The sequence below is a fragment of the Nerophis lumbriciformis genome, linkage group LG25 (assembly GCF_033978685.3).
Source record: "Nerophis lumbriciformis linkage group LG25, RoL_Nlum_v2.1, whole genome shotgun sequence".
Lineage (NCBI taxonomy): Eukaryota > Metazoa > Chordata > Actinopteri > Syngnathiformes > Syngnathidae > Nerophis > Nerophis lumbriciformis.
The window spans coordinates 15074762-15218940 of record NC_084572.2 but is presented as its reverse complement, the minus strand read 5'-3'; the positions used below and the strand labels follow the sequence as shown (position 1 = coordinate 15218940).

At 38.8% G+C, this 144179-nt stretch overlaps 7 protein-coding genes across 9 annotated transcripts; 2 read left to right on the top strand and 5 right to left on the bottom strand.

Moving 5' to 3' along the window:
* Positions 1-35571: 35571 nt before the first annotated feature.
* Positions 35572-43005, top strand: cdkn2a/b (cyclin-dependent kinase inhibitor 2A/B (p15, inhibits CDK4)). Its single transcript, XM_061983875.1, has 2 exons — positions 35572-35961; positions 40545-43005. The coding sequence occupies exons 1-2, from the start codon at positions 35839-35841 to the stop codon at positions 40794-40796; spliced, it is 375 nt and encodes a 124-aa protein (XP_061839859.1). The 5' UTR covers positions 35572-35838; the 3' UTR covers positions 40797-43005.
* A 7204-nt stretch (positions 43006-50209) lies between these two features.
* On the bottom strand, positions 50210-62357 carry mtap (methylthioadenosine phosphorylase). Its single transcript, XM_061983874.1, has 8 exons — positions 62244-62357; positions 61607-61693; positions 61464-61522; positions 61162-61329; positions 56982-57084; positions 56665-56904; positions 51943-52065; positions 50210-50465 (listed from the first exon to the last, which is right to left on the bottom strand). Exons 1-8 carry the CDS (start codon positions 62265-62267, stop codon positions 50427-50429), a joined length of 843 nt encoding a protein of 280 aa, XP_061839858.1. The 5' UTR covers positions 62268-62357; the 3' UTR covers positions 50210-50426.
* Positions 62358-62465: 108 nt separating this feature from the next.
* toporsa (topoisomerase I binding, arginine/serine-rich a) lies at positions 62466-67049 on the bottom strand. The gene is made up of 2 exons (XM_061983873.1): positions 66885-67049; positions 62466-65060 (listed from the first exon to the last, which is right to left on the bottom strand). The coding sequence occupies exon 2, from the start codon at positions 65055-65057 to the stop codon at positions 62964-62966; it is 2094 nt and encodes a 697-aa protein (XP_061839857.1). The 5' UTR covers positions 65058-65060; positions 66885-67049; the 3' UTR covers positions 62466-62963.
* Positions 67050-69139: 2090 nt separating this feature from the next.
* ndufb6 (NADH:ubiquinone oxidoreductase subunit B) lies at positions 69140-80373 on the bottom strand. Its single transcript, XM_061984516.1, has 4 exons — positions 80079-80373; positions 72584-72676; positions 72468-72512; positions 69140-69273 (listed from the first exon to the last, which is right to left on the bottom strand). The coding sequence occupies exons 1-4, from the start codon at positions 80256-80258 to the stop codon at positions 69208-69210; spliced, it is 384 nt and encodes a 127-aa protein (XP_061840500.1). The 5' UTR covers positions 80259-80373; the 3' UTR covers positions 69140-69207.
* Positions 80374-82366: 1993 nt separating this feature from the next.
* On the top strand, positions 82367-88856 carry LOC133622004 (uncharacterized). Of its 2 annotated transcripts, none has more exons than XM_061984514.1 (3): positions 82367-82613; positions 85695-85959; positions 88092-88856. In XM_061984514.1, the coding sequence occupies exons 1-3, from the start codon at positions 82585-82587 to the stop codon at positions 88761-88763; spliced, it is 966 nt and encodes a 321-aa protein (XP_061840498.1). In that variant the 5' UTR covers positions 82367-82584; the 3' UTR covers positions 88764-88856. The 2 variants fall into 2 exon arrangements, with proteins under 2 accessions (XP_061840498.1, XP_061840499.1); XM_061984515.1 differs by having other exon boundaries at positions 82370-82542.
* Positions 88857-91873: 3017 nt separating this feature from the next.
* LOC133622129 (P2Y purinoceptor 1-like) lies at positions 91874-96822 on the bottom strand. Its single transcript, XM_061984678.1, has 3 exons — positions 96743-96822; positions 96152-96506; positions 91874-93286 (listed from the first exon to the last, which is right to left on the bottom strand). Exons 1-3 carry the CDS (start codon positions 96820-96822, stop codon positions 92759-92761), a joined length of 963 nt encoding a protein of 320 aa, XP_061840662.1. The 3' UTR covers positions 91874-92758.
* Positions 96823-99438: 2616 nt separating this feature from the next.
* Positions 99439-132257, bottom strand: sun2 (Sad1 and UNC84 domain containing 2). Of its 2 annotated transcripts, none has more exons than XM_061983872.1 (16): positions 132118-132257; positions 117436-117544; positions 117250-117353; positions 113660-114046; positions 113541-113588; positions 111869-111943; positions 111588-111739; positions 109534-109590; positions 109303-109338; positions 109034-109228; positions 108811-108948; positions 107329-107422; positions 107148-107263; positions 106901-107074; positions 103235-103324; positions 99439-103158 (listed from the first exon to the last, which is right to left on the bottom strand). In XM_061983872.1, the coding sequence occupies exons 2-16, from the start codon at positions 117540-117542 to the stop codon at positions 103039-103041; spliced, it is 1893 nt and encodes a 630-aa protein (XP_061839856.1). In that variant the 5' UTR covers positions 117543-117544; positions 132118-132257; the 3' UTR covers positions 99439-103038. The 2 variants fall into 2 exon arrangements, with proteins under 2 accessions (XP_061839856.1, XP_061839854.1); XM_061983870.1 differs by lacking the exon at positions 132118-132257 and adding an exon at positions 131929-132111.
* Between the last annotated feature and the right edge of the window lie 11922 nt (positions 132258-144179).

Below are 144179 nucleotides of genomic sequence, written 5' to 3'. Positions count from 1 at the left end.
GTACAGTATGTAGTAGTAGCATGCATGTAATGGACTAAGTAGTAGTACAGTATGTAGTAGTAGTATGCATGTAATGGACTAAGTAGTAGTACAGTAAGTAGTAGTAGTATGCATGTAATGGACTAAGTAGTAGTACAGTATGTAGTAGTAGCATGCATGTAATGGACTAAGTAGTAGTACAGTATTTAGTAGTATTATGCATGTAATGGACTAAGTAGTAGTACAGTATGTAGTAGTAGCATGCATGTAATGGACTAAGTAGTAGTACAGTATGTAGTAGTAGTATGCATGTAATGGACTAAGTAGTAGTACAGTATGTAGTAGTAGTATGCATGTAGTGGACTAAGTAGTAGTACAGTATGTAGTAGTAGTATGCATGTAATGAACTAAGTAGTAGTAGAGTATGTAGTAGTAGTATGCATGTAATGGACTAAGTAGTAGTACAGTATGTAGTAGTAGTATGCATGTAATGGACTAAGTAGTAGTACAGTATGTAGTAGTAGCATGCATGTAATGGACTAAGTAGTAGTACAGTATGTAGTAGTAGCACGCATGTAATGGACTAAGTAGTAGTAGAGTATGTAGTAGTAGTATGCATGTAATGGACTAAGTAGTAGTACAGTATGTCGTAGTAGTATGCATGTAGTTGACTAAGTAGTAGTACAGTATGTAGTAGTAGCATGCATGTAATGGACTAAGTAGTAGTACAGTATGTAGTAGTAGCATGCATGTAATGGACTAAGTAGTAGTACAGTATGTAATAGTAGCATGCATGTAATGGACTAAGTAGTAGTACAGTATGTAGTAGTAGTACAACATGTAATGGACTAAGTAGTAGTACAGTATGTAGTAGTAGTACAACATGTAATGGACTAAGTAGTAGTACAGTATGTAGTAGTAGTACACATGTAATGGACTAAGTAGTAGTACAGTATGTAGTAGTAGCATGCATGTAATGGACTAAGTAGTAGTACAGTATGTAGCAGTAGTATGCATGTAATGGACTAAGTAGTAGTACAGTATGTAGTAGTATTATGCATGTAATGGACTAAGTAGTAGTACAGTATGTAGTAGTAGTATGCATGTAATGGACTAAGTAGTAGTACAGTATGTAGTAGTAGTATGCATGTAATGGACTAAGTAGTAGTACAGTATGTAGTAGTAGCATGCATGTAATGGACTAAGTAGTAGTACAGTATGTAGTAGTAGCACGCATGTAATGGACTAAGTAGTAGTAGAGTATGTAGTAGTAGTATGCATGTAATGGACTAAGTAGTAGTACAGTATGTCGTAGTAGTATGCATGTAGTTGACTAAGTAGTAGTACAGTATGTAGTAGTAGCATGCATGTAATGGACTAAGTAGTAGTACAGTATGTAGTAGTAGTATGCATGTAATGGACTAAGTAGTAGTACAGTATGTAGTAGTAGCATGCATGTAATGGACTAAGTAGTAGTACAGTATGTAGTAGTAGTATGCATGTAATGGACTAAGTAGTAGTACAGTATGTAGTAGTAGCATGCATGTAATGGACTAAGTAGTAGTACAGTATGTAGTAGTAGCATGCATGTAATGGACTAAGTAGTAGTACAGTATGTAGTAGTAGTATGCATGTAATGGACTAAGTAGTAGTACAGTATGTAGTAGTAGCATGCATGTAATGGACTAAGTAGTAGTACAGTATGTAGTAGTAACATGCATGTAATGGACTAAGTAGTAGTAGAGTATGTAGTAGTAGTATGCATGTAATGGACTAAGTAGTAGTACAGTATGTAGTAGTAGCACGCATGTAATGGACTAAGTAGTAGTAGAGTATGTAGTAGTAGTATGCATGTAATGGACTAAGTAGTAGTACAGTATGTCGTAGTAGTATGCATGTAGTTGACTAAGTAGTAGTACAGTATGTAGTAGTAGCATGCATGTAATGGACTAAGTAGTAGTACAGTATGTAGTAGTAGCATGCATGTAATGGACTAAGTAGTAGTAGAGTATGTAATAGTAGCATGCATGTAATGGACTAAGTAGTAGTACAGTATGTAGTAGTAGTACAACATGTAATGGACTAAGTAGTAGTACAGTATGTAGTAGTAGTACAACATGTAATGGACTAAGTAGTAGTACAGTATGTAGTAGTAGTACATATGTAATGGACTAAGTAGTAGTACAGTATGTAGTAGTAGTTTGCATGTAATGGACTAAGTAGTAGTACAGTATGTAGTAGTAGTATGCATGTAATGGACTAAGTAGTAGTACAGTATGTCGTAGTAGTATGCATGTAGTTGACTAAGTAGTAGTACAGTATGTAGTAGTAGCATGCATGTAATGGACTAAGTAGTAGTACAGTATGTAGTAGTAGCATGCATGTAATGGACTAAGTAGTAGTACAGTATGTAATAGTAGCATGCATGTAATGGACTAAGTAGTAGTACAGTATGTAGTAGTAGTACAACATGTAATGGACTAAGTAGTAGTACAGTATGTAGTAGTAGTACAACATGTAATGGACTAAGTAGTAGTACAGTATGTAGTAGTAGCATGCATGTAATGGACTAAGTAGTAGTACAGTATGTAGTAGTAGTATGCATGTAATGGACTAAGTAGTAGTACAGTATGTAGTAGTAGCATGCATGTAATGGACTAAGTAGTAGTACAGTATGTAGTAGTAGTATGCATGTAATGGACTAAGTAGTAGTACAGTATGTAGTAGTAGCATGCATGTAATGGACTAAGTAGTAGTACAGTATGTAGTAGTAGCACGCATGTAATGGACTAAGTAGTAGTAGAGTATGTAGTAGTAGTATGCATGTAATGGACTAAGTAGTAGTACAGTATGTAGTAGTAACATGCATGTAATGGACTAAGTAGTAGTACAGTATGTAGTAGTAGCACGCATGTAATGGACTAAGTGGTAGTAGAGTATGTAGTAGTAGTATGCATGTAATGGACTAAGTAGTAGTACAGTATGTCGTAGTAGTATGCATGTAGTTGACTAAGTAGTAGTACAGTATGTAGTAGTAGCATGCATGTAATGGACTAAGTAGTAGTACAGTATGTAGTAGTAGCATGCATGTAATGGACTAAGTAGTAGTACAGTATGTAATAGTAGCATGCATGTAATGGACTAAGTAGTAGTACAGTATGTAGTAGTAGTACAACATGTAATGGACTAAGTAGTAGTACAGTATGTAGTAGTAGTACAACATGTAATGGACTAAGTAGTAGTACAGTATGTAGTAGTAGTACACATGTAATGGACTAAGTAGTAGTACAGTATGTAGTAGTAGTAGTTTGCATGTAATGGACTAAGTAGTAGTACAGTATGTAGTAGTAGTTTGCATGTAATGGACTAAGTAGTAGTACAGTATGTAGTAGTAGTAGTTTGCATGTAATGGACTAAGTAGTAGTACAGTATGTAGTAGTAGTTTGCATGTAATGGACTAAGTAGTAGTACAGTATGTAGTAGTAGTAGTTTGCATGTAATGGACTAAGTAGTAGTACAGTATGTAGTAGTAGTTTGCATGTAATGGACTAAGTAGTAGTACAGTATGTAGTAGTAGCATGCATGTAATGGACTAAGTAGTAGTACAGTATGTAGTAGTAGTATGCATGTAATGGACTAAGTAGTAATACAGTATGTAGTAGTAGTATGCATGTAATGGACTAAGTAGTAGTACAGTATGTAGTAGTAGCATGCATGTAATGGACTAAGTAGTAGTACAGTATGTAGCAGTAGTATGCATGTAATGGACTAAGTAGTAGTACAGTATGTAGTAGTATTATGCATGTAATGGACTAAGTAGTAGTACAGTATGTAGTAGTAGTATGCATGTAATGGACTAAGTAGTAGTACAGTATGTAGTAGTAGCATGCATGTAATGGACTAAGTAGTAGTACAGTATGTAGCAGTAGTATGCATGTAATGGACTAAGTAGTAGTACAGTATGTAGTAGTAGTATGCATGTAATGGACTAAGTAGTAGTACAGTAAGTAGTAGTAGTATGCATGTAATGGACTAAGTAGTAGTACAGTATGTAGTAGTAGCATGCATGTAATGGACTAAGTAGTAGTACAGTATTTAGTAGTATTATGCATGTAATGGACTAAGTAGTAGTACAGTATGTAGTAGTAGCATGCATGTAATGGACTAAGTAGTAGTACAGTATGTAGTAGTAGTATGCATGTAATGGACTAAGTAGTAGTACAGTATGTAGTAGTAGTATGCATGTAGTGGACTAAGTAGTAGTACAGTATGTAGTAGTAGTATGCATGTAATGAACTAAGTAGTAGTAGAGTATGTAGTAGTAGTATGCATGTAATGGACTAAGTAGTAGTACAGTATGTAGTAGTAGTATGCATGTAATGGACTAAGTAGTAGTACAGTATGTAGTAGTAGCATGCATGTAATGGACTAAGTAGTAGTACAGTATGTAGTAGTAGCACGCATGTAATGGACTAAGTAGTAGTAGAGTATGTAGTAGTAGTATGCATGTAATGGACTAAGTAGTAGTACAGTATGTCGTAGTAGTATGCATGTAGTTGACTAAGTAGTAGTACAGTATGTAGTAGTAGCATGCATGTAATGGACTAAGTAGTAGTACAGTATGTAGTAGTAGCATGCATGTAATGGACTAAGTAGTAGTACAGTATGTAATAGTAGCATGCATGTAATGGACTAAGTAGTAGTACAGTATGTAGTAGTAGTACAACATGTAATGGACTAAGTAGTAGTACAGTATGTAGTAGTAGTACAACATGTAATGGACTAAGTAGTAGTACAGTATGTAGTAGTAGTACACATGTAATGGACTAAGTAGTAGTACAGTATGTAGTAGTAGTTTGCATGTAATGGACTAAGTAGTAGTACAGTATGTAGTAGTAGTTTGCATGTAATGGACTAAGTAGTAGTACAGTATGTAGTAGTAGTTTGCATGTAATGGACTAAGTAGTAGTACAGTATGTAGTAGTAGTATTATGCATGTAATGGACTAAGTAGTAGTACAGTATGTAGTAGTAGTTTGCATGTAATGGACTAAGTAGTAGTACAGTATGTAGTAGTAGTATTATGCATGTAATGGACTAAGTAGTAGTACAGTATGTAGTAGTAGTACAACATGTAATGGACTAAGTAGTAGTACAGTATGTAGTAGTAGTACAACATGTAATGGACTAAGTAGTAGTACAGTATGTAGTAGTAGTACACATGTAATGGACTAAGTAGTAGTACAGTATGTAGTAGTAGTTTGCATGTAATGGACTAAGTAGTAGTACAGTATGTAGTAGTAGTTTGCATGTAATGGACTAAGTAGTAGTACAGTATGTAGTAGTAGTATTATGCATGTAATGGACTAAGTAGTAGTACAGTATGTAGTAGTAGTTTGCATGTAATGGACTAAGTAGTAGTACAGTATGTAGTAGTAGTATTATGCATGTAATGGACTAAGTAGTAGTACAGTATGTAGTAGTAGCATGCATGTAATGGACTAAGTAGTAGTACAGTATGTAGTAGTAGTATGCATGTAATGGACTAAGTAGTAATACAGTATGTAGTAGTAGCATGCATGTAATGGACTAAGTAGTAGTACAGTATGTAGTAGTAGCATGCATGTAATGGACTAAGTAGTAGTACAGTATGTAGTAGTAGCATGCATGTAATGGACTAAGTAGTAGTACAGTATGTAGCAGTAGTATGCATGTAATGGACTAAGTAGTAGTACAGTATGTAGTAGTATTATGCATGTAATGGACTAAGTAGTAGTACAGTAAGTAGTATTAGTATGCATGTAATGGACTAAGTAGTAGTACAGTATGTAGTAGTAGCATGCATGTAATGGACTAAGTAGTAGTACAGTATGTAGTAGTATTATGCATGTAATGGACTAAGTAGTAGTACAGTATGTAGTAGTAGCATGCATGTAATGGACTAAGTAGTAGTACAGTATGTAGTAGTAGTATGTATGTAATGGACTAAGTAGTAGTACAGTATGTAGTAGTAGCATGCATGTAATGGACTAAGTAGTAGTACAGTATGTAGTAGTAACATGCATGTAATGGACTAAGTAGTAGTAGAGTATGTAGTAGTAGTATGCATGTAATGGACTAAGTAGTAGTACAGTATGTAGTAGTAGCACGCATGTAATGGACTAAGTAGTAGTAGAGTATGTAGTAGTAGTATGCATGTAATGGACTAAGTAGTAGTACAGTATGTCGTAGTAGTATGCATGTAGTTGACTAAGTAGTAGTACAGTATGTAGTAGTAGCATGCATGTAATGGACTAAGTAGTAGTACAGTATGTAGTAGTAGCATGCATGTAATGGACTAAGTAGTAGTACAGTATGTAGTAGTAGTAGTACACATGTAATGGACTAAGTAGTTGTACAGTATGTAGTAGTAGTTTGCATGTAATGGACTAAGTAGTAGTATAGTATGTAGTAGTAGTTTGCATGTAATGGACTAAGTAGTAGTACAGTATGTAGTAGTAGCATGCATGTAATGGACTAAGTAGTAGTACAGTATGTAGTAGTAGCATGCATGTAATGGACTAAGTAGTAGTACAGTATGTAGTAGTAGTATGCATGTAATGGACTAAGTAGTAGTACAGTATGTAGTAGTATTATGCATGTAATGGACTAAGTAGTAGTACAGTATGTAGTAGTAGTATGCATGTAATGGACTAAGTAGTAGTACAGTATGTAGTAGTAGTATGCATGTAATGGACTAGGTAGTAGTACAGTATGTAGTAGTATTATGCATGTAATGGACTAAGTAGTAGTACAGTATGTAGCAGTAGTATGCATGTAATGGACTAAGTAGTAGTACAGTATGTAGTAGTATTATGCATGTAATGGACTAAGTAGTAGTACAGTATGTAGTAGTAGCATGCATCTAATGGACTAAGTAGTAGTACAGTATGTAGCAGTAGTATGCATGTAATGGACTAAGTAGTAGTACAGTATGTAGTAGTATTATGCATGTAATGGACTAGTAGTAGTATAGTGGGCTTTGTACCGAGGATGTCGTTGTGGCTTGTGCAGCCCTTTGAGACACTTGTGATTTAGGGCTATATAAATAAAGATTGATTGATTGATTGATGATTGATACAGTATGTAGTAGTAGTATGCATGTAATGGACTAAGTAGTAGTACAGTCTGTAGTAGAAGCATGCATGTAATGGACTAAGTAGTAGTACAGTATGTAGTAGTAGTATGCATGTAATGGACTAAGAAGTAGTACAGTATGTAGTAGTAGTATGCATGTAATGGACTAAGTAGTAGTACAGTATGTAGTAGTAGCATGCATGTAATGGACTAAGTAGTAGTACAGTATGTAGTAGTAGTATGCATGTAATGGACTAAGTAGTAGTACAGTATGTAGTAGTAGTATGCATGTAATGGACTAAGTAGTAGTACAGTATGTAGTAGTAGTATGCATGTAATGGACTAAGTAGTAGTACAGTATGTAGTAGTAGTATGCATGTAATGGACTAAGTAGTAGTACAGTATGTAGTAGTAGCATGCATGTAATGGACTAAGTAGTAGTACAGTATGTAGTAGTAGTATGCATGTAGTTGATTAAGTAGTAGTACAGTATGTAGTAGTAGTATGCATGTAATGGACTAAGTAGTAGTACAGTATGTAGTAGTAGCATGCATGTAATGGACTAAGTAGTAGTACAGTATGTAGTAGTAGCATGCATGTAATGGACTAAGTAGTAGTACAGTATGTAGTAGTAGTATGCATGTAGTTGATTAAGTAGTAGTACAGTATGTAGTAGTAGTATGCATGTAATGGACTAAGTAGTAGTACAGTATGTAGTAGTAGTATTCATGTAATGGACTAAGTAGTAGTAGAGTATGTAGTAGTAGTAGTATGCATGTAATGGACTAAGTAGTAGTACAGTATGTAGTAGTAGCATGCATGTAATGGACTAAGTAGTAGTACAGTATGTAGTAGTAGTATGCATGTAGTTGATTAAGTAGTAGTAGAGTATGTAGTAGTAGTATGCATGTAATGGACTAAGTAGTAGTACAGTATGTAGTAGTAGTATGCATGTAATGGACTAAGTAGTAGTAGAGTATGTAGTAGTAGTAGTATGCATGTAATGGACTAAGTAGTAGTACAGTATGTAGTAGTAGTACACATGTAATGGACTAAGTAGTATGTAGTAGTAGTTTGCATGTAATGGACTAAGTAGTAGTACAGTATGTAGTAATAGCATGCATGTAGTTGACTAAGTAGTAGTACAGTATGTAGTAGTAGCATGCATGTAGTTGACTAAGTAGTAGTACAGTATGTAGTAATAGCATGCATGTAGTTGACTAAGTAGTAGTACAGTATGTAGTAGTAGCATGCATGTAGTTGACTAAGTAGTAGTACAGTATGTAGTAGTAGTCCACATGTAGTGGACTAAGTAGTAGTAGAGTATGTAGTAGTAGTCCACATGTAATGGACTAAGTAGTAGTACAGTATGTAGTAGTAGTAGTATGCATGTAATGGACTAAGTAGTAGTACAGTATGTAGTAGTAGTATGCATGTAGTTGACTAAGTAGTAGTACAGTATGTATTCATCATGAAGGTATGATGTCACCGTCTGGTTAATCATCATCCAGGTGCAAAGATATGTAGATATGTCTTTTATAACACGCAGTTTCATTCTGCTCCAGCAAAAAAACAAAACGGGCCCATTGTTTGTATTTCATCTGCAGTTAAAAGTATGTTTGATGTTGGCTTGTTTGCTAAGACAACACAGAGGGCATTTTATTTTTTAACTGCGTCCCAGCTTGGTACAGGAGACGTGACAGACGTGGACATTTATTACTTGGAAGAGAAGACCTTTTTTTTTTTTTTTTTTTTTTTTTTTTTGGCTTCCTACCCAACTCCCACGTTTTTTATGTCAGCCTGCAGCCGGATGCTAGAAATCTGCGGTCTTTTGTCCTTCCGACGCACTCAGAATCAGCTCAGCTGTGTGTGTGTGTGTGTGTGTGTGTGTGTGTGTGTGTGTGTGTGTGTGTGTGTGTGTGTGTGTGGGTGTGTGTGTGTGTGTGTGTGTGTGTGTGTGTGTGTGTGTGTGTGTGTGTGTGTGTGTGTGTGTGTGTGTGTGTGTGACACACACACACCAGAGCCAGCATGCAAGGGCAACATGGCAAAAAGAGAAAGTAGTCCTTAAAAAAAAAATCCTAAATCCAAATGGATCCGCCACAAAATCTAATCTCTTGTTCCTGATCCGATTTCTGACATTTCCTGAAAGTGTCGTCAACATCCGCCCACTTTTTGAGCTATGTTGCTAAAGTTCAATAGCGGAATGGGATAATGGAGTGAACCCTCTTGTCTTTCATCCGCTCTTTTTGTCTCTGAGGACGAAAAAGTGCAGCCTTGCAATACACAGAAATGATCCGAAATCAGTGCTAAGGTCGAATCAGTTATCCCTTATTCCATTTCAGACATTTCATCAAAATCAGTCCATAACTTTTGAAGTTGTGTTGCGACAGACAAACTCCAGCGATTACACAACCTCCTGGCAGAGGTAACAACATGCATGCATCTCTAACACCATGATGCTTTAAAGTCATAATGCTATGAGAATAAAAGTTGCAATGTTACTACAATAAATACATATATATATATATATATATATATATATATATATATATATATATATATATATATATATATATATATATATATATATATATATATTTATTTATTTATTTATTTTTATTTTTATTTTTATTTATTTTGTATTGTATTATTATTATTATTTTTAATTATTACAAGCCATTATAAACATAATTACTCACTTTTTGTTAGAAAAAAAAGTGATACAATTAAGAGAAAAAAGTCACAATTTTACAAAAAATACATTCAGATTTTAAGATATTTCAAACATAAAAGTCTCAACATTGTTAGAATAAAGGTGTATTTTTATTAATTTATTTAGATGAATCATAAGTAATAAAATAAAGTTTAAATACCATGGGAATGAAAGTTGCAATTGTACAGGAAAAAAAGGTTTTTTTTAACAAGTTTAGCTACTCTTGAACGCATCATAATTAAATTATCCCCTCAACTCCCCCCAAAATGGATTAACTCGCTGGAATAAAAAATACAATATAACATACATCCATAAACGTGGCACATGTGAAAGTGCAATGTATTTATCTGTACAGTAATCTCTTTATTTATTTATATATATTTATTTATTGTATATATTATATATATTATTTATATATATATTAATTTATTTATATATGCACCTTATTGCTTTTTTATCCTGCACTACCATGAGCTTATGTAACGAAATTTCGTTCTTATCTCTGCTGTAAAGTTCAAATTTGAATGACAATAAAAAGGAAGTCTAAGTCTAAATACATTTTTTATAAGAAAAAAGACACAATGTAACAACAATAAAAACAATATTGTTTGGGATTTTGTTTTTGGTTTTTTTCAAACAGTTGTGTTGTAATGTTATGAAAAGAAAAAATATGACATTTTAACGCAAAAATGTTTTTGTTAATTTTACAAACATTGGGTGGATTGTTTTAAGGCAGGGGTCGGCAACCCAAAACGTTAAAATAGCCATATTGGACCACAAATACAAAAAACAAATCTGTCTGGAGCCGCAAAAAATCAAAAGCCTTATATAAGTGTTATAACGAATACAACACATGACGTAAGTGTCTATATTAGCTATAATAGCCTACTATCAAAATGTGTCGCAGGCTGAAGCAAATCTTCGTTGACAGAAATGTTGAAATGTAATATTTATTCTACACATTTTTACAACATTAGAAACCGTCAGTAAATCAGAGGCTACTCAGAAGGTGAGATAACTCCTGGAAATGAATGGCTTTTAATGGCCAAAGGTATAGATGTGTGTGTCCAACTTAAAGGAAACGGCAGGCTTACAAAATTTGGCAAGCTATGTAATGTTTGCTGTGGTCTGGAACAACATGGCGCACAAACAACTATCAGAAATGCAGCCAATATTACATACATATAATGTGTCATGAGACATGCAAAACTAAATTATATACAAAGAGGATAAAAGTAAAGGATATTAAATGAGCTCAAATATAACTACAAATGAGGCATAATGATGCAATATGTACATACAGCTAGCCTAAATAGCATGTTAGCTTTGATTAGCTTGCAGTCATGCACTGACCAAATATGCCTGATTAGTACTGCAACAAGTCAATAACATCAACAAAGTGCACCTTTCTGCATTCATGCACAGCATAAAAAGTTTGGTAGACAAAATAAGACAAAGGAGGAGTGGAAGATTTGACATGTAAACAAACTGTTGCGTCACAGTCCACACTATGGTGAGTTCAAGAACCGTAGGACAAAACGATGTTCACCAAATAGTCTCATCGGTGACGCATACACACAAACATATTAAACAGTGGGCTTTCTAATAATTTGGAAGGTTTGTGTCATGTTTGTTCTCAAACAAAAAACATACTAAAACAAAAAAATATAAAAAATTTCCCCCATCTTTTTAAATTTTCAATCCTTTTTTAAAAATGCACCAGGGAGCTACTAGGGCGGCACCAAAGAGCCGCCGGTTGCTGACCCCCGTTTTTAAGCAATAACATGTATAAGACGTTTTGAAATATAAAATGTCTTAACATTATCAGAATTAAGGTGTTGCCTTGAATTTGAATGGTGTTTATATAGCGCTTTTTCTCTAGAGACTCAAAGCATTTGAGAAACCCATTGTCTACATTTAAGCCAGTGTGGGTGGCACTGGGAGCAAGGTGGGTGAAGTGTCTTGCCCAAGGACACAGCGGCAGTGAGGAGGATGGCGGAAGCTGGATCCGAACCAGGAACCCTCACATTTCTGGCTGCCTTACAATATGTATGTTTATTCATTTATTTAGATTAATAATGAGTAATTGAAATAGGAGCAAATAAAGTTTAAATACAAGAACAATTAAAAAAACAATTTGAGCTATCCATCCATCCATTTTCTACCGCTTATTCCCTTTGGGGTCGCGGGGGGCGCTTGAGCTAAATGAAGGAAAATTATAAGATACACGTCTTTATTGTGTTTGTGTACACCAATTTATTGAAATTTAGGTACAGTTATAAGAAGAAGAAAAAAGAAAAAAAAAGGAACAATGTATGAATGATATAGTTGTATTTTTTTGTATAACAAATATCACTTAATAATGGTGTTAAGCTACAAGAAAAAATGTTGCATTGTTAGAAGAATAAAAGTTACATTTCCTTTATAAAAAAAAGGGAATATTTTTACGAGAATAGGTAAAAAAGCACAATTTCAAAACTGTGATGACAATTGTCGAAGATGCTCATCATCAACCAGAAGTATTTCAAAAAACATTTTTTTTGATGATATTTTCGAATAAAATTTTTTTTTTTTTTTAGTTTTGACATTAACTTTACTCTGATATTAATATGAATTGTATTATAAAAGGTGGGACTACCTGCTCAGAATAAAATGCAACATCAGCTTTTTTTCGAATTAGTTTTAGTCCACATACTCCGAGTAGTCAATACCACATCATTGTAAATCGATTAGCTTTTTCGCTGTTTATTTACACATACTTTAAACGGAACATAAAAGACATGCGATCATCGGTATCACACACACACACACACACACAAAGGGGACTTCCAGACCAAAGCGCCTCCACACCCACGCCCAACCTCCATGGCTGCAGGCTATGAAGCCTCCAGACGACTGTGCATTCCACACAGGTCTGCTCACATGTACACGAATAGACACTAATAGACAATATTGAGACAGAGACACACACAGACACACACACACACACTTGGACAACCAGAAAAAAATTATCCGATCATGACTATGTGTCACGAAGGAAAGTCATAAATACAAGGATAACGTCAATAGATCAACAGTAACATTTAAGAATGAAAATTGTGTTGTATCATTACGAGAAAACATCACAATACCACAGTAGGAAAAGGCTTCATATGGCCCCATTTCTGGGTGGAACTCACGGTGGGGGGCGCGGGTTAATCATTTTGCAACGCAGTCTGCTGAAAATGATGGAAAGTGCCACTCTACATAGCCACTGACGCTGTGGTCAAAGTTGGAAATGCCCCAAAACATATGTTAGGATATTCAACAAATTTGTCATGTTTCACGTGTCAGTTGAACGGCAACGAACGGGGCCATAGGAAGGGGATTCATATGGCCCCATATATGTGTCTAAACCAAGGGTGTCAAACGTAGGAACAAGTTTTATCCGGCCCGCGGAATGAGTTTGCAAAGTATAAAAATGAGCCGGAATTTTTATATGAAAGAAACTGCTGTTCTAAATGTGTCCACTAGATGTCGCAATGGCAATTATTTGTATCTTTGTAGATGATGCTACATATGTCAAAAATATAAACTACAAACCCCGTTTCCATATGAGTTGGGAAATTGTGTTAGATGTAAATATAAACGGAATACAATGATTTGCAAATCCTTTTCAACCCACATTCAATTGAATGCACTACAAAGACAACATATTTGATGTTCAAACTCATAAACTTTTTTTTTTTTTTGCAAATAATAATTAACTTGGAATTTCTTAGCTGCAACACGTGCCAAAGTAGTTGGGAAAGGGCATGTTTACCACTGTGTTACATGGCCTTTCCTTTTAACAACACTCAGTAAACGTTTGGGAACTGAGGAGACACATTTTTAAGCTTCTCAGGTGGAATTCTTTCCCATTCTTGCTTGATGTACAGCTTAAGTTGTTCAACAGTCCGAGGAACTCAGTTGTGGTATTTTAGGCTTCATAATGCGCCACACATTTTCAATGGGAGACAGGTCTGGACTACAGGCAGGCCAGTCTAGTACCCGCACTCTTTTACTATGAAGCCACGTTGATGTAACAAATGGCTTGCCATTGTCTTGCTGAAATAAGCAGGGGCGTCCATGGTAACGTTGCTTGGATGGCAACATATGTTGCTCCAAAACCTGTATGTACCTTTCAGCATTAATGGCGCCTTCACAGATGTGTAAGTTACCCATGTCTTGGGCACTAATACACCCCCATACCATCACAGATGCTGGCTTTTCAACTTTGCGCCTATAACAATCCGGATGGTTCTTTTCCTCTTTGGTCCGGAGGACACGACGTCCACAGTTTCCAAAAACAATTTGAAATGTGGACTCGTCAGACCACAGAACACTTTTCCACTTTGCATCAGTCCATCTTAGATGAGCTCAGGCCCAGCGAAGCCGACGGCGTTTCTGGGTGTTGTTGATAAACCGTTTTCGCCTTGCATAGGAGAGTTTTAACTTGCACTTACAGATGTTGCGACGAATTGTAGTTACTGACAGTGGGTTTCTGAAGTGTTCCTGAGCCCATGTGGTGATATCCTTTACACACCGGTGTCGCTTGTAGATGCAGTACAGCCTGAGGGATCGAAGGTCACGGGCTTAGCTGCTTACGTGGAGTGATTTTTCCAGATTCTCTGAACCCTTTGATGATATTACGGACCGTAGATGGTGAAATCCCTAAATTACTTGCAATAGCTGGTTGAGAAAGGTTTTTCTTAAACTGTTCAATAATTTGCTCAGACATTTGTTGACAAAGTGGTGACCCTCGCCCCGTCCTTGTTTGTGAATGACTGAGCATTTCATGTAATCTACTTTTATACCCAATCATGGCAACCACCTGTTCTCAATTTGCCTGTTCACCTGTGGGATGTTCCAAATAAGTGTTTGATGAGCATTCCTCAACTTCATCAGTATTTATTGCCACCTTTCCAACTTCTTTGTCACGTGTTGCTGGCATCAAATTCTAAAGTTAATGATTATTTGCAAAAAAAAAAAATGCTTATCAGTTTGAACATCAAATATGTTGTCTTTGTAGCATATTCAACTGAATATGGGTTGAAAATGATTTGCAAATCATTGTATTCCGTTTATATTTACATCTAACACAACTTCCCAACTCATATGGAAACGGGGTTTGTACATGATGTTAGTGCACCAGTCGAGGAAAATGAGCCAACTACATAAAGAACATCCTGTAATTTGATTTTGAGATTTTTTTTTTTATCTTGATAGATTGAAAATGAACACCAATGAGTTTATTCAGAAAGTATAAATAATGACAAATAAAGGTAAAATACTATTAACCGCAACATGTAAGTGTAAAAAATAAAAAAAAAATAAAAACATTATGATTTGTACATTTTCAGAATGTGCTTGTTCTATTTTTAAACAAAGAAAACAATCTGAAGTTGTCTTTATTTTTAAGTTATCGCGCCGGGATTTTACCAGTCCGGCCCACTTGAGAGTAGATTTTTCTCTATCTGGGCCCCGATCTAAAATGAGTTTGACACCCCTGGTCTAAACGCTAGACAAAGATCTGACAGGAGTTTGTTGCTGTTTTTAAAAGTACAGTACGACAAAAAAAAAAAAAAAAGTGTATCTTACTGTATGTGACTTCACTGTTTACATGATGTAAACTGCACTAGTCAGAGATGTTTTATGTGACAGGAGTGCTGTGATCTTTTAAGGCTAAATTGCAAAAACGCGGTTCAAAGATACTCTATATGACCTTGGCGGTTTTAAGGACTAACTACAAAAATACAAAAATGCTAGACCCTCTGAAATAAAAAAAATATCTTCTGTTGTTGATGTCTGTTGTTGTTGAGGACGTACTGCAAAAATACTAGTCAAAGATCCTTTATGTGACAGTAGCACTCTGCTGTTTTTAAGGACCTACTGCAAAACGCTTGTCCAAGTTTATATTAGAGGGGTGCATCTACGTCAAAGATTCTCAATGTTTTACATTTTTTCTTTTTTTTTTTATTATATAAGTTTTAGGTCCTAAATTAAGGATTTTCCAACATAAATATGACTACATAAACTAAGTATAATATATTGTTTGCACAAATGCAAGTCGAAAATCCTGACAGGACTGCAGATCATTTAAGGACCCACTATCAAAATATAGGAGTGTAAAACATTTTCACTTCCAATACAATACAGAAATTGGAGCCTTGAGTATTGTCTGATACAATATCAGCACAAATCATAGATTATTATTTTCAAGTAACATAACTCAGAAAACAATACAACAACAGGTATTAATAAAAAGGTATGAAAACACTAACCTATTTATTATCACCTGTCTGGAATGGAATTATGTTGTCTTTAAATTGAAGTGGAGTGGTGATTGTTTCTTTGGCGACAACTAGTGGTGACAATAATTTGTTAAATTAAGATCATGATCATTCTAATGCGCTTCTTCTGCCTTGAAGACTTTGTATCTATAACTATAATTGTTTGATACTTGCTTATGTTGATAAATGTGGTTTTCTATTGTTCAATGAAGAACACATACTATGTATTTCTAGCTTGTGTGCTATTGTGTGCATAGCTGTTGTGTAGCTGCTAGCTCTTAGTAGCCCACAGCTTATAGCAGGGGTGCCGCATAAGCAACCCGAGCACTGCTGGAGGGCCACATCGACAAAATTTCAATTCAATTTTGTTCAATATTATTTTTGATATACCGTAAGATAAATAATAATAATAATAATAATAATAATAATAATAATAATAATAATCATTTAATTTAACCTAAATTAACTTTATACAAAAGCAGATTGCTTTTAATGGTTTTATTTTTAACACTGTCTTACACAACACTTATATATATATATATATATATATATATATATATATATATATATATATATATATATAAATATATATATATATATATATATATATACAATGCAAAAATGTCCATGTCTGCACAGGGTTAATTTCTGTCACTTTATCCTGCATTATCCAACATTTTTCCCATCAGATTTGGACAACAATCTGTTGTTGAAAATCGTTTTTAATCATATTTATTTTATATTGTTTTTTATATTGGTTTTATATGTAATTATTTTTTGTTTTTATTCAGTCATTGGTGGAGCTAAGGATAATATTTGAATATTGTTTTTAATATTGTTGTGCAGCACTTTGGAAACATTTTGTTGTTTAAATGTTTTATATAAATAAATATATCAATATAAATTGTCCCATTTCAGTCCTAACATGTCCAAACACGCATTTACCTCTGTGAACAAGTCATTACCTGTGGTTGTCTCTTTAATTGACTGCATGGCTGCCAGCTCCTCCGTGATTTGAAAGTCTGCAGTTATCCCACGTAAGAAGATGAGCAGCTGGGCGGTGTCATGTACATTGCAGCTCTCATCCAAAGCCAACGAAAAACAGTCAAAGTCTCCGGGCATTATTAGTGCAACAGAGTCCAATAAGCACTCCTTAATAAACTCTCCGTCAGAAAATGCCCTACTTTTTCTGGTGATTTTGTGAGAAATGACGAAACTTGTCCTGACGGCTGCATCTCTGGGGGTGTGAAGTTTGGCAAAAAGTCCTTGTTGGGTTTGCAGTTTTACCATCAACGCATCAGCCTCCCTTGCGCACGCTTCATCACACAGATTCCGGTATTTTTCCTCGTGCTTCGTCGTGTAGTGGCCATTCAAATTATATTCTTTAAACACAGCAACCTGTGTACCACAAATTAAACACACGGCTTTACCTTTAATTTCTGTAAATAAATACTTGGCAGTCCATGTCTTGTTGGAAACACGGCATTCGTCATCAACTTTTCTTTTTTTAGCGTCTCATCACTTGTCGCTGTGCACCTTCACTCACAGGTTACACCCGGACATACGCCCATAAATAACACTTTTCAAAATAAAAGCAGCACAGTTGTATTGCACGCACAACATAGTATTTTTTTAAACTTTATTTTGTAAATTGTGATTGCCGCTGTTCACATTCACTCACATTCACTCACCCGCATACGTCCACACGGAAGTAGTACAAATAACGTTTTTCAAAACAAAAGCAGCACCGTTGTATTGCACACTCGACATAGATACTTTTTTAAATTTATTTTGTAATTTATGATTGGCCTCACGCGGGCCGGACAGGGACGCACAAAGGGCCCGGATGTGGCCCGCGGGCCGCAGAATGCCCAGGTCTGGCTTATAGGGATGTGAATCTTACAACCACTCACAATTCAATTTGATTCCGAATCTAGGGATGACGATTGGGTTCAGAATCCATTCGAATTTTAACACAATTCTGGATTCATACTAATTCAATATATTAGAGTTGTCCCTGGCCATGTTGCACTTCAAATATTGTGGCTTCACTACATTGCATATTTTGGGGGGGATATTATTTTAAAAAAAATAAAGCATATTCTAAAATGTTTGGGTCTTAAATTCAGCATTTTCTGCTGCTCAGTGGTTAGAGTGACCGCCCTGACATTGGTAGGTTGTGAGTTCAAACACCGGCCGAGTCATACCAAAAGACTATTAAAAAAAAAAAAGGGACCCATTACCCCCCCTGCTTGGCACTCAGCATCAAGGGTTGGAATTGGTGGTTAAATCACCAAAATGATTCCCGAGCGTGGCCACCGCTGCTGCTCACTGCTCCTCTCACCCCCCAGGGGGTGGAAAAAGGGGATGGGTCAAGTGCAGAGGGTAATTCCACCACACTTAGTCTGTGTGTGACTATCAGTGGTACTTTAACTTTAATTTTCAAACATTAAAAGATTACTACATAAAGATAAATATCAATACTACAGTGGTATTGGCCACTAGAGGAGACCAACTCAATATTATGGCCACTCACCATGTTTCCGTGCACTAAATTTGTCAGATTTTTTAAATATATCAGGGTTTTTCTGTATTTTCTCTCGCCAGATCCTAGTCGTTCGCTGAGCTCCACACAAGAATCTGGGAGTTCTCAATAGGAGATGTATTTCAGAAGGCGGGGCCTTGTAAAAAAAAAAAAATTGTTGTATGTGATTGGATAAACCACTTGTCCATTATCTTGAATGATGTGCTACTTCAACCACTCACATCCAAATCAACCCGTGACGCTGATGAGAGCGACGCTGGGAAATCCAAACCCGGTCGGAAGAAGAGCCAAAACATCCTTGCCACCAATAAATGCCTTCAAAACCGTTCTCTGTTCATCTTTTAAAGGGGAACATTATCACAATTTCAGAAGGGTTAAAACCATTAAAAATCAGTTCTCAGTGGCTTATTTTATTTTTCGAAGTTTTTTTCAAAATTTTACCCATCACGCAATATCCCTAAAAAAAGCTTCAAAGTGCCTGATTTTAACCATCGTTATATACACCCGTCCATTTTCCTGTGACGTCACATAGTGATGCCAATACAAACAAACATGGCGCATAGAACAGCAAGCTATAGCGACATTAGCTCGGACAGGGAGAGGCTGCAAAGAGTGGTCAAGACGGCTCAGAAGATCATCGGCCGCCCTCTCCCCTCTCTGACGGACATCTACACCTCCCGTTGCCTCAACAGAGCCAGTGCCATCATCAAGGACAGCACCCACCCTGGCTCTGACCTGTTCCACCTGCTGCCCTCTGGGAAGCGCTACAGGTGCATTAAAACCAAAACAAACAGGCTAAAGAACAGCTTCTTCCCCAGGGCCATAACCATCCTGAACGGACTGCCCCATTGTCCTTCATAACTGCCTTCTCTTCGTTGCAATAACCCATTCCACCAACCACCCTGTTTTTGTTTTGTTTTTTCATGTATATATTCATTTCACACCATATTCATTGCACTTCTACATTTTTTAAATTCTTATATATTTGCACATTGTTTTTCTAGCATGCACACATCGCACTGTATGGAATGGCCTCAATCTCGTTACCTTGCGTAATGACAATAAAGCTGATTCTGATTCTGATTCTGATTCAGACTCAGATTTCAGCGGCTTAAGCGATTCAACAGATTACGCATGTATTGAAACGGATGGTTGTAGTGTGGAAAACGAAATTGAAGAAGAAACTGAAGCTATTGAGCCATATCGGTTTGAACCGTATGCAAGCGAAAATGACGAAAACGACACGACAGCCAGCGACACGGGAGAAAGCGAGGACGAATTCGGCGATCGCCTTCTAACCAACGATTGGTATGTGTTTGTTTGGCATTAAAGGAAACTAACAACTATGAACTAGGTTTACAGCATATGAAATACATTTGGCAACAACATGCACTTTGAGAGTGCAGACAGCCCAGTTTTCATCAATTAATATATTCTGTAGACATACCCTCATCCGCTCTCTTTTCCTGAAAGCTGATCTGTCCAGTTTTGGAGTTGATATCAGCAGGCCAGGGAAGCTAGGGTCGATATTCTTCTCTTGATCATCTTCGGTGGAATAAGGGACGGTGTGAGCCAAGACATCCAGGGGGTTTAGCTCGCTCGTCTGCGGGAACAAACTGCCGCCATTGCTTGCCGTGCTACCGAGGTCCTTTGTCCCTGAATTGCTAACACACTCCGGCAGATTCAATGGGGGTCTGGCGGCAAATTTCTTTGACTTTATCGTTGGAAATGCATCTGCTTTGAGTGTCGCAGGATATCCACACATTCTTGCCATCTCTGTCGTAGCATAGCTTTCGTCGGTAAAGTGTGCGGAACAAACGTCCAATTTCTTGCCACTTTCGCATCTTTGGGCCACTGGTGCAACTTGAATCCGTCCCTGTTCGTGTTGTTACACCCTCCGACAACACACCGACGAGGCATGATGTCTCCAAGGTACGGAAAACAGTCGAAAAAACTGAAAATAACAGAGCTGATTTGACTCAGTGTTTGTAATGTGTTTGAGAAAATAGCGGATTGCTTCCCGATGTGACGTCACGTTGTGACGTCATCGCTCCGAGAGCGAATAATAGAAAGGCGTTTAATTCACCAAAATTCACCCATTTAGAGATCGGAAATCGGTTAAAAAAATATATGGTCTTTTTTCTGCAACATCAAGGTATATATTGACGCTTACATAGGTCTGGTGATAATGTTCCCCTTTAAATAATTAATGTGTTGCAAAAACAGTTGCAATAGCAGAATCAATACCTACTCAGTGGCCTAGTGTTTAGAGTGTCTGCCCTGAAATTGGTAGGTTGTGAGTTCATACCAAAGACTATAAAAATGGGACCCATTACCTCCCTGCTTGGCACTCAGCATCAAGGGTTGGAATTGGGGGTTAAATCACCAAAAATGATTCCTGGGCCGCTGCTGCTCACTGCTCCCCTCACCTCCCAGGGGGTGATCAAGGGTGATGGGTCAAATGCAGAGAATCATTTCGCCACACCTAATGTGTGTGACAATCATTGGTACTTTAACTTTAATGTCAGCAGACGACTCCTCACTCCGGAGGAGAAGGTGTAAATCGCGCCAGGCCGTACCCTTATCCGCAGCAGGTCTCTAAGGTAAACATCCTGTGGGATATTAGTTTCTTGTTTGAATCAAACAATCCCTTCAGCGCTAGGTCACATCTATGAAATCCCGCCCGGCGATCCTGGTTGGTTCATTATTTTTTGCTATCTGGAAGGAGTTTGCATTGCCTTCGAGCCCAGATCCTTGTTTATTGTTTATTAAATGGATCCCCATTAGCTGACACCAAGGCGACTGCTAGTCTTCCTGGGGTCCATATAGGAGCATACAAAATAAAAATACAAAGAATACATGCATTACCAAACATTATACAATGGAAAAATACAACATAAGATAAAAAGCTAGTTAAAACCGATATTAAAAATTCACGTCATGTGGGCAGCTGCAATAGGTGTATCTTCAAAGCTGTCTTGAATGACAATTTACTTTGTGAGAGATTAATGTGAGATGGCAACCCATTCCAGAATGATGTACATCTATACATGACTGTATGTTTGAGGAGATTGGTCCTGGGAGCAGGAAGTGCCAAATAGCCATTGCTGGCATTCCTAGTGTCATGAATATGTGTGTTAGTTGATTTTAAAAACGGTTTGTAAAAGTAATCTGGTGATTGATCTAAAATGATAGTTCTAAAGAACATAATGAGACTACAATGCATCTTTTGTTCAACAGACAACCAGGACAAGCATGAATGCATAAATGAAATATTAGTGCGCAAAGACCATTTAAGTACCAGTCTTGCCGCTCTGTTCTGAACAAGTTGCAGTTTGTTCAGGTCAGACTTAGTCGTAGCGGACCATATTATAGGACAGTAATGAAGATGACAGAAAACCAAGGACTGTATGACTTGAGCCATTGTTGAGGATGTCAAGAAGGTGGAGCACTTCCTGACCATGGCTAAACCTCTTCCCATTTTCATTGAAATACCATCAATATGATGGGACCATGACAGTTGACTGTCTAATAGCACACCAAGCAATTTTGCTTTTTTGACCTGCTCAATGCGTATGTCTGACATTAAAATATGAAGCTGTGGGGCATCAACAAGCATATGTATGGATCCAAAAAGAATGCTTTTTGTTTTGTCAATATTCACAACAAGTTTACTATCATTTACCCAGCGTGACACTCTCTCCAGGTCCTGATTTAAAGGGGAACATTATCACCAGACCTATGTAAGCGTCAATATATACCTTGATGTTGCAGAAAAAAGACCATATATTTTTTTAACCGATTTCCGAACTCTAAATGGATTAATTTTGGCGAATTAAACGCCTTTCTAATATTTGCTCTCGGAGCGATGACGTCACAACGTGGTGTCACATCGGGAAGCAATCCGCCATTTTCTCAAACACCGAGTCAAATCAGCTCTGTTATTTTCCGTTTTTTTCGACTGTTTTCCGTACCTTGGAGACATCATGCCTTGTCGGTGTGTTGTCGGAGGGTGTAACAACACGAACAGGGACGGATTCAAGTTGCACCAGTGGCCCAAAGATGCGAAAGTGGCAAGAAATTGGACGTTTGTTCCGCACACTTTACCGACGAACGCTATGCTACGACAGAGATGGCAAGAATGTGTGGATATCCTGCGACACTCAAAACAGATGCATTTCCAACGATAAAGTCAAAGAAATCTGCCGCCAGACCCCCATTGAATCTGCCGGAGTGTGTGAGCAATTCAGGGACAAAGACCCTCGCTAGCACGGCAAGCAATGGCGGCAGTTTGTTCCCGCAGACGAGCGAGCTAAACCCCCTATCAACCCTAGCCTGCTGACATCAACTCCAAAACTGGACAGATCAGCTTTCAGGAAAAGAGCGCGGATGAGGGTATGTCTACAGAATATATTAATTGATGAAAATTGGGCTGTCTGCACTCTCAAAGTGCATGTTGTTGCCAAATGTATTTCATATGCTGTAAACCTAGTTCATAGTTGTTAGTTTCCTTTAATGCCAAACAAACACATACCAATCGTTGGTTAGAAGGCGATCGCCGAATTCGTCCTCGCTTTCTCCCGTGTCGCTGGCTGTCGTGTCGTTTTCGTCGGTTTCGCTTGCATACGGTTCAAACCGATATGGCTCAATAGTTTCTTCTTCAATTTCATTTTCGCTACCTGCCTCCACACTACAACCATCCGTTTCAATACATTCGTAATCTGTTGAATCGCTTAAGCCGCTGAAATCCGAGTCTGAATCCGAGCTAATGTCGCTATAGCTTGCTGTTCTTTCCGCCATGTTTGTTTGTGTTGGCTTCACTATGTGACGTCACAGGAAAATGGACGGGTGGTTAAAATCAGGCACTTTGAAGCTTTTTTTAGGGATATTGCGTGATGGGTAAAATTTCGAAAAAATTTCGAAAAATATAATAAGCCACTGGGAACTGATTTTTAATGGTTTTAACAATTCTGAAATTGTGATAATGTTCCCCTTTAAGTTATTTTGTAGGTCATTTAAGGTAGAGGCAGTACTGTATAGAGTTGTGTCATCTGCATACATAACCATATTGGTGTTTGTTGTAACACAGGGCAGATCATTAGTAAAAATAATAAAAAGTAAAGGACCTAAGCAGCTTCCTTGAGGCACGCCGCAGTAATTGTACTTGCGTTCGGATAGGCTACCATTAAAACACACTCTCTGTGATCTTCCTGATAGATAGCTCAACATCCAAGAAAGTGACATACTATTAAAACCACATTTTCTCAGTTTGGAGATCATTATGTTGTGATCTATGACATCGAATGCCGCACTAAAGTCAATCAGGACAGTACCAACCATCTTCTTGACATCCATTTATGACAGCCAGTCATCAGTCAGCATCAACAAGAGACATCAGTGTGTAAAGGATATCACCACATGGGCTCAGGAACACTTCAGAAACCCACTGTCAGTAACTACAGTTGGTCGCTACATCTGTAAGCGCAAGTTAAAACTCTCCTATGCAAGGCGAAAACCGTTTATCAACAGCACCCAGAAACGCCGTGGGCTTCGCTGGGCCTGAGCTCACCTAAGATGGACTGATACAAAGTGGAAAAGTGTTCTGTGGTCTGACAAGTCCACATTTCAAATTTGATGTCTCTTGTAGAGCAGTAGATGTTGAGTGACCTTGCCTTGTGTTGAGCTCCGCGAACTACAAGGATCTGACGAGAGTCAGGTTAGTGAAGTCCAGGTGTCCATACACACTCTCAAATGCAACTATTGGTCACACGCCGTGTGCTTCCCATAAAATGGGGGGCCCTTGTTTATTTTTATTGCGGATTATTGTATTGCTTTTTTGGTTGACTATGACATCACACCAGGCATATGTGGGTCCTTACAAGTCAACAGCCTCGCTCTGTTGTATCTGATGTCTGCTGTAATATTGGCACACATTAGAAATATTACGTCTCTAACGGCTATGCTGATGTTAAATAGCAGACAGCATCAAGAAATGATCTTAGATTGACGCCACTACCAAGAGGGTCTCGGACCAGATGCAGGTCCGAAGCAAAGAAAGACGGGCGGGAGTTTTTCGAAGTAATTTTCGGACGGTTATTCATGGAAACAAAACGTTCGAATGTCTCGGAGTTCATTCATAAGGCTCTGTGGATTGACGGAAGTAGTTTTAAATCCGAAGGAAAAGACAGTTCGTTCCCTGGCCAATATTGTTCTAGATCAGGGGTGTCAAACGTACGGCCCGCGAGCCGGATCAGGTCCGCAAACAGGTTTTATCCGGCCCGTGAGATGATTTTGGTAAGTGTAAGAATTAGCTGAAATTTTTGAATGAAAGAAGCTGCTCTTCTAAATGTGTCCACTGGATGTCGCAATAGCAATTCTTTGTATCCCCTGCGCAGGAGTGTGCATGACTTCAGAGGGGGCGGAGCTATGTGCCGGTTAAGATAGAGGACTGGGGACACATTATTTGGGCGCACAAAAATATGCTAAAAAAAACATGTATCCCCTTCTAACTTCATGTGTGATTCATGAAATGAGTCCAAATTCACAAGTTTTGTTGTAGATGATTGTCAAGTCAAAGTACAGAGCAGCACAAACACCACTTATTTGTAGAGCGCACTCCAGGCCTGAAGGGGCAACAGTGAGAGCTGAGGGTTGAACATCTCCACCTGCTTCCAACAGATTGGTTTCATTGAATTCACCTGTTCACCTGCTCAGAGCACATGCTCAAAATGTTTGAGCTTCAGTCAGTCACCCTTTGACATGCTGCTAAGAGGAAGGAAGACAGCTCCTGTTTGGACTCAGAAGACGCAACTGGTTATCAACTGTCAAGTTCTCCAAGTTTGGGCACGGCTGTGAAAAAACCTAGAGAACTTGACAGTTGCCCCTTCAGGCCTGGAGTGCGCTCTACAAATAAGTGGTGTTTGTGCTGCTCTGTACTTTGACTTGACAATGATGCTACATACAGTATGTAGAGAATAAACCACATGTTGTTAGTACATCAGTTGAGAAAAATTAGTAAATTACATTAATAACATGCTGTAATTTGATTTTGATATAACTATTTATTACATCTTCTGATAGATTAAAATTTTACACCAATGAGATCATTTTAAAACTCTGCCAGACTCATTTGACTGATGAACATTATCACATCGTTTATTCAGAAATTATAAATCACGACAAATGAAGATAGACTACTATGAACAGCAACATGTAAGTGTAAAAAAAACACATTAGGATTTGTATATTTTCAGATTGTGTTTGTTCTATTTTTAAACAAAGAAAACAATATGAAGTTGGCTTTATTTTTAAGTTATCATGACATGATTTTACCAGTCCGGCCCACTTGGGAATAGATTTTCCTCTGTGTGGCCCATGGGCTAAAATGAGTTTGACACCCCTGTTCCAGATGAAGGTTGCTGGATAGAGATAAATGCGTTAAAATGTAATATCGGAAATTATCGGTATATCGTTTTTTTATTATCGGTATGGTTTTTTTTTTTGGTTTTTTTTTTTAATTAAATCAACATAAAAAACACAAGATACACTTACAATTAGTGCATCAACCCAAAAAACCTCCCTCCCCCATTTACACTCATTCACACAAAAGGGTTGTTTCTTTCTGTTATTAATATTCTGGTTCCTACATTATATATCAATATATATCAATACAGTCTGCAAGGGATACAGTCCGTAAGCACACATGATTGTGCGTGCTGCTGGTCCACTAATAGTACTAACCTTCAACAGTAATTTGACTAATTTTCATTAATTACTAGTTTCTATGTAACTGTTTTCATATTGTTTTACTTTCTTTTTTATTCAAGAAAATGTTTTTAATTTATTTAACTTATTTTATTAATTTTTTTAAAAGGTACCTTATCTTCACCATACCTGGTTGTCCAAATTATGCATAATAATGTGTTAATTGTTATGATCCGCTACCCGGATCATATTTTTTGTTTACGTTTTCAAGATACTTGTGTTTTTGGTTAGTTTTGGACTCCTTGAGTGCCTGTTTTTGTACACCTGAGTTTGTTGCCATGGCTGCTTATTATTTTCACCTGCCGCGTTTGTTCCCGACGCGCACCTGTTAGTCATCACTGACATTATTATTTAAGCCTGCCTTCCCTGTCATTCTGTCTTGCTTCGTAGTTTGCTTTTTGCAACAGTAGACGACTTTTGTTCTTGCTCTGTACCTGTTAGCTTCCATGCTAGGCTCTGTTACTCGCTAGTTCTCACGCTAGTCTTCCTTAGTTTTTACCTTATGTGCTATGAGCACCCTTTTCTTTGTTTCTTCTGAGTTATTCCGTAAATAAATAATTTCTTTTACCTTCACGCTGTGTCCGAAGTCCGTTGCATCCTGGGAGAACGAAACCCCGCATCACCATGCGCCCCGGTCGTCACATTAATTCCACGACTGCATATATCGGTATCGGTTGATATCGGTGTCGGTAATTAAAGAGTTGGACAATATCGGAATATCGGATATTGGCAAAAAGCCATTATCGGACATCCCTAGTTCTGGACTATCTTGCCAATTGTGTGGAATAAAGAGTTGTTGTTACTCAGCATGGAGCGCACAAGTGCAGCGGGAAGACATTTGTGTACACTTTATTATTTGCCTTGTAATATACCTCTTTCATTCTCTTCCATCTCATTCGTATTACGTCCAAATTAAGCCGGTATTTTACATTTCCTTAGCTACCTTTTTTAATGACTCTCAGTTTCTTTCTTTCTCCCATCGATGCACTTTAAAGTATTATGTTCTTTTAATTAGCGAAGCAATTTCAATTGTTTCTTGTGTTTTTATTGAATGGTATCTGCTTCCAGGTTGTATCCCGCTCGTTGAGACTGGCGCATGTGCGATACGAAGGGTCCTCTGCGGCATCCCGCACCCACTCGAGAGATCTGGTTTCCAATCGCATGATCTAGGTGTGTTAGCCCGGTTTCTCAAAAGCCAAACATGATCAAATTAAGGTGTTTCCATGGGTTACAGGATGCTTTTTTATGTAGGTAGGTCTTTATTGTCATTGCACAAGTACAACAAAACTTTGTTTTCAGCACAAACCCGTTCAAGATTAGACAAACAAACAGTGTACAGCAGGGGTGTCAAACTCAAATACAGAGTGGGCCAAAATTTAAAACTGAACAAAGCCGCGGGCCAAGGTTGAACAAATTAACCTTTTAATAGGGACCCCAACAAGTTTTGCATTGAATATTGAACAAGCAAGGCTTATATAACTTTATAGTGACATGCAAAATCGAGTTTCAAATAATAATAATAATAATTAAAAAATATCAATGGAATATTAAATACAATTTAAATAAAAATTGAATGCCTCTTTTCTATTTGCAGCCTTCTGAGGTAAATATCAACATTAACTTTTTTCACAGGCTAATACATTTGAAAATAAAATGAGAATGAATAAACCAACCATTCAGGACTTTAAACTACTCTGTTTGCAACACACTGATCTAATCTGATGTGCCCAAGCCAGATACCTGCTATCTTTTCTTGGATGCTAGTTCATTAATGTCAGGGCTCAGGCTTTGAGCTGAGGCAACCTTCATTATCGAACGAAGGTGTTCATCAGTCATTATATCTCATAGTCCACCCGGACCACAGTCTTGGGGGCGTGCCTTAAAGGCACTGCCTTTAACGTCATCTACGAGCTGTCGTCACGTCCGCTTTTCATCCATTCTAATAACGTGCCGGCCCAGTCACATAATATGTGCGGCTTCTGTACGCACACAGACGTGAATGCAACGCACATTTGATCAACAGTGATACAGGTTACACTGAGGGTGGCCGTATAAACAACTTTAACACTGTTAGAAATACACGCCTCACGTCCTTGACTGGAAGGGTCGCCAGGCACGCGGCCCTCCTTCTCCCAAGAGTCCGTTGTGTGTCCAGCAACAACCGCTCCGTCACGACAAGCAGGTTCCCCCAAACCCAAGATCTTGTCAATTTTGTTGAGGCCAGTTAAATAGTTCCAATGTTTAGATTTGGAGAGCAGTGCAAAAAGAGGCAACAAGATAGACAAGACAAAAAAGCAAGCAGGAGAGATAAGGGAGAGGAAAGGGGAGCGTCTGCCCTCGGGTGCCAGTGAGAAAAAAATTATAATATATATATTTTTTTTTTTACAGCCGAACTACTTGAGGAATCAGACTAATTTAGTGAATGGAAACGGCCTCAGGCAGCATTACTATATTGGATTCAAAGAGTGTAAAGGTGACTAAAGGATATTTCACGTCTACATGGCCCTGATAATGTTGAAAATGTATTTAAAAGGTCGTAAATTGTTTTTTTATGCTCTAGCGATGAAAAGATTTGATTCATAATGAATGATTCATACTTTGCAGAAAATTGGGACCCAAGTTGGGAACCAATAAACAAGAGAAGATTGTATTTGGTATAAATTGATAATAAAACCTTTTCAAAACAGGTTACTCCTGGCTGCTGACGTACGACGTATATGCACAGCGAGTATGCACGGACATGACCTAAAACCATATTTATTAAAAAGGAATTCTTAAAAAGATCAAAAACTAATTTTAATTGATTCTTTAAACTTATAAATCGGAATAAATTAACATTGCGATTCCGATGGTAATTGATTTTTTTTAGCACCACTAGCCTATCATATTTATTATTTGCTGATATCAGACCAATATCTAATGACAGTATTGGATCGTGACGCCCCTACCAAAATACTAGTCAAGGGTCTTCTATATGACAGGACCATCGATTATCCAAGGACGTACTGCTAAATATGAATCAAAGATCGTCTATATCAGTGTTGAAAAGGCGTGGTTGGGGGCGTGGTTAAGAGGGGAGGAGTATATTTACAGCTACAATTCACCAAGTTAAGTATTTCATATATATATATATATATATATATATATATATATATATATATATATATAAGAAATACTTGACTTTCAGTGAATTATATATATATATATATATATATTTATTTTATATATATATATATATATATATATATATATATATATATATATATATATATATATATATATATATATAAATAAGAGAAATACTTGAATTTCAGTGTTCATTTATTTACACATATACACACACATAACACTCATCTACTCATTGTTGAGTTAAGGGTTAAATTGTCCATCCTTGTTCTATTCTCTGTCACTATTTTCTAACCCTGCTGAACACCCTCTCTGATGATGCATTCTGCTTCGTCTCCTTGTTGTGTGCACAGTTGTGCACTGCACTCTCTAAAAGTCGTAGATGTTATTGTCACATATGCATGTACAGTAGATGGCAGTATTGTCCTGTTTAAGAGTGTCACAACATTGCTGTTCACGGCAGACGAACTGCTTTACGGTAGACGAAAACGTGACTGCTGTTGTTGTGTGTTGTTACCGCGCTGGGAGGACATTAATGAAACTGCCTAACAATAAACCCACATAAGAAACCAAGAACTTGCCCTCCATCATTCTACAGTTATAACGTGATTGGGCAGGCACGCTGTTTATATTGTGGGAAAGCGGACGTGAAAACAGGCTGTCGACACGTCACACAGGTCCGCCTGAATTTCGGGAGATTTTCGGGAGAAAATTTGTCCCGGGAGGTTTTCGGGAGAGGCGCTGAATTTCGGGAGTCTCCTGGAAAATCCGAGAGGGTTGGCAAGTATGACTTAGGCCTACTTCACTACTGTATTTAATCTTGGTCATTACGCTGGTATCTGGAGAGCCAAGTGTTTTCTGAGATTGAAAACCATCAATTTGTTATGATTTTATACACAATACTGATTCATACATTTTATAATGGTTACAAGCCATTATACATCATTATTATTATATTAATATTAGTACTAAATTGGCCCGAGTGTGTGAATGTGAGTGTGAATGTTGTCTGTCTATCTGTGTTGGCCCTGTGATGAGGTGGCGACTTGTCCAGGGTGTACCCCGCCTACCGCCCGATTGTAGCTGAGATAGGCTCCAGCTCCCCCCGCGACCCCGTAGAAGAATAAGCGGTAGAAAATGGATGGATGGATGGACATCTCCGGGGGGTTAAGTTTCCCCCTTTTTTATAACCTAGGGACACCTGTTTCTAACTTTAATCGGGGTCCTTGAACACAACACAGTTATAGGCAATGAGTTGCAAAAGTGAAACTTGAACATAACTTTCTCCTATGCTGCCACAGATGTATTATATGTTTACCTTTCCTCTACCACCTCATCATTGCACCTTGTAGTCTGCTATTAGTGCTACTCCTGATATACCAAAGGAGTTCTGGTGCAAAAATGTCGGTCGCTGCTAAGTTATGAACTGACGGTCGGTCTGGTTTTGGACCGCGGGATAATAGTTGCCTATCCCTGGTATGGACTATTGTTTCCACACAGAAGTCATTGTCTCCACGTGATGGGCGTAGACAAGAAATTCCAAACATTTCATCAAGATGCTTTCAGTCCTCTCTAAACATCAACACACTTCTCATCCAAGACTTTTATAACTCAGGTGTTGAACCTCCAGACCAAAATCCAAACGTACAATCAATAGGTCACGTTTGATTATATGTTTATGTTGTGCATACGTTCTGTCATGGCTAAGCTACACGAAACGGGAGGAAAAGCAAATCCAGGATTTAGTCCGCTCCAAACAATGGGTCCCTTTGGCCATAATTCAGCGCGGAAATGTGCTGCAACCGAACGCGTGCTAGTGCACATTCCTGTCAGATTACTCTGCAAAAGGTTTAATTTGCCAGTTTAGATTGCGAGCCAGTCAGCCTGATAAGAGCTGTAAAGAATCCTCATGGAAGAATACATATAAGTTGATTCTAGGCGTGTAGCCGCAAACAATAACATAATTCAAACCTTTCCTTTATTTCTTAATAATTTGCAATAAAGTAGTCCAATTAAAGTAATTCAACTAAATATTTGTTATAGTATTTCTTTTTATCTTATGATAAATAACCTTATTAGCTAATATTGTTCAAAAAATAAAATGTTTCCAATACAATTGCAACATTTATTCCCATAACAGTTGAACTTTATTTTGCTTATTATTTATTACTTATTAGTCATCAAAATCTAACACTTATAACAAAAAGGAATTGTGAGGAATATGCACAGAACAAAGTATGACAGTTTTCAAGAATGATCTGAGAGATCAAAGTTGGGACTATGTTTACAGTAAAAATGATGTAGATGATGCATATAGTAATTTTTTTTATACTTTCATGATGCTTAATGACAAACACTGTCCATTGAAACAACGTAGTAAGAAGCGAAAGAAAAACAATCAACCAAAAATGCTTCCAACAAGAAGAATACATTATATAGAACATGTTTAACACAAAGATCTACCGAGGCAAAACAGAAGTACAAAACTTATAAGAACACGCATACTACGAACACCTAGGAAAATATATTACACTCCATTATTAGACCGTAACAAAAATAATATGAGAGCAAAATGAGGCATCCTAATTAGGATTATCAAAAATGGTGCTAAAAAAGGAACATCCTAAATACTTCTCAGATGGAAATGGAAAAAAAATGACAATATGAACGAAGTAGTTGAACGCTTGAATAAGTACTTTGTGAACATTGGACCAAATCAGGAGGAAAATATTCCAGATCCCGAGTCAGTTGAGGACTTGAATGACACTAAACTGTACACTGTACTTTCACTGCACAGAGTAAATGTGGAAAGGGTAGGCATAAAAAGTTTTTATCTTAAATAAAATGATAAATGGGTTATACTTGTATAGCGCTTTTCTACCTTCAAGGTACTCAAAGCGCTTTGACAGTATTTCCACATTCACACACACATTCATTCACACACTGATGGCGGGAGCTGCCATGCAAGGCGCTAACCAGCAGCCATCAGGAGCAAAGGGTGAAGTGTCTTGCCCAAGGACACAACAGACATGATTAGGATGGTAGAAGGTGGGGATTGAACCCCAGTAACCAGCAACCCTCCGATTGCTGGCACGGCCACTCTACCAACTTCGCCACGCCGTCCCTTTCAGCCTGTATTCTTTTTGGTCAGAAAATGGAAACCGATACTTTATTTATCTGCTTTGCACTTGAAGTGTACTGTTTACATGAACTGATGACCAAAAATAAATAAACAAATAAAATTAAAATTAAAAAAGCCAGAAATCCCAACTTGATATTCTTCGTTAAAGAGGAAATAATTAAAATTGTGGAAAAAAATGTAAATCCAAGACCTCAACTGATTGTAACAGAATTGATATGGAAACAATAAAAACAACAATCCGGGTGGTTCTTTTCCTCTTTGGTCCGGAGGACACGACGTCCACAGTTTCCAAAAACAATTTGAAATGTGGACTCGTCAGACCACAGAAATCTTTTCCACTTTGTATCAGTCCATCTTAGATGAGCTCAGGCCCAGCGAAGCCGACGGCGTTTCTGGGTGTTGTTGATAAACGGTTTTCGCCTTGCATAGGAGAGTTTTAACTTGCACTTACAGATGTAGCGACCAACTGTAGTTACCATACTTGCCAACCTTGAGACCTCCGATTTCGGGAGGTGGGGGTGGGAGGGTGGGGGCGTGGTCGGGGGTGGGGGCGTGGTTGGGGGCGTGGTTAAGATATATATATATAAAAAATACTTGACTTTCAGTGAATTCTAGCTATATATATATATATATATATATTTTATTACATATATATATATACTGTATATATATATATAATAAATTATTATTTATTTATATATATATATATATATATATATATATATATATATATATATAAATAAATAAAAGAAATACTTGAATTTCAGTGTTCATTTATTTACACATAAACACACACATAACACTCATCTACTAATTGTTGAGTTAAGGGTTGAATTGTCCATCCTTGTTCTATTCTCTGTCACTATTTCAGAACACACACATACAAATATACATTATAAAATCAATAAGAAAACGGGAGCTCTAATTTGGGAGTCTGAATTAGGATCAGAAGTTCCTATATAAACATTGCGTACTCAAGTCGCCATTTTGTATTGATTACTGCAGCTGTGCACTGGATTCATTCACAAATACAAACTACAACTCACAAACACTTTAGAGTTAGGCTCCACCATCAGAATGTGTACTTAAACTTATAAAGATCACATGGATATTATTCAGTGAGTTGATTCACCAAAACTAACCTGTTATACAGGAGGAAAAGGCACACAGGACGTTTCAATTGTTCACAGACTGGTCGCTCTCATCAGAATGACAAGACACTTCCGGTCTGCAGGTGATAGCATTCAATTGGGAAGAAACGCCCTACTGCCCCCTACTGACCACTGTGAATACTGATAAATGTGTAATGACAGCTCCAAAAATGAATTCAAACCACAAAATAAAATAAATAAATCAACACAAAAATGTGACACATTATGGGTGGGTCACATATGCATGTACAGTAGATGGCCTGTTTAAAAGTGTCACAACATTGCTGTTTACGGCAGACGAACTGCTTTACGTAGACGAAATGCTGTTGTTGTGTGTTGTTACCGCGCTGGGAGGACGTTAATGAAACTGCCGTACAATAAACCCACATAAGAAACCAAGAACTCGCCCTCGATCATTAGCTGTTTAAATTGTGGGAAAGCGGACGTGTGAACAGGTTGTCAACACGTCACTCAGGTCCGCATGGAGCTGGAGGGGGCGTGGCCTCCAGCTCCGCCTGAATTTCGGGAGATTTTCGGGAGAAAATTTGTCCCGGGAGGTTTTCGGGAGAGGCGCTAAATTTCGGGAGTCTCCCGGAAAATCCGGGAGGGTTGGCAAGTATGGTAGTTACTGACAGTGGGTTTCTGAAGTGTTCCTGAGCCCATGTGGTGATATCCTTTACACACTGATGTCTCTTGTTGATGCAGTACAGCCTGAGGAATCGAAGGTCACGGGCTTAGCTGCTTACGTGCAGTGATTTGTCCAGATACTCTGAACCCTTTGATGATATTACGGACCGTAGATGGTGAAATCCTTAAATTCCTTGCAATAGCTGGTCGAGAAAGGTTTTTCTTAAACTGTTCAACAATTTGCTCACGCATTTGTTGACAAAGTGGTGACCCTCGCCCCATCTTTGTTTGTGAATGACTGAGCATTTCATGGAATCTACTTTTATACCCAATCATGGCACCCACCTGTTCCCAATTAGCCTGCACACCTGTGGGATGTTCCAAATAAGTCCTTGATGAGCATTCCTCAACTTTATCAGTATTTATTGCCACCTTTCCCAACTTCTTTGTCACATGTTGCTGGCATCTAATTCTAAAGTTAACGATTATTTGCAAAAAAATTAAAAATGTTTATCAGTTTGAACATCAAATATGTTGTCTTTGTAGCATATTCAACTGAATATGGGTTGAAAATGATTTGCAAATCATTGTATTCCGTTTATATTTACATCTAGCACAATTTCCCAACTCATATGGAAACGGGGTTTGTACTTGAGTAAAGTTAGGAATCCCTTTAAATGACTGCAACCTATAAATTAGCATCAAGTTCTCTTTATTTTGTGGGAGTGTTTTTATTTATTCACAAACGTCTTCAAAGTAAACATTGACCTACTGGAAGAATGATGTAAAACTGTTTCGCAAATTATTAATCAGAGAGTCCCTGTGTGGACCCTGATTGTGATCTATTTTTGTAATGGATTGACTATTGTATCAGACTGACTTTTTTTTTTATGTGGTTCCATAAAATAAAACATATATAACTTCAGCTAAGCAACTTTACTTTTGCTTAAAAAAAAAATTAGTTGTCTTTTCAGTTTCCACCTCTGAATGCAAGCAAGCGAATAAAACGACCTTCTACTTACCGGGAAATCAGATGACTCGAATAAACGTTATCATACCACATGCTTTCTGAAATGATACGACGTTAAATTGTGGTCATAAACGCGTTTACGGCTGCTCTAAATGGCAGTGAGATTATAAAATGTGGAGGTGATATTTTTATAGGCGTTTTATCAACACGGAAGGGAAAACTGAAAATGGCGCATGCGCAGTGCCGGGCGCTCCAGAGGCAGAGGGACTCCGCTCTGACGTCACCACCCATTCAATCGAGGGGAAACAAGCCTAGACACATTACTGCAACTGACAGCTTTGGTCAGGAGGACAACAGCGGTACTTTGTCACTGCGGCGCCCGAGTGGTGGTGACGATGACTCTGGAGGACGATCTCACGTCCGCGGCCGCTAAGGGGAACACGGCCGAGGTGGAGCGACTCCTGCGGGCAGGGGCGGACGTCAACGCGGCCAACCGGCTGGGACACACCGCGCTGCAGGTCAGAGCCTCCGCGTATATTATCCCCATCTTCCTCGTCGTCATCATAAACTATGATGGTCGTATTAAAAAAATAAATAGATAAATAAAAACATCTTACTAAATTATTCTCTTAAACGTGTAGATTTTTAATTTGGACAAAAAGAAAAAAAAAGAAAAAAGCCTGACCGGACTCCATTCAAAAAAAGGTAACTTTTCAGTAGCCTGAACAAGGCTGGGTAAGTTGGACTAAGATATAATATCATCCACAAATACATGTAAAGACCTTCAAAAGTATGTTTTCCAATGCGGATTACTTCAAAAGTGGGTTGTTTACATATGGGATTATTTTAAGATCACCAACATTAAATAACCTATCATAGGGGTTAAAAAAAGGAAAATTAATAAATTACACGAGGAAGTTCTCAATAGACGAAAGCCAAGCTAAAAAGTAGGCTATAAATCTTGCTTTATTCATGTCAAATTACATCTGGAAATTGAAATGTCTTGATAAAATTGTTTTACATGTGTCGTTTCTTGCTTTCAGACAAGTTTAGGTATATTAGATGAACATCTAATTCAAGAATGTCCTCAAAAAAGATGATTTAATGGGCAAGATGTGGAATAATTCGTTGTTCCTGTTTTTCTGTACTTTTTGACTATGTTTAATTTAATATGGACTTGTTGTAATATGGGATCATTTTTAAATCACCACCGTTAAATAACCCATCATAGGGATTAAAAAAAAGGGAACTTAATAAATTACACTGGGAAGTTCTCAATAAACGAATCTTTAAAAGCCAAGCTAAAAAAAAAGTAGGCTATGAATATTCTTTATTTCTTGCTTTTCGTGTCAAAATGCATCTGGAAATTGAAATGTTATGGTAAAATAGTTTGATATCTGTCGTTTCTTGCTTTCAGACAAGTTTAGGTATATTAGATGAACATCTAATTCAAATTGGCCTGGGGGGGGGGGGCAGTCATGGTTAAACAGTTCTATGTCCACAAAGTTTCTTATTTTTAGTATGTAATATATACTGCAGGTGACAGTTTTTAGAAATTAGACAATATAACATTCTCAATAGAAGACTTTAATGTGCAAGTAAAAAAAAGGTGTTCCCTTTTTTTGGGGGGGGGGGGGGGGGGCAGTCATGGTTAAACCGTTCTATGTCCACAAAGTTTCTTATTTTTAGTATGTAATATATACTGAAGGTGACAGTTTTTAGAAATTAGACAATATAACATTCTCAATAGAAGACTTTAATGTGCAAGTAAAATAAAAGGTGTTCCTTTTTTGGGGGGGGGGGGGGGGGGGGGGCAATATGCTTTAAGCTCAAACTGGACTTGGGAATTAAAATACAAATTGTAACAGTTTTATGTGCACCTAGTTTATTATTTTTTAGTATGTAATATATACTACATGTGACAATTTACAAATTAAACAATATAAAACTCTCATTAGAAGACTGTAATGTGCAAGTAAAATAAATAAATAAAGTTGTTCCTTTTTTATTTTCTTTTTTTCAAATATGCTTTTAGCTCAAATTGGACTTGGGAATTAAAATACAAATTTTAACAGTTTTATGTGCACTTAGTTTATTATTTTTTAGTATGTAATATATACTGCATGTGACAATTTACAAATTAAACAATATAAAACTCTCATTAGAAGACTGTAATGTGCAAGTAAAAAAATAAAATAAAGTTGTTCCTTTTTTCTTTTCAAATATGCTTTTAGCTCAAACTGGACTTGGGATGTAAAATAATCATTGTAACAGTTTCAATCAATGTTTACTTACTGTATATAGCCCTAAATCACGAGTGTCACAAAGGGCTGCACAAGCCACAAAGACATCCTCGGCTCAGATCCCACATCAGGGCAAGGAAAAACTCAACCCAATGGGATGACAATGACAAACCTTGGAGGGGACCGGTGCAATGGACGTCGAGTGGATCTAGCATAATATTGTGAGAGTCCAGTCCATAGTGGATCTAACATAATAGTGAGAGTCCAGTCCATAGTAGATCTAACATAATAGTGAGAGTCCAGTCCATAGTGGATCTAACATAATAGTGGGAGTCCAGTCCATAGTGGATCTAACATAATAGTGAGAGTCCAGTCCATAGTGGATGTAACATAATGGTGAGAGTCCAGTCCATAGTGGATCTAACATAATGGTGAGAGTCCAGTCCATAGTGGGGCCAGCAGGAGATCATCTTGAGTGGAGACAAGTCAGCAGTGTAGAGACGTCCCCAACTGATGCACAGATGAGTGGTCCACCCCGGGTCCCGACTTTGGACAGCTAGCGTCTCAACTGTGGTCAAGTGCACTTGGTTTCTTATTTTTAGTATGTAATATATATTGCAGGTAACAGTTTACGCATTAGACAATATACAATTCTCAATAGAAGACTGTAATGTGCAAGTAAAAAAAAAAAATAAAGTTGTTCCTTTTTATTTTCCAAATACGCTTTTAGCTCACACTGGACTTGGGATTTAATCATTGTAACAGTTTTAAGTGCACTTAGTTTCTTATTTTTAGTATGTAATATACACTACAGGTGACAGTTTACAAATTAAACAATATAAAACTCATTAGAAGACTGTAATGTGCAAGTAAAAAAATAAAATAAAGTTGTTAATATTTTTTTATTGCCAAAAAATGCTTATAGCTCAAACTGGACTATATTAAATGGACCGAAAGTGACAGTTTGAAAATGAAAAACATATTAGAACTCTTTTTTCTTTTTTTCTTTATTCAGTGACACTTCCCTGTATGTTTGTTTTCCTGTTAGTCAGTTCTATGAATCTCTATCAGCTTGTGGTAAAGAGGAAGGCAGTACTTTGCTACCCACTGTGACAGAAGTGTAGGACAGGGGATGGGAGGGGATGTTATTTTACTTTTATTTATTTATAAAAAAAATAAAATAAAAAAAAGTGTAATTCTTTTTTTGTTTTTTGGGGGGGACAAAAAAAAGTGTCTGTTTTCTGAGTACCTGTATTATGATTTCCGTACCAAATGAATAAATACATATTATAATTTAAAAAAAGAAGACTCTTTAAAAGGGACAGTTTTAAGAAATGACACTAAGTTGCTGCCATTTTTGTGGGGCAAATATCGTGATTTTACCACAAATCGGATTTAAGGATTAAAAAATGGCCTTTGTAAAAGCGCTACATGTGCACGACATTTCTTGTTTTTTATGCAAGTGATACATGTGTTTTTTAATACAAATACGGTGCTTTTTAACTCAATTTGTCACTGCAAAACCATTTTATATGTGTGTCGTTTTGAGTTGTCAGACATTTTTAGGTGTATAAAATGAACAGTTAAATTACACTCTTAATTATTTTTCATATATATATTTTTTAATGGACAAGTAAAAAAAAAAAGTTTCTATTTTTTCTTTACTTTTGACACATTTTGGACAGATTTGGGGAAAAAAATGGTAATGGTAAAAGTTGTATGTGCACGTTGTTTCTTGTTTTAGTAGATTTGTTTATATTGGATGGACTGGAGGTGACAGTTTATTAATAAAACAATAGTCTTTTCTGACTCTTCATTGATAAACCTGACTATTATTGTGCATTTAACTAGGGATGTCCGATAATGGCTTTTTGCCGATATCTGATATTCCGATATCTTCCAACTCTTCAATTACCGATACCGACATCAACCGATATATGCAGTCGTGGAATTAACACATTATTATGCCTAATTTGGACAACCAGGTATGGTGAAGATAAAGTACTTTTTAAAAAAATTAATAAAACAAAATAAGATAAATAAATTAAAAACATTTTCTTGAATAAAAAAGAAAGTAAAACAATATAAAAACAGTTACATAGAAACTAGTAATTAATGAAAATGAGTAAAATTAACTGTTAAAGGTTAGTACTAGCACGCACAATCATGTGTGCTTACGGACTGTATCCCTTGCAGACTGTATTGATATATATTGATATATAATGTAGGAACCAGAATATTAATAACTGAAAGAAACAACCCTTTAGTGTGAATGAGTGTGAATGGGGTAGGAAGGTTTTTTGGGTTGGTGCACTAATTGTAAGTATATCTTGTGTTTTTTATGTTGATTTAATAAAAATAAAAAAAATAATTAAAAATTTTAAAAAACCGATACCGATAATAAAAAAACCAATACGATCATTTCCGATATTACATTTTAACGCATTTTATATGACATCTCTACATTTAACCTCAAATTAGACCCGGGGAATAATATCATGCGTGTGGTTTCTTAAATGTATTTATTACTGCATGGCAAGGTGAAATACCACCTAATATACCTACATTTGTCTGAAAATAAACTAAATATACAATATTGCCCTTTGGAAAAATCGTTTTTTTTGTTTGTTTAAGTAACGAATAAAATGTAAAAAAAAATAATAATTCACGCAAAATTATTTTTGCGTGAATTTTTTTTTTTTTTTACATTATATTATTGATATAATAGATGGGATTACTTTCAAAAACGCTGGACAGTTGAGGCCTTAATTAATTCAATTGAAGTGTCTTTAGTGCAACAACAATATTAAAACTGTTTAAATTACACGCCGCTCTTTCTCCCCACCCACGGTTGAAAGGCGATGATGATGGGCAGCACTGCAGTGGCGCGGCTCCTCCTGGACCGCGACGCGGACCCCAACGTGGCGGACCCACGCACCGGGACCACGCCGCTGCACGACGCGGCCCGGACGGGCTTCGTGGACACAGCCAGGCTGTTGGTCAGCTTCGGCGCGGACCCGCAGGCCAGGGACCGCTGGAACTGCCGGCCCGTGGACGTGGCCCGCACACACGGACACGCCGACCTCCTGGCTTACCTGGAGACTCTGTGAAGAGGACTGTCCCCCTTTTTACCTATTTTCTTTATTTATTAACGACTATTTTAATTGGACGTCGCAAGGAAATTAAGTTTGGCGCAAAGCTCGGGTGGGACGTGGGGAAAATGATCCTGTTGTACTGGATTCATATTGACTCCTATTATTACACATCTCATTTTAATACAATTATCCAAATACGATATTAATGCACTTTATCAGAATGCCAAAGGCATGTTTACTTTAAACATTTTACTGACCTGCCCTGGATGTGACGTCACGTATATCATTAAAATACACTTTAAAAACAACTATATGACACCTTTTTTTATTTTTATTTTTAGTAGCAGTAAAAAAATATGACGTTTAATATTTTAGGGTTATATTTATATGCCTATAAGCGAAGATGGAATAAGCACTTTTTTCTTAAAAACAGATGAAATTGAATAAATTAGATCACTAAAAAAAAAAAAAAATCTATAAACGCGGTCGCTATTTGGATATTTTTCCATTTTCAAAACCAATGCAATATAAAATATTTTTTTAAAGAGAAAAAAACAGCCTGCAAGTCAGTTTTTATATGATTACACCATTTTCTCATTACAAAAGCAATTTGCGCTTTTATTCAACTTTTTATGTTTTTTTTTTTTAAAGTAATAATATTTTTAGAATGCTTTGCAGGGTTGATAAATAATGTGCGCCTCTGGTCACACTCCTCCATTAGATTACTGTGCTCAAGTTATTTGATTTTAAGTAGGGATGTCCGATAAATGCGTTAAAATGTAATATCGGAAATTATCGGTATCGGTTGTTTTATTATAGGTATCATTTTTTGTTTTTTGTTTTTTAATTTATTAAATCAACATAAAAAAACACAAGTTGCACTTACAATTAGTGCACCAACCCAAAAAACACCCCTCTCCCATTTTAGACTTAGACAAACTTTAATGATCCACAAGGGAAATTGTTCAACACAGTAGCTCAGTTACAATGATGGACAGTGTAAGGATGGAAAGGACAATGCAAGTATAAATAGACTAATATAGCGATAAAAAATCTAACATATATACGAATATATACATAATATGTGTACATAATAATATATATACAGATATACTATATTATGTCTATTTACACTCATTCACATAAAAGGGTTGTTTATTTCTGTTATTAATATTCTGGTTCCTACATTATATATCAATACAGTCTGCAAGGGATACAGTCCGTAAGCACACATGATTGTGCGTGCTGCTGGTTCACTAATAGTACTAACCTTTAACAGTTAATTTTACTAATTTTCATTAATTACTAGTTTCTATGTAAATGTTTTTAATTTATTTATCTTATTTTATTTATTTTTTTAAAAAGTACCTTATCTTCACCATACCTGGTTGTCCAAATTAGGCCTAATAATGTGTTAATGCCACGAATGCATATATCGGTTAATATCGGTATCGGTTGATATCGGTATCAGTAATTAAAGAGTTGGACAATATCGGCAAAAAAAACATTATCGGACATCCCTAATTTTAAGAATTTCAAAATAAGAGACGTTTTACAACATGCAAACTGGTTTTGATGAAATGTTGAATTTTGGGTGAGCAACAACCATCAAATTGATTAAGAAATATAGTCTTCAAATAATTCACAAGTTTGACTTTTTAAATAGAACTATCCCAAAATACCGCATGTTCTTATTTATTGTTCTGCACTTGCTATTTTATAATGTGTTTATTAAAACCTTCCTTGATTTTTTTTCCCAACTTATTTTTTCCATCTTCCTTTATCGCTCACAGCGTTGTCAATCAGTATGTTCACAAGGAATAAACGTGTATTTCAACCTGTTGCAACATTCAACTTTAATGTCTCTTGCCAGCATGCTGATGTGTTCATACACTTAAAGCAATATTAGGCCATGGATGAAGTGAATTATAATAGAGTACATGGCCAACTGTTGAGGATATCAAGTTAGTGTCATACAGGAATATGAAAACAAATGACATTGGAAAGTATATCAGTAAATATTAAACACAAAAATAGAAATTAATGTACATTTGTAATGTCATTTTTAATTCAAACTGTATTTGCACGCACTATAAAGATTATTCGTCTTTCAGGGATTTTTTTTTTTTGAGGATGAACACTAAAATTCACTTTTACTACACTTTCACTTAGTTTGACATTCTCTAAACTTTTTGAATGCAGACATTTCTTTTCCCTATAGGAGCTGAATGACAAAATTCAACAGGCTTTAATAAATAAATAAAATTGTTAAAGTCAGAGAAAGGCTTACTATATATATCAGGCTTGTGCAAAATTCTGAATGGGGAATTTTAATCATTTGAAGAGTTGGACATTAAAGGGAATTTGATTCACCCCACATGATGTTGAATTGGCAATACAGGACGTGAAATTAAATGCATTGTTATAGAAATTCTATATATCCATCCATTCATCCATTTTCTACCGCTTGTCCCTCTTGGGGTGCTGGAGCCTATATGCAAAATATAATTTCTCACGTTTGATTAATTAGGTTTCGTCTTAAAAAATACTTTACAAACACTCAAAATAAACAGAAATTCCCTCCATTTGGAATATTATACATATTATTTTTCCAAATTTTTCCATAGTTTGAAAGTTATAATACATCACATTTTATAGAAGATGTTTTTGGATGAAAAGCATTGGCTGTAGTTAAATAATGTGTACATGAAGTTCATGATAATATTTCTATAAAATATATCAAACAGTCATGTATTGAATATACTGTAAAACACGATTTTAGAATACACCAAAGGTACAAAGTAGGATTTCCAATTCCTCTAAGGTGAATTTGAATTGCAATCCTACTTCCTTTTTGCAACTTCAAATCAAACTTAAAGAGTTGAATTGGAATGTGTGTCAATTGCGATTGCAACACAGCAGGCGACACACAGTGGCATGCAAAAGGTGAAGGCGGGCCACCTCTCCCGACATGCAAGAACAAGTGCGTAGGGCCCCACAATCCGTGAATAATAGGCGCATGTAAAATGTCAATTGATGATCAACTGAGCGCCTCACATTAAATTTGACAGCAAACGTATTCCTAGCCCTTTCCTGCTCCATTACCGATTATATAGCGGAAAATTTCCACAAGTTTTTGCATTGTTGCATGTTGGTGCTGAGCTGGTAAACATCACACTAGGATAAAATCTACTCAGTGCCCTCGTGGTTAGAGTGTCCGCCCTGAGATCGGTAGGTTGTGAGTTCAAACCCCGGCCGAGTCATACCAAAGACTATAAAAAAGGGACCCATTACCTCCCTGCTGGGCACTCAGCATCAAGGGTTGGAATTGGGGGTTAAATCACCAAAATGATTCCCGGGCGTGGCCACCACTGCTGCCCACTGCTCCCCTCACCTCCCAGGGGGTGATCCAGGGTGATGGGTCAAATGCAGAGAATAATTCCGCCACACCTAGTGTGTGTGTGACAATCATTGGCACTTTAACTTTAACTTAAATCCCAGCCGGTTATGTGTCAGGAAGGTATGCAAATTTATGTTTTAATTATTTAAAAAAATATATTTTTAATAATATTTTTTAAATATAATATATATATATAATTTATTTTTTATTATTGAACAATTTCTTCCCCACACATTTGTTTGTCACCCCTTCTAACATTTTGCAGGCTTTTTGTGTGGTTCTTGCGGCCTAAAACACCTGAATTTGTGGCATCTTGAAAGTTGCAGTAAAAGTTGCAATGTTTTGAAGCTTTCTTTTCAATCACTTTGAATCAACCTGTGATTTTATGGATTTTTTGTTGTTGTCATTGTTGGAAGTGTTCTTTGTAACGACAACCTCAAAAAACACCGGCTGTTAACTAAAATCGAAAACTAATACTGCATTGATGTTTTACTCGTTTTATACCAGACTTAAAAGTAGACACCGGGTGGCAGTAAAAAACACATACTGGAGCTCATGATCAAATTGCAATACTGTTTAAATTAATTATAACAAATGATAGTGAAAAATCATTATAACTACTTAAAGAAACACCACCAAGGGCTTCCTTATTGTCCGCTGTCTTCAACAGGGTGCACACATTCTCTGTGTATATTTTACACTTTGTCATTTTTGTTGGTAAATGAAAGACGCTGAGCGATTATCATCACACTTCGGCATCTCTCACATGTACATTTTGCCTTTTTGCCAGGTCAGCATTGTAAATAAAAATCTGTTCTTACCATGGATGAATAAATATTACATAAATATATAAACACACGTAAACTAGGACGTCAGGACGGCGGTCTGTTGCTAAATGTTATATATACTACATTACCCAGAAGACTTAGCGCTGTAGACGGGAACCGGAAGTTCCTCTGAGCTACGCGGGAGAGCGACAATTTGTGTGGTTTGAGAAATAAAAATGTGATATATTGTTAAACGTGGCTGTTTCTGCTTCGCCTGCGCAAGAAACATATGTTTTAATTTATACAGTTGACGTGTGCGTCAGAGACATATTCGAAGGACGCTGTTTGGACAAAATGTGCGGGTAAGTTGCGAGGCATAAGTCGCGGGAATTGGTTCCTGGAGGGACTTTTCAGTGCATTAAATTGACTTCAAGTATGATTAAAAAAAAAAGAAAAAGTATTTAACATTTTGTGAGGAGGGGCGGGCAAAATAAAATTCTGCTCAGGGCCCCAATTTAGCCATGGGCGGCCTCAGCGTGACGCGCCCAAGATATAGCAGAAACAACTCGCAAAGAATGAGTTCTCCGTACCCGACCTGTTTTTTGTGCCTTTAAAAAATAATTAGAACACCTCTAACAACCAAAAAGCTGTGAAAACGGTGATGCTGTGTTCCAAATTTAAATTATTTACTGTACTTGTGTGAGCCTATGGCTTTGCACTTTGTTTATATATATTTATATATAAACAAAGCGCAAAGCCATCCATCCATCCATTTTCTACCGCTTGGCCCTTTATTTATTATATATATATATATATATCATTCTATTTTAGTTACTTTATTGAATTTACAACCCCCTGGCGCTGTTTTGTACTTATTTTGATTATTATTAATTCTCAATTGTTTGTAAATGTTGCAATTTATAAATAAAGGTTTATTAAATAAAAAAGCAAAGAAGGAGCCCCGCACCAGGTGCAGGCAAATAAACCCTCTAATTAACAAATATGGCACAGGTGTGGAGCATCAGTGCTCAAACGCCAGAAAAAGTGGAACAAAAGAAGATTTAAAAAAAAAAAACTAGAAGAGGCAATTCCTGAAGGGATTGCGTGTGAATGGGAACTTCCTGGAAATTTGGGGATTTTGGGAAAAGCGGGATTTAAAAAAAAATATTAGGCGCATTAATGTCCTAAATGAGCTGAATTTGTTGGTGTTAGGAGGTTGGTGTTTAAATCGGGCAAGAAATGCTGAAGTAGTAAATGGTATTAGGGAATTTTCTCTAACTTGGAAAAAGGGTAGTTTGAAGTTCCAGAATGGCGCAATGTGTTAAAGGTGGAATGGTTTGAATGGGTTGAAGAATGTGGGAATTGTGGAAGTTTGAAGAATGACCAATTCATTTTGAATGGGGGGGGGGGATTATGGAATTTTTTTTTTAAATTGTTGAAGTAGAGCACACAATTCCTGAACAGGGTGAATATTTTGAAGTTGGAACGGTTTGAAACAGATGAAAAATGTGGAAGTTGTGGAACTTTGAAGAATGTCTCATTGATTTCAATGGGAATTTCAGAAAAAAATGGGAATTTTGGGTAAAAGCGGGATTTTTTTTGGAAAATGGTAAAAAAACTTGAATGGTTTGAATGAGTTGAAATGGTCGGTGTTGAAATTTGTCCAATCGGTGGAGAAATGTTAAAGTAGTAACATGTTGAAATGAGAAATAGTATTACGGAATTTCGGGAAAAACGGGAATTTTTCCAGTTCAAAAAACGTTGTTTTTTTGTCCTAATTAAGAGTAATGGTTTGACGGTGGAACAGTTGAAATGCGTTAAAATGTGGAAGGAGTAGTCACCAGAAAAAATGGTGGAAATAGGGCTTTGGAAAACCAGGAATTCTGGAAAATCCTAGAATTTTTTTGAACTTGGAAAAAGGGAAATTTGAATGTCCAGAATGGTGGAATATGTTGAAGGTGGAATTGGTTGAAAAATGTGGAAATGGTGGAAGTTTGAAAAATTGCCAATTCATTTTGAATGGGGAAAATGCATTTAAAAAAAATTTTTAAAAAGGAATTATGGAAAATCTGGGAATATTTTTAGAATTGTTGAAGTAGAGCACACAATTCCTGAACAGGCGGAATATTTGGAAGTTGGAACTGTTTGAGTCAGATGAAAAATGTGGAAGTTGTGGAACTTGGAAGAATGTCCCTTTGATTTCAATGGGAATTTCAGAAAAAAAAAAGGGAATTTTGGGTAGAAGTGGGATTTTTTTTTGAAAATGGTAAAAAAAACTTGAATGGTCTGAAGGAGTTGACATTTGTCCAATCGGTGGAGAAATGTTATAGTAACATGTTGAAATGAGAAATGGTATTACGGAATTTCGGGAAAACCGGGAATTTTTCCAGTTCAAAAAACGTTGTTTTTTTGTCCTAATTAAGAGTAATGGTTCGACGGTGGAACAGTTGAAATGCGTTAAAATGTGGAAGGAGTAGTCGCCAGAAAAAAGTGTGGAAATAGGGCTTTGGAAAACCAGGAATTCTGGAAAATCTTAGAATTTTTTTGAACTTGGAAAAAGGGAAATTTGAATGTCCAGAATGGTGGAATATGTTGAAGGTGGAATTGGTTGAAAAATGTGGAAATGGTGGAAGTTTGAAAAATGGCCAATTCATTTTGAATGGGGAAAATGCATTAAAATTAAAAATTAAAAAAAGGAATTATGGAAAATCTGGGAATTTTTTTTTGAATTGTTGAAGTAGAGCACACAATTCCTGAACAGGCGGAATACTTTGAAGTTGGAACTGTTTGAGTCAGATGAAAAATGTGGAAGTTGTGGAACTTGGAAGAATGTCCCTTTGATTTCAATGGGAATTTCAGAAGAAAAAAAAAAGGGGAATTTTGGGTAGAAGTGGGAATTTTTTTTGAAAATGGTAAAAAACTTGAATGGTCTGAATGAGTTGAAATGGTTGGTGTTGAAATGTGTCCAATCGGTGGAGAAATAAGTAGTAACGTGTTGAAATGAGAAATGCTATCACGGAATTCCTGGAATTTCGGGAAAACCGGGAATTTTTCCAGTTCATAAAACAACTTTGTTTTTTTGTCCTGATTAAGGGGAATGATTTGACGGTGGAAAAGTTGAAATGCGTTAAAATGTGGAAGGAGTAGTCGCCAGAAAAAAAGGGTCGAAATAGGGCTTTGGAAAACCAGGAATTCTGGAAAATCCTATAATTTTTTTGTACTTGGAAAAAGGGAAATTTGAATGTTCAGAATGGTGGAATATGTTGAAGGTGGAATAGTTTGAATAGGTTGAAAAATGTGGAAGTTTGAAAAATGGCCAATTCATTTTGAAGGGGAAAAATGTCCCGGAAAACCTGGAATTCTGGGAAATCTGGAAATTTTTGGAATTTGTCAAGGCAAAGCCCGCGATTCTTGAATTGGCTGAACAGTTTGAAGTTGGAACGGTTTGAATAGGGTGAACATGTGGAAGGTAGAACGCGCCAAAATCTGGAGAAGAAGAAGAATAGTAAAAAGATTAATTTTGGTGTGGAAAACCATGTGTGAATGCTTTGGAGCATTCACACAATTAAATAAAATCATAACATGATGGATCAAGATGATATGAGATTTTGCACTAGTCTGATATATATACTTTTGTGTGACACTTTCAGTAACATCTGTTGCAACTTCCCTTTATGAGAGCATCCTGTTTGCAGCCACGCAATGGAGAGGTACAGTTGATCAAATGTTCAAATCTTACTTTTATGATGTCGAAAATAGGGAACAGCACGATGAAGAGGAATTTACATACAGTACATCACACATGCATCACACGCCTTTGTGAATATTTGCGGTTCACTTCCTTGTTGGAGAACAGCAAGTTGTGCAAAAAGTGCATTCAGAAGTTTAGAGCATGTCAAATAAGGTCAGAAGAAAGGTTATAATAATGCATTTAGGCTACGTTCACACTGCAGGGTCGGATGTCCAATTCGAGGTTTTTTTTCACAAATCCAGTCTTTTTACCCAGCAAGTACAAAACATTAAAACCATGTTGAGAACTTGTTGAATTAGGTCCTGACATTGAGCAACTTAAACATAACGTTGGAACAACATGCTTTCTAAGGCATTTGATCAATGTTGGGTTCTGACGTTGATTTGACCATAGAATTTTGGTCATTTTCCAACCAATATTCTACAACACAAATACAACGTGGAAACAACATGCTTTTTGACGTTTATTCAATGTGAGGTTGTAATGTTGATTTGACCATTGAAATGTGGTCATTTCCCAACCAACAATGTGGATCCAACGTCAGACACAGACAATTTACAAATTTTGCAATGTTGTTTAGAAGTCAGTTTTAAAGGACGTTATATCAATGCTTTTGCCTACATGGGCAGTGGCTTTTCACATGACCTAAAAAAAAAAGCGATTTCAAATGTGAATGCAATCTGACCCGCATGCGGACATGACGTCTCAGGCACTGCAGTGTTTACAAAAGTAAACATGGCTTCAGTTCTAGTCGGTCTCAGTACTGGCGCATTTGTGGCAATTTCAAGGATTTTGTGAAATCAAAGTCAACATTTTCGGAACCAAATTATTGTTCGTAGAATATTAAGAAGAAAGAGGACAAGTATTTTGGCTCTGGCAGTTTTACGGCATAATTTGCTGCGACGTCTGCTTGAAGAGCGTGTCTGTGGGCGAGCAGTTGGAGACAGGATTGGTGGAACTTTAACGCAAATTCCTAAAACACATTATTTTCACCTGTTTTCTGCTCCGTTGTCAACTATTTGTTACCATCTATTTTGGCAAATAATTATCACACTTGTCTCTTTTGGTGTGATGAATGCGATCTGAGCGCAGGAGCGTTCACATTGAGGACACGTCGCATGTATATCGGATTTATATCCACATACGAAAGAGGCCTGGGTCGGTTATGAAAAATTCGGAATTGTACTGTTCACACTGAAATGGAAAAAAACGATACAGGTCGCCTATGGGCATACAAATTGGAATGGACCTGCAGTGTGAACCAGGACTTGTCCATCCCATCAGCCCACCCCAAATATCAATTTTTTATGTAACATAACATGACAAAATAGGACCCGAAGATGGTATTACATTATTTTGTTTTACAGTGCAACGATTGTTCTATAGTGAGCTGTTTTCCTTCCTTGCAACTATGCATGTCCAAAATCAAGAAATAAACTTGTTTTGTTCCTTAATTAGTAGCAACCAGAAAAAAATATACTTTAAGTATAAAGCATACAAAAATAACATCTTGTGAAAATGAACACGTTGATTTATTAATCTGTTGAAGGTTTGTATGGTGAGAGGTAGTGTGGGAAAAGTCCTTAATCTTCTGGAGAGACATAAAACAGGTGCTGTGCGACTGTGACATGAAAAGACATGCGGGGGCATTTTTTTGTGTGTGGTTTTTTTTTTTAGTCACCGATCAAACAAACCAAGAACTTGAGTGAGTGGCATCCGAGAAGCGCTCAGTGTTTGGGTAACATTACTGCCGACTGAGCCATCGCCTGCAGCAGAGCAAACAAATTGTTACATCATTTAAAGCAATTTATATAATAATATGGACAATTTATATAATTACATGGACACATTCTCAACTTGTAAATAATTGTGCGGTATATTGATATTCTGTTTGTTTCATATAATCAATGCTGCTATTTGTGAATTTGAATTTAGGAATATATTTCCCTTCTTTTACTTAATTGTGTAGCCAACGTCTCGTAGTTGCGTAATCTCATGAGTGCACAATGCAAGAGTTGTATTAGAGATTGTGCCCCTTCAAAAGAGAATTGTTATTTTTTCCCCACACTGTATTCCATCCATCCATCCATTTTCTACCGCTTGTCCCTTTTAGGGTCGCGGGGGGTACTGGAGCCTATCTCAGCTGCATTCGGGCGGAAGGCAGTGTACACCCTGGACAAGTCGCCACCGGTATGTTTATTATTGTGGTCATATTTTGGAGGCGGTGAACAAAAACAACGCTGACAGCTGGTTTTATTTATATTAGAACATGATTATATCTGTAAAGGCAGATTTGATTTTGTATTATGTCTCATTAGAACCAATGTTGTGGCCAGTGAGAGTTGCAATTGGTCGAGTCCAGTTTTAAAACATGGAGCAGTAAGTACTAGGGATGTGCCGATCCATCGGCCACCAATCAATATCAGTCGATTTTCATGAAACTGTACATTTACGCCATTGTCGATTAATGCTGCTTTTTAAGACCCGATCCACTCTGGCTGACACTGTATTAATTTTTAGTCCTCCAGCTGACAAGCTAGCAGCTGATTATGTGTCTCCATACACAGTGTGGAGCCGCTTCCCTAAGCTAATAATGATCACCTCCATTCTGTCCAAGAAACATCATTTCTTAGTATCTTAAATATCTTTATCAAGTACCACTGGAGGACAGTCTCAGCCAGAACATGACAAGTAAGAGGATGGATTGATACATAAATTGGTGGCGTCGATGGAAAGGGTAATATCAGTATATGATCGCTACTAGAGAGATTAGTTCGATGTTTTTATTTCCTCAAAAATATTTTTTGCTGTTGTCGTTTCTGTTAATGTTTGCAAATTCCGGGAGTAATTCCTTGGATGCATTAAAATAACTTTTAGACTTAAAAAACTAAAGGATTTAAACAAGAAGTGGATAGTAGCTTTTGTTTTTGTTTGTGTACTATTGCCTTTGTTTTGCTTAAACAATTGTTTGTTATAAAGGAAAATAAGGAACTAGTTTAAATCGTGACCTGCTATTTTTAAGTTGTCAATAACACTCACCATAAATGTTTAAAAATGTACAGTTAATACACGTATGTGATCGGCATCGGCCGATCTCACTCATGCATGATCGGAATCGGAAGCATAAAACCCTGATCGCAACATCCCTACGCAGCACTGATATAACATGAAACACACTAGATAATTACAGAATACAACATGTTAATATAACATAACAGGTGTAACGGAACGACAGTGACTTACTTTCAAGGAGGCTATGGTCTGAGTCCAGTCCATCTGACTGATCTGAGGTATTGCAGTCAGCAGGATGCTGCTGGCTTTGTTGGCATTCTCCTTCATGGTCTTCATCACGTTGTCCACGGAGACCTGAGGAGAGGGGAGGCGTAACTTACAGTGAGTAAATAAACACACTTATAAAGCATGCTCAGGTGTAGAGGTGCGGTCAGGACTTCATACAAGTTTGGGTAAATGCTATGCTAATTCTAACTCCAGGTGCAATGAAGCTCAACATACAGAGTTTTGGTCACATGGTCTTTGACTGAAGACGGCACATTCAAAGAATCTGAAAAGAGGCGACGCCTCCTCATGGCCTAAAATCTTTAAAGCAGATGTAAAACTTTCTGAGCCCGGACCTGTTCAATTTAGGGTTGATGACCCATTGTGACCAACACTTTTAACCTTTATTTCTAATTAAAAATAGAACACATTCCAGTAGTAAATAGATAATTGTAATATTCGATACTGTTATTTATTTTAGTATTAATTTCTAAATTAAATGTGAATTATATTTACGTTTACTTCACATTTAAATCGAATTTTAATGTATTTATTTTTTCTAAATGATTTGAGTTATTATCTCACATTAAACTGTACAAGCAAATCTGGTGCAAGAATTCAACATCTGTATTTGTTAAATAAGTAAAAAATAGCTAACTACAAAACAATTCAACTTTAAGCTTGCCTTTAGTTTACATGACAGGTTGTGGATAATTAGAATTTAGGTAAGTGGAGAGGGAAGATTGATGTAGGAGAGTGGATATCACGATGGGCGCTTTATTTGATTTTTTTTACATTAACAGTAATGGTAAATGGGTCATACTTCTATAGCGCTTTTCTACCTTTTTTAAAGGAACTCAAAGCGCTTTGACACTATTTTCCACATTCACCCATTCACACACACACATTCACACACTGATGGCGGGAGCTGCCATGCACGGCGCAAACCAGTCCCATCAGGAGCAAGGGTGAAGTGTCTTGCTCAAGGACACAACGGACGTGACTAGGATGGTATAAGGTGGGGATTGAACCAGTAACCCTCAGATTGCTGGCACGGCCACTCTCCCAACTTCGCCACGCCGTGTGGTATTATATTAATAGTATCACTCTGATTAATCCTATTTCTGAATTTTGGTTAACTGTGAGAAATTAACTTATTGGCATAATTTCAATTAACTTTAAAAAAAAAAAAAAGGCCTCGATATTTTTACAAAATTATAATTTAGGAAATAAAATTAAACAAAGAAAAAAAGCCAAAATGAGTACCGTAATGTGGCAAGAAAAACAACATTTTAATACTAATTAATAATAAACTTTTTTATCTATACACAAAGCTGGCATAAGTTTTTCTTTAAATGTATACAAATGAAAAAGATGAAAATGGCCGCTGTGGACACGCCTGCCACGGAAAATTCTAATTGCGACATTCAATTATTTTTATTTTTTAAGCCACTTTTGGCTGTCGAATAAATAAAATAAAATACACACAACAAGCGATATAAGTTGAATTAATCCTATTCAGGGTCAAACTATCACCATCCACTCCTAATTATAATAAAAACTGAACAGGCAATATTTCCATATATTGTTAATTGTCATGATGAAAGTGTAAGAAAATTAATCAACCACTAAATATTTTAAGCTTGTGTGTAACTTTTAATGACGAGCCCAAAAGCATTTAGAAAACTGGAAAGAGAAGAAGCTTGTGCTTTTTTTGTAGTTTTCTTTAAAACACTCATAAGTGAAGAAATAAGTTGACAGACTTGAAAACTTCAGTATGGTTGTGTAAATATTGGGGCTATTTTGCAACATTTATACAAGAAGGACGAGGCGTTTGTCTTGTTTTGCTGAAGTGTGTGCATATTGTTGAACTTCCTGCAGTCTTCAGCAGCGAATGAGGTCATTAGTTTTATGAGTGCAATGATTACGGCCGAGGCGTGTGTGCAGCATCAGTGCACTGATGGCTTCCGAGTGAGATTACGCACGCCCGCGTGTGTGTGTGTTTGTCGTGGGGAGGGGGAGTGCGTGTGCCGAGTTACACAGTGGAAGTGCCACATGTGGGTGAGTTCAGGCGCCTTTGTCATCGATCCAACCCTGACTACTCCTCATCCGTTAACTTCCTGCAGCTGACCTCTCACTCCCCCCCCCCCCCCCCCCCCACTCACCACATCCTTCCGCCTTCTCTCTCCGGCTCCACAAAAACTACCTCCTGACACACCCCCCCAAACCCTGCCAGCCTCCGGTGGAAGCTCTGCCAGAGGAGGCTGAGTCACAAGTGAGTCATCGGCTTCACTGTCTTCATCCTGGCCAACGGCGAATGAAGCAAAACCATTGATTGTCGCCACACAAACAAAAGCAATGAAACGTGAATGAAGCTCACAGTACGCACGCACTATTGCTAAATCTAAGTAACGGTCAAATTTGAATCATTGGTAGTGGAGATACAGTATATATTAGTTGGTATGTTAATTATAATAAAACCTTTTCAAAACAGGTTACAGGTGACAAAAGCTCCTGTTGGCTGCTGACGTACGACTTATACGCACAATGTTGGCCTAAAAAACATGTATTTACTTTTTTAATTTTTAATTACAAAAATGTACAGAATGGAAATCAACCTAATAAAAGAAAATAGAGCAACTCCAACCCAATCCCAGCCTTACAATATTTAGGATGAAAATGTACAAGGCACTTGAGAAGACATACTACAAATACATTACTATTAGAGATGTCCGATATCGGCCTGCCGATATATGCTTTAAAATGTAATATCGGAAATTATCGGTATCAGTTTCAACCACCCGATTTTCCTGGGAGACTCCCGAATTTCAGTGCCCCTCCCGAAAATCTCCCCGGGTAACCATTCTCCCGAATTTCTCCCGATTTCCACCCGGACAACAATATTGGGGGCGTGCCTTAAAGGCACTGCCTTTAGCGTCTTCTACAACCTGTGGGGGGGGGTGTATATTGTAGCGTCCCGGAAGAGTTAGTGCTGCAAGGGGTTCTGGGTATTTGTTCTGTTGTGTTTATGTTGTGTTACGGTGCGGATGTCCTCCCGAAATGTGTTTGTCATTCTTGTTTGGTGTGGGTTCACAGTGTGGCGCATATTTGTAACAGTGTTAAAGTTGTTTATACGGCCACCCTCAGTGTGACCTGTATGGCTGTTGATCAAGTATGCATTGCATTCACTTGTGTGTGTAAAAGCCGCATATATTATGTGAATGGGAAAAGCGGACATGACGACAGGTTGTAGACGACGCTAAAGGCAGTGCCTTTAAGGCACGCCCCAAATAATGTTGTCCGGATGGAAATCGGGAGAAATTCGGGAGAATGGTTACTCGGGGAGATTTTCGGGAGGGGCACTGAAATTCGGGAGTCTCCCGGGAAAAATCGGGTGGTTGAAACAGATACCGATTATTTCCTATATTAAATTTTTAAGAATTTATCGGCCGATAATATCGGACATCTCTATTGGCAAGTATGCTCTAGTATACTCTGGACTGAAGCTGTGTGCCTTCATTGTTTTTGTAGCTGTTGTTTTGAGGCATGTTGAAAAAAAATGACTTCACTTTGTGAAAGTCAAAGTATAGTATTTCCCATAGTTGTAGTGGGTATTAGGCATGTCCCAAATTCCAAGCTGCTGTTTTGGGGCATGTTAAAAAAAAAAAAATGCACTTTGTGACTTCAATAATAAATATGGCAGTGCCATGTTGGCACTTTTTTCCATAACTGGAGTTGAAGTTGTTCTCTTATTTTGGAAAACCTTGTTTTTGATTGATTGATTGATTGAAACTTGTATAAGTAGATTGCACAGTACAGTACATATTCTGTACAATTGACCACTGGATGGTAACACCCGAATAAGTTTTTCAACTTGTTTAAGTCGGGGTCCACGTTAATCAATTCATGGTAAAGTTACATTGTCATCCAGCGGGGCATCACAACAAAATTAAGCATAATAATGTCTTAATTCCACGACTGTATATATCAGTATCAGGTGATATCGGAATCGGTAATTAAGAGTTGGACAATATCAGAATATCGGATATCGGCAAAAAAGCCATTTTCGGACATCTCTAGTTACTATCGAAATAATAAACACAATACTAAAGATTGAAGATACCAACAATTTGTAAAAGCAACATTATGACTAATTATAAATTCAATAATAGGGGTTTAATGTTTTTCATCCAAAAAAAGGTTCTTAAATAAAAACTAAAACTAAAAAACTATTTCAAACAAAAAATAAAAAACTATAACATTTTTTTAAACCGATTCTCGAAAATTGTGAATCATTATAAATAAAAATTGCGATTTGAAATGTGAACTGATTTTTTGGAGCACTCCTAATAATTGGCGATTACGAGTATGCCAAAAGTTAGTAACAAAAATATGTTTGGTACTACAAAGACTTGCGTCGTGAAAAAAACAAGACAGAGCCGCCTGCTTTTAGATATTTACTAAGAGAACAGTTGTTTCGAAACATAAAAAACCCTGGCAAAGACTGTGCTCCCACAATGTATTTAAGAAATAAATCTAGTCAGTCAAGTTTGCAACAAACAAAACGTGGGAAAATATATGCCGTGCTTCTCAAAACAAAAAGTGAAAGTATCAGAACTATGATGCCCGAAGCAGCAACGTCAACAAACAACACCAGACAAACACAAGCAATAAAAGACAATCACTCACCGCCTCCTCGTGCTCCTTCCAGCAGTCGTAGTCCGTTGCCATGGCGATGCTGGCGTAGCACAAGCCGGCCTCCTTGGCCAGGACCACCTCTGGCACCGTGGTCATGTTGATGACGTCGGCGCCCCACTGGCGAAACATCAGGCTCTCGGCCCGCGAGGAGAAGCGGGGTCCCTCGATGCTCAGCATGGTCCCCTTCACGTGGCATTTGACGCCCAACCCCCGCGCCACCTCCAGCAGCATCTGCGGAAATCGGGCAAGGGCGGTCAGAGTCTCGCGTTGGCCTTTTTTTTTTTTATAAACTGAGCACATTTGCTCACCTCTCGGGTCCTGTTACAGAAAGGCTCAGCCATGGGGACGTGACACACACCTGGAGGACTCGTCGGCTGGCCATCATAAAACGTCTGCGCTCTCTTGTTCGTCCTAAAAGCACAGAAAGTTAGACCAAAGTCTTTCAAAAAAGGCCCAAAACAATCCAGACAACTCAGTTTGTAGAAGGGTCATGCGACAACTGTACACAAAAACCCAACTCTGTGGGAACGTGAGCATTAAACAAGACACACATGTAGAAACGCTGTTATGAGTGCTCTACTAAGTATGATGAAGTGAAAATAAAAGCATGCCTGTGTGACACAATTAGATATAAAAGGCTGATAAATTTGTCACAAGGCCATACAAAAAGTGTCCGGAAGGAAGGAACCACAGAACATAATTATTGTTAAGTGAGGAGTAAAGATGTTTTGTTGTGCTACACGTTTAAACAAGACTAGGCGTTCACCCGGCTCACTTTTTGTGAGCTTGTGGACTTTGTGTGGTCACGTGGAAAAGATCAGTGTTTTCGTGCTACACTTTTACATACAGTACAGGCTTTACAATCAAACAATATATGTATATAAAATATATAATAATGTAATATTGTAAAACTATAGCAAATAACTAACTTTGAAAAATAAGCTCAATTTAAAATGGAACAAGTTCAGTGATCAAACATCGTCGCCTTTCAGTTTAAAACGTGTCCAAACCGGACATTACATGTGTTCCTGATGTGCTATGATTTTCAGTTTAAAGATTATGGGTCTGAAATTTGCACAGGTTTCCCCCCACAGAATTGCATTATGTTTTTGATTGCAATGTTGTTATAATAGAATTTTAAAAATTAAGGATACACACTTTGTCTTCAGAACTCTCCATTGACTCCTATTATAAATGCCATTTTTTAACAGACAGGTATATTACTACGCTTTTTCTGTGAAAATCAAATGACGCTCATTTTAGTCGTTTGAAAAACAAGAAAATATTGTTTTGGTGTAATTGAAGCTTTTAACTACCAGAAGGCACCAGAAAACCATGAGCACAATTGTCAGAGCTTTGATTAGCGTGAATGAGATGCTGAAATGCAATAAAAATAATTTTGGTCGGTTATATATAACATGGCAGATATATATAAAATACTTGTGTGAAGGCAATAAACTCAACCAAGTCCTGCCTACTTTCTCTCTCATTCTAGTCCAGTAGGCACTGTAAAAAAATATTTGTGTCTACTGTATCAGAATCAATGTCATGAATTTTGTGACCAATTCAATGCTCTAATTAGAAAAACTCAAAGATTCCACTTTGCAACTTATTAATACAAACATCGCATATTTTGCATTTTGTCATTATAAAACTGTTATTTTTTACAAAAAGGCCATTAAATAAATAAATAAATGTAAATATGCACGCGCACACACACACGGACACAAACAATTTGGATCCTAAGAGTAAGTGTGAATAGTCAATATTAAGCTTGCACACGGGTTGAGGCTGTACTTCACACACGTCTAAAAAGGTAAGATGAGAAAAGTGGGGCAAACAGAAAAACGTTTAAGTAGTAGCGTTCCAACTCTTTGTCATTAAGCCTCAGGCAGAATGAATGCCACTTCAAGATTCCCACACCACAGGTGTGACTGAAAGGGGATGGGTCTAATGCAGAGGTTAATTTCACCACACTTAGTGTGTGCTTGACAATCATTGGTACTTTAACTTTTTTTAACTTTTAAGAAACACAGGAACGTAAAAAACAATCAACCACTGTGGGGGAAAAAAAATGTACCAAACACCATGGCGGATTTTGAGTTCTTCCAGGCTTTTTTTCTTGCACCTTCTGGAGAATTCTTTCACACGGTCACGTGATTCATGTCAGTGAGACGTGTGGGAAAATACCTACATTTTTACACAGCTCCGCAGCAATATTTAACATAAGTTAGACGTCTTTTCCTCTATGTGAAATAGTGAAAACAACAATAAACTCAGCCTATGTGACATCTATGCCACACAGCTGCAGTGCAAAGCGAGCTCAGTGGCCAAGTGGTTAGAGTGTCCACCCTGAGATCGCTAGGTTGTGAGTTCAAACCCCGGCCGAGTCATACCAAAGACTATAAAAACGGGACCCATTACCTCCCTGCTTGGAACTCAGCATCAAGGGTTGGAATTGGGGGTTAAATCATCAAAATGATTTCCGGGCGTGGCATCCGCTGCTGCTGACTGCTCCGCTCACCTCCCAGGGGGTGAACAAGGGGATGGGTCAAATGCAGAGGACAAATTTCACTACACCTAGTGTGTGTGTGACAATCATTGGTACTTATCCACATTCTTGCTACTGTTGACGTGGCTACTTTGCCGAGGTCTGAAGGACAACACCAGCTATGAAGTCGGATTCCAGGAAGGAGAAGGCAGAGGAAGATTTCACGCCTGGAAGCAGACACCTCATTGCATATTCATACATGGTGATATGTATTGTAAGTGCGCGAGGGGGAGGGCGTACAGCCCTGTTTAAGTCGCTGTGTTGAATGATACTAGGGACAGACAGGGCTCAGACAAATTGTATTAGAATTGTAACCAATAGGGAGTAAATAATTCTGATTTTAAGTTCATGCATCGTATCCTCTTTAAACATCTTCTGGCTCCAGATTAAACAAATACGACGACATTAGGTATTATATTGTATTGTTCTACAGCAGGGGTCACCAACGCGGTGCCCGCGGGTACCAGGTAGCCCGTAAGGACCAGATGAGTAGCCCGCTGGCCTGTTCTAAAAATAGCTCAAATAGCAGCACTTACCAGTGATCTGCCTCTATTTTTTTAATTGTATTTATTTACTAGCAAGCTGGTCTCGCTTTGCTCGACATTTTTAATTCTAAGAGGGACAAAACTCAAATAGAATTTGAAAATCCAAGAAAATATTTTAAAGACTTGGTCTTCACTAACTGACAAAGAAACAGATAACAGATTTGGTGTCCAGTTCAAAGTGTGACATGATTTATTTAAACATTTGAGAGTTGACTTTTGTATTTTACACGAGTTATTATTTGTACAAACATGGTGCAAAGTAATTCATGATTTGTTAAAAAATGTTAGTGGCTAGCTAGTTAAAATGGGATATTGTGATTTCACAAGACTGTCTTAGAAGTGATCATTTGAAAATGTTCAATTTGAAAAATGTGCACTTAGAGAAAATATAAAAATAAAGTGTTGCATATTGATATTTATCTGTTTCTATATATATTTATTGTGAGAAATCATTAAGATGATCAGTGTTTCCACAAAGATAAATATCATTAATTATTAATAATAACATAGAGTTAAAGGTAAATTGAGCAAATTGGCTATTTCTGGCAATTTATTTAAGTGTGTATCAAACTGGTAGCCCCTGCAATGAGGTGGCGACTTGTCCAGGGTGTACCCCGCCTTCCCCCCGATTGTAGCGGAGATAGGCTCCAGCGCCCCCCGCGACCCCAAAGGGAATAAGCGGTAGAAAATGGATGGATGGAAACTGGTATCCCTTTGCATTAATCAGTACCCAAGAAGTAGCTTTTGGTTTCAAAAAGGTTAGTGACCCCTGTTCTACAGTGTGCCTGTATACTGTCTATCTTTTCTGGATTAAAAAAAAAAAAGTGTTTGTTTTATATGATTTGTGTTTGCTTGCTTCATTCTGTCTTGACGCTCAATTACAAATGTCCGCACAACAATTTTACCATTAAAGAAACCTTGAACTTTGAAACAGTGAGCTAACTACACAGATACCCATTTTAGTTTTCTATTAGAAGACCGTTTCCGAATCGGCGCTCAAACAAAGTCCCGGTGGGCATGTTAAGGTTACAATAATTGAGATTTGCACTGATAGTATAATAATCAGTCAGGGGAAAAAACACAAAAATGAACAAATGTGGACTTTAACCTGGTTAAAGGTAGAGGACAGGGGGGACGGCATGGCGCAGTCGGGCGAGTGGCCGTGCCAGCAACCTGAGGGTTCCTGGTTCAATCCCCACCTTCTACCAACCTCGTCACGTCCGTTGTGTCCTTGAGCAAGACACTTCACCCTTGCTCCTGATGGGTCGTGGTTAGTGCCTTGTATGGCAGCTCCCGCCATCAGTGTGTGAATGGGTGAATGTGGAAATAGTGTCAAAGCGCTTTGAGTACCTTGAAAGGTAGAAAAGCGCTATACAAGCATAACCCATTTACCTGTCAATGAACTGATCTACGATGACAATATCCCCGGGTTGGATCTCCTCCCGCAGCGAGCCGCACGCCGTGGTGACAAGCAGATGTGTGCAGCCCTCCTCTCTCAGCGCCCAGATGTTGGCCTGGTAGTTGATGTTGGATGGCATTATGGTGTGCTGCCTTCCATGTCTAAAATAGGCATTTAAATACTTTAATTTACGTTACACAACATTGTCACTGGAGGTAGGGAATAGGTCATCATGAAGTTTCAGAAAAAGCCACTAGATGGTGGTATTAGACTTATTTAAACGCTGTTCTCTTACCTTGCAAGAAGCACACATTCCACATTTTTTATTTTCCCCAATATCAAGGCGTCTGATGGCTGTCCAAATAAAACAGAAAACACAGCTTATATAAAAAAAATTAGCAAATGTCTGCAAAAACATGACGGAATCACACAACTGACCTTTCCATAAGGCGTGTCGACGTAACGCTCGGTTCTTCCCTCCAATATGTCAGGGTCAGCAAGCCCTGAGCCACCGATTATTCCAATCTAAAAAAAAATACAAACAAAACAAGTTCACTTGGAAGAGAAACATATGACATGTATTCCAATTAGGCAAGTTTGGGCAGACGTTTTCTGTTCGGCTCATTGTTTTACTTTGAAAGATTAGCGTGACGTGTTGGACCACCCGGAAGTATCCTCGTGCAGCCATACGGAGTGCTATGCTAACAATGACACATATATCATTATATTTAAAATGTAACTTAACTGAAAAAATGCTTGAATTAAAACCAACGATTTAATAAATTGGCCCCAGTGTGTGAATGTTGTCTATCTGTGTTGGCGACTTGATAAGGGTGTACGCCGCCTTCCGCCCGTGTGCAGCTGAGATAGGCTCCAGCATCCCCCGCGACCCCGAAAGGGACAAGCGGTAGAAAAAATGGATGGATTTAAACACGTCCTATTTCTTGGTCTCATAGACACGTACGTTTAGCTTCATAGTTAGCTATCCTGCCTATACCGACCAGCACGTTGAACACTTCACCGGGTGACTGACTAGAGAGTGAGTACACTAACACAACTTAGTTGGTTTGTTTACCTTAATAGTTGCAGGAGAAGACATGGTACAATTCCTTGGAAATAAGAATATATCACACTGCGTGGGAAGCAAATTGTGGCTTCCGCACTTTCTGTGACCGGGAGAAGACCACCGACATTTATCTTCCTGGGTATGACGGTCCCTTTCAAAATAAAAGGCACGGGAAGAAAGTCGCATGTTGCTGTTTTAATCACCAACTAATGATAAAAAAACATATTGAAAATGTGTTCCAGACTGGATCGGACTTTATCCAGAAGTGGATAAGCAATGATTCAACTGTGATTATGGAAGCAGCTGACAATACACTACTCTTTTGTTCAAAATGGATTTTCTCAAAAAGGTGACATTGACAAACAGAAGTTACACTTATGAAAATAAGATTTAATACAAATATTCTTGCTGTTCCACGTGCAACAGATGAACATCGTAATGTGGCATAGGGGACTTAACAGGACAAAAAAATCACTGTAAATAATCCCTGAGTGTGCCTTAAGTAAACACATTTCAAAAATTACTTTTAAGAACAATATCCCCATGTGTCCTTGTTTATAATGAAATTGCTAAATAGTCCATGTTGGTGAAATGACTTTTAAGAACAATATCCCCATGTGTCCTTGTTTATAATGAAATTGCTAAATAGTCCATGTTGGTGATGATCTGAAGCAGATTGTCCAGTTCTGTAAAATTCAAAATACTGCAGATAAAAGCTTTGTCGGCATATCAAGTCAGCACTGGATAATTGGAGTCTATTGTCTGGCCAGTGACGTTGTTGACGGGTGTTAAGTCTCTGCTGGAGGTGTTAACGTGATCGCTGTCGCTGTTGATGGTGATGAAAGACGACGAGCGTTTCTCCGCACGCTCGCTGCTCTTGTGCCTTCTGCTCTTCTTCTTGTGCTTCTTCTTCTTCTTGTGACGCCTGCTCCGGTGGGAAGCACTTGTCTCGTTGTCGAGCTCCTCTTTCGGACTGCTGTTCTCCTCTTCCCTGGTCTTATCTTTGCTTTCACAAGTGTCGTCGTCTTTGGGATGGTCCTCCAAATGTCGCAGTTTGTACTTTCTCTTGCCGCCAGGCTTGTCGTGATGCGATCTCTTCGAGAACGTTGACGGCGAGCGACTGCTGGAATAAGTCCTAGACCGAGACTTCCTCCTGTCTCGTCGCCTTGAGTCTCTGCTACGACTCCTTGAGCGAGCGTGTCGATACGAAAGCTTTCGGCTACTGCGAAAGTAGGATTCTTTCCTTTGGTATTTACTGTCATCATTTGTGTGGTGAGATTCTCTGCTGCTGGAGTATGAATATTCTCTACTGTGACAGGTAACTGAGCTCCTGCTGTGACGTTTGTGCTCTCGGCTTGACTTCTTCCTCTTGTGCGAGCTGCGTTTCTGGCTTGATCGGTCACGACGGCCTCTGTCTTTACTTTCCAATTGGCTGGATGTGTTGTGTCGGCCAGAGTTAAGTGTACCAGATCTTTTCTGCGGTTCAGGAGGCTCTTCTTTAATGTTGTCACTGATAGACTCTGAATCGGAGGAGAGGTGCACCAGCTCAGGAGTTCTATCGACATTGGGCTTCACATAACCCACAATGAGACAATCGTCGCTGTCCGAAGACAAACTATCCTCAACTTGAATTTGGGTCGATTTTGTTTGATCAGCTGGAGAATCTGCCAACTCTTGCGCTCCTTCCTCAACGCTGCTATCGGAATCAGAGTTCTGGACCGACTCCCTTTCTGCCCTGCTTTGCTCTGCCGTGGTGGAGTACGACGGCCCGGGCGTCTCATCGTCCCACAGGGAGAGGCTCAGATTGGACGTGTTGTATCCTGGCGTTCGAGGGGGTTCTAAGTGCACAGAGCTTCCCTCATCCTCAGAGATGGCTATTACAGATGAGGTGGAGCTGCTGTCTGAATTAGAGGACTGGGTCGAGCCGTCATACACGGCGTGCTGATCGTAGGCTTCCATGTTGAAAGGGGACTTTGCAAAGCTAATGAACTCGTGCAGGAAATGTTCCGTGCGGCCCTGAAGAAATGGTCGGAGCTCCTCCTGGATGGCTCCGTCTTCCACATCGACACGTGTGATGCGTGACATGATGATGTGCTGCACTATGTTAACCAGGGAGCCGTGAGCTCCATAGAGCACCACCAGCTCTCGTTTAAGCCACGGGATGAGTCTGTGTAGACAGGCAGGATTCCTGCGATAGAACTCAGCCGAGGTGTCCCGACAGCGACCGCCGTCACGAACGTTGCGAACCCTCAGCCCCTGTCGGTAGAGATCCCGCCTGAAGTTGATCATTTCTTGCTCTCTGACGTTGTGCAGCGTCCTGCCTTCGCTTGCGGCTTTCCTCCTGGCCGCCATCGTCATCATAACGCGCCTCATGAAGCGAGTCTCACGCTGCTGGGGAGGATTTGCTGACGATTCAAATAGGACACCGTTGTCTGGCGGGGTGGAGGTCCGTCCCCATTGTTGTCGTTGCACTCCAGTAAGAGTAGTGCGGTACCTAAAGCGCACCCCACCAAACATCCCAAAGGATCCATTCGTCACTGGCTTCAGGTCATATTGTTTAAAGTCCTGCTCCGATTTGATACTGTGATATATTGAATTAAACGGCTGCTTGCATAAAGGGCATTCGGCCTTGTTCTTAGACCACTCATGGATGCAGCGAAAACAGAACTTGTGAAGGCAGATGTCCAGATAGGAAATGTTGTTAAATATGTCCAAGCAGATAGGACACTTTGAGTCGGGCGACACCTCGGCAGATTGGGTTTCTGGTGTTTTCCTCCTGTTCCTCTTCTGATTATGCTGAAGGGCAAGCTTTATGGCCGACATGACCTAGAACAAAAAAAGTGGTTATTATTCTCACTATTTGGATATTTTATCATGAGATTCTCAGCATTAGTTTAAATTGTGTAGCTGAATGGAAACATGTTTATTAGGTCCATTGGAGACATTTGCTCATCCAAGATCATCTAAATGACAGAAGGGCTCTGCTGTTTTTAAGACCTGGTCGAAGATCCTCGCCATCAATCAATCCATGTTTATTTATATAGCCCTAAATCAAGCTATACAACATGTATTACTAATATTTTGAAGAACCTACTGCAAGAAATGTTAGTAAGTTATCCTCTACATTACAGATGAGTTCTGCAGTTTTGACATTAGTCTAAGATTTTATTTAAGGGTGTCAGACAAAATCGCACTGGGGACCAAAAGTTGAAACACACTTTAAATCAGGTTTGATTGAACCGTTAGTTGAGTAGCAATGTAAATAGTAGACTGTACATTTATGAAGGCAAAACATCTGGTTTATTGGCATAACAAGAGAACAAGATGGCGCCCCCCAGAACAACACCAGTATCATCAAGTTTGCAGATGATACTACGGTTGTCGGACTGATCCCCGGGGGAGCTGAGGCAGCGTACAGAAGGGAGGTAGCGGAACTTGTGGCCTGGGGTCAGGATAATAATCTCTCCTTGAACACAGACAAGACCAAGGAGATGATTATTGACCCACGGAGAAGGAGTGCACAGTACACACCTCTGTACATGGGGGGACAAAGGTGGACAGGGTGAAAACCTTTAAATTCCTCAGGACCCACATCAGCGAGGACCTCACCTGGGATCACAACACCCAACAAAAACAATAAAGAAAGCCCAGCTGTGACTACTTCCTAAGAAGGCTGAGAAAATTTGGCATGCCACCCAAAATTCTCAGCAACTTCTGTAGAAGTACGGCTGAGAGTGTCCTTACCAGCTCAATCACGGTCTGGTATGGAAACTGCACTGCTAAGGACAGGAAGGCACTCCAGCGAGTGATTAAAACTGCTCAGTGCATATCAAGAGCAGCCTACCCCTCACTACAGGACATGTACTCTACCAGGGCCACCAGGAGAGCACACAACATCATAAAGGACAGTACACACTCCCAGCAGTCTCTTCAGCCTCCTACCATCAGGCAGACGATACAGGAGCCTGAAATCCAGGACTACGAGACTGACAGTTTGTACCCACAGGCCATCAGGCTTGTGAATGCTAACTTGTAAATGCTAGCTTCCCCCCACCCCGTTTTACTTTTATCTTTGACCATGACCACCCCCGAACTGTGAACCATCACTGTAGACACTTTTCACCTTTGATCACTAAAGACACTTTAACTGCTGCTGTGACCCAAGGTCACCTCCATATTTATACTGTTGACTGTCAATCAGAATGTGCAATAATGTAATGTTACTTACTGTGCCTTGTATATACATTTTTATTTTTATTTTTAGCTAAGTACCGTGTGACTTGTTGAAGGGTGGACTAGCAAAGTAAGATTTTCATTGTACGGCAAACTACCTGTTTTACTGTGCATATGACAATAAACAATCTTGAATTGTCTGTGGTTGTATACCATATATTATGACATGACGGATTGCAACTTTTTGAGCTTCACTCCTTCTGCTCACAGACAGCAACAAATACTATATGTAACTGTGAATGCTATCTCAAAGCAAACGTTAAAAATAAGTGCATTGAGAGTCGATAATGTTTGAAACAAGATCTGCTCGGTTAGCTAGCCGGCTACGGCTAGCTGGGTGACGTCGAATGCTAACTAGCTAGCTCGGCTAAGATTTCAACGAGTAGTTACGTTTGCCATCAAATAAAGCATATTTACCTCTGATTTGAACTCGCCGCCGTAGTTTGGTCTTTTCGTCACTTACAATCGTACTTGTACAAATAATTGAGACATTCCAATACTCTTTACAAGCCACAAATGTATCTCCAGCATGATCATTTCCGACCATACACTGCTACAGTACATTTTGTAATTCGTCGTCTACTTCCGCTTTTCGCAATAAAAGCGCAAGACTTCCGGTCTGGGAAAATAGAAATTTAACCGGGGAACGTGTAATGTACACGAATATAAAAAAACAACTACTAAAGCTTCTTCGAGTACATTATTATTTCAATAATTATAATGGTAATAATAATTGACCTTTCTTTGCTTAACCCTGTTGTCAAATATGATGCCTACTTCCTGAAAACCGCAGCAACAGTAAGACGCATTAAAAGGGGTCATATAGGCGGTTTTTTTTACGTGTCTCGACACTTTGACAAAGTCTTCTCCCCGCCAGCTATGTTGTAGTTTTTAGCACTACTATATCAAGTCTACTGACAGATATAGGTTAGAAATAGAGGTGTCCGATAATATCGGCATGCCGATATTGTCGGCCGATAAATGCTTCAAAATGTAATATCGGGATTATCGGTATCGTTGTTTTTTATTAAATCGACATAAAAAACACAAGATACACTTACAATTAGTGCACCAACCCAAAAAAAACCTCCCTCCCCCATTTACACTCATTCACACAAAATGGTTGTTTCTTTCTGTTATTAATATTCTGGTTCCTACATTATATATCAATATAGATCAATACAGTCTGCAAGGGATACAGTCCGTAAGCACACATGATTGTGCGTGCTGCTGGTCCACAAATAGTAAAAAAAAAAAAAATGGGTTGTACTTGTATAGCGCTTTTCTACCTTCAAGGTACTCAAAGCGCTTTGACACTACTTCCACATTTACCCATTCACACACACATTCACACACTGATGGAGGGAGCTGCCATGCAAGGCGCTAACCAGCACCCATCAGGAGCAAGGGTGAAGTGTCTTGCTCAGGACACAACGGACATGACGAGGTTGGTACTAGGTGGGGATTGAACCAGGGACCCTCGGGTCGCGCACGGCCACTCTTCCACTGCGCCACGCCGTAGTACTGACCTTTAACAGTTAATTTTACTCATTTTCATTAATTACTAGTCTCTATGTAACTGTTTTTATAGTTTTACTTTCTTTTTTATTCAAGAAAATATTATTTATCTTATTTTTTTTTAAAAAGGACCTTATCTTCACCATACCTGGTTGTCCAAATTAGGCATAATAATGTTAATTTCACGACTGTATATATCGGTATCGGTTGATATCGGTATCGGTAATTAAGAGTTGGACAATATCGGAATATCGGATATCGGCAAAAAAGCCATTATCGGACATCCCTAGTTAGAAATATACATACTTTGTATTAGAAATAGCAACAGTTGAGGATGCATGTGCATGTACGAGCCAGACTGCCCCACAACTGGAGGATAGCAAAAAAGGGGTTATTGACTACAGTGGCAGACTCGCACTAAACACTTTGGGTACATTTCTACCATACCGTATATGGAGATATCTGCTAATGTCACAATTGAGAAAAATGTCACTAATCGGGCAAATTCCAAACGGCTCGTTTGGGAGAAGTATGAAGGCAGGCAATATTTTATCAACACCAGGCCTCTATGGTTTGATTTCAAATTTTAGGCATTTATGCAGATCCCAAATACACAAAAACAGGTAACAGTAGGTAAGAAAAGTTCCATCCATCCATCCATTTTCTAACGCTTATTCCCTTTGGGGTCGCGGGGGGCGCTGGAGCCTATCTCAGCTACAATCGGGCGGAAGGCGGGGTACACCCTGGACAAGTCACCACCTCATCGCAGGGCCAACACAGATAGACAGACAACATCCACACACTAGGGCCAATTTTAGTGTTTTAGGTGCATGTCTTTGGAGGTGGGAGGAAGCCGGAGTACCCGGAGGAAACCCACGCAGTCACGGGGAGAACATGCAAACTCCACACAGAAAGATCCCGAGCCCGGGATTGAACCCAAGACAACTCAGGACCTTCGCATTGTGAGGCAGACGCACTAACCCCTCTTCCACCGTGCTGCCTGTAAGAAAAGTTGGTTTTGCATAATAGAAAACATTAAGAAAAATCAAAATAGTGAATCAAGTTGAGGCAATATTTTGTGAAAAACAATGTGATTCAAATTCTCAGTTATATTTACAACAACTTCTAGAACAGACTCATACAAAAACAGGACATACTAATATTTTTATTTTATTGGCATATTCACAGTTTTTTTACAACAGATACTCATGATATTTCCATGTCAGTGATGACCATGGCTTTCTGGGAGGTCTGGAACAACTTCGCCCGTCTCCAGGATTACGTCACCCTAAACATACAAATACATACATTAGGAGTTTTACAGGGATCAAACTCTGTAGCAAGTAACACCCAAACTGTATTTTTTTTATAAAGAATACTTCCCACCTAAATGGGGCATAGCATCAACCACTACATTTCCATGCACTAAATTGGCTGATTTCTCAGATAGTTTTTTTTGTTGTATTTTTTTCTTTAAGCACAGATAAAAGTATTGCTTTTCCGGTTGACTTTGACATCACACCAGGCATCTGTGGATCATAACAAGTAAACAGCCTCGCTCTGTTGTATTTCATGTACGCTGTAATTTTGGCACATATTAGAAATATTACATCTCTAATGGCTAAGCTGATGTTGAATAGCAGACAGCATCAATAAATGATCTTAGATTGCATTACGAACATGACACTACTACCAAGAATGCAAAGAAAGACTGGCGGGAGAGTTGTTTCAAATACATTTATTGGACGGAGAATCATGGAAACAAAACTTTCAAACGTCTAGGAATTCATTCATAAGGCTCTCTGGATTGATAGGAGTTTTAAATCCGAAGGAAAAGACCGTTCGTCCCCTGGCCAATATTGTTCCAGATGAAGGTTGCTATTGTTCTGGACTATATTGCCAGTTGTGTGGAATACAGAGTTATTGTTAATCATCTTGGAGCGCACAAGTGCAGCGTGAAGACGTTTGTGTACACTTTATTATTTGCCTTGCAATATACCTGCTTCATTCTCTTCCATGCCATTTGTATTTCGTTCGGGAGTCCGAATTAAGTCGGCATTCTCCATTTCCTTAGCCACCTTTTATAATAAAGCTCTGTTTCTTTCTTTCTCCCATCGATGCACTTCAAAATATTCAGTTCTTTTTTGTGAAGCAAAGAAACAGTCTCCTCTTCATTCCAGTTGTTGCATATGTTTTTTAATAGTATCTGCTTCCGGGTTTTATCCCGCGCGCTGAGAGGCGCGTGTGCGATACGAAGGGTCCTTTCCGACGACACACACCCACTGGAGAAATCTGGCTGCCAATCGCATAATCCAGGTCTGTTAGTCCAACTTTTCAAAAACCGAACACAATCGGATTAAGGTGTTTCCATGAGTTGTAGGATGTTTATTTAAAGCCAAACTTTTTGACAAATCAGACTAATTCAGTGCATGGACATGTACTGACTGACCAAGTTCACACTACAGGCCAAAATGGACCCGATATGATTTTTTATTTTTGAAATCAGATTTTTTTCCAGCTGACTGTTTAGTTTACAAGTAAAATGTGATCTTTCTCAGACTCCAGTATAAACGCGCACATGCCCCAATGTGGCCTCGACGTTACTTGCATGTGCAGTTTGATGAAGGGAAAAAAAGGAAGTAGGAAGTAAAAGAAACATGAAAGTCGCTACTACACGAAAAAACATGGGACGCCACAGATCAGCATGTTAGTGGGTTTGTGCCGTGGCTGTAGTGTAGAGGAAATAAGTATTCCATAGAACAGTGTTTTTCAACCACTGCTGCGGCACATTAGTGTGCCGTGAGATACAGTCTGGTGTGCCGTGGGAGATTATCTAAATTTACCTATTTGGGTTAAATATATATATTTTTGCAAACCAGTAATTATAGTCTGCAAATAATGTGTTGTTGTTGAGTGTCGGTGCTGTCTTGAGCTCGGCAGAGTAATTGCGTAATACTCTTCCATATCAGTAGGTGGCAGCCGGTAGCTAATTGCTTTGTAGATGTCGAAAACAGCGGGAGGCAGTGTGCAGGTAAAAAGGTATCTAATGCTTAAACCAAAAATAAACAAAAGGCGAGTGCCCCTCAGAAAAAGCACTGAAGCTTAGGGAAGGCTATGCAGAACGAAACTAAAACGGAACTGGCTGCAAAGTAAACAAAAACAGAATGCTGGACGACAGCAAAGACTTACTGCGGAGAAAAAACGGCGTCCACAATGTACATCCGAACATGACATTACAATCAACAATGTCCCCACAAAGAAGGATAAAAACAACTGAAATATTCTTGATTGCTAAAACAAAGTAGATGCGGGAAATATCGCTCAAAGGAAGACATGAAACTGCTACAGGAAAATACCAAAAATAGAGAAAAAGCCACCAAAATAGGAGCGCAAGACAAGAACTAAAACTCAAATTAAGTCGGGGCGTGATGTGACAGGTGGTGACAGTACACCTACTTTGAGACACGATCTACAGTGATGCATGCTTGGTTATGGTTTAAAGTCAAATCCAATAATTGCAACGACGACTTTTTACTGGCAACTGAGTTTCGTTTTTTAATGAGATCTGCTGGTGGTGTGCCTCTGGATTTATTCAACTCAAAAAATGTGCCTTGGCTCAAAAAAGGTTGAAAAACACTGTCATAGAAAACAACTGCAGGAATAAGAAGAAGAGACTTGTAACTGGGCACACGATTGATGTAACTCAACCAAAGATGATGTAAAAGTCCCAAACAGGTCACATTGTGTGTAGACTGCACTCACATTTGAAAATATTAGATTTCAAATGGATTCTGACTACCTCTTGATGTGGCTCAAATCTGATGTGAAAATATCAGGTTTGACGCACTTTGGAGCGACTGGCAAAAAAATATCAGATCCATGTCAATTGGGGGCAAAACATTAGATTTGTTGTCCACTGTAAACAGCCAATTAGAGCAGAGAGCACTATTTGGGTCTATTTAATAGAGCTGTGATTTTTTAGGCACAAAATCTATCCTTTTTTTATAACATTGGATGCCAGTTCTATGATTAACTACATTCCTCCATAAAATAAACAGCTTTGATCAATTTCTATATTACTTAAAAGAAAACCGGTTTTGTTCAATAAAATGCTTCCCACAAACATTTAATAAGGTCAAATACGAATAAGGCAACAAAATAAGTATCCCACACTTGTCTTTTCCAATGTAAATCTGTAGAGCAGATATGGGGATCTACATCAACAATATGATTTGCCTAAGTGGGTGGATAGGACAGATTGGGAAAAAAAGTTTAAATACTTTTTTCTTTTTTTTTAATCGATTAACAATCTTTACAAATAAGAATCGCGATTAATCTGAAAATCTTTTTTTTTTTTGACACCCCTACTATATAACATATTGCTTTGACAGTTTATGCTCAGATACTAAGTAGTTAGGACACAAAAATGTTAGTTTTCAATATGTAAAATAAGGAAAATATAGAGGAATTGATGATACTCACTGGGAAAAGCTTGGGCTTCAATTCCACAATGCCATAGGGCCTTTGCTGTGAAGGACAACAATAAAACCATATTTAAATCACATCTAATATTAAATTGAATGCAAATTATAACTTACTGCAATATGGTATTTCACGTAGTAGTGGACGAGCCAAGCTGGAATCAAGAACCGTGTTAATGTGAAAACACCACCTTTGTAGGCTTTGTACGTCTGTGGGGAAGAAACATACTGTAAACCAGAGGTCTCCCACATACAGAACAATCCAATGACAACAAATGATAAGGGAACTGTGGCAGTGTTATCAAATACAAGCGGTCACACAAATATTTATATGTATGAGCCTATTTTTATTACAAATTACATGATGACATCACACTACCACAAGGGATGTAAATCTCTTTGTGATGGACGATTTCATTCGCATCGCAATACATGGGTTGCGATGAGATTCAAAAATGATTCATTTAGAAAACAGAACGATTTGATGTGATTTGATTTAGTGTATGAACGATTCAATACGATTCGATTTTGTGTCTGAGAAATTCGATAGTATGGTTTACATTTGTTGATGGACACATTCTGTTTTACACCACAAAAGAACATAAGCAGTCCTTCCTGTGCATACGCTCATATTAGAGGATAAATAGTTAGGACCTTGGCACCAAGTACTCAGACCAGATCTGTCCAACTAAAGTCTATGAGCATGAATTGATGAAAACTACTTGGATGAGAGGCCAAACAAGACGTCTTCAAAGACAACTGAACAGTTGAATGCCATGAGAATAACAATAACCTGATGAATCAGAACAGCCGTCAGCCATTTATCTTCAAATACAAACCCCGTTACCATGTGAGTTGGGAAATTGTGTTAGATGTAAATATAAACAGAATACAATGATTTGCAAATCCTTTTCAACCCATATTCAATTGAATGCACTACAAAGAAAAGATATTTGATGTTCAAACTCATAAACTTTATTTTTTTTTTGCAAATAATAATTAACTTAGAATTTCATGGCTGCAACACGTGCCAAAGTAGTTGGGAAAGGGCATGTTCACCACTGTATTACATGGCCTTTCCTTTTAACAACACTCAGTAAACGTTTGGGAACTGAGGAGACACATTTTTAAGCTTCTGAGGTGGAATTATTTCCCATTCTTGCTTGATATACAGCTTAAGTTGTTCAACAGTCCGGGGGTCTCCGTTGTGGTATTTTAGGCTTCATAATGCGCCACACATTTTCAATGGGAGACAGGTCTGGACTAAAGGCAGGCCAGTCTAGTACCCGCACTCTTTTACTATGAAGCCACGTTGATGTAACACGTGGCTTGGCATTGTCTTGCTGGAATAAGCAGGGGCGTCCATGGTAACGTTGCTTGGATGGCAACATATGTTGCTCCAAAACCTGTATGTACCTTTCAGCATTAATGGCGCCTTCACATATGTGTAAGTTACCCATGTCTTGGGCACTAATACACCCCCATACCATCACAGATGCTGGCTTTTCAACTTTGCGCCTATAAAATTTTTGGATGGTTCTTTTCCTCTTTGGTACGGAGGACACGACGTCCAGTTTCCAAAAACATTTTGAAATGTGGACTCGTCAGACCACAGAACACTTTTCCACTTTGTATCAGTCCATTTTAGATGAGCTCAGGCCCAGCGAAGCCAACAGCGTTTCTGGGTGTTGTTGATAAACGGTTTTCGCCTTACATAGGAGAGTTTTAACTTGCACTTACAGATGTAGCGACCAACTGTAGTTACTGACAGTGGGTTTCTGAAGTGTTCCTGAGCCCATGTGGTGATATCCTTTACACACTGATGTTGCTTGTTGATGCAGTACAGCCTGAAGGATCGAAGGTCACGGGCTTAGCTGCTTACGTGCAGTGATTTCTCCAGATTCTCTGAACCCTTTGATGATATTACGGACCGTAGATGGTGAAATCCCTAAATTCCTTGCAATAGCTGGTTGAGAAAACATTTTCTTAAACTGTTCAACAATTTGCTCACGCATTTGTTGAAAAATCGGTGACCCTCGCCCCATCCTTGTTTGTGAATGACTGAGCATTTCATGGAATCTACTTTTATACCGAATCATGGCACCCACCTGTTCCCAATTTGCCTGTTCACCTGTGGGATGTTCCAAATAAGTGTTTGATGAGCATTCCTCAACTTTATCAGTGTTTATTGCCACCTTTCCCAACTTCTTTGTCACATGTTGCTGGCATCAAATTCTAAAGTTAATGATTATTTGCAAAAAAAAAATGTTTATCAGTTTGAACATCAAATATGTTGTCTTAGTAGCACATTCAACTGAATATGGGTTGAAAATGATTTGCAAATCATTGTATTCCATTTATATTTACATCTAACACAATTTCCCAACTCATATGGAAACGGGATTTGTAAAAAAAAGAGGACATTTTATAAACGTGACATTCTTCCAGTATGTTAACATTTGTAAACATACTACATTAAGCCACATGGATAAATATATATTGTAAAATGTATTTTTCATTTGATTTGTGTTCATGTTTTTTTTTTAGAGTATTTAAAAAGTCCTTAATGAGTTGTGTATACAGTGCAAGTCACTTAGGTCTTATTGTAATATAAGATCAGGCTAACACTAAAACTCGACTTACATCACAGTTAGGGCTGGGCGATTTATCGAGTTTGTAAGATATATCGATATACTTTAACAATATATGAATAAGTAAATATCGTAATATCTATATAATTTATTTTTACGTTAAAATGACCAAACGCGCTTATTTGTTGTGTTCCTTGTTCTCCCCCGCTCCCCCTCCATGGGCTACTAAACCCCTCCCCTTCCTCCCTCCAAGACGTGCTTGCAGTATAAGAACATCCATGATTGGTTGGTTGTTTAATATGATGAGTCACGATTGGTTAGGGACAGGCCAATCAGAGGCAAGATAGGGCCGGTCATCGAACCAGGAACGGAAATCACAAAGTGCCTGCCTGCAAATGTATTTTTTTATCTGAGTTTGATACATCCATCCATCCATCCATTTTCTACCGCTTGTCCTGTTAGGGGTCGCGGGGGTGCTGTAGCCTATCTCAGTTACATTCGGGCGGAAGGCCAGGTACACCCTGGACAAGTCGCCACCTCATCGCAGGGCCAACACAGATAGACAACATTCACATTCACATTTACACACTAGGGCCAATTTAGTGTTGCCAATCAACCTATCCCCAGGTGCATGTCTTTGGAGGTGGGAGGAAGCTGGAGTACCCGGAGTATTATTTGCGCAGCTATGTTATTTATTTTATGTAGAAAGAATATTTTTCTATTTTATTTATGTTATGTAATTCTGTGCTACTTAAACAGTTTATTTTATGTGCTGTTAATACCCATCTTGACTAACTGGGTTAATAAAAGTGCCACTGACTGTTTACAGAACAGTTGTCATTCACTTTAGGACTGGGCGATTTTTCGAATATACTCGATATATTGCGGGTTTGTCTCTGTGTTATGTGGAAAATGACTATTTCGTTGAGTATTCGAGTATACGTTCTCACGTAGTTGTTTTTAGCTGCAGGCATTACACTACAGGCGTTTCTCACTCTTTCTTGTCTCTCCTTCTCACAGAGAGTTAGAACAAGCGCACCTTACATACGTCACATGGTGACGACGAGTAAGAAGAAGAAGTACGCTTGCAAGTTCCAAAATGATTGGAAAAAATAATTTCAGTTCATCCAGGACAGCTCAAAGAGGAAGGGGTATGCTGCCTGCACATTTTGTAGATCAGACCTCTCCATTGAACACGGTGGCCGAAAGTATATACTCATTCATGAACAGATTATTTATATAGAAAAGTATTTATTTTTGTTATAAGAAATACTTGAAAATATATATACCCCCCCCCCCACATGCAATGATGTACATGTATTCCTAGAATATACTGGGGGCCAATAACAACGAGTTGTGGGGCCAAAATGGCCCGCGGGGCGCACTTTGGACATAAATATAAAATGATGAATGCCTGTGATTCTAATCCAGTGGTTCTTAACCTGGGTTCGATCGAACCCCAGGGGTTCGGTGAGTCGGGCTCAGGGGTTCGGCGGAGGTCAAGACACACCCGACTCATTGTGTAAATAAAAACGTTTCCCTATCGGCGTATTACGGATACGGCAACAGCAGAAGTCACACTGATTTGCAGGTGTGTAATTTGTTGTGCGTTTATGCACTGTGTTGGTTTTGTTCTTTGAACAAGGTGATGTTCATTTTGTGCACCAGTAAAAAAACATGGTAACACTTTAGTATGGGGAACATATTCACCATTAATTAGTTGCTTATTAACATGCAAATTATTAACATATTGGCTCTTAACTAGTCATTATTAAGTACTTATTAATGCCTTATTCAGCATGGCCTTATTATAACCCTAACCCTCTAACCCTGGCTCGAACCCTCTAACCCAGGGGTGGGCAATTAATTTTTACCGGGGGCAGCATGAGCAACCCGAGCACTGCTGGAGGGCCACATTGACAATATTTCAATTAAATTTTGCTCAATATTATTTTTGATATATACCGTAAGATAAATAATAATAATAATAATTAATAATAATAATAATAATAATAATAATACTTTCATTTAACCTAACTTAACTTTATACCAAAAGCACTGCTTTGGAAATCATTTGTACCCCTTTCAGAAATCACATTTAGTTCACCTTAAACATCCTCATGTTGCACAATGAAATGTAAGCATAGGATGAAGTGTGCATTCCTGTAACTTTCTCTAGTAACAGCATTCCATGATTAATATCAATAAATTAACATTAATAATACATGACAGTAAAATAAGCACACGTAGGAGTCATAGTGTAACTTTGTGTGGTGTTTGAGTTGTCCGACTTTTTGTGTGGCCATAAACGCAGCAGTGGTTTAGTGGTATGCGTGTTGGTGACAGATGACAAGTTGCTTTTGGCCTGGTTTGTACGGCAGAAAATTACTAGTTTTTCGAGATATACGTTTTTTACTCATGTTTTTGGTGTGGTTATGGCCGTATATAAACAATTTTGCTCAATAAAGTGATCGATATAATTCCTGACCTCGAAGCATCTCGATAGACGTTACAATAATTGAACGGTGTTCAATTGAACGGTGTTGACGAACACAGTTAGGGCCGCTTGTTGTCACTGTCACTCAGAGTTGCATTGCAAAATTACACAGAATAAATGTGTTTATTTTGTTTAGAATTCAGATGGGTTTGATTTGGTGCGCGGCATATATTTGCTGTGCACAGAGGACGCTTGAGCAGTGCGCAATTGCGCAGGCGCGTACCTTAGAGGGAACGTTGCTTGGCAGTCCATGTCTTGTTGAAAACACGCCATTCGTCATCAACTTTTCTCTTTTAAGCGTCTCGGGTGTAAACCGTGCATCACTTGTCGCTGTGCACCTTCACTCACAGGTTACACACGGACATACGCCCATAAATAACACTTTTCAAAATAAAAGCAGCACCGTTGTATTGCGCGCACGACATAAAAGTTTTTTCAACTTTATTTTGTAATTTGTGATTGCAGCTGTTCACATTCACTCACAATCACGCACGCACATACGTCCACACGGAAGTAATACAAATAACACTTTTCAAAACAAAAGCAGCACCGTTGTATTGCACACTCGACATAGATCCATCCATCTTCTTCCGCTTATCCGAGGTCGGGTTGCGGGGGCAGCAACCTAAGCAGGGAAGCCCAGACTTCCCTCTCCCCAGCCACCTCGTCCAGCTCCTCCCGGGGGATCCCGAGGCGTTCCCAGGCCAGCCGGGAGACATAGTCTTCCCAACGTGTCCTGGGTCTTCCCCGTGGCCTCCTACCGGTCGGACGTGCCCGAAACACCTTCCTAGGGAGGCGTTCGGGTGGCATCCTGACCAGATGCCCGAACCACCTCATCTGGCTCCTCTCGATGTGGAGGAGCAGCGGCTTTACTTTGAGCTCCCCCCGGATGACAGAGCTTCTCACCCTATCTCTAAGGGAGAGCCCTGCCACCTGGCGGAGGAAACTCATTTCGGCCGCTTGTACCCGTGATCTTGTCCTTTCGGTCATAACCCAAAGCTCATGACCATAGGTGAGGATGGGAACGTAGATCGACCGGTAAATTGAGAGCTTTGCCTTCCGGCTCAGCTCCTTCTTCACCACAACGGGTCGATACAGCGTCCGCATTACTGAAGATGCCGCACCGATCCGCCTGTCGATCTCACGATCCACTCTTCCCTCACTTGTGAACAAGACTCCGAGGTACTTGAACTCCTCCACTTGGGGCAGGGTCTCCTCCCCAACCCGAAGATGGCATTACACCCTTTTCCGGGCGAGAACCATGGACTCGGACTTGGAGGTGCTGATTCTCATCCCAGTCGCTTCACACTCGGCTGCGAACCGATCCAGCGAGAGCTGAAGATCCTGACCAGATGAAGCCATCAGGACCACGTCATCTGCAAAAAGCAGAGACCTAATTCTGCAGCCACCAAACCGGATCCCCTCAACGCCTTGACTGCGCCTAGAAATTCTGTCCATAAAAGTTATAAACAGAATCGGTGACAAAGGGCAGCCTTGGCGGAGTCCAACCCTCACTGGAAACGTGTCCGACTTACTGCCGGCAATGCGGACCAAGCTCTGACACTGATCATACAGGGAGCGGACCGCCAAAATCAGACAGTCCGATACCGCATACTCTCTGAGCACTCCCCACAGGACTTCCCGAGGGACACGGTCGAATGCCTTCTCCAAGTCCACAAAGCACATGTAGACTGGTTGGGCAAACTCCCATGCACCCTCAAGGACCCCGTCGAGAGTATAGAGCTGGTCCACAGTTCCACGACCAGGACGAAAACCACACTGTTCCTCCTGAATTCGAGGTTCGACTATCCGGCGTAGCCTCCTCTCCAGTACACCACTCGACATAGATACTTTTTTAAATTTATTTTGTAATTTATGATTGGCCTCACGCGGGCAGGACAGGGACGCACAAAGGGCCGGATGAGGCCCGCGGGCCGCAGAATGCCCAGGTCTGCTCTAACCCTAACCATCCATCCAACCATCCATTTTCTAACGCTTATTCCCTTCGGGGTCGCGGGGGGAGCTGGAGCCTATCTCAGCTACAATCAGGCGGAAGGCGGGGTACACCCTGGACAAGTCGCCACCTCATAGCAGGGCCAACACAGATAGACAGACAACATTCACACTCACATTCACACACTAATTAAGTCTTTGTTACTTAGAATATGTTCCCCTAGTGTCCAAAAAACTATAAATTAAGTCTTTGTTACTTAGAATATGTTCCCCATACTAAAGTGTTACTAATAACATATAACTTTGTCTTGAATTTGAAAAAAAAAACATTTTATTTTTAACTAAAGAAGGGTTGGGTGAATGCGCATATGAAACTGGTGGGGTTCGGTACCTCCAACAAGGTTAAGAACCACTGTTCTTATTGTAGCTGTAAACAAAACGGGCCTTTAACGTTCGGGAAGAAATACGTTAATGTTATCTTAGCAATGAAATTCAAAATGCGCTATAAATGTTGACAGAAACCAACGTTATTCACAATGTAAAGTTGTAGGCCTGTTAGCATTGGACTCACGTAAAGCCGCCACAGGGTCTTGGGTTCAAGAAAGCCTGCCCAGAACCGAGCGACCGCACCAGGAGGTTTAGCCTGAACGACGGGCTCCCTGGGGCTGAGCTCCTGGTCCTTTAGCCACTGCCTGCGGAGCTTGGTGAGCTGGTCGAAACGGAGCTTCTCGTCTGGAGTGTAGCCAGACATTTTCTATCAGTTATTGGGAGTTCAACCTCGGCCAAAAGCTACAATGACACCATGGAGGACGTCGTTTACAAACCGGAAGTGAGATTTTTGTGTTTCAGCTGCTCTGAGAATGTAGTGGCGACACCTGCTGGACAAATGCGGTGTACATTTGTAAACTCTTATTTTATTTAAATGATAAAATAAACATTTTGTGTGGAGGGTGGCAGTGTGAAGCGTTCACGGGTATTTATTGTCCAAAGTTTTAGAACATATGTATTATTAACGTCACAGACAACAAATCCAATCCAATCCAATCCACTTTATTTGTATAGCACATTTAAACAACAGGAATGTTTCCAAAGTGCTGCACAACAATATTAAAAACAATATTAAAATATTATCCTTAGCTCCACCATTGACTGAATAAAAAAAAAAAAAAAAAAAAAAATATAAAACCAATATCAAAACAATATCAAAATAAATATGATTAAAAAAGGTTTTTAAAGGGTAAAACCAATTAAAACAATAAATAGAAATCAAAATTTTAAAAACACAGAGGACCACACAACTCACATAGTGTTAAAAGCCAAAGAATAAAAGTGGGTATTAAGACGAGGCTTAAAACAATGAGACTCACTGACTTTGGCTCATTTTCTGTGAAGAACATATATCAGAATACATATTTAATGACCACACACCATACACCCCCCGCCCCTACACATTTCTATTACATATAAGATGTCTGGGTCCACTGGACCCGGGGCTAATAGAAGTGTGGAAATTGATGTTCTGTGTACCACACACACACACACACACACACATACACACACACACACACACACACACACACACACACACACACACCCACACACACACACACAGCAGGCCTAGATAGGAGGAGGACAGAGTGTAGGTACACCAGAGGGTCAAATGTGCGAGAAAATGAGAGCAGACAGTGTTGACAAACAATGTTGCAACCTTATGTGGGAACCGCAGGTGCAGAAACACAAAAGAAGAATCCCTGTGGGATGCAGAAACTGGCAGATAAATTTTCCGTGCAACGTTCATATTGTTGTTACTATGCCAGCGTTTGTGGGTCTGATGGACCCGTTGCATTTTGTGGCTTTTAATGCCTCACAATCAAACACTTTTATGTTAAAATACTGAACAGATGTTTATTGGGATAAGGTAAACATCTGTTCAGTATTTCAACATAAAAGTGTTGTTTTTATCCTTCTTTGTGGGGACAATTTAAGTGGACCCCGACTTAAACAAGTTGAAAAACTTATTCGGGTGTTACCATTTAGTGGTCAATTGTACGGAATATGTACTTCACTGTGCAATCTACTAATAAAAGTTTCAATCAATCAATCAAACATTGTTGATTGTAATGTCATGTTCGGATGTACATTGTGGACGCTGTCTTTGCTCCACAGTAAGTCTTTGCTGTCCAGCATTCTGTTTTTGTTTACTTTGCAGTTTTAGTTTGGTTCTGCATAGCCTTTCCTAAGCTTCAATGCTTTTTCTTAGGGGCACTCGCCTTTTGTTTATTTTTGGTTTAAGCATTAGATACCTTTTTACCTGCACACTGCCTCCCACTGTTTTCTACATCCACAAAGCAATTAGCTACCGACTGCCACCTACTGATATGGATGAGTATTACACGTTTACTTTGCCGAGCTCCAGACAGCACCGACACTCAACAACAACACATCATTTGCAGACTATAATTACAGGTTTGCAAAAAAAAAAATATTTAACCCAAATAGGTAAATTTAGATAATCTCCCACGGCACTCCAGACTGTATCTCACGGCACACTAGTGTGCCGCGGCACAGTGGTTGAAAAACACTGTCTTAGGCATTGTGACGTTTGAAAACACGTGATGCCATGGCTGATTTGAGGACAATCCAAAAACCCACTTCTAAATATAAACAATACTTTTTAACAGGAGTTCCGTGGTGTAGCAGGCATTTTAAAAGTTAAGGTAAAATATTATTTTTTAATAATAATTCCAGTTCAGTTTGCGTTATATTTACGTTTTCGTGTGTTGTACTTTTACGAAAGTACATGAAAGCATTGTGCTACATCGCTTCAATCCTCCAGGGGGCGATGAAGGCATTTAAAACCAAAATAAACTGTAAAGAAGAGTGACGTCAGCAGTATATTTTGTCGGGAAAATGCAGTTTTCACTTCCTATTGTTTGACTTGAAGTGACGAAAGTGGCTCGGTTGTGTTTCGTGTTGGTTGCTCTTTGTGCCTTTTACGCCACATTATCCAACAAGCCGAAAGCAACACATAACAGGTCGGTTTAAATTTCTCCCCCTATTCACACACGTCGTCGTACATGCAGTTCAGCAGGTGTTTCATCAGCAGGTACGCTAGTTTAGTCACTAATGTGTGCAACTTTCTATTAAGGCAGTCAAGAGCGAAGCTTGTTTGGTCATCAACATGCGCCTTGATTCAGGTTTTTTGAATGGTGTACTTTTTTTAGGGTTCATATCTTCGTTTTATCTTTTGGCTTATTTCATACTTCAAATATTTATTATAGTCAACTTTGAAGCTCTAACAATGTACAACTGAAAACTTAGCAAGCTGGTTAAAAGTAGAGATGTCCGATAATGGCTTTTTTTTGCCAATATCCGATATTCCGATATTGTCCAACTCTTAATTACCGATATCAGCCGATACCGATATATACAGTCGTGGAATTAACACATTATTGTGCCTAATTTTGTTGTGATGCCCCGCTGGATGCATTAAACAATGTAACAAGGTTTTCCAAAATAAATCAACTCAAGTTATGGAAAAAAAAATGCCAACATGGCACTGCCATATTTATTATTGAAGTCACAAAGTGCATTATTTTTTTTAACATGCCTCAAAACAGCAGCTTGGTATTTGGGACATGCTCTCCCTGAGAGAGCGTGAGGAGGTTGAGGGGGGCGGGGTTGAGATGGGGCGGGGGGGTGTATATTGTAGCGTCCTGGAAGAGTTAGTGCTGCAAGGGGTTCTGGGTATTTGTTCTGTTGTGTGTATGTTGTGTTACGATGCGGATGTTCTCCCGAAATGTGTTTGTCATTCTTGTTTGGTGTGGGTTTACAGTGTGGCGCATATTTGTAACAGTGTTAAAGTTGTTTATACGGCCACACTCAGTGTGACCTGTATGGCTGTTGACCAATTATGCTTTGCATTCATTTGTGTGTGTGAAAAGCCGTAGATATTATGTGACTGGGCCGACACGCAAAGGCAGTGCCTTTAAGGTTTATTGGCGCTCTGTACTTCTCCGTCTTAAAAAGTCATACATTTTACTTTTTGAAACAGATACCGATAATTTTGAAACCGATAATTTCCGATATTACATTTTAAAGCATTTATCGGCCGATGATATCGGCAGTCCGATATTATCGGACATCCCTAGTTAAAAGCAGTCATTGATTCCGAATGCTTCGTCAATAATCTCCAGCATCCTCCTACCTATTGACCTTTTTATTTGTATTTTTTATAAACCTTTATTTACAATATTAAACAATTACAAACAAGCAAAGAAACAATGATAATCAAAACAAGAACAGAAACCGTACAATACAGTGCCAGGGGGTTGTAAACTCAATAAAGCAACTAAAAGTAGAATGCAAACTATATATATGTAGCAATGTGTAAAGCCATAGGCTCACACAAATTCGGTAAATAATCCAAATTTGGAACACAGCATCATAGTTTTCACAGCTTTTTGGTTGTTAGAGGTAGAAAGTAGTGTTGTACCCATACCAATATTTTGGTACCTGTACCAAAATTATTTCGATACTTTTCTATATAAAGGGGACCACAAAAAATTGCATTATTAAATCTTACAGTACGTTAAACATGTTTCTTGTTGCAAGTTTGTCCTTAAATAAAATAGTTAACATACAAGACAACCTGTCTTTTAGTAGTAAGCAAGCAAACAAAGGCTCCTAATTTAGCTGCTGACATATGCAGTAACATATTGTGTCATTTATCATTCTATTATTTTGTCAACATTATTAAGGAAAAGTGGTAGAAAATGATTAATCTACTTGTTCATTTACTGTTAATATCTGCTTACTTTTCTATCTACACTTCTGTTAAAATTTAATAATGACTTATTCTTCTGTTGTTTGGATGCTTTACATCAGTTTTGAATGATACCACAAATTTGGGTATCAATCCGAAACCAACCTTCTCAGTGGCCTAGGAGTTGGAGTGTCCGCCCTGAGATCGGTAGGTTGTGAGTTCAAATCCCGGCCGAGTCATACCAAAGACTATAAAAATGGGACCCATTACCTCCCTGCTTGGCACTCCGCATCAAGGGTTGGAATTGGGGATTAAATCACCAAAAATGATTCCCGGGCGCGGCCACCGCTGATGCTCACTGCTCCCCTCACCTCCCAGGGGGTGCTGAAGGGTGATGGGTCAAATGCAGAGAATAATTTTGCCACACCTAGTGTGTGTGTGTGTGTGTGACAATTATGGGTACTTTAATTTCAAGTAGTTACAGGATCATACATTGGTCATATTCAAAGTCCTCATGTCCTCAGTTTATAAATATGATATACATTTAAAAAAAAAGAAGATGTGATGATAAAAAATATCGACTTAATCATAATATCGACTAGATACGCTCCCGTACGTGGTATCATTACAGTGGATGTTAGGTGTGGATCCACCAATGGCGTTTGTTTACATTTTGACGCCGGTGAGCTACGGTGTGTAGTGAAGCATGTTTAGCTATTCCTCGTCCTGCAGGGATGATACTTGTAAGAAATTTACTTTATTTGTCGCCATGGAGACGAGGATTTGGGATTTAGAAGTAGCTAAAACACTGCAGACTGTGGATGGACGTGAGCCATGTCTTAAAGCACCTCTTCCTGAGGGCGTTTCAGTTACTTCACCTTTATCCTTAGTTTTTAAGCCAAAATGCGTCCGTTCTCCCTTTTCTGTCTACACACTGTGTCTGCTTGTAAGTACTCTGTGATTGTGCATTGCCGAACATGCTCGTCTGCTCTTAATACCAGCAATGTCACGCCGTGACAACGAAGGGGGCGCGGGAGGGTGGTGGACCGGTACTTTTCAGAGGCGGTATAGTACCGAATATGATTGATTAGTATCACGATACTATACTAAAAGCGGTATACTGTACAACCCTAGTAAAAAGCGTTTTAAAGTAAAGTTCTAATTCTTCTTTAAAGGTACAAAAAAGAGGTCGGGTATTGAGAAACTTACATTTATGGCTAAACAACTTAGCCAATAGTATAATGAGGTTGCAAAGGTTAAATTCCTTTTAAAACATTTCTCATACTGTGTATATCCAAATAGCACATCTTTAAACCAAAGCACAAATTTGTCATGAATATAGTCCAGGATGAAACGACCGATGCTCTGCCATAGTGACCGAGTGCTTTCACAAGTCCAAAATCCTACCTATTGACTCCACAGCATGTCCGCCAATCTCCCCCGTCATATTATCTGGGAGTCGGAGCGCCTGGTGGCCTACCTCCACCCCCGCCCTTGGACGCCCGGCTGTGTGATCCTGGAGCGCCGCACGCCCCGAACGCTGGCAGGAAGCATCTTCCACCTGGAGGAGGCCGAGTATCTTTCCTGGATGCTGGGGGCGAGAGATGTGGCGAAGCTGCTGTGCGACAAGCTCCTGGTGCAGAGGTGCGCGCTGGTGGCCAGACCGCTTGTGGATAAACCTGCTCAGGTGTGCACTTATCAATTAGTGGTTAGGAACGACCCCTTATCTTTTAAATCAGGGAGTCAAACTCATTTCAGATCGGGGGCCACATTGAGAAAAATCTACTCCCAAGTGGGCCGGATTGGTAAAATCACGGCACGATAACTTAAAAATAAAGACAAATTCAGATAGTTTTCTTTGTTTAAAAATAGAACAAGCACAAATGTACAAATCATAGTGTTGTTGTTTTTTTACACTTACATGGTGCGATTAATCATTTGTCGTTGTTTATATTTTCTGAATAAATTACTGTATTTTTCGGACTACAAGTCGCAGTTTTTTTCATAGTTTGGCCGGGGGTGCCGACCTATACTCAGGAGCGACTTATGTGTGAAATTAACACATTACCGTAAAATATCAAATAATATTATTTAGTTCATTCACGTAAGAGACTAGACGTTTAAGATTTCATGGGATTTAGCGATTAGGAGTGACAGATTGTTTGGTAAACATATAGCATGTTCTATATGTTATAGTTATTTGAATGACTCTTACCATAATATGTTACGTTAACATACCAGGCACCTTCTCAGTTGGTTATTTATGCCTCATATAATGTACACTTATTCAGCCTGTTGTTCACTATTCTTTATTTATTTTAAATTGCCTTTCAAATGTCTATTCTTGGTGTTGGGTTTTATCAAATACATTTCTCCCAAAAATGCGACTTATACTCCAGTGCGACATATATGTTTTTTTCCTTTATTATGCATTTTCGGCCGGTGCGACTTATACTCCGGAGCAACTTATACTCCGAAAAATACGGTATGTGATAAATGTTCGTCAGTCAACTCATTGGTGTTAATTTGCAATGTATGAAGTTAAAAAAAATTATATCAAAATCAAATTACAGGATGTTATTTATGTATAGTTTGATCATTTTCCTCGACTGATGTACTAACATCATGTGGTTTATTATGTACATATGTAGCAGCATCTACAAAGATACAAATAATTGCTATTTTGCCATCCAGGGGACACATTTAGAACAGATGTTTCTTTCATTCAAAAATTTCAGGTACATTTTTATACTTAGCAAACTTATTCCGCGGACCGGTTTTATCTGGCCCGCGGGCCTGATCCGGCCCTCGTGCCGTACGTTTGACACAAGGGATGTTATTATTGGCCGATAAATGCTTTGAAATGTAATATCGGACATTATCGGTATCGGTTTCAAAATGATCGGTATCTGTTTCAAAAAGTAAAATGTATGACTTTAAAACGCCGCTGTGTACACGGACGTAGGGAGAAGTACAGAGCGCCAATAAACCTTAAAGGCACTGCCTTTGCGTGCCAGCCCAGTCACATAATATCTACGGCTTTTCACACACTCACAAGTGAATGCAAGGCATACTTGATCAACAACCATACAGGTCACACTGAGGGTGGCCATATAAACAACTTTAACACTGTTACAAATATGCGCCACACTGTGAACCCACACCAAACAAGAATGACAAACATTTCAGGGGAACATCCGCACCGTAAGACAACATAAACACAACAGAACAAATACCCAGAACCCCTTGCAGCACTAACTCTTACGGGACGCTACAATATACACCCCCGCCCCCACCTCAACCTTCTAATCCCAAATTCCAAGCTGCTGTTTTTAGGCATGTTTAAAAAAAAAAAAAGCACTTTGTGACTTCAATAATAAATATGGCAGTGCCATGTTGGCATTTTTTTTCATAACTTGAGTTGAAGTTGTCTTATTTTGGAAAACCTTGTTACATTGTTTAATGCATCCAGCGGGGCATCATAACAAAATTAGGCATGATAATGTGTTAATTCCACAACTGTATATATCGGTATCGCTTGATATCGGAATTGGTAATTTAAGAGTTGGACAATATCGGAATATCGGGAAAAAAGCCATTATCGGACATCTCTATTTGACACCCCTGTTTTAAATGGAAATATGTTCCAGAGTCAGTTATTAAACCTGTAGTAAGAGTGGGAGTATATAACTAACGCAAAAAGTTGACTCAATAGTTCTGCTGTTTGCAATTAGATGATCTGTAATAGTGTCAATAAGTAAGACCTATTTACTACCAGTTCTTAAACAGTGTTTAAATGTTCCGATTGTTACTCATCAGATTCGAGTTGTCCCCCTCCACGGCCTGGATGCACAGTGGCAGCCCCTCCTGGCAGGGGAGGAGGAGCACAATTCTCATGACCCAGGCTACACCACCTCCAAAACAGCGCCACGATGGAGCGACTCCCACCTAACTGAAATTCAATCCCGGATCCGAGCCAAACTCCCAAACCCAGACGCTCCACCCAATCTCACCTTCCTGGGGGACAACCAGCTCCACCCCGGCCTCTTCCCCCGCATCGTTCGGGGCGAGGAGCCACAGTGGCGAGTGTGGGAGGACGAGGGTCACGTGTCCTTTCTCACCCCGTTCCCCAATGCTCCTGGCTTCACTGTGCTCGTCCCACGCCGGCCCTTGACGTCAGACATATTTCGTCTTGATAAGAGCGACTACGAGGGGCTGGTGGTGGCCGCCCGGAAGGTGTCTCATCTTCTGGAGAAGGGTTTAGGTGCCTGGGGAGTTGGGCTAATATTTGAGGGGTTTGAGATAGACTATGCTCACGCAAAGCTAATACCGCTGCTGCAGCTACCGTCTTCCACGGAGAAAGACCATGCCGCTGCGTCCGGAAATCACCGGTTCTATCCCTTGTACCCTGGTTTTGTCACATCAGAAGACGGGCCTGAAGCTTCCTTGGAGAGTTTGGATAAGATGCATGCCAAAATTACCCAGAAGTGATAAAACATTCAACATGGAAGTTATCATTAAAATACCTTTTTTTTTTTGTAATCATTCAACATTGAGATACTGATTAAAATATATATTTCTGTAGTTTAGTTTAGTCTTTATTTGAAGGGACAATGCACAGAAACATTAAGCTCAAAGACTGATATGTTCTGTACCAGATTAGCTAAATAGCTGTCTAAATAGCTCATTTCCATCTGCAGTGCCTGGCTACCTAAATTAAAGGGATACAAAAATCATGCAATAAAATTATGACAATAAAATCATACTATAGCATGTAATCAAATTAAGAAAAGTCATAAAATGCCCTTTTATGGACACATACCGTATTTTCACCGGAGTATAAGTCGCACCTGCTGAAAATGCATAATAAAGAAGGAAAAAAACATTTTTTGGGAAATGTATTTGATAAAACCCAACACCAAGAATAGACACTTGAAAGGCAATTCAAAATAAAGAATAGTGAACAACAGGCTGAGTTATATGAGGCATAAATAACCAACTGAGAACGTGCCTTGTATGTTAACGTAACATTATGGTAAGAGTCATTCAAATAACTATAACATATAGAACATGCTATATGTTTACCAAACAATCTGTCACTCCTAATCACTAAATCCTATGAAATCTTATACGTCTAGTCTCTTACGTGAATGAGCTAAATAATATTTGATATTTTATGGTAATGTGTTAATAATTTCACACATAAGTCGCTCCTGAGTATAAGTCGCACCCCCGGCCAAATTATGAAAAAAAAACTGCGACTTATAGTCCGAAAAATACGGTACTTAATATACAATTCAACCACACCTCATTTGCATCATCAAACAAAGACAAGACATGCTCTTGTTCACATCTGTCATCATTTGTAAAAACAACCATGATTTTAACAGACACACCTCACAATTTACAACAAAAATGCTCTCATGGATAAATATATTACACATTAAGTTGATGTGTCAAACATAGTGGCCACCTTAGTGACCGTGTGAGCACCTTTGATTGCTCCAAAGCCACTTTTTAACTTCAATTGTGAATGAAGAGTAATCTGAGACTTTAAGTTTGTTGTGAGGTCTTTCCATTCCTTTATCGCTTTATATGAAAAGGCTGATTGTGCGCAAAAGATGTTTTACATCTGGGAACACTACACTGCCCCCTGGTGGAGGCTTGTTTGTTTCTTGTCACAGCAGATGTAAACTGGACAAAGTGCTTAAGTGGCGCTGGTGCAGTGTTATTTAGGATTTGATGGGCCATTTGTATTGATGCTAATCTTTCAATGTTAGCTACATTTAACAATCTATATTTTTGGAGAACTAAACCGTGATGGTGGTGTTGTGGTTTTTGGCCAAGGATTTTGAGTGATTGTTGTCAATTTAAAGGAGACACAAGCGGTAGAGATGGATGGATATGTAATAATGTGGCCAGAAATGGTACTGAAGTCAGTCAAAATTGTGTAGTCCCATCCCCCTCTCCCTGACTGAGGTTGCCAGGTGTACAGCCGAATCCAGCTCGATCGACTGGGCTACTCCAAGAAACTTCAAACTTCCACTGCCTCTTATTCGGGGTTGAGGTGCTGAAACCACACTAGCTGAATAGACTGACTTAGACAAACTTTAATGATCCACAAGGGAAATTGTTCAACACAGTAGCTCAGTTACAATGATGGAAAGTGTAAGGATTGAAAGGACAATGTAGGTATAGACTAATATAGCGATAAAAAATCTTAACATATACGAATATATACATATGTGTACAGAATAATATATATACAGATATATTATATTATGTATATAATAGACAAGCCTTTTTGTTAATAACACATCTCTAACCACCACATTTTACACAGAAATTAGGCTAATTTCAGGAAGTACATCATGCCTGCGTACAATATCACAACAAATGGCAATCATATGGTTATTGTCAGTACTATCAGAAAACAAAGACTAAAACGAACTACAACCAACGCTAGCAATGTTTATACTGCTGAAAATAAGTAGAGCATGCTTAGCAGCATAATGTACACCCAAAACTAAATACCAAAGTATACCTATAGGCTACTGTTTCAAATTGCCATATAACTTGGTACATGTGGTCCACAATATGCAAACACGAATGAGGAATTTTATCATGTGATTTGACTGTCTCTATACGTTTCACATTGCTATGACAGCCGTGCTAATGTTGGAACCCAATTCCTCAGAGTACCAGCATATTGACAACAAAATAGGCACTGACGCTACCCATATCCACATATGGCAAAATACATTTCCGACAAATAAAACCTAGCTAGCATACTAGCTCGGTGAATGACACAACATACAGGCTAACGGGGTAAATCTATGCCCGCTAGCCTGTATGTCGGGGAAAAATATATTTCCGACAAAAAAAAACCTGTCAGTTCGAATACACATCGACATACAGGCTAACGGGCATATATTTACCCCTTTAGCCTATGTCGATGTGTCATTGATCGAGCTAGCATGCTAAGCATTCGTCGCACGGACATACTAGCATTGTTAGACAAGATCATAGACCGTATTGGACAATACAGTTTAAATACGAAATGTCCATTTTCATTTATTGCAAGTAATAAGAAAACGTAAAGCCTGATTTACCTATCAAGGAGGAAATTAGCAAGTTTGCCATCAAATTAAAAAATCTTCTCAGCCTTTAAGTCATCCCAGATAAAAATCCTCGTTTTGTTCCTGGCTTTGTCATGAATTAATTGAGAATCGTAACGACGCCTTTAGATTTACTAAGGTCTGACATGTTTAGTAACTTCACCAGTGGCAGTAGCTCGACGAAGATGGCGGTGCGTAACTGGCAACCTGGATGTGACACACTCGCGGACTTCCTAATTGGTCAAAAGGTAGAGGGCGGGGCATCAAAATGAAAACAATATTCCGGGGCTGTAAATCTAATTTTTGAAATGAGCATAATCCCAGCTGAACTACTGTTATTTTTATAAAAGTTGTTCAAAAAGAACATGATTTATTAATGCCTTTTGACATATCAGGGTCATTTTAATGACTTGACATGGAAATATTACATATGGCTCCTTTAATGAATCCGTATAGCATGTACTGTACTATCATTTGTTATCAGCCAATCACTGTTTGCATGGCAATTTAAATACGCATGCTCAGTAAATCACAAGAACGCAGTTTAGCACTGGTCCCGCCCCCCACAACCAGGGCCGACTCTTTAGTTTCTCAGATGGGCTAAAGGCGACGATATATCATAGCCGTTTTAAAAGTGACCAACTTGATAGCACCAGCCGTTAAATTACACGATGGTATTCACGCCATACTGGTAGAATTTATCAGTTAAATTGAGTAAAAATCTACTTGAGCGCGAGCAGCAACTTCCTACTGCCGCTGGAGAAGTCTGAATGACGGCACCGACAACCAATCGAATTGCCTGATTTAAAAAATAATCCGACCAATCAAACTTCCTGCTTCCGCTGTAGAAACCTGAATGACGGCACCGACAACCAATCGAATTGCCTGATTTAAAAATAATCCGACCAATCAAACGCCTATATTTTGTGACCAATCCGCATACAAATATGTGGAAAACAGCCCACCCTTTACACGTGTTTAAATAATGAGAAAGTGATGACGGGCAAAACAAATAGCGTATAATTAATGAAAGGGGAAAATGTAATGTATATGACTCCCCACCCCACGATTAAGTGTCAGCATTGTAATTCATTTTAATTAAGTTTTGTGTAAATAAATATTTAGTACTATTAGTGAATAAAATATATGCTTTTCCAACCCTGTAGTCAATCTCATACACATTGTAAATATTATGTCTCAGCTGCAGAACCTAAATATTAAGTGTTTAAAATAGTTATTTTACAAGGGGAAAAACCGGATTTTCTTTAGAATTTTTGTTTTCACATTTTAAGTGTGTAAAATAGTAATTCTAAGGGTAAAAACAGGATTTGACAACGGGTAATAATGAATGTTATGTACATTAAGCCTTCAGACACTGACTTTGTGTGGTTTCCTAGCAACACAGCATCCACAGCACTTGGCCCCCGCACACTCCATCTTGGTGAGGTACAGAAGCGGCTCGATGCTGCAGCTCAGGTCCATGATGGAGTAGACGCTGATGCGGATCTGGCAGCGGAACTCCACAATGGAGTAGTAGGGCGCAAAGGGCATGAGCACCGGCGGGAGGTAGTTGACCACGATGATGGCCAGGATGATCAGCACCATCTTGAGGGCCTTTTTCTTGACCGGGTGCATCACCTCTTTACCTGTCACAGAGCGACGGAGGATCCAGATGATGGAGATGTTGCACAGGACCATGACTGTGAAGGCGAAGAGGATGACACCGCTGAAGATAGGGTTGACGCTCCTGGATCCCAGGATAGATTTGGCCAGGGCGTAGGCTATGATCAGGGCCCAGACCACCACGGATATACCGACGCGGATTTTGTTGTGTCGGATGCCGGTGAACAGTACGGGGTGCACCACGGCCGTGTAGCGGTCAAGACAGATACACACCTGAACAAAGGACATTGTAAAAAGTTGAATACTATACAGACAAGGTGTCAACATATTTTTTTATTTTCGAATGATTTACGATTCTAATCTATTAAAAAAAAATCTAAAATCTTTTTTTTTTTTATGTTCTGTCCTGGCGATCAGGTAAATCATATTGTTGATGTAGATTCATTGTATTTGACTTTATTAAATGTTTGAGTATCATTTTATTAAACAAAACCTCATTTCTTTTAAGTAATATAGAAACTTATCACAGCTGTTTGTAGCAATGTAGTTAATCATAGAAGTGGCACCCAATGTTATTAAAAATGATGGATTTTGAATCGAGAATCGTTTTGAATCAATTTGAATCTAATCGAATCGCGCGGTGTCCAAAGATTCACAGCCCAAATACAGACCAGGTAACAAATTAAAGCAAACTTTAACGCTACAAAATGAATCTGGCTTTATTTTTTAAATGAAAATAATCCCATTAAATTAAATTAATAAAGGAAATCAGTTAAATCCTTAATTGCCTAAACTGTATTTTAATATACTTGAAACATTACAATTAAAAAAAAACCCTCACTTTTACATTTAAACATTTACTTTTTATTCAATGTCTCACAATATTTCAATCATTAAATTTTCTGTTAAATATAATTGATAATATATTAGAAAATATATATATTGTACAAGTATGTGGTGGAATTTCTGACCTTTTGTACCATATTTTGTGTCTATCAAAGTCCGGAAAGAGAGCGAGGTCGAAAAGCATGGAATGTCTGCTGGGTTTTTTTTCTATTCTGTACCATTGAAGGAGCATATGTGGGGTAGAGTTGAATATATGGTCGGCCTGACCATTGTACAAAATGTTTTGATTGTTATGGCTAAAGGATTCAAGGTTGCAGCAGAATAAACAGGTCCAAAACAACGGGACCTTGACACACAAGGGAAACACATAAAATGACCAAGTCAGACAAAGTCTGGAGCTTTTTTTTCTTCATTCCATGCTGAGGGGCGTGCCCGGGGAAAACTAACTGTGTGCACGGCAATTCAATCCAACCTTGTACCATTTGATTATGGGTAAATAAAACTTTTGTACTAAATTCACTTTTGTTGCTGTTTAAGATTCGGACCTTCCACCACAGTATGTTAATAAAAATATAATTATTAATATATGAAAAAAGTTCCGCAATAAACTAAGGGGTAAACTGAAAATGATGAATTTATGAATTGTTTCAAATGATTTTTGTATTGATTATATTAACTTGGTAAAAAAAAAAGACTACACTACCGTATTTTTCGGAGTATAAGTCGCACCGGAGTATAAGTCGCACCTGCCGAAAATGCATAATAAAGAAGGAAAAAAACATTTACCAGTAAGTCGCACTGGAGCCCGGCCAAACTATGAAAAAAACTGCGACTTATAGTTTGAAAAATACGGTAGTTAATAGTACATTATTTCATCATAAAAGTTATACAAAATACAATGTACGAAATAATTTTAAAGTTAAACAATTGTTAAAAATATTTTTTAAACATTTTTTTTTTACCAAATCTGATTCAAATTCTGCTATATTTTTAATTTTTTTAAGTCAATAGTTATGAATATGTTGAAAGGAAAATATGTTGCACTCTAAATTATTAGAAATGTAATTATGATGAAAACATGTTAAAACATATTGCAATATATGTTATATTTCCAAGTATTGTAATGTATTGCCAAGTATTTAGGTGCAAACTTAAAATATATAAAAAAAATACTTCCACATTGTTCCGCTAACTTCTTATACTGTTAAGTTAACATTGCGCTGTTACCGGTAAACGACCACAATAAGCTTCTACACAGTCAAAAATGAACTTCATAATAAACATGCAGCTATAGCAGGGGTCCCCAAACTACGGCCCGCGTGCCGGATCCGGCCCGTTGGCGTCCAAAATCCGGCCCGCGGGAAGTCCCAAGTTAAAAAAAGTTTTTTTTATTAATTTTTTTATTTTTTAATTTAAAAAAATATATCCTTTCCAATCCATTTTCTACCACTTGTTGCTTTCGGTGTCTCCTAGCCGCTCAGGCAAATCATATTGTCTAAAAATGCATTTTCCCATCGATATGATGACATCGCGCTCGGATATATATATATATATATATATATATATATATTATATATATATATTACCGTATAAGTCAGTTTTTTTCATAGTTTGGCCAGGGGTGCAATTTATACTCTGGAGCGACTTATGTGTGAAATTATTGACACATTACCGTAAAATATCAAATAATATTATTTATCTCATTCACGTAAGAGACTAGATGTATAAGATTTCATGGGATTTAGCGATTAGGTGTGACAGATTGTTTGGTAAACATATAGCATGTTCTATATGTTATAGTTATTTGAATGACTCTTACCATAATATGTTACGCTAACATACCAAGCATGTTCTCAGTTGGTTATTTATGCCTCATATAACGTACACTTATTCAGCCTGTTGTTCACTATTCTTTATTTATTTTAAATTGCCTTTCAAATGTCTATTCTTGGTGTTGGGTTTTATCAAATAAATTTCCCCCAAAAATGCGACTTATACTCCAGTGCGACTTATATATGTTTTTTTTCCTTCTTTATTATGCATTTTCGGTCGGTGCGACTTATACTCAGGTGCGACTTATACTCCGAAAAATACGGTGTGTATATATATATATATATATATATATATATATATAGATATAGATTATATATATATATATATATATATATATATATATATATATATACATATATCCCGGCCCCCGGCCAACTTTTTTTTAACCCAATGCGGCCCCCGAGTCAAAAAGTTTGGGGACCCCTGAGCTATAGGGTCCTATATTGCGAGACAACTCACCAGGAAAAACACCCCCGTGTCCTTGACGCCGTACGCAAACCTCTGCACGTACTTAATGGACGTGTTGTCCAGCAGCAGGCTGTTGAGCAGCTCAGTGGGCATCATCAGGCAGAAGTAGGCATCCAGCAAGGCCAGGTTGAGGATGAAGATGTCGGAGGTGGACGCGTCCCTCTTCCTGGTGGCTATCTGCCAGATGACCAGGCCGTTGCAGGGTGTGCCTACCACCAGGTTGAACACCTTGACGCCGTAGTAGAAAATGAAGCCGTAGGGTGCTACGGCGCACACTTCATACTGGTACCAAAGTGGAGGTCCTCTGGTGCTGGTGAAGTTCAAGGTAGAGTTGAACATGGCAGCACTGGAAAAAAAGGAATGGTAGTCAGTCAGGTGGGCTGTACAGAAACACACATTTAAATTGATGAGCTTACCTTAAAGGACAATGCAGCACTCTGCGGTAACTGGAACTTTCTGTGCATTAGTAGCAAAATAAAAAAAACACACACACACACACCATTTGGGTTGGGCCAGGTGGCGACGTTGCACCTTCTCAGCCTCCTCTCATGAATAAATCATACGGGACGTTAGCGTGCTCACAATAGTTGCATCAGGGCCCTGACATTGCCGTTGCATTGTTGAAGCTGAGCCCTCAGGCTACTGTCCTGGTGCAAAGTCATCGTGCAGTGCAAACAAGTGACGCAAGGCGAGAAATCTAACGCAATGTGTTACAAAGACGTGTAAAAAAAAAAAAAAAGAGAGAGACTCCTAGGAATAAAAGAAAATCTTGCAAAGTCACAAAATACAGTAAACATACAATTGCACATGTCCTGGTAAAGTATACTGTTTGGCTCTTATTAGCGCTTAAAACAGGTGTCAAATGTACGGCCCACGGGCCGGATTAGGCCCGCGAAAAGATTATATCCGGCCCACCGGATGAGTTTGCTAAGTATAAAAATGAACCTGACATTTTTGAATGAAAGAAACAGCTGTTCTAAATGTGTCCACTGGTGTCACAATAGCAATTCTTTGTATCTTTGTAGCTGATGCTACATATGTACATAATAAACCACATGATGTTAGTACATCAGCTGAGGAAAATGATCAAACTACATAAATAACGTACTGTAATTTGATTTTGATAGATTTGTTTTTATCTTGATAGATTGTAAATCAACACCATTTAGTTGACTGATAAACATTATCACATAATTTATTCAGAAAGTATAAATAACGACAAATAAAGATAGCATATTATTAACTAGAGCTGTCCGATAATATCGGGCTGCCGATATTATCGGCCGATAAATGCTTTAAAATGTAATAGCGGAAATGATCAGTATCGGTTTCAAAAAGTAAAATGTATGACTTTTTAAAACGCCGCTGTGTACACGGACGTAGGTTGAAGTACAGAGTGCCAATAAACCTTAAAGGCACTGCCTTTGCGTGCCGCACCAAATCACATGATACCTACGGCTTTTCACACACACACACACACACAAGTGAATGCAATGCATAGTTGGTCAACAGCCATACAGGTCATACTGAGGGTGGCCGTATAAACAACTTTAACACTGTTACAAATATGCGCCACACTGTGAACCTAACATAAACAATACCCAGAACCCCTTGCAGCACTAACTCTTCCGGGACGCTACAATATACACCCCAGCTACCCCCTACTATTTTTAAGTTATCATGCCGTGATTTTACCAGTCCGGCTCACCTGGGAGTAGATTTTACTCCAAGTGGCCCCAGATCTAAAATGAGTTTGACACTCCTGGCTTACAAGGAACAGCTGAAGGCCATCCAGACTAGCAGTGTGCCACCACATTCAGCAGGTGGCACTGCCGTGAAAAAAATCTCATGTTTTCATTAAATCCAGTAAATTTGGATGTGATGTTTTGAAGCTCAGTTTGAATCTAAAATAATTGAGGATCGAGAGGAATCACTGCAAATCACGCGAAATACTTAAAATATTTTATTCAGCTCATACACTCAAAAAGTAAAATTTGTGTAACAGCAATGATTAAATATGATGGTCAAAGCCTTATAAATAACATGAACCTGCCAAATATTATACACACATTACACACTTATGAACTCTTCTAAAAACAATAACATATAGGCCCTTTTCCACCAAAGGAATTGTTTTTGTTTACCTGGGAAATTGCAAAAAAACAACACAGGTGACATTTTTCCCTGAAAAGGTGCGTCGTAGCAAGGTGGGTATTTTGAGAAACCCTGATTGTGTTCACCCACCATGTTTAAGTTAGCAAAGAGAAAAGTGAACAGGCATACTTTATAAGCCTGACGTATGGTGGAAATGCCTTACTATTATTATTTTTGTGTAAAAAAAAAAAAAAACTTCCCAAAAATTGGTGAAAAAGGGAGTTATGTAAATGATGCTGTACATTTTCCACAATCCAAAGTAGGACTGCCCTCTTTTTTCTCATCTTACATGTTTTAAAAAAAAAAAAACAGTAGATTTGTGCTTTATTTAGCTGCAATACACACTTAGTACCCATTTACATTCCATCATAAAAACAATATTGAACACTGCAAAGTGTCATGCAACAGGAAAACTGAGAAGCTGAGTACTACAACCTTGCAGGTCATTTACATTTGAAATACATGGAAGCATTTTTCTACAAATAAATATTAAGGCCACACCAAAAAGAAAAAAAAGAGAATAATGTCAGATTTCAGTTACACAATAATATTATTTAGAGGAAAAAACTACAATATAGTACATTAAAACCTTTAAAGGCTTAGTGGCTACATGCGTGGAAAGCACTATTTAGTTCTTATTTCCAAAATTGTGTACACTACTGAATTGGGGTCTTATGGCTGCTTATATGGACTTATACTGCCATCTAGTGGTGTCAGAAGAGTATAACATACAATGGAATTTGGAAAAAAAGGGTAAAAATAAGAATTAGTATGTCACTAAACATGAAGTACACGTTTGTGTACTTATGGACTATAAGTACATCATATCAAAAGATGATTCTTAGTTTTTATTCTAATTAGGGTCCAATAAGCCCAAATAGCAAAGAGAAATAAAAAAAGCATGTAAACAAACAGCTTGGGCCTTAAGAGGTTAAGTCGCATATTCTTGTAAAATGTATTCTATTCCTGCAAAGTACATTTGCTTTGACCTATGATGATTTTAATCTACATTTAAAACACTTCCTTGTGTATGTATTATATATAAATTGTGAATACACTTTGCTCAGGATGCTTGATTGTGCAGGCGTTCCCAGATAGCAAATTAAACCCCACCCCACCCCACCCTCTCCAAAAGTATCATTTATCTTTTAAAATGCACATAATTTAAATATATACCTTGAAATCATCGCTGATATTTTTTTTTTATCCGGACAGTCGAAAATAAACTTCCTTAAATTAAAGATTCACCAGGTCACACCATTAGGTACACCTGCACACTCGATCGATTCACAGCTCCATAAAAATGTCTCCGCATGTTGCACGTCTGGTATCATGTGCATGATTAGATGTCAATAATATTTCATCCTACCATTTTTTTGTGACATTTACTTACTAAAGTAGTACATCCACCTCGCTGTGATGTCACCACGTAGCCAGATTACAAAACACAGCGAACAGAGGCATCCAAAACTGCGTGCAAGTTTTACACAGACCTGCCAGTTTGACCGGGTCATGAATATGTTGCTGCTATCTGAGCAGATAGCCGCGGCTTTTAGCTTGGTGGTTAGCATGCTCGCCTTTCATGCTGGCGTCTAGGTTTCACGCAAGGTATGAGGAAACAACGCTGACTGCTACACAAATGTATCCACATTTCCTCATAGGTCCCCTTTAAGATTTGACTTACGTAAAGTCATGATGTTACGATTAACTCGTATTTATATAACAAAAAAAGTAATATCTTATAGAAATAATTTTAAGGCATGGCTAGTTCTGGTTGGGGTGCTTATAACAAGCTGCTGGGTGGGCTGCGGTTATCTGCCAGTGACTCGAAGGTTCAAAAACACAAGTTACCCAAGGGCTCGCTCGGTTTTGTGGCGCCCATCGCACTCGCCATTCAGACTTGAGTGGTAAGGTTGACGGCCAGCTGTGCGCTTTTTAACGGGATCACAGGTTGATCACACGCAAGACCCGCATGGATGCGGAGTGGGGACTGAAGTCCTAACAATACTAAAGTCCTAACAATATAAGAATAAAGTATTTGCAGAAACAGTGGTCATTTAAGAACTCACACATTTATGAATCAAGTATTGATATTATCAGGAGACAAGTTGTAATTTTTTCAAAACAGCCGATATTTATGCAATTAATGATAACATTTCAGTATTACCAGAAGTCGTTACACTGTTAATATCTGCTTACTTTCTCTTTTAACATGTTTTATCTACACTTCTGTTAAAATATAATAATCACTTATTCTTTTGTTGTTTGGATGCTTTGCATTAGTTGTGGATGATACCACAAATTTGGGTAACAATCCGATACCAAGTAGTTACAGGATCACCCTGGACACAAACTATTCTCCCCTGTCCCCTCAGGCAGGAGACTACGGTCCATCCAGACCCACACCTCCCTCCACCTGAACAGTTTTTTCTCCTCGGCCATCAGGCACATGAACAATAACAAGATCTGATAGCTCAGTTACAGCTCTTTTTATTACCTATTCTGTGTTATATGTGTTTTATGTTGCACGATCGCACCAAGAAAAATTCCTAGTTTGTGAACCCGTTCTCAAACAATGGCAATAAAAACTATTCTGATTCTGATTCTGATACATTGGTCATATTCAAAGTCCTCATGTGTCCAGGGACATATTTCCTGAGTTTATAAACATAATATAAATAAAAAAAAAACCCGAAAGATGATGTTGTGATGCCAAAAAATATCGACGTAATCATTGTAGTATCGACTAGATACGTTCCTGTACTTGGTATCATTACAGTGGATGTTAGGTGTAGATCCACAAACGGCATTTGATTACATAGTGATGCCGGTGAGCTACGGTGTGTAGTGAAACATGTTTAGCTATTCCTCGTCCTGCAGGGATGATACTTGTAAGAAACTTACTTTATTTGTCGCCATGGAGGCGAGGATTAGTGATTTAGAAGTAGCTAAAACACTGCAGACTGCGGCTGGACTTTAGCCGCTAGCTAGCTAGCCATGTCTTAGAGCACCTCTTCCTGAGGGCGTTTCAGTGTTATAACTTCACCTTTATCCTTAGTTTTAAGCCAAAATGCGTCCGTTCTCCTTTTTCTGTCTACACACTGTGTCTGCTTGTAAGTACTCAGTGATTGTGCGCTGCCGAACATGCTCGTCTGCTCGTAAACCAGCAATGACACAATGTGACAACGACAAGGACACGGGGGGACTGGCGGACCGGTACTTTTCAGAGGCGGTATATTACCGAATATGATTCATTAGTATCGCGGTACTATACTAATACCGGTATACCATACAACCCTAGTACAATTTATAATAAATTAATTATATTACAATAAAGTTAAGATATTTTACAAAAATACATTTGTAATTTTGGGAAAATAAAGTCGTGTTTTACATTTGGAAAAGTCCCATCGTTCTTGACGGCATTGAAAATAAAATTGTGACATTCAAAATGTAACGTCTTAATTAGTGACGGGTCAAACGATACAGAATTATTGATGCCTGTTTAAAGTGATACACCTTGATGTGTGAATCTAATAGAAAATAGGACCGCTGTGTCGTTTGTGAGGCGCCAAACAGAGGAAATGCTTCTTTTCGGCTCACGCACGAATAACAGCTCATCCTGAAAGAAGACATCAACGATCTAAATGGAACTAAGAAAACTTAAAAGTTCCAGAGTCAGATCATTTTGATCCTTAATATTCTTATAAAAAAACAAACAAAAAAATGACACCAACACGGTATCAGTGGTGTCAACGCTGCTAGTGAGTGTGACACACACTCACAAAGGTCTTGTTTACCCATCTCTAGCTAGATAGCTACAAAAATAAAGTTTTAATCATCTAACAATAAAGTTGTGATTTTACGAGAAGAGAAGATTTCAATTTTGCCTAATGACATATTCGGGAATAGAGTAGGAAGACTGAATTTAATGCAAATAAGTAAAATGTTTAAATATTACAATAATTAAGTTATGACATGGTGAAAATTAAGTCAGATTAAAGTTGGACTTTATTATACTTTGTATAGTACAAAGGTAATATAAAAAGTATATATTTAAAATACAACTTTAGTGTCCTATTATTACTATTTTTAAATATATATATATAAACTTAATTACGATGAAAACAGAGATTTTACTCTCTTAATTTAGCCATGTAGCAAAACCACTTTATCATCTACAAGTTTTATTTCTGACATTTTCCAAGTTTTTCTTTTCGGTGCGGCAGTCCTAGACATTTGTATCGTTCACCACACATTTTAATTTCTGCATTAAAGTCCTGTAACACAGACACAAGTATATTCTTTGTCAAACAAATACATTTTCTTTCCTGGCTTCTGATTTATATACAATTCAAGTTTTTTTTCTTTTCTTTTTTTTTTTTTAAAGACGAGCATCATGGATCAACACGTTGCTAGAAAAGGTGTTCAAGTATTTTAAGTAACAAGAAGAAAAGGAATAGTTAAGGTGAATATGTCTCATTTTAGCCTGATTTTAATTGGGTACATTCTTTCAGCAGGCAAAGTAAAACTATAGTAAATATATTAAATGATGAGATATGTATTGCGCCTGTCCAATAAAAAGTATGTACCTCCACACTGTGTTTTTTTTATTTTATCAACCAAGCATTTTGCTGTATAGTGACGACTCTTGAAAGAATTGTCTTTCAAGAACCAGTGCAAAAAATTTAGCGGCCCCTAGTGGTGGAACTCACCACCTGCAATCATGTGGCGGCTGCCATGATGCCGTGCACGCGGAAGCGGTAGAGGCACGTATACTCTACATGACCCCAGTTGCTGAGGACGCGCAGCTCCACAACTTGATAGACTACATCCCTGGGGTTCTGCAGAAGTAGAGATGACAACGTAAGAAACCGGGTGTGGGAATTATTACATTTATTTGTGTCACTTTAAACTCACGGGAATCTCAAAAGTCTGCGTGGGCTCGCCATCCTTGTTGTACGTGAACGCTCCCAGCAGCGTTCCTTCTTCCACTTCGTTCTTCATCCCCTGGGTCACAAATGTACATCAAGTTTTCGTCAACCCCATACAGACATTCGAAACAGTAAGACATTTGAGGCAATATTCAAGTGCACTAGTCTAAAGAAAAAGGTAAATGAAATGTTGTACAAATACAAAAAAAGTAATTAAAAACATCATTAAACATTTTAATCAGAAATAAATGTATTGGTTATAAAATCATAGTCAATAGTGTTACATAATTGAATGAACAATTTAATTTATTTCAGATTTCATTTATTGCCATTTGACTTTATACATTTCTTTACTTTGTAGCGCAAAACTCTACACAAAGGCCTTAAAAAAAAAAGTTTTCGCCTACTTGTGTGTGAGTAAGATTGATGTAAAAACAATTCAGTGTTTTTGCAGCTCTCCAAAAACGTATCACAATTTAATAATGGCAGTTTAGAAAAATTGTTTGCCGCTTTTTTGCTAAAGGGGCAGTGCACATTTTTGGAATTTTGCCTCATTCACAATCCTTGTGTAAGACAAGCACACATACGTTTTTCTTTTCTTTAATATCTTCAACTAGTAAATAAATGCGAGCAAAAATCTGCTTACAATGAATGGACCCTTTGTGAGTTGCTCTATTCTACCTATAAAGTGCTTAAAAAACATCCAAACACTTCCATCAATGTTTTATATACAGGCTGTAAGTATATAAGTAATGTAACAAAAGGCACATTCATATTAACATGTAATATTTAAAATTTTTTTTCATTTTAAGCATACGGTGGCGCATTAATTTCATATACGCGTCACAGCGTTCACTTACAACACTGTTTACAACTCACGAGAGCCAACAAACATAATAAAACATAACTTACTGTATAATGTCTGCTTTCACTTGGATGCCGACTGTTAGGATGTTGATACATTCCCGTATTCATAATCCTCGCAAAAGGTTAAGGTTAGGGTGGGTGCAAACCAACGTCATTCGCATGTCTTTCTCGCCATCTCCGGGTATAAGTTGGCTGTCAAAGTTGACCATCTTCTCAATTTCCATCCATCCATCCATTTTCTACCGCTTATTCCCTTTTGGGGTGGCGGGGGGCGCTGGAGCCTATCTCAGCTACAATCGGGCGGAAGGCGGGGTACACCCTGGACAGGTCGCCACCTCATCGCAGGGCCAACACAGATAAACAGACAACATTCACACTCACATTCACACACTAGGGCCAATTTAGTGTTGCCAATCAACCTATCCCCAGGTGCATGTTTTTTTGGAAGTGGGAGGAAGCCGGAGTACCCGGAGGGAACCCACGCAGTCACGGGGAGAACATACAAACTCCACACAGAAAGATCCCGAACCCAAGACTACTCAGGACCTTCGTATTGTGAGGCAGATGCACTAACCCCTCTGCCACCGTGCTGTCCACATAATTTTACGATCAATGTGAGAGGCATGATTTATAATCTAGAATAAACTTCCACCAACTCAGAGCCGAGAAAGCAGCTCACCAGCTGATGATGTCAGGACTCTGATCAATGTGTGGCCAAATGTAGGACATTAATCTTAGGATTTATAGTGATAATATTGCTAATATTGTTAATTAGTAAATATTTAGGTCACAAAATATAAATAGAGTATTGTTGGTGGTTTTTGGATGTTTAGTTATTGGGTTTTATCGGTGCCGGGCCGTGCGTTTCCAACCTAGGCCTTTAGTGATGTCCTACTTAGTCCAACATAAATAAATACCTCTCAAAATACCATCATTTATATCACCACATGGCCACGGCTGGAGAAATACTATACAGAAACACACTTACGCACTACTGTGCATTGAATAACCTTGAAAGTGTACAAAAGGGGATATTTTTCGGCACATTTAAAAACCAATGAAGCTGCATCAGCAATTAAAACATATCTTACGTGGTACTGTCAACATTTTAATAATTGCAAAAAACATTAAATATGAAAAAATAAAGAAAGTAAATATTTAAACTCACAATTAGTAACACCCATCCGACGCTGTATAAGTCAGTGGCACCGCTCATAGTTGGTTGATTGGAGTGGAGGTGGCGGGCAAACCATTTCACTGCCGGGACAGCTTAGCACGCTTCCGGGGGTCGGCCAGCCGACCTAGTCTCACAAAATCTAGTTTTTCTTTAAATATCCTCCTTGAAAACGGCCTTGCAAATATATATATGCCACCTAATCAACGTTTTGCACTCCTTCTTTGAGGGTTAAAAAGGTGAGTACCAGCGATTTCTCTGCCTGCCGGGTATGCTTCCAGTGCCACTTCCTGCATTCGCAAATCACAACTTGTGATTGGACACTCACTTGGGAGTGACAAGTGAGAATCCAATCAGAGTCGGATTTAACGTAAGGCTACCTCGATGAACTACTGTCAATAACCCGTGACCTGATTGGCTATCGCACCTATCAACCGAATGTACTCCGTTCGTTTACACTGCGCAGTCGCCGCTATGTTGATTCAGAAGGCCTCCGGCAGAATTCATACAGTGCTGGCAACAAGCTAGCTTAATTCTGATTGGATAAAAGCTGTAACTTAAAAACAAGCAACATTGGAGCCTAATATGACACTTAGACTTAGACTTCCTTTTTATTGTCATTCAAATTTGAACTTTACAGCACAGATAAGAACGAAATTTCGTTACATAAGCTCATGGTAGTGCAGGATAAAAAAGCAATAAGGTGCATATATAAATAAATAAATATATATAATATATATATATAAAATAAATAAATATATTTAAATATATAAAAATAAATAAATAGATTACTGTACAGATAAATATATTGCACTTTTTCACATGCGTCCACGTTTATGGATGTATGTTATATTGTCTTTTTTATTCCAGCGAGTTAATCCATTTTGGGGGGAGTTGAGGGGATAATTTAATTATGATGCGTTCAAGAGTCTAACGGCCTGAGGGAAGAAGCTGCTACAGAACCTGGAGGTTCTGCTTCGGAGGCTGCGGAACCTCTTTCTAGAGTCCAAACACACACTAAGAGAATATGATGAGTACTTTTATATATTTATGGAAAGTAAACTACAAATACATTTTTTTATACATTTATGATAATGATTTATGTTAGGCCAGCAGAGAAGGCCTCGCTGGCCCTGACGGCACAACACTGGTCGAAATAAACGCAACAGACGAATTAATGTCATGGCTCCCATTGGCTTCATTGTAAGCTGACTTTTTTTTAACGTTTAATTACGAGTTAGAATGCATTAAAAAAAACATGTGTTCTTGTCTTTTATAAAGATTGTGAATTATAGAAATTCCAAAACAATTGCAGTTCCCCTTTAATGCAACAGAAAATACTTGATTAGAAGCGATTAGAAAGCACACTGCCATCTGGTGGTGACTTGTGGTAGTGAGCGAAGCTATTTTATGTTATCGGCTTTCAGCAACATTTGCCATAGGAATTAATATATTTCTGATATTAAATACAAAAAGCAGTTTGTTTTATTTTACAGTATTCAGTAGATTTTGGGCACAGTAAAAAGCAGCATATTTTGTGCAGGTACAGGTTTGAAAGTAAGTTATTCCCCCCTCCCCAAGTTGAGCCTCCCAAAAACAGGAATCACTTACATAGACAGCGAAGTCCTTGGGGGCAGAGTCAATGCGACCATTGGGGGTGTTATAGCGTGGCACGTGGTCCAGCGTCACGTGCGTTATCTTTATGGGGTGAGACAGGGCGATGACGAGCGTCCCCTGGACGCCATGGAAAGCCCAACATTTGCCTGGAAGCATCACCGGGTGGCCCTGAGAGGGAGATGAGAAGGTTTTATCGGAGTAGGAGAGAAAACACAGGAAGACATAAGAGAAAGCAGGTCACCTGAATGACAGTGCGGGGGCTTTCGGTGGGGTACAACAATGGGATTCCAAAAAAGGTGACACATGCAGTGCGGGTCTGATATGTGTTAGAACAGCGGGTGCTGACCACGCTGGCCCCTGCAAATTGAACACAAATCACAAATTAGGTAAGGTCCATAAAAGGAAACATGGATGTTTATTACCTTGAGTTTCCAAGGCGAAGTCAGCCATCTTGTTAGCAACAGGCTGCAGGTCTGAGTGGGTTCTCTTGTCCTGTAGTCTCATTGCATCCTGAGCCTGTGTGACAATCACACGTCACCCTTGGAATTTGAGCCAAACAACCTTTCCAAATTGTAGTGGAACCTCAAAAACCAAATGCCTTTGCTTTATCTTGGGATTTTTGTGAAAAATACACAAAAAAAACACCCACCGCTATTTTGGGTGACACTGTGTGAGACGTCAATGTATAACGGGATATATGTTTGTTACGATCATTATGCAAACTTAGATTTTTTTGTAACACTTATTTTAAAATTAAGTTCTGAGCATCAACAAGGGGTGTTGGGAAAAGCACATGTGTGTGTACTGTACAAAGACTACATATTTGTTAATACAGTCTGACCTAGATTTTCTCTCCAAAAGGCCAGACAAAAACCGAACAATTTCTTTTTCTCATTAAAAATAATGCAAATTTAATTAATCAGTTCCAGACACCCAAAAATATGAATCGAAAACCCATTCTCTAAAGAACTGTTTGCACTTTGCTCCGAGTTCCTGAATTTAATAGTGATTCTCACCTTTGTCAAAATGCTGAAACTCGCTAACTGACTTATTTCACAGCCATACTTAAAACAAAAAAAAGTAGAGACTGAGATAGCAATGTGTGTGATTCTTTAGGCACTCAAATCTGCAGAATGATAGCCAGGCAAATTAGTTTGGCCGTACGATAACTAAGATACTAAAAAACGGAGGCAACAACTTTGCCAAAAATCATGGGAAGTGGGCCTTGCAAAAACCAGGTACCACTGTACTTAAAATCAAAGTTATGGCACACCCGTTCATCCATTTTCTACCGCTTGTCCCTTATGGGGTTGCAGGGGGTTGCTGGGGCCTCTCAGCTGCATTCGGGCGGAAGGCGGTGTACACCCTGGACAAGTCACCACCTCATCGCAGGGCCAACACAGATAGACAGACAACATTCACTCTCACATTCACACACTAGGGCCAATTTAGTGTTGCCAATCAACCTATCCCCAGGTGCATGTCTTTGGAGGTGGGAGGAAGCCGGAGTACCCGGAGGGAACCCACGCAGTCACGGGGAGAACATGCAAACTCCACACAGAAAGATCCCGAGCCCGGGATTGAATTCAGGACTACTCAGGACCTTTGTATTGTGAGGCACATGCACTAACCCCTGTCCCACCATGTACCGGTACACATTTTTCAAAAATTTAAAAGATTAAACAGTGACTTGCTTATTTTATATAAAAACAGTTCACATTATTACTTCGTTCAAAACTCAGGGCCTGATCTAAGACGATCCCAAATAACATGTGCTAAATAGCAAGTGCAAAAAAAAAAAAGTGCTAAATGGTGCAGACCGCACTATTTAAATTATGGCGACAGATTGACCTTGGAACAGAGTATTTCTATCTCCACTATTCATTGTAATGCTCTCAACTTACCTGGATGCGGTCAGTGAGCCACTTCTCCATGGCCTGCTGGAGCTCTGATGTGAGATGTTTTTGGCTGGAGGTGGCACTGATGTCAGGGCAAGGCACCGGAGGAGGCAGCAACTGGATGGACGACACCTCCTTAGACAACTGCAAGCACCGAGGACGTTGTGTTAATCCACAAAGTAGTTAAAGAAGCAGCTATCACGTGTTTAACTGGTAACAGCATCATCACCTCAGCATTGTGGGCTTCCACAGCTTGGATTCTGGCGCTGAGAGTGGAGAAGACCCCGTGGAAATCCTGCTTCTGGTCATGTATCCGCTTTCCCAGTATAGTGACCTCTTGGTCAAGGTGCAACCCACTACTCGCCTCCACTGCCTTAAGATCATCCCTCATACTCTGTAAGTCCATCTCAAATTGCTCCTTGATCTGAAACCCCCCCATAAAGGTTGGTTTTTGAAGATGTACAATGTGCCCTATAATTAATTAATCTCTTATTTTACCTTGTAGAGGAGCTCCTGTTTCAGCTGCAGATCCTCCTGCAAGGACATACATGCTCAGTCATATTCATCAATGCTAAAAGGTAGTAGTGTCCTAGAATAGTCAGACTTCGACCATTCAACTCGTAGTCGAATTGTCAGAAATTCTCTATACAAAGGTTTTGGAAAAAAATAATCTTGATTTGATGATAACCATCTTTGAAACGCAAGCCTTATTAGTAGTAATTTGCTTACCAAAAGATGCTGCATCTTTGCTTCCACATCAAAAGGCACAGAGGGAAAGGCAGAATCCTAAAGGGAGCAATGAAGACAAAATGGCGCTTTATATTGGTTTGAATGGAATAGACAATAAGCGGTCACTTCATTAGCTACACATGCTTGGTAAATTAGATCCAACACAAGTGCTATTTCAGATATTCTGCTTTGAATCATTCAATCAGTTTTATTTATTTACTGTATGTAATCATTATGATACATTTATCATTGTAAATGTTATATATCAATTTATATGGCATGTATTTATTTGGAATATTTTGACTACATTACTGATACTGTAAATAAATCCCATTTTTGTAATAAGGCTGTTTCAATCCCCAACTGTTTTACAAGGTAATTATGTAACCATATTAAAATGTAATAAAAAATAAACATTGAAGTTGATATTTATTTTATTCCAACAAAAAAGTTTAGTCAAATATTTTTAGTATATTTTCTGAATAAAGGCAGATCAGATGCTAGATTTAAGCAAATACAAATACATTTAATCAATTAAGACCAATTCACTTTCAAAATGGGACTAGACCAAGGGTGCTCACACTTTTTCTGCAGGCGAGCTACTTTTCAATTGATCAAGTCGTGGGGATCTACCTCATTTATATAAATAATTTATATTTACTTATTTATGAAATATATTTTTTTGTTAACAAGTTAAAGGTGTTTAATGATAATGCAGGCATGTTTAACACATATAGTTAATATTGTTAAAAAATTAAAGGTGTTTAATGATAATACAAGTATGTTTAATACATATAGTTAATATTGTTAACAAGTTAAAGGTGTTTAAAGATAATGCAAGCATGTTTAACACATGTAGTTAATATTGTTAACAAGTTAAAGGTGTTTAATGATAATACAAGCATGTTTAACACATGTAGTTAATATTGTTAACAAGTTAAAGGTGTTTAATGATAATACAAGCATGTTTAACACATAGTTAATATTGTTAATAAATTAAAGGTGTTTAATGATAATACAAGAATGTTTAATACTTATAGTTAATATTGTTAACAACTTAAAGGTGTTTAAAGATAATACAAGCATGTTTAACACATATAGTTAATATTGTTAACAAGTTAAAGGTGTTTAATGATATACAAGCATGTTTAACACATATAGTTAATATTGTTAACAAGTTAAAGGTGTTTTAAGATAATACAAGCATGTTTAACACATATAGTTAATATTGTTAATAAGTTAAAGGTGTTTAAAGATAATACAGGCATGTTTAACACATATAGATTCCTTTCTTTCATGAAGACAAGAATATAAGTTGGTGTATTACCTGATTCTGATGACTTGCATTGATTGGAATCAGACAGTGGTGCTGATAACGTCCGCATTTTCGAATGGAGGAGAAAAAAAAGTCCTCCTTACCACATGAAAGTGGTTGGTTTTTGGCATCTTATTTGTCCAGCTTCCGTACTCCTTTGTAAAAACTTTACAAGAAATACATTTACGGCAAACTCCGTAGCTTGCTAGCTTGTGCACGCCAGCTTTCTGAGACTCTTATTTTGTTTGCGCAACTGTGCAACTGTGCAACTGTGCAGTTGGTCTTTGGAGTTTTGACAGGTACGGCGCCAGAGTCTGTTGAAATAAAGTGTTTCTCGCCTTCCAGTCGGTAATTTTAATGAGCTGGCAGCAGCCAGCGTCATCTCAGAAGACCCTCGGGTGCCGTGAATGTCAATCAAGTGACGAAAGTGACGTCATAATGAAGATTTATGATCGCTCATTTTTAGGACTATTTTTTTAATGCCTGGCTGGTGATCAACTGACACACCCTCCGAGATCGACCGGTAGCTCACGATCGACGTAATGAGCACCCCTGGACTAGACTGTAATTAATAGGGTTGGGTTTAAAAAAAAAATAGTACGATTATCAAAAACAACATTATTATTTGTGTTCTTGTGTTGGATCCAAATAAACTGCAGGTGTAACTAATGTGTTCAGAGAGCGTAAAAGCACTTGCAAAGCATTGTTTTATATAGGTCATGCAGCTAGTTAGCGATACCGTTGCAGATGTGGGCTGTATGGTGTTTGGCTGAGAAGACAGAATGGGGGGTTGAACATTTTGATGCATGAGCTTGGTGGCCTCTGACGGGTTCTTTATGAGGAGCATGATGGAGGTGAGAGAGGGCAACAATGGAGGAAGGAACCAAACACCTGGAGGAGAGCATGAGGAAAACACTCTTGTGTGAATCCAAGGTGATTTTTATTATTTGTTGTTTTGACTCAAAGTGAAAACGAGATGATTTCATACTAATAATGTGTATTTAAAAGAGTGATACTTACAGGCAAGAACGGCAACAAGAAGGAAGACAGAAATGCAAATCTTCTTTGATTGGTTGCTGAGTAAGCATTTAGTGGCTGCAGGACAAAGACAAGTTGAATAAGTATTGTTTCATAGTATGCAAAAAAAAGCATGTACCGACTCAAGACACTCTGGATATATATTTTTTTCTATTTTTTGTTTTGTTTTATTCAAATTCTAGGATTAAAATCTGCTAAAATGTGTAGATTGCCTTCCAAGTTTGGAGTTTGGGTGCAGCAAGCTTTAAATGTGGGCTTTCCCTATCAAATCTGGCCTTCCGCCTATTAAGTATTTTTATTCTTACGCACTTCTGAGGCTAGGATAACATGGAAGGTGAAACATTATATTGCACTTGAAGTTTGGATGCAGTGTACACCACACACGTAATAAAACGATATTTCACAATCTATTCTGATCGTTTCCAGTGAGACATCTGCTAACTTGAAATGAGGATAACAGGAACAATAATGGCACTCTGAATTCCATCCATCCATCCATTTTCTACCGATAACTTCTGTTTTGTTTGATCATCCATTTTACTGCCGTGCTACAGGCAACGTTTGGAAACAATTAAGGTATGTAAATAAACATTTACAAAATATTTTTGTGTAAAATAACTAATTTCACAACGTATATATCCGCGGCTTATAGTACGTTGCGACTAATATATGTAAACATATTTTTTTCTTCTAAAATTTGTTGGGGTGCAACTTTTATACCGGTTCGCTCCATAGTCCGGAAAATATAGTAAATAATGTAGCATTTATCAATTAATACAACTAGATTTTTTGACAGTTAATATCTAATGATCACGCTCCTACGCTCAAGCACACACACACAAACAGCCGTCAAGCCCCTCTGATGTAATGGCTTCACAAGTATGTACTAAACAGAACTCTTGATATCACAAATACTGTCAGAGTGATACTGTCAGAGTGGTTATAATAAGTGAAACAAAGTTTCATCTATGAATTATTATTCACATCAAGTCAGGAGGAAGAGGCTGTTGTAGTGTGCATACTACATCGCCGTGACAAGCACAGCCTGGATTACCGTATTTTTCGGACTATAAGTCGCAGTTTTTTTCATAGTTTGGCCGGGATGCAGTGCGACTTATGTTTTTTTCCTTCTTTATTATGCATTTTCGACAGGTGCGACTTATACTCCGGTGCGACTTATACTCCGAAAAATACGGTAATTCAGCTTTTTCACATTTAAAGTGATAACATTGTTCATGCATTTCAATGACATTCACAATTGTCAGTAAAATCCATGCTACACAATTTTCACATAACCAAGGAAAAAAAGGAAGTACGCCTTATTAGTAATCGACTTAAGCACTTTTGCCTAGCTTACATGGAGTGGGCGTGTGCGCAGGCTGAGAAAATATGAATAAGAGGAATGTGCGTTCAAAAGGGCGTAAAAAACACTTAAGTGCAAATGGGAAAATATGGCCCTGAACGAGCTAAAGTAATACCGAGGACATTGTGGGGAAGGCTTGGGATTTGGGAAGGACCTTTTTTTTTTTTTTTAATATTGGCACGGTGGATACGGAAAAACGTGACCGAAATGCTGAATTGTTTGTTCCATTAGGTTTGTAGTTCATGTTAAAAGCATAGTCACGGACACAAAAACACACAAAACGTTACATACCTAAAGATGTCAGATGTATTATTTTTGTGGTCATTGCTGATAGGGACTCTGCAAGAAAAACAAAGAATGTGGGTATTGTAAAGTTTATGACAAACATATGCACAAGGACATGCACACACCCTTAAAACTATAGGCGGCGTTGTTGAGTCGAACTCTGTATCCAATGCCGGCAGACCCAATGTTACTTCTGACTTTGTTGCTGCTGGTAGTGGTGGAGCTGGTGGTGCAGGTCCTAGCAGTGTTAGCCGGCGGTCTAAGATTGGCGCCCTCAGAGGAGGAGTAGCCCGAGCTGTCTATGCAACTCTTATTCTGGTCGGGTCGCAGGTACAGTACTGCTTGGCTGGAGCTGCGAAACCTATCTGGGGGCGGCGTCGGGGAGTGGGTGGGGGTCTGATGTGTTGGCGATGCTGCTGGGGTTAGGGAGGGCCGAGGGGTGGCCCTGGGGGTGGTGTAGGACACAGTCCTCATTGACAGGTCTGTCTGGGTGCTCAAAGAAGGTCTCCTGGCTTTGGGGAAAACATTGTATTAGAAAGTATTTTGCAAAAAAGATAAATTTTGCAGATGGCATAACCTTATTTTATTCAGGACAAAATATAAACAATTTTTTAAGAAGTGTTTGAAAACAAATATATTAAAATTAAAATTAAAGATACTCTGACATAGGGTTATGGTCATCCTTAAAAAACTTGTAAAACAAAATTTATTTTGTCATGGAAATCACATAAAAATGATATAAAGGTTAAAATATGTAAAATGATTGCTATTTTACATAAGATGAAGGAATTGCTGAATGAAAAAGCATTGCTTATCTTTTATAATATCTAACACATTGTTTTGAAGTGTTGGGTCGTGCCTGTAAAACCTGGAAAACCCAACACACAAAAACAATATATAAACAGTTCAGATTCTTGAAAAAATATTGAACTGGTAGCGTATACAATATTTAAAAAATTATATACGGGATGTATATCGTTTTTTTAATACCAAAACCAATATCGATATTCCTTAGTGATCTCGGTATTCATCGGTACTTTTATAGATACTATATGTAATTGGTGTAAAGATGTGAAAAAAATGCCATTTTTATTAGCTTTATTATTTTTGCTATTATTGCTTCCTTTTTTGTGATTATTCTAAGCTGATTACCAGATCCTTGGGGTGGGTGATCATATGGTAACAACAACAAAAAATCATCCAATCTCCAATAATATCAACATTTTTTTTACATTGTTTTTAACCTGCCAGTTTTAGCGCATATGTAGTAAAAAACAAATAAACAAGGGATTACTTCTAAGTAAAAAAATGTAAGATAAGAAAAGCGCAATAACATAATGTACCAACACATTTGAGTTTACATGCTTTTAAGTAAAAGAAAGCACACACGAAGATGCAACAGTAATTATTTCAACACTGGTGGTCCAATTACTGTATAGTATTAGTTCGGCTCTGTATTATGGAGTTTCATAGTTTGAGGTGGCCGCATGTCAAGGCGGCATGCAGAGAGATGGCCCGAGAAGGGTGCAGGGCTGCCAGCTAGAGCGCTGGCCCCTGGCCAGCAAGGCTCCATGGAAACAGTAAACGTGATTTCCTCTTTTAAAGTTAAAGTACCCATGATTGTCCAACACACACACTAGGTGTGGCAAAATTATTATCTGCATTTGACCCATCACCCTTGATCACCCCCCTGGGAGGTGAGGGGAGCAGTGAGCAGCAGCAGTGGCCACGCCCAGGCATCATTTTTGGTGATTTAACCCCCAATTCCAACCCTTGATGCGGAATGTCAAGCAGGGAGGTAATGGGTCCCATCCAGTCTTTGTTTTCCTCACAATGACAGCATATCAGCCACATTACGCCAATTTCTGCCAATTTTAGCAGTTAGATTCTGCTTTTAGCACGCATTGATCCCATCCGGGATACCAATGACACGTAAATCTTTTTCTGTTCACGTCCGCCTCCCTTTAAACCGGAAATGTGGCAGTAAAAGGTCGACTGATTGGCTGTTCCGTCGTGTCTGTTTTATGCTTTGCTGCGGCACCTGAACGGATGTAACAGCGTGTGAGTGTAATAACTACGACAGTCAGCTGGATTTTAAAAAGTACTGATAGCCGTATCATTAGTCCAAAATTTTCACGAGCCTGTTGGACCAACCCCAATAGAAAATTGCACCCAAAAAATAGCGGTACTCGGTAAAAATCCCTTTGTATAAAGCACATATAACAATTCTACCAAACATGCAGATTCGTATAAAAATTAAGTAATTAAAGAAAGTAAAAATCATTATGATGAGAAGATATGAGTGACTAAGCTGATGTTTATTTTTGCTGTATGTTAAATAGAAATATGGCCTTCATAGTCTTCTGAGTTGGATAGCTAATATTGTATTTGTGTTAATAATAGGCAGATATTATAACTTTATACATATTTTTGCACCTTTTTATTCATGATGTATTTGAATGTCGATCAAATATTTGTATTTAATGTTGGAAATCTAGGTCAAACATTATTCCCATTGAAAATAATGTAAATTGAATTGATTTGTTCCAAATTCAAGCTGTAGCCATCATAACCTATTATGACTGTCTTAAGTAATGTTCTAAACTGTCAGACGCAAAATTGGCCAAACACTGCACCGAACAAACTAATCAGTTTGCCTGCGTACTTTTGCGCGCCCAAACAAGGAATCCCATGTGTTGGTGACTCAGTCTTGTCATGTTATTAATAAACTGTGTAAGTCCAACTGTGTTCCTAAGGTTCCTAAGGCTGTAATTACAAACATACCTTTGTTAGCCTGTTATCAACTGGTTGTAGTTATTTGCTAACAGTTACACGACCCATTTCTGTGCTTTTTGATTGAGTACAAATGCAGAACGAGCCACCATTGGGCCAAACAAAGTTGCAAGTGCCGGCACTTTCATTAAGGTGGAAACAATATTGAGATAAAAACAAGAACTCGCATCAAGGTATAAAGAGTGGGTTCCCCTCTTCCCTCTCCTCTCATCACCGTCTTCGCCAACAAGTCCTCGTAAATGGAAAAAATAATTTGAAATATTGTCATTTCATAACATATATTTATTGTGTTAATATTTATTGGTGTACGAAATTGATTCATTAAATTTACATTATTTGTATTGGGAAAATTGCTTCAATAAACATAATTGATGAAAAAAAACATTTTCCAAAAGTGATTTGGTTAGGAAGACAGTATAACACAGATTTACACAGATTCACCTACTCAGTGGCCTAGTGGTTAGAGTGTCCGCCCTGAGATCGGTAGGTTGTGAGTTCAAACCCCGGCCGAGTCATACCAAAGACTATAAAAATGGGACCCATTACCTCCCTGCTTGGCACTCAGCATCAAGGGTTGGAATTGGGGGTTAAATCACCAAAATGATTCCCGGGCGCGGCCACCGCTGCTGCCCACTGCTCCCCTCACCTCCCAGGGGGTGATCAAGGGTGATGGGTCAAATGCAGAGAATAATCTCGCCACACCTAGTGTGTGTGACAATCATTGGTACTTTAACTTTTTAACTTTAACTTTATTTGCTGACAAGACATTACTTCCGTCACTATGCAGTTTTATGGTAATCACACCTGGTTCTGCCATCAGTGGTACTGCAGCACAAAATACAAGGAAAGAAAAAAAACACTAACGGTCCTTGCACTAGCGTAATGCTTACGGATGCGTCTGAGTGACAAATGTCGTACTCACCTGTGGCAACAGGTGACTCAAAGCTTGTCGAGCTAGCATTGCTGTTGGCTCTGCTGGAGGTGCGGGAGGCGGCCTTGCGGGTGCCGGCCTTCTTCTTGAAAACCCTAAAGGAAAACAAAAACGAGCAACATTAAGATAAAAACACGGTTGATGATTCTAGACTTTGTGACAGCCGCATTTACTCACTTGACTGGGTTCTCCCTGTACGAAATGTTTGTCACACTACTCGAGTCGGATTCGTCATCAGAGTTGTAGTAACCGGTGGACACCAGGCGACAACTCCTACGAGACATAACTGAGAGACAATACAATAGTTAGGAAACATACATACACATTCCCTCCATCCAGGCCAAACTCATCTTCCTCAACTTTGTTAAGATTTCCACTGTTTGATTATCAGTATGAATTAACCATTATTTTCCCCAAGCAACATGCTTGTCTTTTATCAGGGGTCCTCAGATTTATACATGCCAATCGGCACCAAATTAATCTTCTGAAGCGCGCAGCCAAGTGTGAAGCGACTGGGTTGAGAATCAGCACCTCCAAGTCCGAGTCCATGGGTGTGCCATCTCCGGGTTGGGGAGGAGACCCTGCCCCAAGTGGAGGAGTTCAAGTACCTCGGAGTCTTGTTCACGAGTGAGGGAAGAGTGGATCGTGAGATCGACAGGCGTCGTGCAGTGTCTTCAGTAATGCGGACGCTGTATCGATCCGTTGTGGTGAAGAAGGAGCTGAGCCGGAAGGCAAAGCTCTCAATTTACCGGTCGATCTACGTTCCCATCCTCACCTATGGTCATGAGCTTTGGGCTATGACCGAAAGGACAAGATCACGGGTACAAGCGGCCGAAATGAGTTTCCTCCGCCGGGTGGCGGGGCTCTCCCTTAGAGATAGGGTGAAAAGCTCTGCCATTCGGGGGAGCTCAAAGTAAAGCCGCTGCTCCTCCACATCGAGAGGAGTCAGATAAGGTGTTTAGGGCACGTCCGACCGGTAGGAGGCCACGGGGAAGACCCAGGACACGTTGGGAAGACTATGTCTCCCGGCTGGCCTGGGAACGCCTCGGGATCCCCCGGGAAGAGCAGGACGAGGTGGCTGGGGAGAGGAAAGTCTGGGCTTCCCTGCTTAGGCTGCTGCCCCCGCGACCCAACCTCGGATTAGCGGAAGAAGATGGATGGATGGATGGATGGCGAGCTTTTCTACCAGTCGCTCACACATCCCAGCGACAGCAGAGATTCAGCAAAGGTATACACACGCTGGAAAAAAGTGTCGAAATGGTTGGAATTAGGGCTGCAACAAATGAGTCGACTAATCTGGCTCTGATTTAGCAATCAGCTTTTAAATTCAACTTGACCTATTCTTTGGTGTATGCTAACGCACAATTAAAATTACTACTTAATTCAGAAATATTTTTGAACTGTGCTGCTCATTAGACCAACAGAAACATACAAGTAACTATTAAACTTTTGTCCATTTAAAAAGAAGAGGTGAAGTTCTGATAAAAAAACCAAAATGTGAATGTGTATGTGTACAAGAAGTCAAATAGCCCACACAAAAATAAACACCAAAACGCCAACACTATAGCTTCCTCAAAAAGAAACAGGAACAAAAGGTATACAGACAACTTTGTTCCTCTTGTTAGCTAGCGAGCTAATAAGTAGGCTAAGTCGTGTCCTGTCTGACTAGGGTTGCAAACCGTCCTTTGGCAATTTTTATTAGTTGAACCCTTTGGGATTACTTGGATTTCTGCAAAAATTGGTCATAAAATGTGTTTTGATCTTCATCAAAGTCACAACAGTCTGCTTAAACCAGTGGTTCTTAACCTGGGTTCGATCGAACCCTAGGGGTTCAGTGAGTCGGCCTCAGGGGTTCGGCGGAGCCTCCGCCACGGAGATAAAGACACATCCGACTTATCGTAAATAAAAACTTCTCCCTACCAGTGTATTATGGATACCCCCAAACAATGTTCCCCCTAATTTTCCATCTGATTTGCAGGTTGTTTGATTGATCGATTTAAACTTTTACTAGCAGATTGCAAAGGAAGAGAATACATTATATGAAACAGTACAGCTTACTCAGTACAGTACATATTCCGTACAATTGACCACTAAATGGTAACACCCAAATACGTTTTTCAACTTGTTTAAGTCGGGTTCTAGCGTTAATCAATTCATGGTAATGTTTGTAAGGTGTGTAATTTGTTGTGAGTTCACGCACTGTGTTGGTTTTGTTCTTTGAACAAGGTGATGTTCATGCACGGTTCATTTTGTGCACCAGTAAAAAAAAAAACATGACTTTTTCTTGAATTTGAAAAAAAAATATATATATATATATATTTTTCACTAAAGAAGGGTTCGGTGAATGCGCATATGAAACTGGTGGGGTTCGGTACCTCCAACAAGGTTAAGAACCACTGGCTTAAACTAATACCGCACAAAAAAATTATAGGTTTCACCTTTTTATTGAACACATGTAAACATTCACAGTGCAGGGTGGAAAAAGCATGTGAACCCCTAAGCTAATGACTTCTTCAAGAGATGATTGGAGCCAGGACTCAGACAACATGGAGTCTAATCAATGTGACGAGATCATGTTTAAGTAAAAGCTGCCCTGCCCTATAGCACGCACGCACGCACGCACGCACGCACGCACGCACGCACGCACGCACGCACGCACGCACGCACGCACGCACGCACGCACGCACGCACGCACGCACGCACGCACGCACGCACGCACGCACACACGCACACACACACACACACACACACACACACACACACACACACACACACACACGATAAGTGTGCTGTTCTCAAGAAGCATTGCCTGACGTGAACCATGCCTCGCACAAAAGAGCTCACAGAAGCCTCGCACAAAAGAGCTCACAGAAGATCTACGATCAAGAATTGTTAACTTGCATGAAGCTGGAAAGGGTTACAAAGGTATCTCTAAAAGCCTTGATGTCCATGTGTCCACGGTAAGATAGACTGACTACAAATGGAGAAAGTTCAGCAGTGTTGCTACTCTCCCTAGGAGTGGTCGACCTGTAATGACTGAGCACAGTGCAGAATCCTCAGTGAGGCGAAGAAGAATCCTAGAGTGTCATCTAAAGACTTGCAGAAATCTCTGGCACATGCTGACATTATTGTTAACAAATCTACAATACGTAAAACATTGAACAAGAATGGAGTTTATGGAAGAACACCACGGAGGAAGCCACTGCTGTCCAAAAAAAACATTGTTGCACGTTTGAAGTTTGCAAAAGAGCACCTGAATGATCCACAGCACTACTGGCAAAATATTATGTGGACAGATGAAACCAAAATTTAGTTGTTTGGAAGGAACACACAACGCTATGTGTGGAGGAAAAAAGGCACAGCACACCAACATCAAAACCTCATCCCAACTGTGAAATATGGTGGTGGTGCTTTGCTGCCTCAGGGCCTGAACGAATTGCTTTCATCGATGAGAAATGAATTCCGAAGTTTATCAAGACATTTTGCAGGAAAACTTAAGACCCTCTGTCCGCCAACTGAAGCTCAACAAAGGATGGGTAATGCAACAGGACAACGACAACAGAAGAAAATACGCTTTCTGGAGTGGCTCAGTCAAGAGTCCTGACCTCAACCCTCAATTGAGAAGCTATGGCATGACCTCAAGAGAGCGATTCACACCAGACATCCAAAGAATATTGCTGCACTGAAACAGTTTTGTGGAGAGGAAAATTCGTCATGACAGTTATGCAGGTCTGATCTGCAACTACAAGAAACCTTTGGTTGAGGTTGTTGTCAAAGGAGGGTCAACCAGTTATTAAATCCAAGGGTTCACATACATTTCTACCCCGCACTGTGAATGTTTACATGTTGTGTTCAATAAAAAGATGAAAACCTATATTTTTGTGCAGTATTAGTTTAAGCCATCTGTGTTTGTTTATTGTTGTGACTTTGATGTAGAGCAGAATACATTTGATCACCAATTTATGCAGAAATAAAAGTAGTCCCACAGGGTTCACATGTTTTCTTGCAATTGTATATAAATATATACCGGTAGACACATATACACACACATGCACGCACACACACATATATATGCATATATATCCATATACTGTATATGTATCTATATATCTCTATATATATATTTATATAGATATACAGTATATACACAACACATATACATATATATAGATACACATATATACTGTATATACAGTACAGGCCAAAAGTTTGGACACACCTCATTCAATGTGTTTTCTTTATTTGCATGACTATTTAATTGTAGATTGTCACTGAAGGCATCAAAACTATGAATGAACACATGTGGAGTTTTGTACTTAACAAAAAAAGGTGAAATAACTGAAAACATGTTTCATATTCTCGTTTCTTCAAAATAGCCACCCTTTGCTCTGATTAATGCTTTGCACACTCTTGGCATTCTCTCAATGAGCTTCAAGATGTGGTCACCTAAAATGCTTTTCCAACAGTCTTGAAGGAAACCATCCTTGCCCAGGCACACCCTCCTGGTTTTGAAGTATATATATTTGGGGTTTTGGCACCAGCCACTACACTAGATCTGACCAGTGTAAGTCTATGATCTGATGAAGCCTACAGAGGTATTGGCACCAAATGCTAGACTCGATTTGGCCAATCTAAGTCTATGAGCATGAACTGTTGAGAGGCAACACATATTATAAGACAAACCAAACAGTCCAGTTGCGATCGATTAAATGCCCTGAGATTACATGACTAGGGAAGGTAGTTTGGATTGGGTCAGATAAGTGAATACTGTGCTCAGTTTCCAAGTACAGTTAATGGTTGAAATTAGGGCTGGGCGATATATCGAATATATTCGATATATCGCGGGTTTGTCTCTGTGCAATATAGAAAATGACTATATCGTGATATTCAAGTATACGTTCTGACGCAGTTGTTTTTAGCTGCGGGCATTACACTTCAAGCTCTTCTCACTCTTTCTTCTCTTTCCTTCTCACAGAGACATAAAACAAGCTCACCTTCTTACACGTCACAAATTGTCGCGCGTGCAACGTCATACGCTCTCGCTGAGCAGAGGTAGCAGCATGGGTAACGTTAGCTGTGATGATAACGGTGCGGTGCAAGTGGTAATACGAGAGAGAGAAGGTGCGAATCTGGTAACAAATGAAGGAAGAAGAATTAATTCCCAAGAAAAACAGCACTGGGTCCATCGTCTGGTGGTGGTTTGGCTTCAAGCGGCAAGATGTTGAACAGACAACCGTAACATGTCAAGTATGCGGCAAAAGCGTTGCTACAAAAAGTATTGGCACTGTTAATGTGTAGCATGACTTGAAAAGTCACCCGCTAGAGAATGAAGAGTGCTTGAAATTCCGCATGTCAACATCTCGGCCGGTGCCACTCCAACAAAATGCCCAAGCAACCATTTCCAGATCAACACCGTATGAAAAAAATAGTCAACAACAGAAGGAAATAACGTCCGCAGTAACCTACCACATAGCGAAGGACATACACTATTTGATTTCCTGTTACGCAGCTAATTTTTAATACAGTTATTGAAATATCTTGTGTGACATCGTGCACAAAAGTGCACTTTATTTGTTTTAAACTATTGTAGTGACATTCTGTACAAAAAGTGCACTTTAATTTAGTGTTATTTTGATATGTCATCTTAGTGACATCATGCACAAAAGTGCACTAATAGCTTGTTTTAAAATGTCTCTGACAATCTTGCACTTTCTGTTTTGAAATGACTTGAATGTTTGTGCCACTGCTTAATAACTGTTTAATAAATACAGTTTTGGTCAATGGACTTTGTTGTGATTTCCTTCTCAGCATGAATGTTTAAAATGAGCATATATTAATGCTGTATGAACAAGAATGTTTTAATGTAGACACATAGAATCATCATACTGCTGTGATTATATGCATCAAGTGTTCATTCAAGGCTAAGGCAAAATATCGATATATATATTGTGTATCGATTCGTGACATGGCCTAAAAATATCAAGATATTAATAAAGGGCCATACATATTGCCCAGCCCTAGTTGAAATACTATCGTTGGCCGCTGGATGGCGACATAACGGCAGTTATCAGAACGCTTGGTATTTCTAAATGATACGACTTGTCCAGGGTGTACTCCGCCTTCCGCCCGATTGTAGCTGAGATAGGCTCCAGCGCCTAAGCGGTAGAAAATGGATGGATGGATGGATGAATACACCGCTCCAGGCCATATTGTTTATTGACCTCTTGCCGTCTCACGGGCCAAATTAAAGATACTGGTGGGCCGGAGTTCGGACACCCTTGCATTTCTGCTGTCTAGAGAGACATTCACCATGAACCAGAAAGTAGCTTATTCGCTAGCATACGCACAAGTCAAACAAAAAAATCTTTCTTTTGATGTTTGATATTTTTTCTAACTTGATGTTTCTTTGAATGATGCGTCTGTCCTGTTTATTGCAAAAACTGTAGCTATCCACAGTGCATAGTTGGACAATTAAATACATAAAACACACTAATTAGATTGTCGACCCCTGTGTAACCAAAGTATTTTTTACTTAACTGACTTAATGATACAATGGTTACAATACAATGTGATTGTATGTCTACTTGGACGTTGGAGTCTGCAATAAAGCTTGATTGAATAGGTTGTTGTAACCATAGAAAATGTTTTTAACAGATGCTTGGTTAATCTTGGTCCACAATAATCCAGATAATCTAAAGTAGCTTGCTAGGAAACACAAAGAGACCAAAGACAGAGGGGAAAAAAACACAAAAGAAAAACTGTGCAGCAAAGAGAAATCGGAAGTTTGGGAGCGCACGGTACAAACACATCATTGTAAAAAAACAAACATATCTTTAAAAGGTACATGAATGATCAGTCTTAATATGAGAGGAGAACCATCTGTTTCCACGTGAACAGAAATGTAATCCACTCAAATACATTAAAGCTGCAATCACTGTAGTTGCACAATAAAACAAGCCTGTTCATTGCTAGTAAAGTATGTTTGTTGACCTCACAACCATTTTACTTACTGTATAAAATGCATTTAAACCACTAAAAATAAAAAATAGAATTTTCTGCTCATCACCGCCTCAAAGAAGTGCAAAGCGCATTTTATTTTGAAAAGAAAAGCCAACTTGTATATACGGTACTGTATGCAAGCAGTAATTGCAAATTAAATCAGCCACAATATCAAGAGAATTCTTCAAAATGGCATGATGCCTAATGAGAATGGGTTCTCTATAGGCAGATAACAAGTACACGTGACGGGAAGTGACTTTAGGTGTCAGAAAAAAAGCACAAGGCGATGCGAGTAAAGGAAGTTGCGGTTGCTAGTGCGTGTGTGCACCTAACAGGCAGCGACAGAAGTCGGCGTGAGCAAACTCCATTCTTGAATGCATTGTACATACTTGAGGATACCAACTCAGAAAAACAAATATTAGCCGTACACAAAACTACAAATTTGCTATACCCATCATGAAATGTACACACACTAAAAAATGCTGGTTTATTTTTGATAATTTATGAGTTGCGAGTGTTGGGTTAAATGTTGCAGTTATTTTTATGAAGAGCAATCCATTTATTGGGTTATAGGCTATTATTTTAACTAAATTTCTGGGTTTTCAAAACTATGAACCATTTGTTGGTTATTTTTCCAATGAGTAACGCATTTTTGGGTAAAAGCCTTTTTTTATTGAAGAGATACTTTTTTCTTGAAGGGAATTATATTAAGGATTAATCTCATTAAGATTATTTACAATCACACATCTTATGTACATGAAAATATTTGAGCATGCTGTATAGAAGTACTATGACCATACACGGCAATTACTGTAAAAAAATGTCACTCATATCTTGCTTTTGAGTATATTTTGATGTAATATATATATATTTTGTTATCAGTAGTTGGAAGGAGTAGGACAAACCAGCAGTACAATTTATAATTTTTAACCAACTATTGGGTCAAGGAGCGCTAAATTGCGCAACCCAATAGTTGGGTTTGGAATAACCCAACATTGTAGTGAGCGTAACTCAGCTTTTGTGTGAAATAAATTCAACCCAATAGTTGGGTTATGAATCAACCAACATTGAGTTATCACAACTCAACTTTTTGGTTCAAAAGTTGGGTTAAAAAAATGTACCCAAAATGTTGAGTTAAAATAACTCAAATAAGGGTTTCGTCCTTTTCTGGACCAGCAGTTGGGTAAAAATTGGGTTATTTTTTTAACCCAACATTATTTTGTGTGCATGTTAACTGAAAATGTAAATATTTAATTAGGAATACATTTGCCATGAAACCTAGTGAAATTGATCACAATTTGCACAAATATGTGCAAATTGTGAATCCAATGTCTTTGTTTATCTTCAAGAGTCCACAGCAGCAAGCAGCAAATAATGCACTCTTGACTAAAATGGATTTCCTTTAAAGGCCTACTGAAACCCACTACTACCGACCACGCAGTCTGATAGTTTATATATCAATGATGAAATCTTAACATTTCAACACATGCCAATATGGCCGGGTTAACTTATAAAGTGCAATTTTAAATTTCCCGGGAAACTTCCGGTTGAAAACGTCTAGGTATGATGACGTTTGCGCGTGACGTCGATGGTTGAAACGGAAGTATTCGGTCACCATTGTATCCAATACATAAAGCTCTGTTTACATCGCAAAATTCCACAGTATTCTTGACATCTGTGTTGGTGAATCTTTTGCAATTTGTTCAATTAACAATGGAGACTGCAAAGAACAAACCTGTAGGTGGGATCGGTGTATTAGCGTCTGGCTACAGCAAAACAACCAGGGGGACTTTGAGTTGGCTAGCAGACGCTATCCGACGCTAGCCACCGACCGCAACGATGATCGGGTGAAGTCCTTCGTCGCGCCGTCGATCGCTGGAACGCAGGTGAGCTTCGGTGTTGATGAGCAGATGAGAGCTGGCGTAGGTGGAGAGCAATGTTTTTATCATAGCTCTGTCGAGTCCCGTTGCTAAGTTAGCTTCAATGGCGTCGTTAGCAACAGCATTGCTAGGCTTTGTCAGGTGGTACATCATTGACCGTGTGGTTACAGGTCCAGAGTTTGGTAGTATTGTTGATCTTCTGTCCATCCTTCCAGTCAGAGGCTTTTCTTTTGTTTCTATCTGCATTTAAGCACGATGCTATCACGTTAGCTCCGAAGCTAAAGTGCTTCACCGATGTATTGTCGTGGAGATAAAAGTCACTGTGAATGTCCATTTCGCGTTCTCGACTCTCATTTTCAAGAGGATATAGTATCCGAGGTGGTTTAAAATACAAATCCGTGATCCACAATAGAAAAAGGAGAGAGTGAGGAATCCAATGAGCCCTTGTACCTAAGTTACGGTCAGAGCGAAAAAAGATGCGTCCTGCACTGCACTCTAATACTTCACTCTCACGTTCCTCATCCACGAATCTTTCATCCTGGCTCAAATTAATGGGTTAATCGTCGCTTTCTCGGTTCGAATCGCTCTCGTTGCTTGTGTAAACAATGGGGAAATGTGAGAAGACTTTCAACTTGTGACGTCAAGCTACTTCCGGTACAGGTAAGGCTTTTTTTTATCAGCGACCAAAAGTTGCGAACTTTATCGTCGTTGTTCTATACTAAATCCTTTCAGCAAAAATATGGCAATATCGCGAAATGATCAAGTATGACACATAGAATGGATCTGCTATCCCCGTTTAGATAAAAAAATTTAATTTCAGTAGGCCTTTAAAGCAGTGGTTCTTAACCTTGTTGGAAGTTCCAAACCCACCAGTTTCATATGCACATTCACCAAACCCTTCTTTTGTGAAAAATAAAATGTTTTTTTTTCAAATTCAAGACAAAGTTATGTTTTTTTACCTGGTGCACAAAATGGACCGTGCATGAACATCACTTTGTTCAAAGAAGAAAACCAACAGTGCATGAACTCACAACAAATTACACACCTGCAAATCAGTGTGACTTCTGCTGTTGCCATATCCATGATACGCCGATATGGAGAAGTTTTTATTTACACAATGAGTGAGGGTGTGTCTTGACCGCCGCGGCGGAGGCTCCGTCGACCCTGAGGCCGACTCACCGAACCCGTAGGGTTCGATCGAACCCAGGTTAAGAACCACTGCTTTAAAGTTATGCATGTCAGGGACCTTATGTGACCCAAAACTAGCACATACACTTCCCCCCTACACAAGGGGTGTCAAAAATACGTATATAAATTACCCTGAAATTTTTGATTGAAAGAAACGGCCGTTCTAAATGTGTCCACTGGATGTCACAATAGCAATTCTTTGTATCTTTGTAGATGATGCTACATATGTACAAAATAAACCACATTATGTTAGTACATCAGTCGAGGAAAATGATCAAACTACATAAAAAACATCCTGTAATTTCAGCCTATTCCTTTTTCGGTCATGCTTTTTCTTTTCTTTTCTTTTCTTTTTGTGTGTAAATGTGTATGATTATATATGTATAATCTGTACTCTTAAACTGGTCACACAAAATGGTTAATGGTTGATGATTGATTATATGACCGAAATAAACGTATTTAATTTATTCATTCGTTTTCTTTTTCTGCCTTTTATTCCCGCTCTTACTTTTTCCACTTCCAGGTGTCCAACAAACAACACATGTCATCATATCCTGTGTCACCCGCCCTTAAGTACCCCTTACAATGGTTCTGGTTCTGGTATTGTCCTGAGACCCGAGTAACCAATACAATACAGACACCACCAGCAGATAATGTTAAAAACGAAACTCAATAGTCTAAATTGACAATATAAAGTCGTTCTCATCAAATACCTGATGCAATTGTTCGATATGACTTCAAACCATAACCATCATTAATTCTATTGTCTCAAAGTAGGCTTACAAAGCAATGAACTACCTGCCACCTACTGGTGCGGAAGAGTATTATATGGTTACTCTGCTGATCTCCACACAGCACAGACGCTCTACAACGGCACATTGTTTGCGGATTATAATTATTGTTTTGCAAAAAATATTTTTCCGACCAATTACGCGAAATTGCATGATTTCCCATGGCACACCAAACAATCTCACGGTACACTAGTGTGCCGCGGCACAGTGGTTGAAAAACACTGGTTTAGTCATGTGATACCAGCATGACGCTCATAAGAGTTGAGCCCATTTAGTGTCAAAGCCCGTCACTATCAGTTTCAAAGAAGAACTACAACTTCACAACGGCCAGCCAACATTGTCAACACATACAACTTCATCACATTTCAAATGGTGAATGGTAAATGGGTTATCCTTTGTTGCGTTTAGACCAGATCCCGGACGAGCCCCCAAATTGTTGCATTTGGACCAGATGTTCCTCCAAGGGAATCTAAGTTACTGGTCAATCCCAAGTTCTTTTGATGACATATAAGCTGAGTTTAAATGATCACCCAGAACAGAATAGGTATTTTGCAATTTATTTCCAAAGCTTTGGAGAGACCAGCCTAGGACAACACATTCAATTGCGTAGCCAAGTTGATTTGAAAAACATTACCCAAGTGCTGTGTTCTTCACTATGTCCCTCGCCCCCACCCTTCAGAACGAATACACATGTCTATTGTTCTCCTTAGCTAGAGACAGGATGAGTTAACAAATAAAAGGGAGTATTGCTACTCCCTGCATTCCGAGCGCAAGGTAGTCCACAGTGTACCCTCGGTCATGAGATGGAGAAAAAATAGAAAGAGCACAAAGAGAAAACACTACTTATTTCCAACATGACTATAGAAAGAAATAACTCTTAAATATGGATATATGTAGATATCTATCTCCACCACCTTGTATAGCGCTTTTCTACCTTCAAGGTACTCAAAGCACTTTGACACTATTTCACCATTCACCCATTCATACACACAATCACACATACATTCACACACTGATGGCGGGAGCTGCCTTGCAAGGCCCTAACCACGACCATCACCGACGATCAAGCCCCACCTGGACCCACTACAGTTCGCCTACCAGCCCCGACTGAGAGTGGAGGACGCAGTCATCTACCTGCTGAACCTAGCCCAAACCCACCTAGACAGCTTCTCCAGTGCGTTCGATACCATACGGCCTGGACTACTGGGTGTGAAGTTAGAGACGATGCAAGTGGAGGCCCCCTTGGTGTCATGGGTTGTTGATTACCTGACTGACAGACCACAGTATGTGTGACTGCAGGACTGTGTGTCTGACAGACTAGTCAGCAACACCGGGGCCCCGCAGGGCAGTCTTCTCCCCCTTCTTCTTCACCATCTACACCACCGATTTCCACAAGTCCTGCCACCTTCAGAAGTTTTCTGATGACTCTGCGATAGTGGGGTGTATTCAGGATGGTGATGGTGAGGAATACAGGTCACTGGTGGAGGACTTTGTCACATTGTGTGGAAAGAACCACCTCCAGCTCAATGTGACGAAGCCCAAGGAGCTGGTTGTGGACCTGGGAAGGAGGAGGAGTACTCCGGCGACCCGTTTCCATCAGGGGGGTCGATGTGGACATGGTTGAGGATTATAAATACCTCGGAGTACACATCGACCACAAGCTGAATGGGTCAAAACACACTGAGGCACTCTACAAGAAGGGACAGAGCCGCCTCTACTTCCTCAGGAGGCTAGGATTCTTCAACGTCTGTACAAAGATGATGAAGATGTTCTACGAGTCGGTGGTGGTGGCGGGCGCCTTCTTGTACGCCATGGCCTGCTGGGGTAGCGGACTGAGAGCGAGGGACGTAAACAGACTGGGGGTAGCGGACTGAGAGCGTGGGACGCAAACAGGCTGAACAAGCTGGTAAAGAAGGCCAGTAACGTGGTGGGAGTGGAGCTAGACTCTCCGACGGTGGTGTCAGAGAGGAGAAGTCTAGCAAAACTCCTAGCCATTATGGACAACACCTCCCACCCACTACACTCGGACCTGGCGGAGTGAATGAGCATTCAGTGGAAGGCTCAGACTCCCAAAATGCAACACGGAACAACACAGAAGGTCCTTCATACCGACAGCCATCAGACTGTATAATGCATATGTTCCTTCTTGACTGTACTTAAATGTAGAATATATTTATATTATTCACATGTGAATAATGCTGTATAGTATTTATTGTCTATTGTGAGCGAACTGTGGTGCTGAATTTCCCCCAGGGATCAATAAAGTACTTTCTATTTATTCTATTCTATTCTATCCTATCAGAAGCAAAGGTGAAGTGTCTTGCTGAAAGACACAACGGACGTGACTAGGTTGGTAGAAGCTGGGGATCGAACCAGGAACCCTCAGATTGCTGGCACGGCCACTCTCCCAACCCGCACCATGCCGTCCCCAATTCAAGAGGTCAGGGGACACTTTTTGCACTGTGATTCTCTAAAATTCGCTTACATACTTTATCTATGGCCTAGCTCAGCACTTCTGACATTGGTAGTGTGCCACCACCCTTTTTAAATGAGACAGGGCGGTATAGTTCGGTTGATAGCGTGGCCGTGCCAGCAACTTGAGGGTTCCAGGTTCGATCCCCGCTTCCGCCATCCTAGTCACTGCCGTTGTGTTCTTGGGCAAGACACTTTTACCCACCTGCTCCCAGTGCCACCCACAATGGTTTAAATGTAACTTAGATATTGGGTTTCACTATGTAAAGCGCTTTGAGTCACTAGAGAAAAAGTGCTGTATAAATATAATAAATGTTCCCGGAGTAATAAAACTGACACTAATCTTTACACAAGATAATTAGGAGGGAGAAGACAACAGCAGAATAGGTAGATTGGCAACACTAAAATTGGCCCTAGTGTGTGAATGTTGTCTGTGGCGACTTGTCCAGGGTGTGCCCCGCCTTCCGCCTGAACGCAGCTGAGATAGGCTGCAGCCCCCCGCCCCTGATTGGGACAAGTGGTAGAAAATGGATGGATGGATGGAGACAACAGCAGAGATGGCATTATGAACAGTAGAGAACAATGCAATAGAAGGGAAACATAAAAAGATGTATTGTATAGTGAGCCCACTCTGAACAAAATTTGCTAGAATATTGAAAAATATTTTTATTTTGTGTCAAAATAAATTAGCCGGCGTTTTGCAGAGAATAAAGTGCATGATTGTTATAAAGGGCTGCAGGAAAGAATGTAAACTCGTGGATGGCAAACATTGTGTGTGGTTAACTTTAGATGAGTGCCAGTGAAATGAGTCATGAGGAGCAAATGAATCACTGATTTTAAATAAAAACCTTCAAAATAATTGTCTTTTTTATATATATGCAGATTGTGTTTGTATTGCGATCATGTCTGATTAACTTTGTTGACGGACTAACACAAAATACAAAAGCCAAAATGGAAGGCACTTTTAAAGGGATTATTCTGTAAAGAACGCCTCTTTTTGACTGAAGTTAAACTAAGGCTATGACGTCACCGGACTTCACACACGCCAAGATAACGTAAATAAGAGTTTTCAGCTGTTCATTCGGGACATTAAAATGACGTTTTACTTTTGAAGCAGAGTCCAAAGCCTTTATCGTAAAACATCTTTTATCCGACGAATTTGTTTGTAACGACACTGGATAAAAGTAGCATCTTATTCGACGAGCCAACATAACAAAAACAAATAAACGGTCTACCTCGTAACAACATTGAACAACTCGAGTGAACAACAAGGTGAAAAGGAGGCTTTTGAATATTTAAGTTTTGAACAAATAAAAGAATACAAAGAGTCAGTAACTTACCTCACAAGTCGGTGCGGTCTTTCTTAAGTTGTGGACGAGACTACAAATTCTGACAGCAACCAGTTAAAATAAGGGCACAGACGCTACAGCTATTTCCGGTACGAAACTCCAAAATAGAATTTACTACAACATACACTGGTTCTTTGGGGTATTCTACGTAAAACCCTACACGGGTTGTTTAATACCTACCTTCTTGTTCGGTGATGTTTGTATAAGCAGAATGGTTTTATACAAACGTACCACGTCTTTCAACGTGTTCTGCGTCATAGATGTAAGAAACTGTTTCCGGTCCTTGATAGCCCTGTAAGAAACTTGACGACGACGACTCCTGTCGGACAACAACAAAACAGAGGGCGCCCTCTATGGGTGATGACTTATAGCGAACGAGTCGGCTGTGTTTACAGCATACCAACACACGAGGGCACCATTTGCCTGTGATAAACTATAACCATAGGCAACATTAATTGAAAAAAAAAAAGTATTATTTAAAATCCTCTTGTAACGTAAACACTTATGATGAATACACATAATTAGTAACATATTATCTATAACAAAAAACGATTTATTAGATGTTGACATATTAGTTGTAGTAAGTTGTAATACATGTATAAACAAAGTATTATTAGTAAACACAATTTTACTGATTACTAGTATGATTATACTTAGACTTAGACAAACTTTAATGATCCACAAGGGAAATTGTTCCACATAATAGCTCAGTTACAAATGATGGAAAATATAAAGGATAAAATAGGCTAAAAACAATATAAAACATAACATATATACGTAATATTTACATAATATATGTACAGTATATGATATATACTAATATATTATATTATATGTTTATATCACAATAATATGTAACAATTACCATGTACAATAATACAGTATATGTAACAGCTGCAGCATAAAATAGAGAGTAAATCCAGCAGAAAAAGACATTATGATGATGATTATCTTATTAAAATGTGCATTATAGTAGTCCCACTAACACACACACACACACACACACACACACACACACACACACACACACACACACACACACACACACACACACACCCACACACACACACACACACACACACACACACACATATTTTCATTGTGTGTTAAACGAGCAACTAATTTAAGTTTTTATAGCAATACTATGCAATTATTTTTTGCAGCTGCACAATAGAAAATAGCCAAAATATCTCCAGCCAATGGACAGCATATCCTTGCTATATAAATACCAAACCACACTATATTGCCAAACGTTTTAGGCCACCTGCCTTGACTCACATATTCCATTCCTAACCCATAGGGTTCAATACGATGTCTGTCCACCTTTTGCCGCTATTACAGCTTCAACTCTTCTGGGAAGGCTGTCCACAAGGTTGCGGAGTGTGTTTATAGGAATTTTCGACCATTCTTCCAAAAGCGCATTGGTGAGGCCACACACTGATGTTGGCCGAGAAGGCCTGGTTCTCAGTCTCCGTTCTAATTCATCCCTAAGGTGTTCTACCAGGTTCAGGTCAGGACTCTGTGCAGGCCAGTCAAGTTCATCCACACCAGACTCTGTCATCCATGTCTTTATGGACCTTGCTTTGTGCACTGGTGCACAGTCATGTTGGAAGAGGAAGGGGCCCGCTCCAAACTGTTCCCACAAGGTTGGGAGCATGGAATTGTCCAAAATGTTTTGGTATCCTAGAGCAGTGGTCCCCAACCTGGGTGTGAGTGGCACCGGGGGCAAAGGGTGAAGTGTCCCGCCCAAGGACACAACGGCAGTGATTTTTTTTTTTTTTTTGGATGGTAAGAGGCGGGGAGCGAACCTGCAACCCTCAGGTTTCTGGCACGGTTGCTCTACCCACTACGCCATGCCGCCCCCATGTATATAAATGATTTAATGTTTCTCTGCGGCTCGGTAGCAAATGCGTCACGGACCGGTACCGGTCCCCGGACCGGTGGGTGAGGATCGCTGTCCTAGAGCATTCAAAGTTCCTTTCACTGGAACTAAGGGGCCAAGCCCAACTCCTGAAAAATAACCCCACACCATAATTCCTCCTCCACCAAATTCCACATTCGGCACAATGCAGTTCGAAATGTACCGTTCTCATCGCAACTTCCAAATCCAGAATATTTAGGAGCGAGGAAATTTCACGACTGGATTTGTTGCACAGGTGGCATCCTATGACCCAATACTTTTGGCAATATAGTGTATGAATACTTGTAATAAAAGACATATAAATTCTAACATTTCTCCAACATATTCTTTTCAAGGTGACCTTGCAAAATGAACCCACACTTTGTTTATCATTGTACAGGAAAAAAAAGCGTGTGACAATTCTTCCCTTTTCCAAAAAAAAAAGAAAAAAAAAAGTAAAAAAGCTCAGAAATGGTATGTCCGGAACGTTGCATATTTGATAAATAATTCCAGAAGGTCAGGAAAGTATCAGCAACACAACCATCACTGAGCTAATGTGTGTGTTGTAAATATAAATATACAAACTGCCCAAAAAACTAACAATTAAATTAATTAACCAATGAACAAACTAACGTATTTTTCGGACTATAAGGCGCACTTAAAATCTTCTCATTTTCTCAAAAATCGACAGTGCGCCTTATAACCCGGCGCGCCTAATGTACGGAATAATTCTGGTTGTGCTTACCGGCCTCGAAAATTTTTTATTTGGTACGTGGTGTAATGATAAGTGTGACCAGTAGATGGCAGTCACACATAAGCGATACGTGTATAATGCAATACGACGCCAGGAGACAAGACCAAAACTTTAAATGGTCCATTGAAAATAAAGAACATTACACACGGCACTCAAAACTTCCAAACCCAGAATATTTAGGAGCGAGGAAATTTCACGACTGGATTTGTTGCACAGGTGGCATCCTATGACAGCTGGAAATCACTGAGCTCCTGAGAGCGGCCAATTCTTTCACAAATGTTTGTAGAAACAGTCTGCATGCCTAAGTGCTTGATTTTATACACCTGTGGCCGAGCCAAGTGATCAGGACACCTGATTCTGATCATTTAGATGGGTGGCCCAATACTTTTGGCAATATAGTGTTTAAATACTTGTAGTAAAAGACATATAAATTCTAACATTTCTCCAACATATTCCTTTTAGGGTGACCTTGCAAAATGAACCCACACTTTATTTATCATTGTACAGGAAAAAAAAAAAGCGTGTGACAATTCTTCCCTTTTCCGAAAAAAAAAAAAAAAAAGAGTAAAAAAGCTCAGAAATGGTATGTTCGGAATGTTGCATATTTGATAAATAATTCCAGAAAGTCAGGAAAGTATCAGCAACACAACCATCACTGAGCTAATGTGTGTGTTGTAAATATAAATATACAAACTGCCCAAAAAACTAACAATTAAACTAATTAACCAATGAACAAACTATCGTATTTTTCGGACTATAAGGCGCACTTCACATGACAGCTGGAAATCACTGAGAGCGGCCAATTCTTTCACAAATGTTTGTAGAAACAGTCTGCATGCCTAAGTGCTTGAATTTATACACCTGTGGCTGGGCCAAGTGATCAGGACACCTGATTCTGATCATTTGGATGGGTGGCCCAATAGTTTTGGCAATATAGTGTATAAATACTTGTAATAAAAGATATATCAATTCTAATATTTCTCCAACATACCACTGTGGACTGGACTCTTACTGTTATGCTGGATCCACTATGGACTGGACTCTCACAATATTATGTTAGACCCACTCGACATTCCATTGCATTCGGTCTTCCTAGAGGGGGGGGGTTACCCACATATGCGGTCCTCTCCAAGGTTTCTCATAGTCATTCACATCGACGTCCCACTGGGGTGAGTTTTTCCTTGCCCTTATGTGGGCTATACCGAGGATGTCGTTGTGGCTTGTGCAGCCCTTTGAGACACTTGTGATTTAGGGCTATATAAATAAACATTGATTGATTGATTGATTGATTATGGGGACCACTGTTCTAGAGCATTCAAAGTTCCTTTCACTGGAATTAAGGGGCCAAGCCCAACTCCTGAAAAACAACCCCACACCATAATTCCTCCTCCACCAAATTCCACATTCGGCACAATGCAGTTCGAAATGTACCGTTCTCATCGCAACTTCCAAATCCAGAATATTTAGGAGCGAGGAAATTTCACGACTGGATTTGTTGCACAGGTGGCATCCTATGACCCAATACTTTTGACAATATAGTGTATAAATACTTGTAATAAAAGACATATACATTCTAACATTTCTCCAACATATTCTTTTTAAGGTGACCTTGCAAAATGAACCCACACTTTGTTTATCATTGTACAAGAAAAAAAGCGTGTGACAATTCTTCCCTTTTCCAAAAAAAAAAAAAAAAAAAAAAAAAAAAGAGTAAAAAAGCTCAGAAATGGTATGTCCGGAATGTTGCATATTTGATAAATAATTCCAGAAGGTCAGGAAAGTATCAGCAACACAACCATCACTGAGCTAATGTGTGTGTTGTGCATATACAGTAGGTGTGTTTACGCCTGTTAGAGCCATTGTCTCAGAGTCTGTTATCGTTATGCAGCAGTTTCCCCTGGCTGGCCCGAGCGAGCAGGAGACAGAGCAAAAGGACTCCACTCAATCATCAGCTGCTCAACAATGAAAAGTCTGCACACTTGACAAGCTCATCACTCCCGAGGCCACTTTGAGCGCTTTTATGCACTCTTTCATGTGGCATTTCCTTCGCTCTTTTGCACACGCACACACACGTGCGCACACACACACACACTCTACCACTCCCACCCTGCTTATCTGCCAGGCAGCTGGCCCAGACACAACCACAGTACGCAAACAAACAGACACTGTCTCTCTCTCCACACACACACACACACACACACACACACACACACACACACACACACACACACACACACACACACACACACGCACACACACACACGCACGCACTTACAGACTGTCCCATTTCTGACCTGAGGTCACAGAGTTGGAACGTCATCAAAAATAGAGAGAGAGTGTGTGTGTGTGCAAAGAGAGGGTGGGAAAAAAAGAAGGTTGCCCGAGAGCGAAGGAGATGAGGTTTAACACAAGCGCACACACACATGCGCTGTTATCTGTAATCAGCAGTGCAGCTGTGCACATATATTACTGTACACTTTCCTTCGGTACACATTAGTCACATTCTTTAGCCGACCTGCACTTATGACATCACCACCATTTTGAGGCAGCTCATGACATTGGAGACTGATGAGTAACAAGGATGACAAACTAGGGATGTCCGATAATATCGGACTGCCGATACTATCAGACGATAAATGCTTTAAAATGTAATGTCGGAAATCATCGGTATCGGTTTCAAAAAGTAAAATGTATGACTTTTTAAAACGCTGCTGTGTACACGGACGTAGGGAGAAGTACAGAGCGCCAATAAACCTTAAAGGCACTGGCTTTGTGTGCCGGCCCAGTCATATAATATCTACGGCTTTTCACACACACAAGTGAATGCAAGCATACTTGACCAACAGCCTAACAGGTCACATTGAGGGTGGCCGTATAAACAACTTTAACACTGTTAAAAATATGCGCCACACTGTGAACCCACACCAAACAAGAATGACAAACACATTTCGGGAGAACATCCGCACTGTAACACAACATAAACACAACAGAACAAATACCCAGAACCCCTTGCAGCACTAACTCTTCCGGGACGCTACAATATACACCCTCCGCTACCCCCTACACCCCCCCCCCCCACACACACACACAAACCCCGCCCCCCCTAACCCCCGCCCACCTCAACCTCCAAATTCCAAGCTGCTGTTTTGAGGCATGTTAAAAAAAATAATGCACTTTGTGACTTCAATAATAAATATGGCAGTGCCATTTTGGCATTTTTTTTCCATAACTTGAGTTGATTTTATTTTGTAAAACCTTGTTACATTGTTTAATGCATCCAGCGGGGCATCACAACAAAATTAGGCACAATAATGTGTTAATTCCACGACTGTATATATCAATATCGGTTGATATCGGAATCGGTAATTAAGAGTTGGACAATATCGGAATATCGGAATATCGGATATTGGCAAAAAAGCCATTATCGGACATCTCTAATACAAAGAGTTCCATGTTGAATAGTAAACAAACCGATTTGTATCATTTAAACAAAGTAACGACAGCGCAAATAGACAATTAAACAACCATATACAAACCAGCAAACTAATAGTCAAACAAACAGCAAAACAAACTGACCACAAAACTAACACAAGATAAAAACAAATTCACCAACAGAAAACTAGCCAGCAAACTGGCACTTGATAAAACTAACCTATAAACTGGAATAAACAAGCTAATAGAAATAAACAAACTAAATGACTAATAATGACTGAATAATTATACAAACTGACCAAAAAACCAACAATTAAACAAATTAACCAATGAACAAACTATCGTATTTTTCGGACTATAAGGCGCACTTAAAATCCTCTCATTTTCTCAAAAATCGACAGTGCGCCTTATAACCCGGCGCGTCTGGTTGTGCTTACCGACCTCGAAGACATTGTATTTGATACATGGTGTAATGATAAGTGTGACCAGTAGATGGCAGTCACACATAAGAGATACGTGTATAATGCAATGTGACGCCAGTAAACAAGACCAAAACTTTAAATGTTCCATTGAAAATAAAGAACATTACACACGGCACTCAAACAATCTGTCAAAATGTTTTAGTATGACTTTGAAGCCGCACCGCTTGATGGATTGTCGACCCATTACGGCTACCGTAGACAGAAATACAAGTGTGTAAGGACCGCAAAACGGCACCCATTAGCAGACATATTATCTGGCGTTCTTGTTTCAAAATATTATGCAAAACCAACTTTTCTTACCCTCTGGCACCTGCTGATGTGTAATAGAGAGCTGCATAAGTCCTAAAAATGTACTGTAGTCACTGTAGTCTGCGCCGATACCGTAGTCGATAAGCTTCTTTTCCACTATCTTCTTGTTATAGGGCATTCACCCTCTGCTGTTGCCATTTCTAATATAAAGTAGCGTAAAGTTCTAACTTATATCTCGCTATGGAAGCGCTAAAAACTACCAATGTAGTGGGTTTACATTATTCACCCATGTAACTTTAGTTATGACAGGGTTCAGGTCGGACGGTTTTTCATGGGACACATTTCCTGTGTTGATTGATTGATTGAAACTTTTATTAGTAGATTGCACAGTACAGTACATATTCCGTACAATTGACCACTAAATGGTAACACCCGAATAAGTTTTTCAACTTGTTAAGTCAGAGTCCACGTTAATCAATTCCTGGTAGTTGTTGCACTGGTGAGCCATGGATGAGGAGATGCTGCTCTGTTGTTGATTTGAGTAAAGTCTGAATGTCATTAAAACAGTTAGCTCCATCTTTTGACACTTCTTCAACTCCCGTCCTTGAAAACGCTGTCTAAGGTATACTTGCCACCCTTGAGACCTCCGATTTCGGGAGGTGTGTGTTGGGGGGGGCGTGGTTAAGAGGGGAGGAGTATATTTACAGCTAGAAATCACCAAGTCAAGTATTTCATATATATATATATATATATATATATATATATATATATATATATATATATATATATATATATATAAGAAATACTTGACTTTCAGTGAATTCTAGCTATATATATATATATAAATAAGAGAAATACTTGAATTTCAGTGTTCATTTATTTACACATATACACACACATAACACTCATCTACTCAATGTTGAGTTAAGGGTTGAATTGTCCATCCTTGTTCTATTCTCTGTCACTATTTTTCTAACCATGCTGAACACCCTCTCTGATGATGCATTCTGCTTCATCTCCTTGTTGTGTGCGCAGTTGTGCACTGCACTCTCTAAAAGCCCTCGATGTTATTGTCACATATGCATGTACAGTAGATGGCAGTATTGTCCTGTTTAAGAGTGTCACAACATTGCTGTTTACGGCAGACGAACTGCTTTACGGTAGACGAAAACGTGACTGCTGTTGTTGTGTGTTGTTGCCGCGCTGGGAGGACGTTAATGAAACTGCCTAACAATAAACCCACATAAGAAACCAATAACTCGCCCTCATGATTGGGCAGGAACGCTGTTTATATTGTGGGAAAGCGGACGTGAAAACAGGCTGTCGACACGTCACTCAGGTCCGCCTGAATTTCGGGAGATTTTCGGGAGAAAATTTGTCCCGGGAGGTTTTCGGGAGAGGCGCTGAATTTCGATAGTCTCCCGGAAAATCCGTGAGGGTTGGCAAGTATGGTCTAAGGTGAGCCATGTAAATAAGACCGCCCACAAAACGGCGCATCCTGAAGCGACTGTCAGAAAGCGACTTGAAGATGGTCTGTAAAACATAATGTTTGCAACATTTTGACTAAGGAACTACCATTACAATCTATGTAGACCCCAAGGTAATGTTTAAAATTTAGAAAAAAAATCATAATATGACCCCTTTAATGCGCCTTGTAATCTGGCGCGCCTATTGTATGAAAAATACCTGAATAGACCCGCTCATTGGCAGTGCGCCTAATAATCCGGTGCACCCTATGGTCCAGAAAATATGGTACTACTAAACAAACAAAAAAATTACCAAACAATAACTGATAAAACATATTTTACAGTAACGACCGATTGACCAAACAATGGACAACAAAACCTAACCACAAAACTAATGAATGAGCAATGGAACAAACTGACTAATAATGAATGAATAGATAACAAACCAAAAAACGAACAAATGATTGAGATAATTACCAGACGAACAACTAAATATTTAAACGACAACCTAATGTAAGAGCTATTGTACAAACAGATGAACCAACCTACTGAATGATAATGAGTGAATATACAAATTAACCGAAAAAGCAACAAACGACAAAGAGCATTACCTGACAGATTTTTAAACAAATAAACAACAAACAAATGTATAAATGAATGTAGGAATTAGTGCAAAAAAGAATAAAAGAAACAACTACCTCACTAATAATATGTGAATAGTTATGCAAACTAACCAAAAAACTAATAAAAAAATGAAGAAAATGATCCAAATAACTACTAAACAAACAACAAACAAGTGTACGAACAATGTAGAAACAAATGTAGGAACGAATGTACGGAAAAAATAATTGAACCAATGAACTGACTAATATTAAGTGAATAAACATAAAAAATATCAAAAAAAGTAACAAATGTTGAAGATAATTACCCGAAAAGCTACAAGTAAGAATGAATGTACGAAGTAATATATGAAAGAATCCAACTAACAGACTATGAATGCGTGACTAGATTTGCAAATTAACCAAAAACTAAATGACCCTTCAAAATAATTATCCTACAAACTACTAAACATAAACAACATCAAAAACATTTGCAATCAGATGTATGACCAGATGTATAAACGAATGTAGGAACAAATGTATATCTTATTATGTTTTGTCAACTTGTACTTCTTATGTCATTGCCTGAAAAAAATAATAAAAATGTACCAATGTATATACAAACGAATAACTGGAATAACTGTCAAGTCATGGTCACATTTTACTGCATGGATCGTTCTCCCAAGATGCAGACGGAAACTCCGGAGGCAAGGTGCAGGTAAGGAAGTGATTTCTTCTTCATAAATCATACAGGATACCAAACAAACAAAACAAACAAAGCTAAGGAAAAGGCTAACGCGTAAGCGTAGCATATAAACAGGTAAACAAGTGGCGAAGCTTAGCTCAGGAATCAAAATGGGTAACATGTGTAACTTGTTGCATTGCAAACAAGACCGCCAGACTGAGTGTGGCGAAAAACAGGAATAAGTAGCTTTCTGATTAGTACCCGGCAGCAGGTGAGAATGCCAAACACTAATCAGAGGATGGTGAAACTAATCAGCACCCATAGTAACCAAAAACACACAAACCCAAGGGTGCTGAAAACAGAACTGAGGGAGTCAAACTAACTGAACCAAACATGATCCGGGCAACAGATTATGACACTAACTGACTAATAATGAGTGAATAGATGTACCGTATTTTTCGGAGTATAAGTCGCACCGGAGTATAAGTCGCACCTGCCGAAAATGCATAATAAAGAAGGAAAAAAACATATATATCTCGCACTGGAGCCCGGTCAAACTATGAAAAAAACTGCGACTTATAGTCCGAAAAATACGGTATATGAAACAAACCAAAAACCAAAAAAGCCAAAAAAATAATTACCCAACACACTACTAAACAAATAAACAAAGAACGAATGTATGAATAAATGTACAAACTAATGTACGAAGGAATAATTGAACCAACTAATTGACTAATATTGTGTAAATAGATATACCAACTAACCAAAAAATTTACGAACAATAAAGATAATTATCTGAGAGTATACTAAACAAATAAACAAAGAATGAATGTATGAATAAATGTACAAACTGATGTACGAACGAATCGTTGAACCAATTAACTGATTAATAATGTGTTAATAGGCATGCCAACTAATCAAAAAACTAACAAATAATACATATAACTACCCGACAGACTATTAAACATATAAACAATGGAAAAATGAAAGAATTAAGGTACAAATTAATATACACATTCATGTACAAACCAATAATTACCTGTATACAAACTAACCACAATAATTACCCCATGAACTGTTAAACAAACCCAAGATGAATTTGAGGATACAATTTACACTTATTACAAACTATGACTAATTACTGAGGCATATATTTGACTAGTTAGTAGTTGATGCATACTTCCTGTTTTTACCTTTAGCTGGAGTCAAACTCATTGTCTGCTTGATGATGCATGCTTGAAGTGAATTTGAAGTGCTTTGTTCTACTTCTTCTAGGTCACGTTGGCTAAATATTTGATGGTGTATGTCCGTTGAGAAGCTTGAATTTAGATGCTTAAACCTGTGATGGCATCCCCACGTCTATGATTACCACCTGAGAGCGAGTGTTCCAACTACTGATTGCATTTGAACAAGAGAATAAAAGTCAATTGTTTTGTCATATGGGAGTCTCCCGGGGGTTTCCCCTAAATTAGAACACTGAGTAACTCCCAGTCTCTTGTTGATAGGGTTGCTAAGGTAACAGACTCCTTTTTTTTTTTTCCAGAAAGAAAGTGCAGTGACTTTGAGAAAAAGCCTGGGGGGGTCATTTCCAGTTCTGAGTCTGTTTTTTTCCTGCATGGAGGATGACGAAGCGTGACCTCTGTATGCTTTGGAATGTGCATAAACAGGATCCTGTCATTGCAGCTGCCAAAAACCCACAAAATATTGATTAAAAAGAGGGAAATTCCCTTCTACTAATAAGTAACTCTTTTTTTTGTTTCCCCTCTATTTTATTAAAACAAAATATTCTATGTAGGTGTTATAATTAATCATATATTATTTATTATTATATAATTCTGTTATTGATATACACAAAATGAAAACATATACCGTATTTTTCGGACTATATGGCGCACCGGATTATAAGGCACACTGCCGATGAATGGTCTATTTTCGATCTTTTTTCATATATTAGGCGCACCGGATTATAAGGCGCATTAAAGGAGTCATATTATTATTATTTTTTTCTAAATGGAAAACACTTCCTTGTGGTCTACATAACATGTAATGATGGTTCTTTGTTCAAAATGTTGCATAGATTATGTTTTACAGATCATCTTCAAGCCGCTTTCTGACAGTCGCTTCCGGATGCGCCGTTTTGTGGGCGGTCTTATTTACGTGGCTCACCTTCGGCAGCGCCTTCTCCCGGTCATCTTTGTTGTAGCGGTGTAGCGTGCAAGGACGGGGGTGGAAGAAATGTCAAAAGATGGAGCTAACTGTTTTAATGACATTCAGACTTTAAACAAACTTGTGTGGTGTTCGGGTCTGTGGGACCCGTTTTCATTTTTTATTAAAAGAAAAATTATACAATTAATACATTTTTCAAACTGAGACTCACTGACTTTGGCTCATTTTCTGTGAAGAACATATATCAGAATACATATTTAATGACCACATACCATACACCCCCCCTACACATTTATTTTACATATAAGATGTCCGGGTGCACTGGACCCGGGGCTAATAGAAGTGTGGAAATTGATGTTCTGTGTACCACACACACACACACACACACACACACACACACACACACACACACACACACACACACACACACACACGCACACACACACACACACACACACACACACACACACACACACACACACACACACACACACACACACACACACACA

Excerpts from the sequence above, each read along its gene's own strand:
- mtap (XM_061983874.1), bottom strand. The coding sequence starts at position 62,267 with ATGTCTTCTCCTGCAACTATTAAG. Across the intron at positions 56,905-56,981 it reads TCTGTAACAGGACCCGAGAG|ATGCTGCTGGAGGTGGCGCG; the intron begins GTGAGCAAATGT and ends CGATTTCCGCAG. Across the intron at positions 50,466-51,942 it reads AGACCATAGCCTCCTTGAAA|GCGATGGCTCAGTCGGCAGT; the intron begins GTAAGTCACTGT and ends GCTCTGCTGCAG.
- cdkn2a/b (XM_061983875.1), top strand. The coding sequence starts at position 35,839 with ATGACTCTGGAGGACGATCTCACGTCCGCGGCCGCTAAGGGGAACACG. Across the intron at positions 35,962-40,544 it reads TGGGACACACCGCGCTGCAG|GCGATGATGATGGGCAGCAC; the intron begins GTCAGAGCCTCC and ends CACGGTTGAAAG.
- toporsa (XM_061983873.1), bottom strand. The coding sequence starts at position 65,057 with ATGTCGGCCATAAAGCTTGCCCTTCAGCATAATCAGAAGAGGAACAGG.
- LOC133622129 (XM_061984678.1), bottom strand. The coding sequence starts at position 96,822 with ATGACTTTGCACCAGGACAGTAGCCTGAGGGCTCAGCTTCAACAATGC. Across the intron at positions 96,507-96,742 it reads AGGGCCCTGATGCAACTATT|TGCTGCCATGTTCAACTCTA; the intron begins GTGAGCACGCTA and ends CTTTTTTTCCAG. Across the intron at positions 93,287-96,151 it reads ACACGGGGGTGTTTTTCCTG|GTGTGTATCTGTCTTGACCG; the intron begins GTGAGTTGTCTC and ends TCCTTTGTTCAG.
- LOC133622004 (XM_061984514.1), top strand. The coding sequence starts at position 82,585 with ATGCAGTTCAGCAGGTGTTTCATCAGCAG. Across the intron at positions 82,614-85,694 it reads AGCAGGTGTTTCATCAGCAG|CATGTCCGCCAATCTCCCCC; the intron begins GTACGCTAGTTT and ends TTGACTCCACAG. Across the intron at positions 85,960-88,091 it reads TTGTGGATAAACCTGCTCAG|ATTCGAGTTGTCCCCCTCCA; the intron begins GTGTGCACTTAT and ends GTTACTCATCAG.
- sun2 (XM_061983872.1), bottom strand. The coding sequence starts at position 117,542 with ATGTCTCGTAGGAGTTGTCGCCTGGTGTCCACCGGTTACTACAACTCT. Across the intron at positions 111,944-113,540 it reads AATACATCTGACATCTTTAG|CCACTAAATGCTTACTCAGC; the intron begins GTATGTAACGTT and ends TTTGTCCTGCAG. Across the intron at positions 109,229-109,302 it reads AACAGGAGCTCCTCTACAAG|ATCAAGGAGCAATTTGAGAT; the intron begins GTAAAATAAGAG and ends GGGGGGTTTCAG.
- ndufb6 (XM_061984516.1), bottom strand. The coding sequence starts at position 80,258 with ATGTCTGGCTACACTCCAGACGAGAAGCTCCGTTTCGACCAGCTCACC. Across the intron at positions 72,677-80,078 it reads AGACCCTGTGGCGGCTTTAC|ACGTACAAAGCCTACAAAGG; the intron begins GTGAGTCCAATG and ends TCTTCCCCACAG. Across the intron at positions 72,513-72,583 it reads ACGTGAAATACCATATTGCA|CAAAGGCCCTATGGCATTGT; the intron begins GTAAGTTATAAT and ends TGTCCTTCACAG.